This window comes from Podarcis pityusensis (genome assembly GCF_964106645.2).
Source record: "Podarcis pityusensis genome assembly, chromosome: 9".
In the NCBI taxonomy this organism is placed as follows: domain Eukaryota; kingdom Metazoa; phylum Chordata; class Lepidosauria; order Squamata; family Lacertidae; genus Podarcis; species Podarcis pityusensis.
In genome coordinates, this window is record NC_138034.1 from 18,170,607 (window position 1) to 18,314,785 (window position 144,179).

General features: G+C 42.9%; 2 protein-coding genes and 2 long non-coding RNA genes across 8 annotated transcripts; 2 read left to right on the forward strand and 2 right to left on the reverse strand.

Moving 5' to 3' along the window:
- Positions 1-12,906: 12,906 nt before the first annotated feature.
- On the reverse strand, positions 12,907-45,995 carry LOC308484976. The gene is made up of 3 exons (XR_013990255.1): positions 45,895-45,995; positions 33,114-33,175; positions 12,907-14,121 (listed from the first exon to the last, which is right to left on the reverse strand). It is a non-coding gene; the product is annotated as an uncharacterized lncRNA (long non-coding RNA).
- GABRG1 (gamma-aminobutyric acid type A receptor subunit gamma1) lies at positions 45,975-114,523 on the forward strand. Of its 5 annotated transcripts, none has more exons than XM_081020076.1 (9): positions 45,975-46,250; positions 73,860-74,008; positions 78,038-78,105; positions 91,356-91,576; positions 95,464-95,546; positions 96,802-96,939; positions 98,673-98,825; positions 105,157-105,368; positions 113,962-114,523. In XM_081020076.1, exons 1-9 carry the CDS (start codon positions 46,150-46,152, stop codon positions 114,235-114,237), a joined length of 1,401 nt encoding a protein of 466 aa, XP_080876202.1. In that variant the 5' UTR covers positions 45,975-46,149; the 3' UTR covers positions 114,238-114,523. The 5 variants fall into 5 exon arrangements, with proteins under 5 accessions (XP_080876202.1, XP_080876203.1, XP_080876204.1 ...); XM_081020077.1 differs by lacking the exon at positions 45,975-46,250 and adding an exon at positions 46,301-46,320; XM_081020078.1 differs by lacking the exon at positions 45,975-46,250 and adding an exon at positions 46,529-46,866.
- LOC308484969 lies at positions 57,320-72,982 on the reverse strand. Its single transcript, XR_013990247.1, has 3 exons — positions 72,764-72,982; positions 60,260-60,361; positions 57,320-57,438 (listed from the first exon to the last, which is right to left on the reverse strand). It is a non-coding gene; the product is annotated as an uncharacterized lncRNA (long non-coding RNA).
- Positions 114,524-139,034: 24,511 nt separating the features above from the next.
- LOC308484912 (uncharacterized protein) lies at positions 139,035-143,278 on the forward strand. Its single transcript, XM_081020201.1, has 2 exons — positions 139,035-139,439; positions 142,797-143,278. Exons 1-2 carry the CDS (start codon positions 139,158-139,160, stop codon positions 143,148-143,150), a joined length of 636 nt encoding a protein of 211 aa, XP_080876327.1. The 5' UTR covers positions 139,035-139,157; the 3' UTR covers positions 143,151-143,278.
- The last annotated feature ends 901 nt before the right edge of the window (positions 143,279-144,179 follow it).

The window sequence follows — 144,179 nt, forward strand, 5'->3', positions numbered from 1 at the left end:
TATCTTTGATTTTGGCAAAGGGCTCTGACAGCATGACTTTAAAGCAAGGCCCATCTCATCAGTTCTTGTCCTGTTTAAACATTACATTCTTGGGAGAATTCTCAATCTGTATTAATATCAGGCATATACAAGCCCACTGCTGCTTGTCGGGGGAAGAAAATAACTACCATATTTTGTTGGCTGTGACACCTCTCTTTTTGGCTACCCAATTCAGATTTCATTCCAAGGGTGGACCAGGTGGTTAGAGACACGATTTACCCAAGTAATATGATAACAGTTCAGTTCATTTGTTGCTTTCTTCCCACTACAAAGAGCACAGGAGATCCAGAGTTTGTGGTCAGTGGGTTGTGAGAGCACCCAGGAATGTAATAATTGGAGCTTTGTTGCTGGTGTGCAGTGTGCAAGCTCTTTTATTGCCAAACGCTATGTGCTTTCAGTCTCTTTAATTACCATGGGAGCTGACAGCTCTCAGTACCGCATAGGACTGGGCCTTGAAATAAGGAGGCCAATGACTATATTTTACATCCTACATGTTTCATGTAATCGAGGTGGACAGCTGAGATGTTTTTCTCTTAAACAGTATAAAATCAGAACTTTGTCTTCTAGAAATTGGCAGAGGGATGAGTTTAGCATTGGTTACTCAGTAAGGCACACGTTCTTAAGGAACAGAGGACCCATAAAAAACCCTACAGAATCAAGTAGGTTTCTCCTGTTCTTCCTTTGGATCAGTGTTAATATACATGCAAAATGCAATTCCTATTTATGAATAACCGTTCGTTTTGCAAATTCAGTCTGCACAAAGGGACCTATCTTCGCCCTGTTGCAGTTGTCAGAACTGTTGGAAACAGGCAGAAGTCAAAGCTAGGAATGTTGACTTAAACAGAACTATTTAATACAGTCTGTCATATGTCTGAACACTTAAGTATACAATCCTATGCACATTTAGCTGGAACTGTAAGCCCGTTTGAACATCATGGAACTTATTTCCAAGAAAACATGCATAAAAAAATTGAGTTAAATGTGACTGTTTATTGCAAACATTTATTTTTATTTAAGGCATTCACACACTACCTATTCATTAGCATTTCTAAACAGGACACAGTATTTAAAAACAAACCAGACAGAGAATAAAACCATGAACATCCATCATTAAACAGAACATAAATTCAAATATCACATTTAAAAGCTTCCTGGAATAAGGAAGTCTTTGTCATGCACCTAAAGTTCAGCAAGGTGAGGGCCCTCTCTAATTGTAAATTGGGAGGGAGTTGGGCCCACAACAATGAGTGCACAGCTTCTAGTAGTTACAAGCTGTCTGTCTGAGCCATGAAGGACCACCAACAGAGACTCTCCCCAAGATCCCTTGTGATTGGGCAGGGATATAAAGGATCATCTGGTCCTTAAGATATCCTGGACCCAAGTTGTTAAGGACCTTGTAAATTCGAGCCTGGAACCTGGCCTGGTAACACACGGGCAGCCAGTGCTGTAGTATGTCCCCATCAGTGGTAGTAGTTTACATCTACACTAATAATAATAATAAACACTATAGAATATTAGTAGATTCACTGCAAAGGCACAAACCATAGCTTTGCTTATACCAAGGGGTCAGCAAACTTTTTCAGCAGGGGGCCGGTCCACTGTCTCTCAGACCTTGTGGGGGGCCGGACTATGGGGGGGGGGAATGAATGAATTCCTATGTCCCACAAATAACCCAGAGATGCATTTTAAATAAAAGGACACATTCTACTCATGTAAAAACACGCTGAGTCCCGGAACATCCACGGGATGGATTTAGAAGGCGATTGGGCCCCTGGGCCTTAGTTTGCCTACCCATGCTTATACCTATCCCATTCCTACTTAAATAGATGAGGCGGTAATTGTTACGTTGCTTTTAGCAAAAGCATACCTCACGGAAAAATTAATGCCTCCAAATCCAACAATAATACCCTGATTCTCAAGTTATGGGTAGCTGTAGTGGTGGCCCAGTGCTGGCTGCAACTACAGAGCTACAGCTATGTCCTGCACAGAGCAAATGATGTCAGTCTGTCCGGTGCTGATGCTTGTGAACTGTGACTGCATTCTAATAGGATATAGATAAGGACAGTTGCACTCATATGGATGGCACTGTGTCCAGCACTTTCTAAATGTATGTTAAGTAGTAATTTTGGTGGTTATATCACTAGCTCCTAGCTAATTAGTTCTCCCCTCCCTTTTCATACCTTTGCAGCCATTCTCAAAAGCAAGAGAAAGATTATAATGCTTTTGGGGGGGGGGTTGTGTGTGTGTGTGTGTGTGTGAGAGAGAGAGAGAGAGAGAGAGAGAGGGAGTTGGAGATTGCATGATAGAACCATTCTTGCCTGTGGTATACTTCATTTCATTTTGATCGCTATCGTCTCGATCAAACAAGTTTTTGCATATTTTCGAAACACCGAAAGAAACATGTGAACACAGATGATAGCAGGTGAATATGCACACTTAGTATGCAATGAAAGTAATATTAGTTCACCTTCAGGTGTGAGGAGTGGTGAATCTCCTATCATCTGCTGCCAGCCTTACTAGCTTTCTGTGATAAAGCTCTCTTCTATATCTGGCAGTGCCAGCACGGATCAGTTTCAACTGACCATGACCATGCTGGGTCAGGGCCCCGTCCCCAAAAAAACATTGTTCTGGCACAGGGATCATAATGGGTTTTTCTGACTGCTGCTAGGTTCGCTTGTTTGCATGTGTAGCAATGCATAGGATCTAGCCTGCCTCCTAGTTTTTCATATGAAAATGATTTTAACTATTTTCTACCCATTGTCATTATTTTCTGGTTATTATTTTAAAATGATTAGCGGTATCAATTTTAAGTGGCCTCTGTTTAATTGAGCATGAAATTCAAGTTATAAATGCACTCTTAAATAGACGTACTGTTTATTTTCCTTGGCAGCCTTTTATCTTCCCCCAGTATTTAGCCTAAAGTTTCAACCCTAATCATAAAAAAATAAGTCTCCTAGATCAGGCATAGGCAAACTCGGCCCTCCGGATCTTTTGGGACTACAGCTCCCATCATCCCTAGCTAACAGGACTAGTGGTCAGGGGTGATGGGAATTGTAGTCTCAAAACATCTGGAGGGCCGAGTTTGCCTCTGCCTGCTCCTAGATCCAAAGGTTAGGGACTTTAGATGGGCAATATGTCGTAGTAGCAATGACCAGTCCCTCTGTGTTGTTGTCCATCATTAGTTAATCTTCTTGAATTTGTGCCTAGTAATCCAAAGAATTAATGCAATATGGGTGCTTGTATTGCTCTGATTTTGAGGCAAACACAATGAGCTTATGGTGGTCTGTCTTTGCCACAGTAGCATTGATAGTTGTTGCAATGACTGCTAGGCCCCGTGTTTCCAAACCTGTGTCTGGTTTGCTAGGCTGGGCTTCCTGCACTGCTGAGGAATCCTATCAGCACAGCTGGATTGTGGGTCACACTCGATGCTAACATTTACAATTGGATACAAAATAATTCTGTATTGGCAGTTGGATCAGTAGCATTGAGGCTCCAATGAAGGAATTAAGAATGACTTCAGTGGGAGCATTGCACTGCGTAGCACTAAGTCACAAAGACTATGGTAAGTGTTAGCAGGCAGTTGAAAATTTTATTAGCCACTTAGAAAGATAAGGAGCTGCCTTATGTTGAGTAATCAAAACCATTATTATCTACACAGACTTGGCAGAAGCTCTCCAGGGTTTCACCTTACCTGGAGTTGTCTGGGATTGAGCCTGGAACCTTAGAGGTGCTCTAACACTGAGCCATGACTCTGATCTGTTTTATTTTCTGTTTTCAGATGATTCCTTGTCCGGGTGCTTGGTGTCAATTCTTCTTGTGCAAACTGCACACTTTTAGGATTGCATCCAAAAGGACAGTCTAGATATAAAGCCTTGTTTGTATGTGCAGGCCACCTTTGCTGCATCGGTACACAATTGTGAGTTGGATCAGAGTGTAAGTGAGGGAAGGGGAGAAGGAAAAACGTGAGAGTTAATATAGGGAACCTTTAATGGGAGAATCTGAAAATGTAGGTGATCTAGGAGTTACAGGGAGCCAGGATAGTGTTCAGTAGATTGACCATCAAGGAAGAGACTGATTTGCGTGCTTTTCTAAGCACATAAAAAGAAGTACAATGTGGTCTTTGGGTTTATTTAGAGTAGATAGAAAGTGAACCTATTTTGTGTCTTGACTCATTATTCTTTAGCTTGGCACATAATTTAATTCCTTAATGCAATGTATGGTACATATTATAATTTTTGTTGGGTGCAATCTTTTTCTGATAACAGAAAGAGAAAGTGAAAATGCCGCAGCTGCTACAACTTTAGCTTGTTTGCAGTTAAGCTTTCTCCCCCGAAACTTCTATTTCATTTTTACCAGAACAAATATTAAGTCCAAATCTGGGAAAAAGAAGTCAAACTCATAAGACAAGATACACTAAAATTAAATAAAAAATCCTAATGTACCTGCTGCAATTTCAGAATTAGCAGACTCCTAAATTATCTCAGGTTGCATGAAATTTTGCCTTGTGCAGAGAGAATTTTAGTTATCATTTCCGGGGGGGGGGGGGGGGAGCAAATGTTGTCCTGTCCAACACTTAAATAAAAACTGCTTAGTGGGTTTGTGGTGCTCCTCTGCTAGTTGAAAAAATGCAACCCCTTGCAACAATAGAATAGTGGCAGTTCTACTTGTTGAATTTTGCATCTGTGTTGAAAAGGTTGCAGGGAGAAATTGTTGGATGTGGTGGTACCTTTGGTGAGAACTTCGCATGGATTTCATTAGGTTCAACTATATTGATCAATAGCAAATGAAACTTAATTTAAATTTTAATAGCTGGTCAAAGGCTAGAGTTAGCAGTTCTTGATGCAAAGTAGTCTCTGTGTCTTCAACATCTGTATGGCAATTAAAATCTTGTCTGGAACAGCTGCTGCTGTGATGATTGCAGAATCCACTATTCTGAATCATAGTTCTGCAGCGATGCCATCAATTCAGGACTTTGGGGCCGACATCCAGTGTCCAACTCAGCAGAATGATTAGAAGGGCCTCAAAGAGCAGCAGGGCTGGTGAACAACATTTTGAAGTGACCCCCGTCAAGTCCAGAATCTAACATTGCCTAATTGCACTACACACACAGAGACACAGACACAGACACAGACACAGACACAGACACACACCGTCTTTACATTGTTAAATGAGTACACCTAAATGTACACCTCAAAATATAAGGTGTTATTGTGGAAAATAAATATCTGAAAATATGTGTTCTATATAGGTATGCCTGTTAGAGCAGAGACTGGCAACTGTCCCTGCTGAGTGTTCCCTAGGTGAGAGACCCAGGTTTATTACTGTGTTATGTATGAAATGGCCCTCTGGCTACACAGAGCACTCCCTGCAGAACACAACACTGCTATACTAAGGCAGTCGAAAACTGTGCTCTTTGTGATGGAAATGGGTAGTTGACATGATTCTGGACTGAGGTATTTAATGGATATAGCTTTTATAAGAGAGTGAAGCAGGGTTAGTGTTTAATCTGAATTTGAGTGGGAAATTGTGAAATGCTTTAATGGGAGGAATGTCATGAATGAATAAACAAGGTCTTGTTTTCTTTTGCAGAAAAGTAAAATGAGTAGTTGCTGGCCGTCGATTGTTGTATGTTTACTTGAGAAAAGAAGAATGTACTTGAGAGAAACTGTTAATTGGAGTCCTCAGAAAAGGGCATCTACTTATTGAAACATGTAGAGCATTTTCTCTCAGAAGCCTTATAATAGCTGCAAACCAGACCACATTTACTTTAGAGTAATCCTGTTTAAAGAAATGGGGTTTTGCCACTGTAAGTGGCTTGTGGATCTGGCCAATGTGTCTTCCATTGGAACACTATTAATTTGAAATTAATAATGTTCCAGTTTCTTAAAGTATCCTTTTGGTTCATTTATCTTATTTTTCCATACGTTGTTGACTCTAAACCCAGATATCTGATCAACAGAAAATTATTTTACAACCGGATTTTTAAGAACCTGAATCTAGGCAGTTTTGAGTTATTGGAGCTAGCCAGGATTTAGGAAACATGAAAATTAAAGTTGCTGTTGGCTAGAGTAAAATCCACAAGGAAAACTACTTCTTCAAATGATTTACCACATCTGTGTGGGTAGACAAACCCAACTGTGCTATAAATGGTTGCTGATGGGGTTAGCTACCCACGTGTAGGTGAATCCATGCTAAAATCGTATTTTTTATAGAAAGAAGGGTCTATTTAACTAAATGGAATACTTATGAATAAATACGTACAGACTTGGTGTGAAAGTCTTGCTGGTTTCAGTGAAACTTAGGGCTGATTTACACATACACATGATCATTCTGCATCTGAGGTGTCATTTAAACAGTCCATTCAGACTGTGGGAAGTGCTTTTCCACGGATCCCTCATACAGTGCTACTGTAATGTTTAAAAGCCTACAAGGTTATGGAAATGGCCAGATATGTTCGTCTTTCTTATGGAATTAGAACTCTGCCAGAAAATCAGTGCTCCTTGTAACTTTTAAAGAGCACTTGAAAAGCACTGTGTTTCCTGTGACCTCACCTCATTCATGTATTCTAGATGAACAGGTGTTTGTGAACCAACCCAGAATTACACCTTTCTTTAGTCTGGGATGCATTTTTTCTCTCAATAATATGGGCTGCTAAGTGCTCATAGAGCTTATTTGTGCTGAGGTTTTGGCGTTTGGATGTTTATAGGCTTTTGTCGTAACAACTACCCCAATCTGAAGCCTCTGCAAACTGATATTTCCAGACTCAGTTGGGTGTTTGCATTTGCCTGTCTGGAATATGCTCCACTTGCATTCCCACTCAAGCTGTCAATATAGGTTTCATTCCTGGTTCTTTTGCACACTTCTGTCATTCTCTTTCTCAGATACAGGAAAGTGTATTAACTTTCTCCATGTGGTTAATCATTTATGATTTATTGCACTGGTTCTGTGCCGCAAAACATAGTATGGTAGCCTTTAAGATGGGAGTTGGGGAGTCAATGGGCATGCCAGTTTGAATTCAGTCAACATAGATTTTGAGCTCATGCACACTTAACTTTGCCCTCTGCTCTCTATGCGCAGGTCTGGGCTTTCCAGGTCTGAGCATTGTTTCCTTCCCTTTTCCCCCGTCCCAGCACTTTCCCTGGGATTTCCCTGTTTTACCGCTGAATCAGAGCAAATGCAAATCCGCAGGAAACCCGATTCCCATTTGCTTTGATTCAGCAGTAAAACACAGGTTTTCCTGGGGAAAGCGCCAGGACGAAAAGAAACCCCAACAGCAACCCTCTCCAACACAAACCTGGAAATCTCAGACCTGTGCCTAGAAACACTATACAAAAGGAAATGTGGATGAGGCCTTTTCGTTTGGCAGTTTGAATTTCTGAAGTTAAAGAAACTAATTTACTTTGAAACATCTTATATCCGTGTCTCTCCTCCTTCCTCAGTTTAATTCAGCTAACTGACTTTTTAAAAAAATAAACATTTAGGGATATGTAGAGATTGATGTGCACCATAGCTTGATTTAGTACATCTGAAAAGTGTTACGAAATGTGTTTTTGAAAATATGCAAGATGGCTTGTTATTATTTATTAAATTTGTGTACTGCTCTTCATCCGAAGATCACAGGGCAGTTCCTGGTGCACTTATAATAAGCTCTGTAACTTGGTTTTTTTTAATCATACACCTTAAATGTTAATTGTTGCATAATGTCACACCATTCTGTTGGCCTGCAACTCATGTAACTTGTGTTCAAGGTGCTCAGGATTGCACTAAATTCAGGTTTTTGTAATAATTGGTTTTTAAACATATTTGGCCTAGAGGAGCTCTAGCGCAAGCATAGGCAAACTCGGCCCTCCAGATGTTTTGGGACTACAACTCCCATGATCCCTAGCTAACAGGACCAGTGGTCAGGGATGATGGGAATTGTAGTCTCAAAACATCTGGAGGGCCAAGTTTGCCTATGCTTGATCTAGCTTGATAGAGTTCTTTATCATAACCGTTTAAATTAACACAGAATTAGAGAAGAAATTGTTTGTTTTTGGCAATTCTATCTCAGATTATCATGTTAGTTGTATCTAGCAGTCATGGGTTTACAGTCTTTAGCTTTCAGCACAGAATGCAACATGGAATTTATTTATTCATCAAAAGATACATGTATAGATATATGCTCTGGGGGTAAAAAAGCCAACTGCTAAGGAAAACAAGGGAAAGTTTGATGGGACTTCTGTTCAGCACTGAATAGTAATTCATTTGGCTTCATCAAAACCAAGGTTTGTGATATGGATAAAGCGGCTTCTCTAGGCCAAACAAATGATCAAACATACCTTAAAAAGTTGGCAACTTTTGACCCACCAAGCCAAATGCAATCCACTAGCCATGCATTTTTGGCCTGCCAGATGTGTGTGACAAGCCCACTTTTTCTGTGTCCCTTGCTAACAGCAAAAAACAGATTCACTGAACCACTGGTAGGACTCTGTAAATCATGCCTAGCTGGTGGACTGTTTGCCTTGGTGAGATCGAAAGTTGAGCAAGCCTCGTTTATAGCCAGCTTGTTTTCAAATGCCATCTGAGTTACATAGGACCCAAGCTGTTTGGGGTCAAAGCCAGCACTTTGAATTTGGCTGGGGGATAAATTGGAAAGCGGAGAAGATGGTGCAATCTAGGAGTTACAGGCTCCATATAATGCACCCTAGTTAGTGATCTAGTAGCTCCCATGAGCTGAGCACACTTAAAAGGCAGAGCCATGTAGAGTGGATTGCTGTGATCCAGTGGATAACTGTCCCATGTGTGATAGTGACAAAGCCTGACTTTTCCAGAAAATGCTGCCACTAAGGCACTACCCTAATCTAGGGAAAAGTACTCACATTCATAGCCACTATGACCAGGGCATCCAGGGGCAGTGTTGGGTCCAGGGACACTCCTAAAACGTGACCCTGATGAGACTTTTTTGATTTTTTTGTTGAGTAAAAAAAGAGCATCAGTGGTGAATTGTTTGCTTTTCTAAAGAAACACACACACAAAAACACACACAAATTAAACACTTGCACAATAAAAAAAAATCTGCATGATAAATGTAGTCTATGTAATTTTGAACATCAGTGTCATTAAAAAAAATCTCTGGATGGCAGTTCACTTTTAAGTGTTCTATAGTTAAGGAGAAAACAAAAAAACAAAAACAAAGTGGGATTATAATATTCTGTAATTTGTGACCTTGTTTAGCTGGGGGGAAAGTTATTGCTTTCATGAAAAATGTAAAAGAAATAACTTGACCAATGTTTGAATGTGTCACTCTGCTTGCTGTTAAAAGAATATTTATTAACCCCCACACAGAATATTGCTAAATATTATCTTTTTCGTACTTATTAAAATAATTTAAATAGACTGTATTTGTTTTGTTTTGGCTCTGACGGCATACCTCTCCACATCTCTGTGTGTTCTGTAAAACGGGAAGAATGGAAGCACTATAATGAAAGGTATTCACATAAAAGAAAAAAAAATCCTCTGTGTTCTGTTGTACTATTTTGTGTGGCAGGGGTATTATGGACACCGCCTCCTGCGTCGAGTGGGAGGCGGATAAATAACACCCAGGACATGGGGGTGGGTGAAAACAAGCCAGCACTTTTGCACTTTGGAAAGCAGGGTTGCCATGGCATTGGGTCAGGTTTTGTTAGCCCCTAAGACTTCTGATCTAAAGCCCAATACACCACAGGTGGTGCTGTGGTCTAAACCACTGAGCCTAGGGCTTGTCGATCAGAAGGTCGGCGGTTCAAATCCCCATGACGGGGTGAGCTCCCGTTGCTCGGTCCCAGCTCCTGCCAACCTAGCAGTTCGAAAACATGCCTGTGCAAGTAGATAAATAGGTACCGCTCCGGCAGGAAGGTAAACGGCGTTTCCGTGCGCTGCTCTGGTTTCGGTGTTCCATTGCACCAGAAGTGGCTTAGTCATGCTGGCCACATGACCTGGAAAAACTGTCTGCGGACAAATGCCGGCTCCCTCGGCCAGTAAAGCGAGGTGAGCGCCACAACCCCCGAGTCGTCTGTGACTGGACTTAACTGTCAAGTGTCCTTTACCTTTTAAGACTTCTGATCTAAAGCCCAATACACCATCCCAGCTTGCCTTCTGGAGAATGCAGTGGCAGTTCACCAACACAGAAGGACCTCTGTGCCACATGACTGGAATGCAGCTGGTAACCTGAGATGAGTGATGCCAGGCCAATCCCATCCAAACTTGGGCCAGGAGCTGGTATTCCTTCTCAATACCCCCCTCACAAGGGTATTGTTTCTCCACCCAATGCCATTTCCACCAAAATTTTGGCAGATGGCCATAAGTAGAACATCTTGCAATCATGTGTTACCAACCAAGAGACAGGAAAAAACCTCTCAACCATTGCAATTTTCTTTCTTTCTTTCTTTCTTTCTTTCTTTCTTTCTTTCTTTCTTTCTTTCTTTCTTTTTGTTAAATGCTTTTTATTAACTTATTATTACAGCACATACACACACGACACTTAGAAAACAAACTACAAAAGAAAACACAAAATAAATTATAAATATATATCCATAAATCCGCAAGTATCTGCACACGGACTTATGTTATCCAATCGTTAGTTATTATTCTATTTTAATAGACTTCCTTCCTCCTCAACACGGGTCTGATTTTAAACTTGATAAACTGTTTCTTTCTCATTTCGTCTTTTCTACCTTTCTCCATATGTTGTATTTGTAAACCGTGTTTTGTTTTGCAAAAATTATTCGAAGCAAGACCAGGTTTTAATTTGAGGGCACTGGTTATTTTTTTTTTTAATAATCTGTACTTTCCCCACTCTTTTTAAATTTTTGTTTAGACTATCGCCTAATTGCATCCGTCATTTTTGCCAATTCAAGGTAATAAAAAAATCTCTTTTGCCACTCTTTTTTTGTTGGTACTGTTTCACTTTTCCAGTTTTTTGCAATTAGTATTCTTGCTGCAGATGCTGCATAAAGGAATATTCTCTTATTTTCATTTGCAATGTCTGAATCTATTATGCTCAATAGAAATGCTTCTTTTTTTACCAAAAAAAAAAAAAAAAAAATTCAACTCCTCATATACTAAACCATTGCAACTTTCAGTTTCCTGGATGGGAAATTTTCAAGCCTCGGTACCCATCTCAAAAAGGGGAGGAATTTGCTTCATGGTAGGATAGAGTGGTATCTGATTAATAAGGCAGACCTGCCCATAAGTACATTTCTTGGGCTTCTTAATGGAGGATAAATATTAAGACCTCAACCTTGGTAACCAACAGGCTGCATTCAATTATTTAACAAATGTGCTATGAGACAATGAAAGTGATGGTTTTTTCAAGTCTTGTACTGTAATAATAATAACAACAATACCAATTTTATTATTTGTACCTGTCCATCTGACTTGGTTGCCCCAGCCCCTCTGAGTGGCTTCCAGCATATACAAAAACTTAATAAAACATTCAACATTCAAAACTTCCCTATTGAAAATATTATGTTTTGCTTCAGGCTCCATTAATTGCCATCCAAGCAGGCAATTAGCAAGCTATTTAAGCCTGGATTCAAAACAATCTTTAATTAATAGTAATGTGCTAATACTTGTGCAAATAAACAAATCCTACAGTCTTGAATTCTCAAAATAAATATATGCCAGCACCTCTCCACTCAAACTAATGATTCACTAGGTTAAGACTACTGTATAGGACAATGGTCAGGACAATATATCTCAGGACCTTTTGGCTGTATGGAGATCTTGAGTGCAGTGCTTTTTGTTTGGTACAATGTTTGGAATCTTAGTAACCCCTAGAATGCAACTAGTCCATGAATGTAACTAGTCCATGGCATATTCCTTGCTCAACAGAGATTGTTGAATCCTATCTCTCTAGGGCAGCTTCCCCCAACCTTGTGCCCTTCAGATGCTTTGGGCTACAAATCTAATCAGTCCCATCCAGCATTGCTTAGACAGCAACACTATTCCGAAATGTTGCAGGAGGAGAGTCTTGTGAGTTGTTATTTTTCCCACTACTACTTTTAGAAAAATTATAATTGTGCCATGTTTCATCTACCTTGCTTGCATGGATGGTGGCTGGAGGATTTGGGTGTGTGTAATGATATATCATAGGGACGCGGGTGGCGCTGTGGTCTAAACCACTGAGCCTCTTGGGCTTGCCAATCAGAAGATCGGCACTTCGAATCCCCGTGACGGGGTGAGCTCCCGTTGCTCGGTCCTAGCGCCTGCCAACCTAGCAGTTCGAAAGCATCCAAGTGCAAGTAGATAAATAGATACCACTCCGGTGGGAAGGTAAAAGGCATTTCTGTGCACTGCTCTGGTTCACCAGAAATGGCTTAGTCATGCTGGAAACATGACCCAGAAAAACTGTCTGTGGACAAATGCCAGCTCCCTCGGCCTGTAAAGCGAGATGAGCGCCGCAACCCCAGAGTCGTCTCTGACTGGACCTAACTGTCAGGGGTCCTTTACCTTTACCTTTTAATGATATATCATAATACTTAAGATATGGAGAAGTATATAACTGATGCACACACATTCCAGCACATTTACTTGGGCTGGGAGTATGTCTTACTGAACTCAGTGGGGCTTATTTCTCAGCAGACGTGCCTAGGATTGCACTGCCATTATGCAAGCTGTTGGACTTCCAAATAGTGTGTCTTACCTATGTTATATTAGCTGCAAAACCCTTTTTTAAAATATGACACTTGTTTTTCTGAAATTGAAACTCTGCTTTTAATAAAATGGCTAATATTTTTAAAGCCTGCAGCTTCAACCAATGGGTTTTAAAAATACAGTTTTTTACATGGTATTCAAGGCTCAGTAATGATTCTATAACTTTCAGCCGAAAGGAGAGTCAGAAAAGGTAGCAATGATGCTCCAGAAAAAAAATGTTGAAAATTCCTGGCTTTCCTAAGAAGCAAATCATTGAGATATGTAGGAAGGGAGCATGAAGGTTGCACTATGATGTGTACCGAGGGAAGGAAGGGGAAGGAGACTTCAGTTGTGTTTAAATGCCATCGTTTTATTAAAATACTCTGCAAAGACCCTGAAATGCCACAACCAATGTATAGCATTCTTCTCTCTGTTTGTAAGCTAGCTACCCACAAGTCAAAAACTGAAGTATCAAGGAGAAGAGATGCACAGCTGGGTCTCTCACTGCTGGAGGGCTAAAGTACACACCTGCCTAGCGAAAGAAAGAAAGAAAGAAAGAAAGAAAGAAAGAAAGAAAGAAATTTGTTTCTACAACCTGTCAAACACAGACTAACTGCCATGTATATAAAGTAAAGGTAAAGGGACCCCTGACCATTAGGTCCAGTCGTTACCAACTCTGGGGTTGCGGCGCTCATCTCGCTTTATTGGCCGAGGGAGCCGGCGTACAGCTTCCGGGTCATGTGGCCAGCATGACTAAGCCGCTTCTGGCGAACCAGAGCAGCACATGGAAACGCCGTTTACCTTCCCGCTGGAGCGGTCCCTATTTATCTACTTGCACTTTGACGTGCTTTCGAACTGCTAGGTTGGCAGGAGCAGGGACCGAGCAACGGGAGCTCACCCCATCGCGGGGATTCGAACTGCCAACCTTCTGATTGGCAAGCCCTAGGCTCAGTGGTTTAACCCACAGCACCACCCACGTCCCCTGCCATGTATATAGACTCCTACCAAACATTCAATGAGCCTCCTCCCACCCGATTCTTAGGTGGAGAATCAGGTGGGATTTTTCTTAAGTAGTCCATAGGAATGTAGGGAGAGATCCTCCTACAACAAATCCAGAGGTGGTCTCTTCAGGATAGGGTGGGCTGGTGGGGAAAAAAAATGTCAACGAGGGGCTCCTGCCCTTTAAGCAGTTGCGTAGAACTGAGAATGTCAGCAAGTCTTGCATGACAAGCTGTACCTGGCTAACATTTTCTCTTCCACAGAGCCACTGAATGTTCAGGACTCTATTTTTTTTACCTGGTCACTCACCTTTAGGATCTGACAGCATAAGCTCCTTGACCTGGGCTTCTTACCTCCATTGATGCCATAGTTTCTATCCATCTCCACCTCATTCCCAACCTAGATGAGCAGGCACAGTGCCCTCAGAAGTTGCTGAAGGGCAAAGAGAGAGCAAATAAATAATTATATGCTCAAAGCTCAGACGAGGAGGGAAAGTAAAGATAAGCATTTGCTATATTTAAACAGATTATGCCTTCTAAGAAGAATTCCCAGTAGATAGACTCGAGGCACCGAGCTACCAAAGTAATCTCTCATTTCGGCCTAAGGTTGCCAACCTTAAACCACATGCTTCACGTTTGTCCTACTGAAGGTTTTATAAGCTAGGGATTAATCAACATAGTGCGCTCTAGATGGAAGACTACAGCTCCCATCATCCCCAGCCAGCATGGCCAATGGCCAAGGATGACAGGCATTGTCGTCCAAAATGTTTGAAGAGCACCACGTTAGCTGCTGCTGGTCTAAGCAGCCAGAAGACTGCAAGCAAAGGTATGTAAGAATCCTTCTGAACTGCAACATGCACCTGAAAATTTCAAGGCAACCTCCTGTGATCAAACACCAAATTTAAACAGGAGCAGTGTAGGTTTTCAAAGGATGGGTGCCCAGCAGCAAGTATCACACACATACCAAGTGCAACAACACCCTTAAATAAATATATGCAAATGCAAATGGAACCATTATACAGTGATACCTCAGGTTAAGTACTTAATTCGTTCCGGAGGTCCGTTCTTAACCTGAAACTGTTCTTAACCTGAAGCACCACTTTAGCTAATGGGGTCTCCTGCTGCTGCCGTGCCGCCGGAGCACAATTTCTGTTCTCATCCTGAAGCAAAGTTCTTAACCCGAGGTACTATTTCTGGGTTAGCGGAGTCTGTAACCTGAAGCATATATAACCTGAAGCGTATGTAACCCAAGGTACCACTGTACAGTACACTTATCAGAGATCTGGAATTGGCTGGATTTTTCTGTCAAATGTACACAGTAGCAAAGCTGGGGTCCTTTTTTGAAATGCGCGAGATAGCCTAGAGTCCACTGGTGTCACATGAGAGTAAAACCAAAATCAGTATTCCTTTGAATGGTAGTTGTTGTGGGTGAACACATTAGACGACACAGCGATTCTTCAAACAGCTCTTGTTTATTCACAGGCCAGGACAGAACTGAACTGAAGGGTTCAGTCAGCCTGCTTATATAGAGCTCCAGTACAATGTAACTGTAACAATTTTCTAAAACTATCCAATCACTGAACGTCACTTTTGATCCCTTATTTGCATAACTATCTACAGTATCCCCCTGCTGGCCCAGGGTGAGAACTTCAGTACATAACAGTAGTCAGTATGTTTGAAGGGAGGGGCAAGCAGCAGCAGGTGACAGTTGCCTTCATACCCCACATATGGGGTTCTCAGAACATCAGATCTTTGGAAACCCCAAATTATTTCTGCACCAGCTTCCAACCTCCACCCACCCAACTCATCCAGAGCTTTCACATACACTTATCCCCATTCATACCTTGGCCAAGGCCAGGGCATTCACTTGGCATAGGATGAGATTACTCAAAATCTACCCAGATCACAATATACCAGTTTTATTTATTTATTTTTTAAAATGATTTTTATTAAAATTTCAGTAAAAGATTAAACAGAAAAACATAGAAAAAAATACACAATACATAATAAAAAACAGAGAAAACAAAAAACAAAAAAGAAAGAAACAGAACAATTAAAAAACAATATCACCTTTTCATTTCCGTTTTTGAATTTACTTATTTTCTGGACCTCCTCATACCTCCCTCTTTTGTATTCCAGTCCAAATTGTTTGTCCAGCAATTTCTTTTCCACTTTTTTTTAATCCCAATCTTTCATCTTAATATAATATATCATTAAAATTTTACCTCTTAAATACCAAATTTCCATTTCCTTCAACTTTTTTAATCCTAATCTTTAATTAGTCTATCTATAACTTTAAATCCTGTTCAGCTGGAAACCACTTATTTTTAATCCAACATCACTCTAACATTCTTTAATTTTGCAGTGTTTCTGTAGATAATCTTTGAATTTCTTCCAATCTTCCTCCACCGACTCTTCTCTCTGGTCACGGATTCTGCCAGTCATTTCCGCCAATTCCATATAGTCCATCATTTTCATCTGCCATTCCTCCAGCGTGGGAAGTTCTTGTGTCTTCCAATACTTTGCGATGAGTATTCTTGCTGCCACAATATACCAGTTTTAATTCAGCAAACAAGTCAGCAAACAACCCACAAAGACCACAGACACGCAGTCAGTGAAACAAACAAAACAAAATTGTTGGTTTTATTTCCAATACTTGACCTAGTAGTTGATGAAATAAGCAGTTTGGTTAAATCCTACCTGCAGAGAATCCATAACAAAAGGCACTAGCTGTCTCAGAAATATAGAAATCAATCTACCAAGGTGTAGCATAGATTCCATATTTTGTAAACTCCAACTGAAGAAGCCTTTCACAAGACTGAGACTGTTCTAGGGGGTTCCACACAGAGGTGGAACCAAGGTCAGTCCACCATAGCAACACGTTAGGTGCATAGTTTTAGTCAGCTTTTATTGTTCCCCCTGGTCTTGTAATTTATGGTTGTTTTTATGTGATTTATTTAACTTGTATTCTGTACCCTGTCATAGGATTGACTGTGGTGAAGGGCAGGCAATAAACACTCTGAATGCATAGAAACATACCCTCTTGGCCCTTAGGGAAGAGGCGAGGAAGGAAGCTTGGGGGCTCTATTTAAACGAAGTCTCATACAGGCTTATACATTTTATGCAATTTCTACAATTTAATACCTCCCTAACTCTCAGTGACAGTAACAAACAGATGAGATGCCTAAAACAGCCCTTCAAGCCTGGTAGTTTATCGTGTCAGACAGTCCTTTTTTCCTTAAAAATGTTTAGGGGTGCTCTCATTTTGACTCAAGAAAATCACCATTTTATAGCTCAAATTGGGAAAAATAAATAGTAAAGGGACAAAAGTACAAAGATTCACAAAATGTTTAGGGGTATGTGTACCCCTGCGTACCCCCAGGGAAAAAAAGCACTGGTGTCAGATAAACCTAAGAACTACTGATTAAGAAGTGTAATTGGTTGCTGAAAAAATAAATATATAGCCATCAGTCTGAGAGGGCTGCTTTTGGTGTGTGTGTGGTATAAAAGCTGATCAAACAGGGTGTTAAGTTAAATCCTACTGGGCTGTGGGGAATCCATAGCAGAAGGCACTAGCCAAATCAGATATTTTTTAAAAAGCTTATTTTCACCTTGAAATTATACATGCTCTGCTTGGGGGAGGGGTCACCTAGGCAAACATTTAGATAATTAATTGGTGGGTGCCTACTGATCACTTTAGCATAAAGTGTCCGCTGTTTTTCTTCCATTCTCTTTGCTGCAACCCTATGCCTACTTACCTGAAAGTAAGTCCTATTTAGTTTGATACTTACTTCAAATGGGGTGGCGCTGTGGGTTAAACCACAGAGCCTAGGACTTGCCGATCAGAAGGTCGGCGGTTCGAATCCCCGCGATGGGGTGAGCTCCCGTTGCTCAGTTCCAGCTCCTGCCAACCTAGCAGTTCAAAAGCACGTCAAAATGCAAGTAGAGAAATAGGTACCGCTCCAGCAGGAAGGTAAACAGCGTTTCCGTGCGCTGCTCTGGTTTGCCAGAAGCGGCTTAGTCATGCTGGCCACATGACCCAGAAGCTGTACGTTGGCTCCCTCGGCCAATAAAGTGAGATGAGCGCCGCAACCCCAGAGTCGGTCACGACTGGACCTAATGGTCAAAATGTGACATTATTCAATTCACTTTCAATATACGGTAATATTTCACTACATTTTGACTTCCCATCCTTACATCCATGATGTTCCTGTTGTATTCCTTTATCTGCTGCCATAACTGCTGTTTATTTTCCATTGTATTATAACTTATATTACAATCATTTATTTACTCTCCTTCCCTTGCCTGTTATTCAAATCCTGCTCACGATTTCATTTGACTATAGTTCTCAAATAGTCCCAAAAGAAACTCCACTCTTTGACAAAGTTTTCACCTTAAAACAAGACTTACTTCTGAGTAGGCACTCATAGGCTTGCGCTGTAAAGAACCTAGAAGCAAATTATCCATGGCCCATTTAACATATGGATGTCATTTAATTTATTTCTGAAATATTAATCTATTTAGATTACTTGCTTGGCTTTTTCTTGAAGGCTCAGGGCATTCTAGGAAAAGCTAGCTGTTGCAACTAAGTCCCGCTGCAAGAATGGAACAAACCACGGAGCCTGAGTCCCAACAAATTCCATGAGACTTGCTCTCAATTACATGTGCACTTTCTGTTGATTTCTCTCTGCTATGTGACCAGAGTTTGCTGGAATGTGACACCCAAACAGGTAGGGATTCATAAAACCACCCTGGGTTGGATCCAGATTTTGTCACGGTTAGAATACACCCACTGCAATCAACGGTTAGAATACACCCACTGCAATCAACAGGTATCAAGAGACTCATGATGAACTCTAGATCCACCTCATTAACATTTACAAATGACCAAGCTATTCTGTGATAGTTGAAATGCTCTCCAGGACCTTTGAGGGTACCAGATAAGCCTAATGCAGGCATGGCCAAACTTGGCCCTCTAGATGTTTTGGGACTACAACTCCCATCATTCCTAGCTAACCGGACCAGTGGTCAGGGATGATGGGAATTGTAGTTCCAAAACAGCTGGAGGGCCAAGTTTGGCCATGCCTGGCCTTGTTGTTGTGTTGTCGTTTAGTCGTTTAGTCGTGTCCGACTCTTCGTGACCCCATGGACCAGAGCACGCCAGGCACTCCTGTCTTCCACTGCCTCCCACAGTTTGGTCAAACTCATGCTGGTAGCTTCGAGAACACTGTCCAACCATTTCATCCTCTGTCGTCCCCTTCTCCTTGTGCCCTCCATCTTTCCCAACATCAGGGTCTTTCCCAGGAAGTCTTCTCTTCTCATGAGGTGGCCAAAGTATTGGAGCCTCAGCTTCAGGATCTGTCCTTCCAGTGAGCACTCAGGGCTGATTTCCTTAAGAATGGATAGGTTTGATCTTCTTGCAGTCCATGGGACTCTCAAGAGTCTCCTCCAACACCATAATTCAAAAGCATCAATTCTTCGGCGATCAGCTTTCTTTCTGGTCCAGCTCTCACTTCCATACATCATACATGGGTGCCAATTTTAAAAATGCAATTGACTATAGGAATAAGTGTGGGTTGGTATATGAATGAGAGAGGCCCTCAAGTTTGCAAGGATCAAGCTATTCTGCCTTTCGTGTCAGGCAAGCCTTTGGAGTTCGTCATGTCTCTACAGATTCCACTGATAGCCGCCTGGGAGGAAGCCGCCTGCTATAGTTCACTGGCTGTTAATTAGCAGCACGGAGTGTTCACTTTCTATCAGACGTAACTCCCCAGTGCTTCTTAAATATTGCATGGAGTTTGAAATCATATGGAACTAAAGAGAGAGCAATTATTTCTAAGTCTGCTGGATTTACCTCCCTGCCTCCCACCCCACCCCAGGCCTTCCTCATAGTAACAACAAAAACATTTTCAATTGCTTAAGTTGCAGCTTTACGTGCTTTCATTTTTTTTAAAATGATATTTATTAAAATTTCAGAAACAAAAAATTACATAGTTAAAGAGAAAAGAAACAAGAAAAAAAATAAAAAAGAGAAAAAACATACAAAATACAAAGTACAGAAAAAAAGTAAAAAATCACTTAAAAACAAATTAATCCTTCCGTATCTTACATTTCATTTCCTTGCTTCCCTGACCTCCTCTCGCCTCCCTTTTTTGTATTCCAGTTCAATTGGTTAATTCAGCAATTCCTTTCCCTCTTTGTTTTTGTCTTAGTCCTTTAACTTAATATATTATAGCTTTAGATTCTCACCTATTAACAATCCATTTTTACATACACCTTTATGACATTGCTGCTAAAACCACTTAACTTCATTCTGACATCATTCTAACATTCATTAATTTTGCAATATTTCTGTAAATAGTCTTTAAATTTCTTCCAATCTTCTTCCACCGACTCTTCTCCCTGGTCTCGGATTCTGCCAGTCATTTCTGCCAGTTCCATATAGTCCATCACCTTCATCTGCCATTCTTCCAGAGTCGGTAGATCTTGTGTCTTCCAATACTTTGCAATAAGTATTCTTGCTGCTGTTGTGGCATACATAAAGAAAGTTCTATCCTTCTTTAGCACCAATTGGCCGACTATGCCCAGGACATAGCTTTACGTGCTTTCAGTTCTGTATCTTTGTAGAAGCTACAAAGAGCTAAAGCTGGCATAGGGGAGCCCATCTCTCTATCTGGCCATGATTCCTTCCCAGGCCATGCCCTTCATTGTCCTTCCTCTGCACCATCCTCCAGTGCTTTCGCCTGGCTGAGATGCCCCTTGAATTATGGGAATCTCTCTTGTTTGCTTGGGTGGAGAGGTATGCCCAAGTGTGTAGACCTCTTGACTGGAGATGGAGGAGAAATTCAGTTCAGGGCACATTTGAAGCCAAATCTGTCAAAACCCACATTTTTAAAAAACAATATGCGAGCTGAAAGACAAAATTCACGCTGATCCAAATTTTGCACTGCGGTTCTCTAAGTAAGAGAACGTTTTACAAAAATGCATATATCAGGTGACATTTGTAAATCGCTTTGCAGGTTGCTGATGCTTTTACAGTCCAGGAATGTATTATTAATTTTATGAAATAAAATTAAAGTAAGTGTGCATAAAAAGAAGATATTCATGAAAAAGACATGCAAAAATGCGTTATTTTAGGGAGAGAGTGTGTACATTACTCAAAACTGCATAGAAAATGTGATTATGAAGAGATATTCACACCAAAATGTGAAGAATTTTCTTTTTTTTTTTAAAGGGTGCAAATTGCTGAAGAACATGGAGAACTTAATTTTTTATTTTAATTTTAAATCCTTTATTGAAATTCATGGAGAACTTAATTTTCTTAATTGGTATTGGTCAGGATAATGATCAAGATACATCTGAACTGTTGTAAGTGTTAGAATTTCATCTACTATCTGACTGGCTGCACCAATCTACCTTTTAAAAAATAAATGGAGTCGCATGGCACAAAGAGTCACAACACAGTCTGGTCTTTCTGGCCATGCTTTCTATGGTAGAAGGCACATTGACACAGACGGGGGCACTAAGCACGTCCTACAATTCTCAGATTCAATAACTACAAAGTGCTGCCCTGATCCATAGACACGAGCAGGAATCATGTGTGTATTGCTAGCTTAAATGTAGATGTGCATAGACGGATGCACATCTTGATTCTCATCCAGACCTCATTGAAATGCCTGGATGCATCTGCTGATGTGCACTTGGATCCTGTGCCACATGCTGTCGCCTTTGACTCATTGCCCAGGATGACTGTGGCTGGATCAGAGCCTGGATATCTTGCTATTATCTTGGAAGCAAGAGCCATAAGACAGTCCTACAGATGCTAAGTTGAAACTGGGTTATTGCGCACGCCCTAACACCTAGGCAGCAGTCCTTAAAGTATGGGCCGCAAATTAGGAGGTTTGATTTGGAAAGAAAGATATAAAAGTAGGTCCTATGTAGGGGATGGGCAAATCTCTCCCACACTGGTTTTCCACTTGGGCATCCCAGTTCATCCCCGTGTGGATTGTTAGGTTAATTCCATATGAATATTTTAAAAAAACAAACCCTGTACTGTGCATGAGAACAGTTCCGAACACACAAAAACAAAGACTTGGAAGTTGAGGTAAGGCCTTCCTCTCTATTTTCTCTGGTATAAGCAGTGCTGGATTTACGTATAAGCTAAACAAGCTATAGCTTATGGCCCCACTCTCTTGGGGGCCCCCAAAAAATTTAAAGGGGAAAAAAGTGTGCTGATGTGGGCCACTTCTTACACCATTTTTAAAAGCATTTTTAGCCTGTGTGGTGAAGGTGCCTCACTTTGAAGCTGTTCCAAGTGGGTCTACTAAATGGCAGAATAGTTATGGTTTGTAGCTAATGTGTGTACACCGCTTCCCAAGCCAGCAATGGGAGCACACTGGATGCAGAGTAAATAGGAGTGTGTACACAGCCTCAGTAACTAGGGATGGAGGGGAAATTTGATTCAGTGTGCATTTAAAGCCAAATCTTTCAAATCCACACTCTCTCAAACATTATGTGAATTTAAACATAGCTACACTTCGTCATTCACACTTAAAGGTAAAATGTCCAGTCGTGACCGACTCTGGGGTTGCGGCGCTCATCTCGGTTTATTGGCCAAGGGAGCCGGCGTACAGCTTCCGGGTCATGTGGCCAGCATGACTAAGCCGCTTCTGGCGAACCAGAGCAGCACACGGAAACGCTGTTTACCTTCCCGCTGGAGCGGTACCTATTTATCTACTTGCCCTTTGATGTGCTTTTGAACTGCTAGGTTGGCAGGAGCAGGGACCGAGCAACGGGAGCTCACCCCGTCGCGGGGATTCGAACTGCTGACCTACTGATCGGCAAGCCCTAGGCTCTGTGGTTTAACCCACAACGCCACCCGCGTCCCTCATTCACACTTACGGTAACTCAATTTTGTGGGGCAGTTCCCCAACCAATGCTTACAAAAATCCAAATATTAAGGAAAAGGTTGCATCAAATGAAGTTATTCCTGAAAATAACATGTCGTAAATATTAGGGGAAATTGAGAGACAATGGAGTGCTGTGCTAGAATACTGATACATTTTCATTAGGGTTTTAATTGGTTTTATGGGGTTCTTTTGCTGAAAAATGTAGAGAACTGAATTTAAGATTGTAAAAAGAGAGAGAGAGAAACTGAGAGAACTGGACAGATATTTCTATCCTTACCAGTTCATGGGACAGCAGCAGGAGTCAGTTATCATGCTTATGTCATGAGCTTCCTAAAAGCATCTGGTGGTTCAGTATGAGAAACAGGATTCTGGGGCAGGTGGCTCATTGTCTGACCCAGAAGGGCTTGTCTTCTGATCTTAAGATCTCAAGCCATCCTTAGATGACACTAGAAGATTAATCAGCTGTAACTATTTATACTGGGTATATTCTGCTTTGACTAGGAAGCAACACGCATTCCCCCACATTTGGATCTCTCATTCTGGCCCCATTATTAAATTCTCACTGGAAACACCGGGAGAACAATTTTAAAAGGAGTCATTTGCAAACCCAGTTCCACAAAGGAGCTTTAAAGGTGGAAAGCATTAAGATCTATGTCTTCAAAAATTTCCCATGTCACATTATACTCCCTGGATCAGACTAAAAAGCATAGGAGTAAGAAGTCATCACTAAGGGAGTTTGTTCTGCTGAAACCTACAAATCCCTAAGGTACTGTAAAAAATTGCAATAGTAATACTATGGGAATGGCTAAGAAACTCAGGCTAGCACAGTGAAGTGCTATTAAGATGAATGTGCTAATGGAGAAGTCTGGTCGCTTAAATAATTTAATTTGCTAAATCAATCTGGATTTAGTTCAGAACTTAGTTACTCGTTAAATTTTGCTTTTTCTGCAGCAGTATTCTTTTCCTTGCAGATATTGGGCTTTAATAATCCTACTTCTTTCTTCTTAAAAGGTTTAGACTGTTGTGCACTACTGATATGCTTCAGAAGGTGCTTTTCAATGCTTGCTTCATCTGCAAGGAGATTAAATCAGTTCACTGTGGCTTCACAATTCAGATGGGCAGAGCAAGCCCAATGAGGGGCCAGGGAGGATCACAGCAGATACCACCATATTCCAAAACCCTGCTAGGGTGGAAAAGCTCCCTTCCTGGAGTTTCCTTGTGATTTTATGTCACAGTAATTTAATATTTAAATGGATGCCTCCATAAAGTCTCTGAAATGGAAGGATGGAAAATCTGGCAATTAAATTTCAAGGAAGGAAGAAGTTGCATGCATATCAGGTGAAAATTTGCAGGAAAATTGGCTGTAGTTCAGAACCAGCGATGCTGTCTAGTAAATCACCACCAGAGACTTTCTTTTGAACTATGGGCAGACAAGGGAGATGAATCAGTGAGTGATGTGCTCAAAGTTTCCCATCATGCAGGAATTTGCGGTTTCTATGCATCCCTTGGACACATCAAACAAAGAACCGGAGATTCCCTGTTTTTACAGACTTTAATCTTTGCACACCTTTTAAAAAATAGTTTGCTGTCCAGTGCATCCATGAATAGCCATAATGACAACAACAGCATAACACCTCAGGTACAATGAGCCTTTTCAGATGTCACATTCCTGACTTAATAAACCATAGTTTATACAATTTGGACAAGAAAATTGGCTTCCAGGTGGAAAAATCAAAACTGGAAACAGAACTGTTAGATCCTAAAGTTAAGAATTTGTCAAGAATGTATAACTTGCTGTTGAAATGGAATACTCAAGATGAAACGGTGAAATCTGCTATGATTAAATGGGCACAAGATGTTGGACATAACATTATGATGGCTGACTGGGAACTGTTATGGACCACAGGTATGAAGTTCACGGCATGTAATGCCTTAAGAGAGAATATTATGAAAATGATATACAGGTGGTACATGACACCAGTCAAGCTTGCAAAAATCTATCATTTGCCCGATAATAAATGTTGGAAATGTAAAGAAACTGAAGGTACATTCTTTCACCTTTGGTGGACGTGCCCAAGGATTAAGGCTTTCTGGGAGATGATCTATAATGAAATGAAAAAGGTATTCAAATATACCTTCCTGAAGAAACCAGAGGCCTTTCTCCTGGGCATAGTCGGCCAAATGGTGTTAAAAAAGGATAGAATTTTCTTTATGTATGCCACAACAGCAGCAAGAATACTTATTGCAAAGTACTGGAAGACACAAAATCTACCCACCCTGGAAGAATGGCAGATGAAGGTGATGGACTATATGGAACTGGCGGAAATGACTGGCAGAATCCGAGACCAGGGAGAAGAGTCGGTGGAAGAAGATTGGAAGAAATTTAAAGATTATTTACAGAAATACTGTAAAATTAATGAATGTTAGAATGATGTTGGAATGAAGCTAAGGGGTTTTTAATAGCAATGTTACAAGGAGTATGTAAAAATGGACTGCTAACAGATGAGAATATACAGTTATTACATATTAAGACAAAGGACTAAGATAAAAACAAAGATGGAAAGGATTTGCTGAATTAACTTACTCAACTGGAATACAAAAAGGGGACTTCCGGGGGCGGCGCGAACGGCAATGGCGGTCCTCTTCTGAACGGGAGAGGAGGCTCCGCAGGCAACGGGTCGTCCGCTACGGCGAAGCGGAGACCCATTCTGGAAAACCCCAGGCGGCAAGAGCCTGGGGTCTTGAGGCTCGGTGGGCGCCTTGAGCGACCCTCCAAGCGCAGAAGGAACCCCGTAAGGGGCTCCGGAGCGCGGAGGGGGGTTGCGGCGCTGAGAGCTGCTTCACAGCCTGAGGAGTGAAGCCGCGCTGCTACTGTCGGTGAGCGCTGATCCCTTTTCCTGCTAAATTACGGATTCGGACGAAAAGCAACTAACTTGTGAGTAAAAGACTGAGTCACTTGAATTTAGAGATTTTAAAGGGAAAATTTAAATTGGCTTGAACTTGGCTGAAAGCGGAGAGACGTGGAAGCAGGAAGTCCGTCTTCCGCAGCCATTGAACTTGAAAAAAGCAATCAGCTGGAGGAGTGGAGGCTGAAAGAAAGAGATCCTAAGTTTTACAGATCTAAGCATCTATTGAACTTGCATCTTAAAGTAAAGACTTTAAGCTAAAGATTTGGGATTTTTACTTGCACTTGACTTTCCTCCTTTTATTGGATTACAAATTAGAAGGTGAAACCCAGAGTCAGGAGCTGCCTGAGCACTAAGGGAGCTGTCAGTACTGCAGATTTGGATACTGTATATTGGAACTTGAAACAATCTGAGGGTATTGAGACCTTTTAAATTTGAAACATTCTTTTTGGAGATAAATAAGCACTGTCTGTAACAAAGTGACCATTTATAAACTCTGCTAAACATTTGTATTTGAAGGTTCTTGGACATTAAATTAGACTCTGAAAGACATTTTAAGCTCCCTCTAGAGGATTGGATTAAAACAGTGACTTTACATGCACATTTTACTTTCGATTCCCTTGTTGTTTGCTTGCTCTGGACCTTTCCATTCCCATGGGAATAACTCAGTGTGACCTTGACTGACAGATAACGTTGGAATGAGTGGCACAAGAAAAAGAGGGAGAGCTAAACAAACAACTTTAACAACTCTAACCTCAGCCTCACAGACACGTAGATCATCTGTACCTACTTTGCCCTCAGAAGTGGAGGGAGAGGGCGAAGCAGAGCAGTTACAATTGGAAGATATGGCCTCAGGAGCATCTGTTTCTGTTCTAGACAAAATTTTTGAAAAATTGGAAGCTTTGGACAAGAAAGTAGATGCGCAATCAGCAAAGATTGACAAAAACACAGAATGTCTAAATAAATTAACTACACAAGTGGTACAGAATGCACAAGCAATTGGACAGTTAACGGAGGCCTCAGCAGAAAATCGGAAATTGGCTGAGGACACTAGACAAAAATTAGAAAATTTAGAGCAAGAGGTAAGACCACTCACTAAACAAGTTGGGGAACATCAGATTTATCTCTCCATGATAGAACTGCGAAATCGTGAGAACAACTTAAGGATTAGATCACTACAAGAGGCAGAAGAAGGACATCTAACTGAGTTTTTGACCAAAGAATTCTCCAAGTTCTGGAATTTGGAAGAAAAGGACTTTAAAATCGTGTCAGCTTTCAGACTTGGAAGATTCATAAAGAAGGAGAGGCCCAGAGACTGTTTGATAACATTGAGATCAAAGGAGGAAAGGGATAAGATCTTGGGACTACATTTCATAAAATCACTGGAGGTTTTGGATAGAAGAATTGAAATCTATAAAGATATCCCAAGACTACTGCTGGATCTTAGAGCCGCCTATTCTGAACTTGTTAAACTACTAAGGAGCAACGCAATTCCATTCAGGTGGGAATTTCCCCAAGGAATATCTTTTACCTTTAGAGGGAGAAAGGTTAAAGTAAGAACACTGGAAGAGAGAGACAAATTCCTGTCTACATACGGAGAGGACCTTCAAAAAGGAATTGAACTACCTTCTGGGCCTGAGGCAACGCCAGTACCAACATCAGCACCTGTGGAACCTGAAGATCCTGAGAACAAGATACCACCCCTTGAAAAATAACCAGATAGTTCAGGATGTCTCTGCAACTCTTGAGCTGGAATATTAATGGTTGTAACATTCCGGAAAAAAGGAAGAAAATATTTCATATATTAAAAAAAGAACAATTGGACATTATTTGTTTACAAGAAACACATGTGACGAGGCTCCACAGAAAAGTGTTAATAAATAAAAGATTGGGCCAGGAATTTGTATCGTCGGACAAAGTTAAGAAGAGAGGCGTGGTGATATATGCAAAAGAGAGCCTGTCACCTAAATTCCTATTTAAAGATGAACATGGAAGAATTTTGGCTATTGAGATACAATATCAAGGAGAGAAACTGCTGATATTAGGAATCTATGCACCTAATGAAGGGAAATCGGAATTTTACAAGAAGTTGCAGGAGACAATGCTGGACTATCTAGACTACAACAACATCATAATGATGGGAGATATGAATGGGGTCGTATCAACTAACATGGACAAGTCACAAAGTCAAAATGTTACAAAAGACGGCAGACTACCTAAAACCTTTTTTGAAATGACTGACAATATGGATTTGATTGACATTTGGAGGACAAAGAACCCACTAGGAAGAGAGGGAACATTCTTTTCTGAAGCCCAACTGACCTGGACAAGAATCGACCAAATATGGATTTCTAGAGGCCTGGCACCTAAGGTCAGAAAAGTGGAAATCTGCCCAAAGACCTGCTCCGACCATAATGCAGTAAAGATGGATATGACACTATTACCAACTGGATCCTTTAGATGGAAGATGAATGACAATTTGTTTAGAGATCAGGAAATTACCAAGAAGGCCCAAAAAGTTTTGAAGGACTATTTTGAGATAAACATGAATAATATGGTGGAAAAAAGAATAATCTGGGACGCAAGCAAAGCTGTAATGAGGGGATTCTTGATACAACAGAATGCAGTAAAGAAAAGAACACAAAATGAGAAAAAAGATAAGATCTTGGATAAAATAAAAGAATTAGAGAAGAAATTAAGAGTGAATCCGAAGTCACAGCCAACTCTGAGAGAAATTAAACTTTATCAAACGCAATATTCTAAATTGATAAATCAGGAAATTGAATGGAAGGTTAAATTAATGAAACAAAAAACGTTTGAGTCGGCGAATAAATGTGGAAAACTGCTAGCTTGGCAGTTGAAGAGAAGACAAAGATTAAATACTGTTACGAACTTAGAGGTTGATGGAAAAAACATCCAGAATCCAGTGGACATCAGAAAGTGTTTCCAGAGATACTTCAAAAAATTATACACCCAAGGGCCGCAAGATGATGTTGAGATTAAACAATTTTTGGCAAAAAACGGACTATCTAAATTGTCACAAGAAAATAGGACAATCCTGAATTCTAAAATAACACGACAGGAGATCGAACAAGCCATCCAGAACATGCAACTTGGCAAATCTCCAGGACCAGATGGGCTGACCTCCAAGTACTATAAGACATTAAAAGACTATTTGATACAACCTTTGATGGAGGTCAGCAATGAAATTATGGAGGGGAAGAGGGCACCGGAGTCGTGGAAGGAAGCGTTCATCACATTAATACCAAAGTCGGAAGCTGAAAAGACACAACTTAAGAACTACCGTCCCATCTCTCTTTTAAATGTGGATTACAAAATATTTGCAGACATTTTGGCAAATAGATTTAAAAAAGTTTTAAATGAAGTAATTCATAAGGACCAGGCCGGCTTTCTCCCAGGAAGACATGTGTTTGCTAATACAAGGAACATTATTGACATTTTGGAACTTTTGCAAACAGATATAAATACAAAAGCAGTTTTAATTTTTATAGACGCGGAGAAGGCCTTTGACAATATCTCCTGGAAATTTATGATGGGAAATTTAAAAGAGATGGGAGTGGGACGGGGTTTTGAGAATGGGATTGAGGCGATATATTCAGAACAGAAAGCTAAACTGATAGTTAATAATGTGGTTACAGAAGAGTTTAAAATTGAAAAAGGGACACGACAAGGTTGCCCTATTTCCCCTTTGTTATTTATTTCGGTTCTGGAAGTGCTATTGAACATGATTAGAGGGGATCGGTTGGTGGAAGGAATTCAGGTCGGTCAGAAACAATATAAATTAAAAGCTTTCGCAGATGACCTGGTTTTGACCTTGCAGAAGCCAGAGCCCAGTACGAAAAGAGTATTACAACTGATTAATGACTTTGGTCGGGTGGCTGGATTTAAACTAAATAAACAGAAAACTAAGGTTTTGGGGAAAAATTTGACTGATACAGAGTCAGAACGGTTTCAGAATGAGACGGAACTTAATGTGGTTAAAAAAGTAAAATACCTAGGGGTAAACATAACAGCAAAAAATCTAAGTCTATTTAAGGACAATTATGAAAAATGCTGGACAGAAATTAAGAGAGACTTAGATAGTTGGTCAAAATTGAAACTTTCTTTGTTAGGCCGAATTGCTGCTATCAAGATGAATGTATTGCCAAGGATGTTGTTTTTATTTCAAACACTTCAGGTTTTGGACAAAACGGAGTGCTTTCAGAAGTGGCAGAGAGACATTTCTAAGTTTGTCTGGCAGGGCAAAAAGCCCAGAATTAAGTTTAAGATATTAACCGATGCAAAACAAAGAGGGGGCTTTGCCCTGCCAGACTTAAAGTTGTATTATGAAGCCGCAGCGTTCTGCTGGCTAAAAGACTGGCTACTTCTTGAGGACACTGATGTGTTAGATTTGGAAGGGTTTAACAATGCCTTTGGATGGCATGCATATTTATGGTATGACAAGGTTAAAGCAAACAAGGCCTTTAAGAACCATATTGTCAGAAAATCACTGTTTAATGTCTGGACAAAATATAAAGACTTGCTGGAAAATAAAACACCAAGGTGGCTTTCACCTTTGGAAGCCAAGGCCCGAAAAAGACCCAATATGGAGGCTAAATGGCCAAAATATTGGGAAATACTAGAAAAGGATGGAGACAATTGGAAATTGCAGAGTTTGGAGAAAATGAAAGACAAAGTGCGAGATTGGTTACATTACGCTCAGATTAAAGAAGTTTTTAAAAATGATAAGAAACTAGGGTTCCAGGTGGAGAAATCGAAATTAGAAACAGAATTGTTAGAACCAAAGATTAAGGTACTTTCAAGGATGTATAACTTGCTGTTGAAATGGAATACACAAGACGAAACGGTTAAATCGGCTATGATAAGGTGGGCACAGGACATTGGGCATAATATCATGTTTGAGGACTGGGAGAGGTTGTGGAGTAATGGATTGAAATTTACTGCATGTAACGCTCTGAAAGAAAATGTAATGAAAATGATTTATAGATGGTATATGACCCCAGTCAAACTTGCCAAAATTTACCACCTGTCTGATAATAAGTGTTGGAAATGCAAAGAGTGTGAGGGAACGTTCTTCCACCTCTGGTGGACTTGCCCTAAAGTGAAGGCGTTCTGGGAAATGATTTATAATGAACTGAAAAAGGTATTCAAATATACCTTCACTAAGAAACCAGAGGCTTTCCTTTTGGGTATTGTCGGCCAAGGGGTGGCAAAGAAGGACCAGACATTTTTTATGTATGCAACAACAGCAGCAAGGATACTTCTCGCAAAACATTGGAAAACTCAAGATCTACCCACACTGGAAGAATGGCAGATACAACTGATAGACTACATGGAACTGGCTGAAATGACCGGCAGAATCCGTGACCTGGGAGAAGAGAGGATTGAGGAGGACTGGAAGAAATTTAAGAACTATTTACAAAAGTATTGTAATTTGAGTGAATGCTAAATAAGATGCTAGATCAAAATAACTGAGCACCACTAAATTTAGAAGTTTTTTAAGAAAATAAGTAAGACTGTGAAATTTAGCTCCTTCTGAGAATTATAAGATTATGAAATATAGAAGGGATATAAGAATTTAAATAAGATGATAAATTGCTGACAAAACGTTACAACGATGAAAGTGGGAGCGGGAGATGTGAGGAAGTCCAAAGAAAATGTGAAAATATGTTAAGATCAATGTTATATTGCTTACTATGTTTATTTTTATTGTAAAACCTAATAAATTGCTTTAAAAAAAAAATGGAATACAAAAAGGGGAGGTGTGAGGAGGTCAGGGAAACAAGTGAATGAAAGACAAGATATGGAAAGATTGATTTGTTTTTAATTGTTTCTACTTTTTTGTATTTTGTATTCTCTTTTTTCTTTTTTTATTCTTTTATTATTATTATTATTGTAACTTTTTTTTTCTTTGAAACTTTAATAAATATCTTACAGGGGAAAAAATAAACCATAGTTTACTAATAAACCATAGTTTATTAAGCTGGGAGTGGGCAGCAGGCTCCTGGGACTTGCTCCTCACCTCTTTTCCTCCTCCATTTGTGGTGAGCTTTAGTGCTTCAGTTTTGGTTTGTGCAAACCAGAGTTCCCGATTGCATCCAAAATGGGGTACTCTGGTTGAATGCCAAGTTAACTAATGAGGGTCATATTATGGTTCAAGTTACTGGACAATAAACTGACATTAAAACAGAGTTACTAATTCTGGATGTAATGTGGATATCTGGTTTACTTTAAACAGAGCAGGATTGAAGCATCAAAGGGAGGGTGTGATGGTTTTTTTAAAAAAACAAAACATAAAACTTATCTTGTCCCTTTATGTTTTGTTTTGTCTTGGACTATGATTCACATGCTATCATATTAGCATGGGAGATTCTTTCCGCTGTTTACAGACTAGCATATGAGCTACAGACTCGGCCATTAAAATTCTGCTCTGGAGTTCTTCCTCAGCACAGATCTTTTATCAAATTCAGCCTCTTTGCCACATCTGTTCAGCAGCAATTCATTTTTTCCCCACCACTGCATTCCTCCAACAACAGTCCAGGAATAATTTTAAATAAAGTAAGAAAGCATAAGAAAGCACAAAGCCTTGTCCTTCCCCCTCCTTCCCCAGCTGTTGTAAGGAATCTCAAGCTTCAAAGAAAACATTCAGATAACTTCAAAGAGCCAATCCCAGTCCTTTAGGAAGCTGACTGATTGCAGCCTATTAGCATATGTCGGTCCAGAGGTGCCTCTTGATTAATGTCAATTGTCCAAATTATGGAGGAACCAACCACAAATCATGCCAGAGACAGAGGCTCGTCCAAGGCAGGAACACACTCCCAGGTCACACTTGTTCTGCCTTTCAAGTTGACAGACACGGGCTTGAGCAGCACAGTGAGTTCCCTAGACCCCACTGGGGAACATTGCCAGGATTTCTGCCTCATAAATCCTGGCGTTCCCCTGCCTGAACCTCCTCGTTGCCCTCCCACCACCATTGACTCATGATGTAGCCAGAAACCCCTTCTTTCCCCTTTCTTGATCAGTGTTGTCAAAGTTGACCACACAAGCCATTGGTTTGACAGATTTCCACATAATAAACTCTGTGTTCTCTCTCACGCACACAATCTGTACTTCTCCGCAAAGATTTGTGGATCAGGGCCAAAGACGGTGTTTCTTGATTCAGCACCTGCAGTACCATCTGGCATTCTTGTCTTCTGGTCAAGATGTCAAAAATACTGGCTAAAAGAAGTTAATGTACTTGTCAAAGTCAATTTGGGTCTTCTGGCTTTGTCCCTTTGAATCTGTTTACTGAAGATTTGTCTTCCATGGTGTCAAGATTATTTAGATACCGTATGCCAATGATGTCTGCTGTGCACACACACAGTTTGAAAAGTTTGAACTCATTTCGAACATTGCAAAACTGCATAAGAATGGAATTTAAAAAATGACTTTAAAAACTTCAAATCAGTAGAATTAGAAGTTAACTTTCAGTTTAACTTTCAAGCCTACAGGAACATTTTCATTGATGTTATGTAAACTAAGGCAGATCATAAGATCAAAATTAGAAGCTACACATTTGAAGGCTTAGCTGGTGTGATGAACAAACTCACCGTATATTAACACAAGGTTCTTGGATCATACTGCACTCCTGTGTAGATGAATGGATCTGCTCCTAAAACAAAGTGACACTTAGTGAGTTTTTGTAGAGTAAGTCAGCTTGGCATCAAATAGTTATCTGTCCTCTCCAATATTCAGCCTCTCTGAACATAAGATGCCATATTGTACACATAGAAGCTATCTAAAACTTCCAGAAGAGACCTACAATTGCTGCTTTTTAAAAGGCTATAGTGAAGGCCCTTTCCCTTCAACCCTTCAATTTTTCTACTTTATTGGATATTCTCATGACACACAATGGCAAGAAGGATGGGGTCATGTTGCCATAAATTATGATACTTAAAATTATAACCTATTAAGGGATTGTCCAGCTTTCAATCACACATCCCGGCACATACAATGGGATTCCAATGCAAATTACTGTTATTTAAAAGAATTTACTCAAGAGTTAGTTCACATGTTAAACTGAAGAGTAGATGATATTATAGTTCATAAACATTTTAAGGAAAGTATAAGAGAGAGAGAGATGGGGAGGTCAATCCTGTCACTAAATTCAATGTAAATACTTCCTACTAAGCATGTTGAAGATTGCTGTCCAAGGTAACAATGGACCTGTTAATAAAGCTTCACTGATATAGATTGCTAAACACATAGATGAAAATGACAAATTCATGACTGGCTATCCTAATGTAGTTTGTTTTTTTTTAAAAGGAGGAGGAGGCCAATTTTCTGAAACTGCAATTCATTGTTTCTGTATAGATCCCAGCAAAACATCTGTAAGTCTACTAGGTGAAAAAAATGTAAATTAGGATTTTCCACCTAAAAGATTTTTCTATATGAAATTGGTGATTTCATGACTAAATAAATTAAAATAGGATAACATTTAACTAGAAGAGTGTGACAGTTTTGTGCTTGGAGATAAAAAATGAACATGTTTGCTCTTTACTGGGTTTCAGTTAAGGTGGTAAAAGGGGTGGGAAGAGATGCCAAATTCTAACTATCACAAGCTGACTATTGCCTGCTCACTCATCATTATCTATTTGGGATGAGCCTAGATCTCCAATGTGCCTCACTGAAGGAGTAACAAACTGTACTAGCCAACAAACTGAACTCCATGTGTTTTGAAGAGGGATATTTCTGACCATTTGCCTTGTCTCCAGAAAGAACGAGTCACTATTAAACAAGTGATCCACAACTGGCCCTGATCCACAAGTGAAATATTTTCAAATAAATATTTCACTGGCTATTTCATTAGGCAGTAAGTGTTAGGATTGAGCATAAGCCCAAAGGTTGTTAATATGTCAGTTCAAACAAGAAAAGGCCTATCTTCCTACAAATGTACACAATAAAACTTGTTTCTGGATAATTGTGACCGGACCTGTTAGCCCTATTATCTACTTCTTCAAAGCCCAAGCATGTTGTTTCTGCATAAAGATCTACAAATAATGCATTTTCTTGGAGCTAACCCTGCGATTAAGAGTCTGATGCTATTCCAGTCAGATAATTTAATGATCCCAGCATTCCTAAATATCACTTTGAAAAACCACTGATTGGTTAAATACAGGGTAATGAGATTTTAAAAAATATGTATATAAAAAAACTTTATTGTCCTATAAAGTTGGTCTTAAAGAAATTACTGGACAATCATATTGTTAGTAGCTGCACATAAAGCATTGCACTGGATTATTGAACTGTACTTGAACAAATGAAGAGGAAGAAGAGGAAAGTTTAGCTTAAAGGGCACAGAAAACAGACTATGAAAGCCTAATTTTTCATTTCTGCTGTTGTATCAGGGTGAAAAATAAGCAAAACAATTGCATTCTACCAAATAGTCAATATGTCTGCTATAAAAGAAATTGTATAAAGCTCTTATTTCCTACAGTTAAATACCATTTTAATTAAGATGTCATTGATTAGCTGCCTCGATTGCTTACATTACTCATTAACATGATTACTAGCAGCACAACTACGGCAACACTTAAATGAAGGAGGTAATCCTTAGCGTAGAAGTGCTTCTTTCCTTTTTGTTTTCAAGAAGCACTCGAGGCCAAACTTTTAATAACAATGAATTACACCTTTCCTGCTTGCTCCATGTGCCTGAACACCAGAAGCCAATGACGTGTGCAGAAAGATGTTCCCTCCATGAGTAGAGTTCATGTCTGCAGGAGTGGAGTGAGGCCGTATCTCTTGCCTCTGACGACTTGCTCCAAGCAGTATGCACCCCTATACCTGCATGCTCAGAGCAGGTGTTTGCAAAGGGGTGGCTCTGTGTGGGCAGCTGCTCACACCACTAGTAGCAGTCCATTGCAGACTCTCAACACACAGGTGTCAAGAACGGGATCTGTAATGGATATGACAATGTGGATGAGACCAGGAGGTTCTGCCCTACCACACTCTTCTCAATTCAGCACATGCATGAACAGCGCCTTCTTTTCTTTTTAAGGGTATAAGCCAGGGGTCAGCAACCTAAGGCCCATGGGCCACAAGCGGCCCACAGGGGTCATTTTACTGGCCCACAAGCTGCCCCTGAACCGTAGATATCTAGACTCATCCTAAATAGATAGTGATGAGTGAGCAGGCAATAGTCAGCTTGCGATAGTTAGAATTTGGCATTTCTTTCCACACCTTTTACCACCTTAACTGAAACCCAGTGAAGAGCAAACATGTTTCTTTTTTATCTCCAGTTTCAAATTCTATGCTAAACCGACACAGCGGGGACTCACTGAGCAGCGCTGGAAATTGCATCTGTGCATGTGCAGATGCCGGAAATCACATCTGCGCAGATGCAGACGTCGGAAATTGTGGGCGTGCCAGCTCATGCGCGCCAATGATCCAACCCACGGAGGAGGCTCCGCAGCAGTCCAGGCAAGGTAAGCCTTGCTGACCCCTGGTACAAGCAATCACTGGGAAAGAATAAAATATCTAAGACCACAAGATGGCATTTTCACTATTTAATTGTGCAGACCCTCTGCATGCTCTGTTTACATTATGCCATGGAGCCCTGATTTCAATGCCTTCTGCTATATATGCCCTTGCTTACACTCAGATCTTCGACATCTGAAACCTGGCTCTGGGTGCTGTTGTCAGCTGATGCTCGGCAGGCATCCGCTGGGAGCAGGGCCTCCTTGGTAGTGGCACCTACTTTGTGGCTTCCCCAGAGGAGTCTCTGCCAGGTCCCAATACAAGCAGGCTTTCGCAAAAAAGCTTTGTTCTTTTAGACTTCACAGATATCCAGCTCCAGTGCTTTTGTTTTATTGCAATCCCTTGTTTATATGCTGCTTCTGCTGGGTTATTTTTCTTATTATTTTTTTACCTTTGCTCCATTATAGTTTGCAATCTTAAATTTCTGGGATGTATTCTTGATTTTATTGTATTCGCTGGTTTGCGGTTTATTTTGATAAAGGAAAGTGGGGTCTAAAATACTTAAATCCCACCAAGGTGCAGCAGAGGGAAAGAGAGATGGGAAGCAGGGCCATTCCATTGACTCTGAGATACTAGCTGCATTTGGCTCTTCCTTTCCACCTTTTTGTCACCTAGAGGCAGTGCTCTCCCCTCATGCTTCAGCAGAGAGGAAGAAATGGGGAAAATGGCCACTTCAATCAGTTCTGTTGAAAAGCCCGCTCCTTTTGTCTCCTCTCCCTGAACTGTTTATAAGCTATAAAAAACATAACTGTATTTGCCCATTTTCCCTCTTACCCCCACATCCCCTTTTCCTTTTGTGTGGACAGAGTCCCCCAAACCCTGGGCAGCCCCCGTGTGGAATAACGACTCAAGACAACGTGCTATGGGATTAAAATTGGCCACAACTTTATTATTTTCAGATGTGGGTAGACTTTGGCTCAGGCATTGGGCATTTATCCCTCCCAGTCACCAGCCGGGGATCTGGGGAACATCAGGGTTATCCGGTGTGTGTAGGGGATGGGCTGGCTCTGGAGAACATATGTTACGCCCGCGTCGCAGGGGAGAGCAATGACAACCTCTAGGCCTACGGCCAAAGCCTCCCCTCAAACAACCCCTTTAATGGGGAATCCTGGTATTGCCGCCACAAAGAGGAAGGGGGCGTGGGTCACTGCCGCACGCCCCCCCCCATTCAGGGAAGATAGACTAAAGGATTCCGCCCAAGGCCTGATACCGCCAAAGTTGTGACGTTTTGCTATGGGAAAGGCAAACCTACAAATGCAGGGGAATTCATTTCCGGCCCTTTAACAGTGACCTTGACGTAGCAGCGCCCGCGTACCTGTGGAGAAAAGGTTAACCTGCAAAAGAAGTCTTAACTGAGGGTGGGTGGGGTGGGAGAAGCTCTGGAGCCAACTGAAAATTCCCAGGTAAGATCCTCCCCCTATTGTGTGGGCAGGTAGTCCTTCCCCCTACCTGGCCTGATCACCTTGGCAACGCCTCCCCAGGCGGGATTGGGCAACTGCCTGAGGTAGGCGGAGACCTCCAGGTATTCCACCTGGGGGGAGGTGAAGCCAAGCCTGTGCTAATGGTGCTGAATAGGGTCCAGTGGGCGGCACACGACCACACAGAGGGCGCCCCCCATTTAATGTGGGAGCAGTCATTGTGTCTTTTTTTTTTTTTAAAGTCTGGGGGCAGGGACTGCTTTGTTGTTGTTGTTTAATTGATATGCTCCAATAATAGCCTTTTTGGTTAAAATACTTTAAAAAATAAAAAAGTAAAACGAATAGGTGAATAAAACAATCATTTAGATTATTGTGATATCTAGGGATGCAATGACAAACCACACACAAATAAAAAGGTATGCAGCCTGATGAAGTGCTCCAGAAAACTCAAACCTTTGCTCGCTGTTTTGATGAGTCTTAATAGAGGGAATGCCCTACTGTGGGTTTTGGATTTACTGAATTAGGAGCAGAAGACCAGCATGCACAAACCACTCTGCCAAAAGCATGGAAAATGCCTTGCCAGAAGGATTGCTCCCCAAAGGTGGTCTTAAACAGTCTGAAGCACTAATAAGAGGTATGTCATGTAGGATAAGTTGGGGTGATCATCCCCTGCTATGTTTCAGACAAAACATGATTTTTACTCAATAGAATCTTTCTCTGGTTATTATGAGGTGCAAAAGTAAACCTTAAGTTGCACAGCGCTCTCTCTCTCTCTCTCTCTCTGTGTGTGTGTGTGTGTGCTAGCATTCAAACCATGGTGTGAATCTCAGTCTTCTCACCACTGAAATCTAAGCCCTAGCAATAAGACTACAGTGTGTAGAAAAATCTGCACATTAAAAAAGGGAAGATCTGAGTATCTGTACAAGAATAACAACATCAGAAGCATTCTTGACTCACATTGATTTTAAGCACATTTAAGATTCAGGACAAGACTTCTACAAAAGTTGTTGAAGGCTGTATTTAGGCCCCTTTTATGACTCATCAGCCAAACAAAGTGGTTTCTGGCATAAGTGTTGCTGTTGGTTGACTCAAGATGCAATTTCCACCTGGCAGTTACATTCTGGAATTTTTATTTTTATTTTTTTTACATTTAAGGTTTCTCTCCAAATAAGAAAGGAACCGTGTCATAATTTTAAAAATGGCACCCTCTGAGAAGTTCCAATACATGTCTGTATTAGGCAAGCAGGGATTCTGTTGCTTCTCTTTTCCATCTATTCTCACAAATAACAGATTTCTACTGCATCTGAAATTTACTTTGTGAATACAGCATCCCCAAAAGAGCACTGTGTGAAACAAATTTAAGATATATGCTGAAGATACTTATGTGTGCATAGTGATCACAGTGAAGAACCACATGCAAGTTTCACAGAGTTTCCTGCATCAGAATAATTTTTGCTGTAGGAGAATGATAATGGAACAATAAAAAAATCCATTTCACTCACCTGACATGTTATGCATTCTTGAAACTGCAACTATGCTATCTTTAAAATACATTTATGGAAGCCTTTCTAAACTTTTGTTATACAAAAGTAATAAAAAGCTAGTCTTGTTGTCTACTTTTGATAAAGCTTGCTGCTAGCAAAAACAACAGTTTTTACAGACTCAATCTTTGTTAAGTGTAACCGTTTGCAGATGTTTAGTAACTAGAGAAGTACAAAATGATACTTTTAGAAATGCTTATTTTGAGAGAGACTACATTAAATAAGTGTACTAAACAAAGTTTCGCCTGTCAAAATATACAATTTGAAATGCATATATATATATATATATATATATATATATAAGCTAAGAACTGCATTGAAACATTTGGGAAACACAATAGCCATTGGACAATTTCCAAATCGGTAATTGATAGTGTTGTGCTGTGAAGGCACTCACCTGACCTCCTAACAGCTTATATACTTATAAACCTATCTGTATACCGCAGTATCATAAAAATATATCACAGTGATTCTCAGCAATATAAAAACATAAAACCAGACAGTAAAACCATAAGGTTACAAACAAGTTAAAAGCAATAAAATAAAACATCAGTAAGCAATTGTAGAGGAGTGTTCTTAATTGCCTGCATAAGCCTTTCATTTTATTTGTTATATTTCTATGCTGCTTTTCACTCACAAAAATCACAAAGCGACTCACAAACAACCTAGTAGAACATCTCAAACACAACCTGAATCACGAATAATAATTAACAAACCATCAGTAAAACAACCACACTCCATAAAACACTATTTAAAAGAACTTTTAAAAAGCTAAACATCACAACCACAACAAAAGTCCTATTATAAGATTTTCAAAGCATTACAGCCACTGTTATTTTTCTAGAAAAAGAGGTGTGAGAGCTCACCATGAACATCTCCCTTGTTCTCTTATACCAGCAATGTTGCCCACCTGAGAGGTGATGGAGCAATCCACAAAAACAAACTAAGCAATGTTCCACTCAGTTCATCAAGACACTGACACATAATGTCCATGTCAACAACTCCATTCTGAAGGCTCCTAGGGCTGGAGGGCAGGGCAAGACAGGTGGAAAAAGCCATTGCCCAACGGCCAGCTCCAAGTCTCTCTCCTCCGACAGTTCTTCCTCTGGAAACAGGTCCCCTGTGAAGGCTGGAGGAATAGAAACGTTTTCAGCCAGCATTTAAAAGTTGGCACAGAAGGTACCCGCTGAATCTCTATTAGCAGGGTGTTCCACAGGGCTGGGCTGATGACACTAAAGACTCGGTTTCTGGTTGCTGTCAAATGAGCCTCACCAACTCATGGAATGACCAGAGATGCTTCCACAGATGATCTCAGTGCCTGAGCTGGGATATAAGGGTTCAGGTGATCTCTGAGGTATCCTGGAGGTATTCAGGGCTTTGTAAATGAATGCAAGAACCTTGAACCTGGTTCAGCAGCAGATAGGCAGCCAGTGCAGCTGTTTTAACAATGATGTCACGTAGAGATTGCAGGCCAGTTTCTATCACAATTCACAAAGAGCAAATTCTTCAGCGTCCCTACTGGGAAGACCAAGCCACCTGGAATGAGGTCTGGGGTGCATCTCTTTCTCAGTCTGTTGATTGTTGCCATGACATGTCCTCCCAAAATGATTGCAAAAGCTATGGAAGTTTTTGTGTATATTGCAACTGAAATGTGATTGACAATGAAGTTTCCAAAACAGTGTCTGAACACAGGATTAAGAGAAATGGCTCAAAAAACAATGTAGCTCCTTTGAAGGTTGAGAGAGAGAATTTTACTAAAGAGATAAAATGAGAAGGAATATCTCAGCAGGACAGCCAATGAGAATACCTTCATACATGTGCTCATTCTGAGACCAACTAGATACTCTTGGTGGTGAAATTTACTTCCAACCCTTTGGACTTGAAAGTGTATTTGCAAGCTCACCCTAAACAGACAGCAAAGGATGTGTCATTCTGCTTCATACAAGAAGGTTGGTGAAGGTTGGTCATCTTTGTGTTGTGACTAATCAACCTACCAGCAAAAGCACAACTCTGTGGCCCATGCAGAACTTCCTGGATGCAAGGATTAGGCACCTTGCAAACTGAAAAGTTTCCGGTTACTATAAACGTGTTGTGGTGGCTCCTGCTCCTGCCAGATTTTCTCCATCCCCATAGCAACAGCCGAGTCTCAAAAAGCTTCAGCGGTATGCTGCTCATTAACATTGCTTCAGAGATTGGGTTGGGTACCAATCTGCCCATCACTGGTGCATTCAGTTGTGAGCATGTGAGATTAAAGCCAGGGAAGGTGGATTAGTTGGCATAAGCCATTTAAAGTGGAAATTCAAGTGTCTTTTATGGGAAGTGTATATTACACAAATCTAAAGGGGTAAAGTGCCTTAGAGCCTGCCAGAAATAATAAGCTCTAAAAGGTGGCCTCCAGCATTAAGATAATATATCTACTGTGCCCTGGTGAGTGGCTAGGTTTGCTACTGGGCCAAAATAACACATGCTGTCCTCCCCGCAATGGCTTACTGCCAAATTTTATTGACAAAATATTACACTTTTTGCATTTGTAGGTTGTTAAGAAGGAGGACTCAATGATACCTCCTGAATACCAAATGTGAGGCTCTTGTTACTGATCCCTGCTGCTGCAATGTCAATACAGTAAAGGTAAAGGACCCCCTGAACAGTTAAGTCCAGTCAAAGGTGACTATGGGGTGCGGCGCTCATCTCGCTTCAGGCCGAGGGAGCTGGCGTTTTTCCATAGACAGCTTTCCGGGTCATGTGGCCTGCATGACTAAACCGTTTCTGACACAATGGGACACTGTGACGATTGGCAGAGTTCCTGCTCCATGATTGCAGTCATGGGATTGTTGTCTTTCACATGACGGTGTATGTTTTGACTCCACAAAGTGGGAAGTGACGGCAGCGGCGTAGCGTGAGTTGTCAGCACCCGGGGCAAGGCAAGTAATTTGCGCCCCCTAACCCGGGGCAAGGCAAGTAATTTGCGCCCCCCCCAACCCCTAACCTGCCGATCTGAGTCGAGTTGCTGCTGGCGCTGCCGCCCAAACCACGCCGCTTGCCCGGAGGAGGAGGGGGGCAGAGAGGCGAGGAAAATGCAACATCGCCCAGCAGCTGCAGCAGCAGCAGCGGAGGCGGGGCTGTGAGGAGGGGCTGCCTGGCACGTCCTCCGCGGCCCTGACGCACGGGGCTGAGAGCCGCTGCCTGCCGGACGCCTTCAGTCCGGGCGCGCGCACAGCTCGTCGGTTCCACGAGACATGGGGCTCTGCTACAGCCTGCGCCCGAGGCTCTTCGGCGACTCCGGAGGCAGCGAGCGCGCCCCCCCAGATGTTGCGCCCGGTGCGGCCGGCCCCCCTGGCACCCCCCACGCTACGCCACTGAGTGACGGAGACAGGATGTTTGTGTTACATGAAGTGGGACTATTGTCCTTTGTTTTTTCTCTTTGCTGTCTGATGCTAGAGAGAGAGGGAGCCATGTTGCAGTGCTCCGTGTGTGTTTATATGTAAATAAAGTAGAGCAGCCAAAATGCTGAGTTGCTGAGGTCTGTTACGCAAGCTGCAAAGACTCTGCGGATCCCTAAGTGTGCCGATGTCTGTTGGCATCGGTTGCTGTGATGTTCGGACTGAAGAAAGCTTTTGAAGCTCCCGAATGATCGACCAGGAAGGAGAGAACATGCCAGTCGGGCATGTGTCCTACTCGAGTGTAGGACAAGCTCCTGACAGGAAACACTATTTACCTTCCTGCCACAGCAGTACCAATTTATCTACACACGCTGGTGTGCTTTTGAACTGCTAGGTTGGCAGAAGCAACAGGAGCTCACCCCGTCGCACAGATTCGAACCGCCGACCTTCCAATCAGCAAGCCCAAGAGGCCCAGTGGCTTAGACCACAGGGCCACCCACTCCCTTTTAATGTCAGTATGATATTATAGTTTGTGATATTTCACTGCATCAGTATTAAACACCCATCCTAATCATGTTACATCTGAGGACGGAGCTTCAACATTGCTAGAGAGAAGCATTTGAGTCAGCTTGCCTGTGTGGCAAGAGGTGCCAGGTCTCAAACAGGAAAACATGCAGATCTGTGCAGCTGGAGCATCTTCCTGGACAGCTTACCTGGAGTAGCTCACCCAAGTTGTCCATTGGACCCTCCTGTACATGAAGTACTATGGAGGTCCTGCTTAAGTTAGGTCGTGCCTGCACAACAATGTTTTCCTGGCTCAAGTGCATTCCTGTGTGTTCTTTTGATTGCTGATTGGCCCTGACTTTGTCCTCAGCCCTGACTTCTGGCTTGCTCCCCACCTCCAATTCCTTGGTTCACCTCTTGGCTCCTGATTCATCTCAGATAACTGTCAACAACCCATCCCTGACACCATGACAGTGATGGAACATGTAAGCGTTCACATTATTCTGAGCTCTTATCCCAGTAGAACTTAAAAAGAAGCCATCTTCCAATTCTACATGAAACCAATTTACTTGTAAATGAACATAGATCTAGTCATATAGATGTATTCCAGCCTGTATGCATGCAGTAGTGCATTAAAATGACTCTTGTGAATTCATCCTACCAATAAGTAGATGAAGGATTGCAGCATGCACTTTACAGCACAATTCCATTCTGTAATAATGTTCGCTGGAGCTCTTTAGGGGTCCATTTCATCACATCTTGGCATCCTCTATCATTGTACCTTGGAGATATGCCATCAATGGGCACCCAAGACTCTTTACCAGAAATTTGAGTATATTATATGCTCTGTGGGAAAGGGAATCTTTGCTCATAGATGTTCATGTGCAGGTATGACCTCACCATGTACTGCTGAAAGTAAATATGAGAAGAGACACTTGGTGCAGCAGTAGCAAATACCCCACTGCCACCGTTTGTCAAATACTCACAATCCCTTTTGCCTTGTAATATTGCAGCAGGCACTGTGGAGCTTAACATTCAGCCACTGCATACAAAGTTCAGCTGAAAAACCCTAAAGGGAACAGGTAAGTATTGTAGGCACGGCAGTTAGTAATTCAAAGAGATGGAGCCCTAGAAGCACACTGCAAATGAGAGGGGCTGAGGCAAAGCACCACTCCCATTTACGACTGTTCCCTTCCCTCTCTTTTTTGTAAATTCACCCCTCGCATCTGTTTAGCTAAAAGGCAACCCATTGCAGCTGTTAACTGGTGCTCATAACTATCCTTGTCTCCCAGCTTTCCACAGGCAGCAGTCCAGGAGATACAGCAGCAACCTTGTTGGTACCATACAGACCAGAAGTCAGGCCCACAGACTGACCACCACTGCCACCTACAATTCAGAGAGATTGCCAGCTGTTCTGTCCTTGTTCCTTGGCAAACCTAATGGAGCAACAAAGGGACATAACACCCACATGCCGCACTCTGCCAAGTGCTTCCAAGGGCACAGGCACCCTTCCAAGACGGTAGAGTTGGCAACCTCATCTGCACATTTTTCTTTCTGGATCCGCCTGCTCTCTGATTCTGTTCAAATTCACCTTGTTTTCCATTGCAGCTGAGTCTTTATGCGAATATGTGGGCCTGAGATAAAGAGCCCTGTGCCCCAATGTTCACCAGAGCTGCCTTCAGGATATGTCCTACACTGGAAAGGGGGTCCAAAGCGGGAAACAGCTCCACTCACCACCATCAAACGATCAGTCCCTCACCTACACTCTCTAGCACAAAAAGAGCAGGCTCTATAGTGCAAAAGAGCCACGGGGAATCACAATGAGCTGCGGTAGGAAGGTGAAGTAGAGTGATGGGTTTGTGTCTCCATCACTATGCCAAATATTTCCCATTTAGCCCCAAGCAAAGCATGCTCCAAATGTCTTGGTAGAACCATGGACCAAACGTTTTATTTTATAAAGAAACTATTTTTGTTCCTCTCCTTTCTAGACTTTGCACAGAAGTATTCAGGTGTGTCCTAGCCAAACCTATTTTAAAAACCTATTTGGTTTCAGTGGAAGTGATGGACATAGGAGCCATCTCCTAGGGGCCGAGGTTCTTTCGGTCCCCCCCCCCCAAAGGCCAGGCCTTCTCAAAATTTGATGGGCATCTTGTGATCAGTTTTGAAGGCTTGCCTCCCCCCAATATTTTATTCAAATTGGCACCCTTGAGATGGAGTATCAGGTATAGTGAATAGCGGCAATATTAATTAATACTGAATACAACCATGTGAACTTGCATATCTAGGGTGTAGAATAAAGAATTAGAATACAGATATTGGGGGGGGGGGTAAGTAACTGAAATAAAGCCTTAGTAGCTACATGTTTGCGTCTGCAGTTCACTTTCTTCTCCTTTCGTTAAAATGTGTGTTTTCCCCTTTGATTAAAATATGTGTTTTCCTACAACCACTGGGCTTGGAAACTTTAAAGGGGGAAAATGGCGGGGGTGGGGGAGACAGAGAAATGAATCTGTTGTGTGGTGGAAAGAAATCTCTTGATCAAGCAAGGAACGCAGGATTAGCTGCATAATAATTTGCTTCAGCCGAGACCCCTTTTCGGAGCTTGGCAACGCAGATCCAGAGAGAGAAACTCTCCCGCCACTGTTCCTGAGGGGAGGTTTTCCCCTCGCTCTTTCCTGTGAGAGTTTTGCTGGAAAGAGAATATCCCTAGGAAGCACCCCACCCCCCATTCTAAAAAGTTGGAGGAGGGAGCAACTCCCCAGTTTACACGAATAACCTCCAACTTTCCTCCACAAGCAGCAAGCCCGGGAGACCTTCCCAGCAGCAGCCCCGCTCCCTATTATTGCAGCAGCCCGCCAGTTTCTCCTCTCTCCCCTCAGCCCCGCTTTCGAACGGAAAGCAAACCCCGCCCCCGGACCGGCTTGATTGGCGCGCTCGATCATTTATGGCGCGGGCTGAGGCGCCGATTGGCCAGTCACGCCTTGACGGCTCCTCCGCTCCCGGACCCGCGGCTACCTGTTTGCTGAGGGGTTTCTCGCGCTCTCCTTAACTGCTGCTGCCGCCGCCGCCGCTACTACAACTATTATAGCGAAAGCAGCAGCGGCTGCAGCAGCAGCAGCCGGAGGGCAAGTAGCGGCGGCGGCGGCGGCGGCGGCGGCGGCGCTGGTGTTGCTGCTGCCATTTGCGAAGTGGAGACGGGAGTCTGCGGACCCGGCGCGCCAGCAGCAGCAGCAGCAGCAGTGGCAGCTGGACCCAGAGCGCCGAGCGCGCATGGAGCCGGAGTTGGGTGCCTGCTTCCCTTCGCGTCCGTGGAGCCCCCGCGGCGGCGCGAGGCTCCTGCTGCTGCTCTTGACGGTGCGCCTGGGCAGCTGGTGAGTAGCCGAGGCTCCGCACGTGCCCGCCCGGTCCTGCCTGTGGCCACTTCGCTGCACTTAACCTAAGGTTACCAGATTTTTATTTTTTTTCCAGGGACATTTTTCAACTTCAATGGATTTTGTAAGGGGACTGGTTTGCAAATCCGGGGACTGTATGCATGCATACAGTCTGGTAAAACTTAATTTAACCCTGCATTCGATCGGCGCATCTGGAAAGCAAAGGGAGCACTGTGCTTTTTCCTGCTTAGGGGGTTCGGTCCTTTGGATGGCATCATCCTCATCCTCACGCTGCCATCACTTTCTGTTCTGGTCCAGGACCGAGCGCCCGCGTTGCTGGAAGGGAGCTGTTGCAACTCGCCACCTAGACAAAAACAGCTGCTCTCCTCTCCTGCTCCTTTTCCGAGTGTGAACTTCTTCTCTGGGAAGCTTGATCCAGTCCGGGTCGATTCTGAAGCAAGTCCCTAGGGAGTTAGAAATTGTAGAGTTGGAAGGGACCCTGAGGGTCATCCAGTCCAGCCCCCTGCAGTGCAGGAATTCTCCCCACAGACGTCCCTGGGTCGAACCCACGAACCTTCTGGTTAACCGTTAGGCACACTGACCCATTGTGCTACAGGTTGCTGAGGTTTATTCTTTAAAAGGAGGGGTGTGATTTGGGGTTATTGGGAGTTGCGAAGCCCTAAGTGTGTCTGCTTAGAAACAGTAAATCTTAGAATTGTACTGTTGGAAGGGATCCCGTGGGTCGTCGAGTCCAACTCCCCCTGTAATGTAGGGATTTTTTGCCCTACATGGGGCTTGAACCAATGATCTAAGAGTCTCATTCTCTACCGACTGAGCTGTCCCAAGTCACTTCTAAGGAAACCAAGGTAGGGTAGCAGACTTGAGCCCCTAGCCTTGGTGAGTTTTAGTAGAAAGTTTTTTTTTGTCTTTTGGAGTGGGGAACAGCCACGTGTTGACTAACAGCCCGATTCCCTCTGAAGTAAATTCCTCTAAGCAAATTCCCCTTAGGTTAAGGTTCTTCTGGTAAGCATGTATATTAGGATGGGGCTAAATGGGAATTATTTTGGGGTAGGAATGCACGGGGAATCATGTTGCAGTGCTGAAAGCCTAAGCACATTCAGCTGGAAGTTAAAGCCTTTTGAAAACAGCACCCAGTGCTTCTCAGGAAGCATACATGCAAACTTACTTATTGGGGAATATGTCATACAGAATCTAAAGGGACTTCCTTCTGAGTAACCCTGTTTAGTATTAGGCTGGGAGCCTGAAGCACTTGGAAATAAGTTCCACTGAGATCAGCAGGACTTGCTTTCAACTAACTGGGGGGGGGGAGTATAACCCCTGTGTCAGTCTTCCGTGCCTTCCAGATGTTTGGACTACAGTTCACATGGGGGTGGGGGTAGTTCTGGGAGTTTTCTGCAGGAAAGGATCTTCTGGGTTTTGTCCTGAAAAGTGGCTGGTTTTGCCAGAGGGCTGTGGAAGGCACTGTAACTGGGAGCAGAAGTTTTATGCTCTTTCTTTCTGTAGCATCGAGTCATTCAAAATTCTGCACTGCACTGCTAGCACTTCTGGGTGAAAAGCAACTGGTCTTCTGTGTGCACGAACTGCCTTCCTGTGATCTCTCAAAACTACAGAAAATGGTTGTTTGAAAGAGTGTTTACTTGCAGAGCCCGCGGCTTGGCTAAACCTGATCTTTAATGATCCGGGGAAACTACAGCCACAGCTTTTTACACTCCTTTGCCCTTGATTCTTTCACTATGTCTTTAGCAATAGGATATATTTTGGATAGGAAGCCTTGGAAATATTGCGCCTTGTGAATATACATGGAACAGCTGGGGTGCTCCTTCAGAGATTTTGCAAACCTGATGGATTGGTAATGTAAAAGGATTGCCAGGCTGACCCTAAAGAAGCAGCACTTCGCTGAGGAAGGCAAGCATGCTGCTTCCAAGATTTTTTTAGGGGAAGGAAAGGAAATCAGCTGTCCCTTTTCAATGCCTTGAATAATTCATAGATACTGTAATGGGCATTGTGCCATCAGTTTGCATTTCTCATAAAGATATTAAATTGCAATGCAGTGGGGCAATAGAACACTCCATTGTCATTTTTTTAAATGACGTAGGCCAAATCATTAAGCAGGGTGGGGGAATATTCCGGATATGCAGTATCCAGGGTGGGGGTTTTTTATATTAAAAAAGTGTTTAAAAGTATTTGAATTCATCCACACTGCACTATCATTCGTGCATCTGTGTCAAGTGTGTGAATCTTAAGAGTGTGCCTCAGCTTCATCACTGTATGAAATTGGCCAGAAACATCTCTGATTATCCATTATTATTATTATTATTATTATTATTATAGCATATGCTGTAGTTTGAGCCCTCTCAAAGGCTGGTGGGAGGGGGAGACTTGTCAGGTTATGGTAACGTTTCAAAGGCATTGATGAAAATGACACCAGCACAGCTAAGGCTTCTTGTGAATGAATCTTAATGAAACGAGTTGCTCCTCAGGAAAAATAATAATATTCAAGTGGGTACATTGTGTTTGCAGAGGGGGGAGAGAACAATCACCTGTGATCATTTAGCTAGTTGACAGTCTTTGTCTGGGACAGGGACTGGGGAGGGAGGTAGTTTGGAAATGGGGCAGAGCAGGAAATGAACTATTACTGCATTCCTTAGAGAAGAGACAAAAGTTAGAGGAGGATTCTGTAACTGCACTAAGAACGTTTGATTTTGCAGTTTGTGTGCAATTATCCTCAAATTACAAAACTATTAAATGGGGAGCGGGGAGGGTGGGGGACTGCTTGACTTGTCGTTTTGATTCCAGGCAGCACTTCCTCAGCTGAATGCTCAGTGTAAACACCAGCACCTGCATCAACTGGTTTTCTTTAAAGGCACGCCTCCCCCCACCCCCGGCCCCATTCACAGGATAATGGATAAAATGGCTGTAAGTGAAGTGAGTGGTTTTCAGAGCTAGACACGTGGCTTTCCCTCTAGAATTGTTAAAGCTCTAGTGGTTTTGTTCATAGCTCTACAATGCCTGGCCAGTAGGTCAGCCTCCCCCAACCTGGCATTCTCCAGATGTTTGGTCTACGGCTTACAGCAGCCCCAGCAGGGCTGGTGTGAGCTGTAGTCCAAACATCTGGAAGGCATGAGATTGGGGAAGATTGACACAAGGCTATACTATTCCCCTCCCCCTTTAAACATCCTTTTGCCAACTGAAAAAAAAGTTTAGAATGGATTTTATTATCTTGACAGCATGTACAATGACAATCAGAATCCTTCATATTGGTATTGGTGATTTTTTAGGAGGCGGGATGGCCAAAATGGAAGCCCCAGTTGTCTATGTAATGGGAGACAATGTCAGCTCTGGAGGCGGGATGGCCAAAATGGAAGCCCCAGTTGTCTATGTAATGGGAGACAATGTCAGCTCTGGAGCAAGCAGAGTTTTTTGCCCTCCCATTGGAACCCATGGGAGGGAATTTAAGAAAAGACACTGGGAGGGAAGGACCCCCCCCCATTTCTTCCTTATTGGTGTAAGCCCCACAGGGCTTGAATACGGCAGTTCGTCTGTCTTTAGTTCTCTCTGCCCCTTCAGTATTGTTCTGTAAAGTGTTCTGTGAATTCTCCACTTTCAAGGGACCCCTGTCACCTAAGAAGAAAAAGAAGAAGAGTTTGGATTTGATATCCCGCTTTATCACTACCCTAAGGAGTCTTAAAGTGGCTAACAATCTCCTTTCCCTTCCTCCCCCACAACAAACACTCTGTGAGGTGAGTGAGGCTGAGAGACTTCAGAGAAGTGTGACTAGCCCAAGGTCACCCAGCAGTTGCATGTGGAGGAGCAGGGATGGAAACCCGGTTCACCAGGTTACAAGTCCACCACTCTTAACCACTACACCACACTGACTCTACATTTATATGCTGAAGTCCATCTCTTCTGGAGCTCCTGCACTAGGAATGGATGGTTATATTGCAGGCTGCCCCATCTCCCACCCCCCAATACATAGACATCTTAAAATATTTTGGGGCTAGTTCCTGTGCAGATTTTTTTGGGAATAATTCTGGGGGAAAACCTTAAAAATAATCAGCGAAAGGAAGAGGCAATTTAGGAGTCCTTTCAAGGTGTATGGAGCGTTTGATCTCTTGCCCCTTTTCTTGTTTTAACACGTTGCAAAGCTGCTTGGAGCAGCTTCAGTGAACAGGACCTCTGGTGCACTGGGTACAAATACTTTTCAAAATGGTGCAGGAAGAAACTGCACATGGTTTCCTGTGTCCATGCAAAGGTGTCTGCCACCATCAAGGATGGGGAAGAAATTTGATTCAGTTTACATTGCACTTTCTAAAATGATATGTGAACCAAAACACAGCCATCCTTCAAAATCCTCACTTTATATGGATTTTGCAATGCAGTTCCCCAATCAGACAGGTTTACAAAAATGCATATGTTAGAGGAAAGTGTGCATAAAAATTAATATATATGTGAAGTAAAATATGAAAATGTGTCATATTAGGGGAAAATCAATGTACATTGGTCAAAACTGCATTAAAAAGTGTTAGGAGAAATTTGCACTAAAACGCCTGTGAATTTTCATGAGGATTATTTTAAAAAAACAAAAATGCAAAGTGCTGCCAAAATGTGGAGAACTGAATTTAAGATTGGAAAAATGAGAATCAAGAAAGCCAAAAGCAACAGAACCTTCCATTTCTAGTGTTCATGTTGCCCACAAGCAGCCTTACAGTGCTGAAGAAAGAGCAAGCAAGCAAGGAAGCTTTTTCACCATAAAGATTTCACCATAAAGGTTTGCTGTTCAGCAGACTAAATCACAAATCTATATACTGGTTTGATGAATTTATATATTTGTAGGGTTTGGATCAAAACCCTAGCCTGTGCATTGCAAATATTTCCATGGCATATTGTACAATGCACAGTCAGTTTACATAGAGGTCAGGCCTAAGGGCTTTAAAGTTACCTAGTGCATTCTAAAGAGTGTACTATAGAATATAGCCAAACCTTATTTGTAGCTTCCCGTTGCCAGAGAAGATAGGCAGCCTGCTCCCACTACCACCATTTGGAACAGGTTTTCCAGCACTATTGACCTTCTCTTTAAGGAACTTCTGATAAGAATAACCAGAGTTCCCTGAAACATGCTCTGAAACCTCTGCCTTTTGATAATTCAGCAGAGAACATCTTGGGGGGGGGGAATCATTTTTCAGTATCTAATGAAACGTTTTGCCTTGGTGTATAATTCGGTTAAAAAGTTAAAATATTTGGTAAGATAATTCTCCTTAGTATTATGTTGGTCTTCCAGTCTGAATGCATGCACATGTTTTCTGAAAGAAGCACCTGCTTTTTAGGAAAAGACTAATTCTCTGAGTACAATGGCACCAAAGTAAAATTTGGGACCACAAAAGTGATGCCTGGCTCCCTTTATTCTGAATCCTGTCCTGCATTTGCTGAGATATTGAGGTTGTGTGGCATTGCACAACGAAGAACACCGGAGGTAGGAATTCAGGTGGGACCACTCCCCCCCCCCATCATTCACGGCTCCATTTACATGGGGTAAGAGAGACAAAATAAGGTTACAGTGGTACCTCGGGTTAAGAACTTAATTCGTTCTGGAGGTCCGTTCTTAACCTGAAACTGTTCTTAACCTGAGGTACCACTTTAGCTAACAGGGCCTTCCGTTGCCACCGCGCCACTGCCGTGCGATTTCTGTACTCATCCTGAAGCAAAGTTCTTAACCCGGGGTACTATTTCTGGGTTAGTGGAGTCTGTAACCTGAAGCATCTGTAACCCAAGGCACCACTGTACAAGTAACCTGAAAGCCTTTCTATCGGTGCTACACATATGAAGCCCTCCTCTTGATGTTGTTCAGTAAGGCCAAGCATGGTGCTCTCAGTAGGCCCACAAGTACCCAGAAGCAGCTTATTTATACCTTTAACCTTAGTCATAACCAAGACTGCAGTTAGGTTGTATACTAAAGTCACCCTCATCCTGTTTTAAAAGCAATGATATGCTATGGGACAAACAGCTACGATTGTTAATGCCATAGTGTGGACAAAGACATTGCAATGGAATCTGTAGTCATACTCTTCTGGGTAGACCAAATAAGTCAGTTGCACATTTATGCAAATCAGATGTCCCGCTGATTAATGAATTTGTGTTGTTGCAGACATGAATGAATAGTCTTGTGAAAAATGCCAAAGTCAGTGAGATTCTCTAGGAGCTAGATAGAAGAAGCCTGGTCTTCTGACTGCTGAACCAAGCCCAGTTGTGTGTGTGTTTGTTTAGGAGCCAGTGCATACTGAATATCTACATTTTTGCATTCCTGGTCTTGAGTCAGTCCCAGTTCAGTGAGCAGGCCATCCTATAAATAATCTAGACTCCTAGTTACTTTGATAGATTGCTCTTGTCAAATTTTCCATCCATCTTGTTCAGCTAGGAAGACATCTTTAGTGACCTAGATCAAGAATGGGGAACTGAACCCAAGGATCACACAGTCCCTTGCAGGCAACTGAGGGAGTGAATGCATGCTGGCAGTGGGTGGGACCATAGCCCAAACTGGGCAGTGGCAGTCTTTATCTCTCCTCCTGCTTGCAGCAGGTTGCTTAGGAGGGGCAGGTTGTTATTGCAAGAGGTCTGAACTCATTGCTTGCAGAGGACTTTTGAAAATGGGCTGAGGGTGGCAGTTTGTCCACCACTGCTTATGGCCGAAGGTCCCTGCAACCCAATTTCCTGTGCAAAAGCAGCAACAGCACAGAATCCAGTAGCTTTCATATTGCAAGAAGAATCTGACTGTACATTTAAGAATTTAGCCGCCAAAGCCTTGGCTTCTTCTTGAATGAGCAGCAGAGAGATAAATTTTCTGTGCCACCAGCACACTTGGCTTCTTTAATGGAAATGTTGAATAAAAATTGTGTGCGCCTGCGCACACAATCAAAAATCTTTATATGACTAAGGAGGACTCCCCCTCCCCTCTCCCAACTTTATGAAACATGCCACTATGGTGTATGAACAACCATCTTCCATGAAAAGGATGAGAGAAGATGAATTTCAAGCAGCAGATGTTGGCCACATTACATAGTGTTGTTGGAAGGAACACAAATAACTATGGTAATGAAGGTGGAGGAGAGAAATGGAATAGGTTGCAATAGAAACAAATGACTAAAAAAGGAATATAAAAATGTTTGTAGCCCATACCTCTGTATATCCTAGATGTGTGTTATACGAAGCAAAAAGCTGGGAAATTGTTAGCATCCTCAGACAACTACTTCGAATGTTTCACTCCTAAATGGAAATAACTGTAGGGAATTGTAACAAAATAAAAGAATTCCTTCCTTAGAGACCAACTAAGTTTGTTATTGGTATGAGCTTTCATGTGCATGCACACTTCTTCACACGAAAGCTCATACCAATAACAAACTTAGTTGGTCTCTAAGGTGCTACTGGAAGGAATTTTTTTTAATTTGACTACGGCAGACCAACAGGGCTACCTAGCTGTAACTAGAATGTAGGGAATTGTGTGAAACCATGACATACCATATTTTAAAGGAATATGCACATGAAATGTGGACTCATCACCACAGATGTGGGTTTCACATGATTTCCTACACAGAAGTCTTTTCCTTATAGGAAATGGGTGAAAATCTCAGAAACTCTAATTCTGGAATCATTGTGATACAGATTCAATATGACTCTTCCTTCATTGCACCATTCTTACTTAGGGGTCTTTGATCGTTTCTGGGCTAATTTCCTCCTCTGATGGGCTGCTTACATGTTCCACTTTCCACACACTCCCTCATGAGCTACAGACTGGCTGCATTCACATGGCAGTGTATTCCATTTCCTCGACATTTCCCTAAGTGTTAATTTCCACGTTACATTTGAGCCTTCGCACAACAGCAGTGCCACTTCTGGAAACACAGCAGAATACAGCACAAGTTTAGTTCACATTTCCATGTTATTTGCAACAGTGGTGTTGATGATGTGTGAAGTCTCAAATATAATGTGGAAAGTGTAACAGGGAAATGGAATATGGAATAAACAGCCATGTGAGTGTAGCCTGTGAGTCCTCCCCATTCTATCCATGCTAAGAATCTCATTCTGTCACAAGTGACATCTATTTTTCTCTCCTCCCCCTTTAAATACAAAAGCTACAGGTGTTCATGCTTTGGCTGAACCCAGTAATGGTGGCTATCTGGACAAATGCAGCTGTCTGGCTGACAGAGGCAAGCTTGCTATGAATAAGTGGAGCAGATCAATAGGTAGAACCAGATCAATTGAATTCCAGTTGCATTTGATGTATCGTTGGAGAATCATCAGCAAGAATCAGACCTATGAATCTTAACTTACAAAGTGAAAAACCCTTTTGGTGTGTTTGTACTTCCACATTATGTGTAGGCTACTATCTAATAAATATATTTAATCTAATCCTGACCAAGTAGTCTGGTGGAGTGGAGGTAATAAATGACAGTGTCGATCACGCTGAAGGGAAGAGAAATTTCCAGTGAGAGATGATGGGTCTCAAAAAGAATGGCTGTGGTCCAACAGGATCCTAGGAAATCTAATTTACTCGCTTCTCAGACGCATGAGTTGGATTGGTTCCCAGCAAAATTGTTCATATGCATGAAGGTGTAGTGCCAGAATAAGCCATGCAGGCAACATTTTACACCTAGCAATAACATTCCAATATGCATTATTTTGACACAGCGTGTATAGCTGGGGCCATGAACAGTGGACAAACACACATACAATCCCATGGTGAAGAACCTTATGTGCACCAGCTCTGCCTTATAAACCCCAGAGTACTAATTATTTGGTGCTACTGTATATTTGCCCATAAAGCAGGCATAGGCAAACTCAGCCCTCCAGATGTTTTGGGACTACAATTCCCATCATCCCTGACCACTGGTCCTGTTAGCTAGGAATGATGGGAGTTGTAGTCCCAAAAACATCTGGAGGGCTGAGTTTGCCTATGCCTGCCATAAAGCATTTTTTGGTGCTTCTTGCATGACAACCAATTCTAGCACACCTGGTCTCGCATGACAAATAACATCAGAACATGTGGGAAAATACAGATTATACAAATTATAGCAGTGACCTATTAGCCAAACAGGACACCAGACTATTTTACATGCTGTATTAATTCATTCATAAAGTTTTGCTACAAGTGTTAAAGAACTGTGATGAGCAGAGAGTGGAAGCAGGAATTACTGTTTGGCTTGTCTTCACGAGGATATCTTATCTACGACTCCATACTAAGACTATCCTTTGCTCCTGCTGGCATTTTGGGGCTGAGCTGTTTTTGCTCTTGCCGACAAGCCTTTTTGTTATTTCCATTAGTAGTCAGAATGAGGCTGAATGAATTGTTACTGGGGCAACGCCGCCACCTGTTTCATACCCTAGCATTCAAAAGCTTGTTGTAGGTGGAGGCACCAGGCTGTGCCCTGCAGGGGTATGCCAGAGCAACACTGACTAAACATTGACTATAACAATGTAGCTCAGGTGTATTCTGTGTGGCGTTATATTGAAACATTGCGTTTTTGTTAATGTGCGCATCTTCAGCTGACTTGGGCCCCAGGTTATGCCCAATGGCGCCGGTGATGTAACATGATGTCATGATGTTGGATGTCACGTTATGTCAGCAGCGGTGCTTCCAAGGCCTTGCGAGATCTCAGAGCTCAGGTCCTTGTGAGACCTTGGATGCAACTTCTGATATAAACCGGAAGTCATGTTTGGAGGCCTGGTATAGCCTCAGACATTGCCTCCAAGGCCTCACAGAGTTTTGGAGGTCACATCTGAGGCCTTGCAAGACCTCTGATGTAACTTCCAGTTTATACTGGAAGTCATGTTTGGAGACCTGGCACAGCCTCAAACGTCTCTAGGGAGGTTGCATCGAGCTCTGAGGTGTGGGTGCCCTGATACCCGGGGCCCCCTAGAGTTGGCGCCTATGGCTTATAGTAGCACTCATTTGTATCTTTAATTTGTACCAATTTGTTTGTAATACTTGATGGGATTGACAGAAACTTACGTATTTATTTTTGTTAAGTCTGATTAATTGGGTGTGATTGGATTGCTCTTATCGCCCAGGTGTCCCAGGCGTAGGAAATGGCGTTTCTGTGCGCTCTGGCAATCATCACGGTGTCCTGTTGTGCCAGAAGCGGTTTAGTCCTGCTGGCCACATGACCCAGAAAGCTGTCTGTCCACACCGGCTCCCTCGGCCTGAAAGCGAGATGAGCGCCACAACTCCATAGTCACCTTTGACTGGACTATGGGTCCTTTACCTTACCCAGATGTAGGACCATTTAGTGTCATCTGTTATTGCAACACAGGGAGCTACAGTACTCATGATGGTAGGAATAAGAAGCCCTGCTTAAAGGGCACAATGATCAATATACTATTGGTGTTCCCATAGAAATTCCACCATAAATACAAAGCAAATCTGGGGTTCCTTATGCAGGACATTCTGAAGGGAGCCAAAATAGTTTTTTGATAGAACTGACAAACTTCAAATATCAATTTGTGGTATTCCTATTTGGAATAAAGGAGGGAAGTCGTTTGCTTAGGGCATTATTAAAATTGATCAGAAATACCTGCATTTGAAACAAGTTTCTGTTGTTGTTTGTAGTAGGAAATTGCTTTCCTTTCCATTCTGAAAGTTCAGTGTAACTTAAAGTTTTCAAACTCCTAACTTAACAGATGCAATTCCAATAAAAAGATGATCAACTCACCTTCTCCTATTATCTGGGAGCATTCTTCATAAAAACGTCCCAGCTCTGGTCTAACCTAATTCTCGTCTTTGTTCTTATAACTGTTCTCCCAAACAACTTATTCTTTGGGGTTTATTCTGCACCAGCTAAACTAAGAGTAGCAATGCATCTAGACTTTTCCTTCTTCTTTCAGTTTAGGTAACTCACCAACATTATAAGTATGGAATTTGTGAAAGTTGTTTCTGATGAGACCGTTAGCATTCTGTGAATATTTCTGATGTGCTGGAAATAATTTCACTTTAAAAACAGGAACCCTTCTTTCAAGTGAGCCGCTTGCTGGGAGTTTAGTTAATTATACTGAGCTTATCATGTGGAGAAGAAAATGTTTAATGTCATTTGGAGATGTGCTTCACAGCTGTAGTGATTCAGAAGAGACTTGATCTTCTTGGCACCTGCTGTATCCATCAAGCCACTACAAGTTTGATGGCCTGTTAAAAGGAAATAAAAAAAGAGGATCAGATCCATTTTTTTCAGTGCAAATGGAAGAAAAATGAGTGTGACCTCAGGCTCGGGATTGAGATATTGGCTGCATAGTGCCCTCTACCTATTGGGGGCCTGCATCTTCCATCAAAGGGACTGAAAGATGGTACATCTCCGGCAAATGGAAGCTCTGTCCGCACATCCAAAGGAAGCAGACTCCCAAGTCCCCATGGATGCTGGCCGTTTCCCCATCACCACCTCTCCTGACCTTTCATGCATTGAATATGAATTGAGATTCCAACAAAGATTCTTCCTGCTGAATAAGATACTCTGATTGCACAGAGGTGACATGGTTGGGGGCAGCATGTATTTCTGTGCAGTTTGAGTCCTCATAGGTTCTTCTGCACAACCAAAAAGGACATGTACTTGAAATTACCCACTTCAGACAAGTCATCCACATTGTGCTGATTCTGGTCTTCACCATGCAGAAGATGTTACTGTGGACAATCAGTGTTTGAATGAGATCTAATGCTTCCAGGCATCTGGGTTTGTTGGTTTGTTTGTTTAAATCAGTACTGAGTGTTGCAGAGTCTGCATAATGTAATTGACGTAAAATCTTAACTGGTAACCCCCCCCCATCCCCATTTGTATTTACTCCAGCCAACATTGCCAATTGGCAGGGGAAATAATGAGTTGTAGTTCATAAACATCCAGAGGACATCTGGCCCCCTAAGAAATTTTGCTAGACTTACCACATTTGCTTTCCTTAAAATTCCTTGAATATTTCTCCTGAGCAGAAACCTCCAAATCTGCCTTGCAGTTTCACTTCAGATAAAATTCAGTAGCAACTCTAGTCCCAGGTCTTATTGATTCTGCCCACTGCCCATGGAGTGTCTTCACAATGACTCCTAACAAGGGAACCAGTGCTGGTGAGAAGCAGTGGTGCTCTCAGGGCAAGACAGAAGTCCAGGACCTGACCCAGTGGAATGAGCAGGAGGACCACCAAACAAAGTAAGGCTGGCTTATTATGTTTTGAACCAGTGCATATTTCCATCTGAAATGGAGACCGCCTTAAGACCAGGGTGTGAATTTCCCTGACTGCAACCATTGGAGAGAGGTGGATGACCCCCCCCAAGTTGACCAGCACCGTGCATTAAAGCTGTCTCTGTGTTACAGGCAGTGATGTGCAGACCCCTGCCCAACTGAGAAATTTGATAGTTCACTCAAAACTCCCCCCTCCCAATTACTCTGATGTTTCTTCTAAGAGGAAACTTGCACATCAGCCTTGAAATTTCTCTGTGGGCAATATGCAGTGGCAGCTTGAGTCTCAGATTTGTGGGTTGTCATCTTCATCTCTTGGGTGAGAACACTGAACATTGCAACTATTTTAGCCTTGCTAGCAGGACATGGGGATATTAATTTTCTATAGGGAAGGGTTGTAATTACACTCCTATGGAGGAGGGTAATAATTCTTGAGTGTGACAAGCAAAAACTCTTGCAAGGAAGGCATTCTGTAAAAGCTATAGGAGGCTAGTTGATGTGATTTGCCTAGGCATGAAACATCCCATGTTGTAGCACAAGTATTCTGGATAATTTGTCTTGGTATTAAAAGGGAAGAATCATGGCTTGTCATTAAAAAGAGAAAAGCAAACCCTTGGTGGGGTTTTTTAATGTGATGTTAAGACATTGTATTAACGAGCAGTGTTTCACTGAGATAGCAGTCCTAGATAGTGTGAAAATGCTTTGTTTCATAGAACCCCCAAAAGCAGTTGTGTGAGATGAAATGCATAAAAACATTTTATGGTGCCCAGGGGAGGACATCTACATTTACAATTACCTCCTATCTTCACATTCACAATGGCACTCCAACCGCCACTGTTGCTGGAGAAGGCAACTGAAAGCCAGGAAGCTGGAAGTCATGGCATCTATGGACCTGTTTCAGTTAATATCTGGTCTGACAAGTGTGACAAGTCATAACCTCAATCTGGTGCTTCCTATGGGATGGGATGAGAGTTATCCGAGGTGACGGCCATTCCTCCAATGTCATTCCCTTGTGAACAGGTTAACCAAAGATCTGGTCAAGTCTGCATCCACAGTGATAACCAACATCATGGGGGTTACCTCCATCCTGTAGGTCAATCTTAGGTCACCAGGGTGTCTAGTTTGGCCTGCAAGGCCATTTCCCCCAAAACCACACCAGCGCACCTATCAGCTGCCATCACTGGTACAAGCAATGCTCGTGAAGAGGACAAAGGACTCAAACAATACAGGGATCCACCTGCCTTAAAGAGTGTGGAGCATTTTCAAAGAGCACTTGTGCCAAGGGCTTTAAGGCAGTCCCTGTGCAGAGTCCTTGCAGAGGCTCAGACAGGAGTGCAGGGTCTGTATTAAAGTGCTTGGCAAAAGTGCTATTTGAAGCAGGCTCTTCTCCCTTTAAACACTGCCAAGTGATGCTAAATGGAGAGGACACTGCTTCAAAGAGTGCTTTTGCAAAAGCCTGTCAGGCAGCAGCCAACCCCCACCCTACATAAGATAAGAGAATAAGATATCTTAAAGCCCTTTGCAAACAGCCAAAGGTCTTTGAGGCTGTTGCTGGTTCTCAAGCACCTGACACCCAGCTAACTATCTGATATTCCACACAAGGGATTTTGAAAGGTTCACAGGGCCACCCACCTGTCAAATCCCCCCCCTCCTCTGGTGGGACTGATCCTGATAAGGATCTGACCCATGGTGCCAAAAACGGTTCCCTGCCCTTGGTTTATGAGGATGTTTTAGTCTCGAAAAAGATGCTTCTAGTGCAATAGGAATGACAAATAATTGTGTTCATACTTTCCATGCCTTAAATCACAGGAGTTGTTGCCCAATTAAATGTTTGATCAGACAAGAACATTAGCATACTGCCCTGGGTCTTGTGACTCATAAGCTCCTGTTCTGTGAAGAAATAAAAAAATAAGGAATAAAATGCCATCTCAGCCATAGGATTTGTTTATTGAAACCGGGAGGTCACGTTCAGCGGCCGCCTTTTAAAATTCATGGTCATTAACTTAATTTGGGTGCTCAGATTTACAGAGCTCAGATAACCCGACTTCGGTGCTGGATCTCACTTACACTCTGGATAGCAGCAAAAGACCATTGCTCTCTTATTTTGTGCTATCCACTGCATAATCTGACAGGTGTTAATTACAATTTAAAACTCAACTGATTGGTCTGCTCCAGACTGAAAATAGAACAAAGATCTCCAATATTCATGTTTAAAGATGAACGTGCTGCCTGCTAGTGAAAATACCTAGTCATTAGTCATTTTGTGCTTGGGGATTTATTAGTCATGGTGCTGTTTCTAATTAGTTGGAAATAATAATTAGGACAGTTCTCCCCCCTTGCCTAGTACAACTTCCACTTGAGTATGAAATATTGTCTGTTTTTGTCATAAGACTCTGGCTGGAACTAGATGTTGTCGCAAACACACAGCTGGTGCCAAAAACCACAACAGCTCCATGCTTTGTTTTTCCTTTTTCTCTTTTGTATTGCGTAGTTGGGAAAATCAATACTCAGTGTGATGTCATATCAGACTGTGAGTTCTGCCAATGAAAGCGGGGGGAGAGAAATCACAGCCTGATTACATCACATCCTGTGTTGAGTAGCCCTAGTCATATGGGGAACAGAGAAAAAGGAGGCCTGGAGCAGTTATTTCCATTGCCTTGTGCAAAAGCATGAACTCTAGAGAGGAGGGGATCAAGCGAGCTAATCCAAACCTTCCATCATCATTCTTTAGTCCCTTGCCACCTCCACTAACCAACCTTTTGGCCCCTGATACTTGTTTACTGGCCCATCCTACACTCTGCACGGTATGATATGTTCGTTCAACTCTGCTGTATAGGCATGGGGTAAATAACAAAATAGGGACGTGGGTGGCGCTGTGGGTTAAACCACAGAGCCTAGGACTTGCCGATCAGAAGGTCGGCGGTTCAAATCCTCGTTACGGGGTGAGCTCCCATTGCTCGGTCCCTGCTCCTGCCAACCTAGCAGTTCGAAAGCACGTCAAAGTGCAAGTAGATAAATAGGTACCGTTCCGGCGGGAAGGTAAACAGCATTTCCGTGCACTGCTCTGGTGCGCCAGAAGCGGCTTAGTCATGCTGGCCACATGACCCGGAAACTGTATGCCAGCTTCATCAGCCAACAAAGCGAGATGAGCGCCGCAACCCCAGAGTCAGTCACGACTGGACCTAATGGTCAGGGGTCCCTTTACCTTTACCTAAATAACAAAATATAAGAGCATATTTCTCTCTCTCTCTCTCTCTCTCTCTCTCTCTCTCACACACACACACACACACACACGTAGTTGGCATCCATATGTCCCAGGAGACAATGAGAAAATATTTTAAAGGGGAAGAAAACTCATTTTAAAACACTTTGAACAATTACATGTAAGCAATAGAGGGAATTAAAACGAGATAGGAAATCATCCTGCTCAGCCTAGTTCAAACTGTTTCTCTACATAAGCTAATGCTTGGCAGCTAATCCATACCAGCTTTATTTTAATAAATTAATTCTACTCTCCCACCTCAAGCTTTTGGCAAGCCAGAAGAATACTGCTTCTGTTTCACTTTCTCATAATTTATTTGGGTTTCCTCACCCGCCCTTCAGCCTTTCAATTTCATTCCCACCCTTAAGTATCAGGTTCTTGGACTGAACCTTTGGCCCTGCAGTGAGTAGTAGCCTCCGAGGAAAAGCAACTGTTCTACAGCCTAGAACAAAAAACCCCCCAAAAGACATAACAGTTAGATTCCTTCACATCTTGTGCTTGTGATAGTGTCTCATTCCTGGCTTAGACAGTGCTGAACCAGTCTGTATCAAAGTCTTATGTAGGCGTCTTGCAATTTACTTAACTTGTGCTGTCTCCCTCAGCATGGAGTTAATGCAGCTTAAAAGTCCGGCTTCTTGCTACCAAAAGTTAATATACAATGGCTCATTAAGAATGAGCATCACTGACAATGTAACCTGAGAGCAAACTGTAATAAGGATATCCCAGAGGGCAATGTGTGGTTAATAGTCTGGCTAGGAGCGAAACCACTATAAACGTGTGTTTCTTTGGGGAGAATAATAACCAGGAAACTTTTTTAATTTATGCCATGAATTTGTAAACATTTGACTGCTTCAAGTACCTGTGGCAAGAGTCAATGTTTATATGGATTAAGGGGGGGGGGGATATTTGTTTATTCAGGCATAAAAATTCTCCAAATGAATACTTACCAATTGCTCAAGCCCAAATTTGGATAGTGGAATTACAGTGGTACCTCAGGTTAAGCACTTAATTCGTTCCGGAGGTCAGTACTTAACCTGAAACTGTTCTTAACCTGAAGCACCACTTTAGCTAATGGGGCTTCCTGCTGCTGCCGTGCCGCCGGAGCACAATTTCTGTTCTCATCCTGAAGCAAAGTTCTTAACCTGAAGCACTATTTCTGGGTTAACGGAGTATTTAACCTGAAGCATATGTAACCTGAAGCATATGTAACCTGAGGTACCACTGTACTACTACTTGGGTACTACTAGCATTTAACTCTAGTCTGGGCATCCAGCTTGTGTGTGTGTGTGTGTGTGTGTGTGTGTGTGCAAAAAAAAATCTGAGGACCCTGACATCTGGAGTTGTTTCCTAAAGCAGTCGGAAGATGAGACCATCACAGAGGTTTATTAGAATAACATGTAGATGAGGATTAGGGCATGAAGCCTTTCTATTAATTCTCCTCCTAACCTCAGTATACTGTAGTTTGCTTCACTGAACTCGGTTATCAATTATTCATTTGCTACTTTTTTCCATATCTGATTAGCATGCCTTGAATTATTCTGAGGAGAGGGCAAAGCATATTTGAAAACCTCTTTGTTCACTAACTCAGCATAATAGGACACCAAGTTAAAAGGAAACAAAATCTCAAATGTGAAGCACACAATTGGCTTCTAGAAAATTGCTACCCATGGATAACATGCCCAGTTCATGTGACCAACTGAGCACAGTGAAGGGTGAGATGGGGGGTTCCAACCCGGATGTCCAGTACAGTAGAACCAGTGTGGTGTAGTGGTTAAGAGCGATAGACTCGTAATCTGGGGAACCGGGTTCGCTTCCCCGCTCCTCCACATGGAGCTGCTGGGTGACCTTAGGCTAGTCACACTTCTCTGAAGTCTTTCAGCCCCACTCACCTCACAGAGTGTTTGTTGTGGGGGAGGAAGGGAAAGGAGAATGTTAGCCGCTTTGAGACTCCTTCAGGTAGTGATAAAGCGGGATATCAAATCCAAGCTCTTCTTCTTCTACTACTTACAAACGCCTCAGGTTGCAAACGCTTCAGGTTACAAACTCAGCTAACCTGGAAGAGTTACCTCGAGTTGAGAACTTTGCTTCAGGATGAGAACGGAAATCGTGTGCTAGCGGCGCAGCGGCAGCAAGAGGCCCCATTAGCGAAAGCACGCCTCTAGTTAAGAACAGTTTCAGGTTAAGAACGCACCTCTGGAACGAATTAAGTTCATAACTAGAGGTACCACTGTAATTTGTCTGGCAAAGCAGTGTTCCCAGTCATGCTGACAGAGACTGCACACTGCTTGTATGCACTTAGTCCTTTACAGGTGAGCCAATGAATGTGCGCAGGCAATGCTGTCATTGTGATCCAACTTCCTTGTCCTCTGTGCATTCACTGTACAGTGGTACCTTGGTTCTCAAATGCCTTGGTACTCAAACGCCTTGGTTTCCAAATGCTGAAAACATGGAAGTGAGTGTTCCGGTTTTTGAACGTTTTTCGGAAGCCGAACGTCCGATGCGGCTGTCAGCTATTGTTTCCGGGGCGCCTGCACCAATCAGAAGCAGCGCCTTGATTTTCGAACATTTTGGAAGTCAAACGTACTTCCGGAATGGATTAAGTTTGGGGCTTTTGTTTTTGCTATTTATTTTGCGTTTTTGTTTTTGAGGCTTTTTCAGTTAATTTGTTTTTGTGACTGTGTGGAACCCAGTTCAGCTACAATGACTATCATCAGTGCAGGTAATAATTTTATTATTTTTTATGTTCTACAACACTGTCATATTTATTTTATAGTACGGTACATTGATTATTGCTTTCATTTTATGGATCAATGGTCTCGGCAGATAGTAAAATTCATGTTAAATTGCTGTTTTAGGGGTTGTTTATAAAACTCTGGAATGGATTAATATGTTTTGCATTACTTCCTATGGGAAAGCGCCCCTTGGTTTTGGAACGCTTTGGTTGTGGAATGGACTTCCGGAACAGATTAAGTTTGAGAACCAAGGTACCACTGTACCCAGTTTTGCCCCACAATGTACAAGAAACAGCGAAAAGTGGTTGTGTGTGGAACCTGTGCTTCCCCAAAGGAGGTTTAAGAGGTGAAGTGCTGCCTTGATTTGGTCCCCTTTAGAATTACATTTTGTAATGTTTGCATTTATTTACATATATACAAGTTGAGTATAGGTGGAGGTTCACGGATTCACAACCTGAAATCTTCCAGAATTCCAACTTGCCTCTCTTATCTTCACTCTGTCCTCCCTGAAAACCACAAGCTACAGCGTGAGTCTTTTAAAAGAGGCCCCATGGAACATGTGTACTCTGTATCCACAGGGCCTCTTTTAAAGGACTCACCCTGTACTTGCCATCCCTCAACTGAAGACTCAGCTACACAGCTGCAAATAAAACGTTTTACGTGTGTTTTAAATGCAATATACAACTTGGCACTAGATGGCGATGGTGAGCCTCATGGAAAATTCAATGTGTTTTTAAAAATGCTTTTAAAAGAAGCAATTTCAGAACTTTTTTAAATATGTGTGTAGATTCCACCTATGTCTAGCCTCATCAACTTCAGGTTGATAACCATTCAGTTAATCCAAGCAAAATAATAGACTGTTCTAGGCAAAACCCTTTTTCTTAGGGTTGTATTCATCTAACATATACCCAGAGTAAAACCATAAAAATTAATAGATTTAAGTCAATCATGGTCATTAATTTTAATAAGTCCATATCATCCAACATCCCACTGATCAAAATCAGTCCTGAGCTCTCATGGGAGCAAAAAACGAGCATCTTTTGGTCTGGTGCTCTGAGACAACTTCTGTAATTCCAGGATGTCCCACTGAAATTGGAACTGTTGAGGGGTATGTGAGTCTACTCTAAGAAAAAGTTGATTGAACGTTGGAGAGAGACTGAGTTGAGAAATAAGACCAAGGGTACATATTGATATAGGAATGTATTAGATAAAATGTAAAGAAATATACAATAATAAGGAATATACAATGGGATAGACAGGAAGTCCAAAGTGTTGGTATATATATATATGATTTTGGAATAGTTTTTTGCCCTTGTTTTTTTTTCTTTTCTTTTAGTATATAAACTTTGTATACATGTTGAAAATTATAGTATAATAAGTCTTGTGATGTAATATGATAATGTTTACCGATGTAACATAAGAACTTGAATAAATAAATAAAATTCAAAAAAAAGGGGGGGAATTGATTGAAAACAACCCTTGCACCCCTGTTCCCATTATGGCTGAATCCTTTACAATCAGAGTTACTAAACTGGAAGGGACTAAAACAAAAGTGATTTAGTCTAAACTACGATCCCATTAAAAATACAGTGGGCAATAGCCATGGCTATCTCTAGACAGATGTGAGGATCGTGGGGGCTCAAAAACTGTGGTTGCTGGCTGTGAAACTCACTACATCTCTGCGGCAGCTTGCAGCAGGAGGCCTGATCCCTGCTGTGATGCACTGGCACAACTGCAAGTATCTAACGGATGGGAAAACAGGGGTCAGCCTGGCAGGGATCAGGTGACACAAGGAACAAATAAGGTCCCATCTGGCCCTATGAAGCTGACTCCTCCGTCTGACTAATGCGTCTCAGGTGCAGACTAAACTGCTCTCACATCACAGTATATCCCTGATTACCAGCCTGTTCACTGTCTACCAAACCATTAGCTCGCTTTCAGGCCACCAGCGCTGTCAGTATAGACTGAGGCTGCATATCTTGGATTATCAGATGCTGGCCACAAACCACTGGGCATGGCTACTAGAGGTGTGCAGAAGATTCCTGCAAATCCAGGATAACAAGCCAAGGTGGACTGCCTCCGCTTGATTTGGGGCTGTGGGTTAAACCACAGAGCCTAGGACTTGCCGATCAGAAGGTCGGTGGTTCAAATCCCCGCGATGGGGTGAGTTCCCGTTGCTCAGCCCCTGCTCCTGCCAACCTAGCAGTTCAAAAGTACATCAAAGTGCAAGTAGATAAATAGGTACCACTCCGGCAGGAAGGCATTTCCGTGTGCTGCTCTGGTTCGCCAGAAGTGGCTTAGTCATGACCCGGAAGCCGTACGCTGGCTCCCTCGGCCAATAAAGTGAGATGAGCGCTGCAACCCCAGAGTCGGCCACGACTGGACCTAATGGTCAGGGGTCCCTTTATCTTTACAAGGCAAGCACAAGTCAAAACAAGAAACCCCTGTGAGCTTTTGTGGCCACCCGCAATCCAGACACTTTTGTAAAAGGCTGCAGACAAGCATCTGTATAACACAAATCTTGGTTCTTAAGGTTAACCATGAAAGCTTCCGCGTGGGGGAGTAGCAACTTTGCTAAACGGAAGCACCCATCTTTAGCATAAGGAAAACACCGGGATCAGAAGGTCAGAAGACAGGTATAGTTTGCAATCAAAGGGAATGGTCTTCCCAGCCATGCTTCTGCAGTCCTTTGACTGGAGAAGCCGGGGATTGAATCCAGGGCTTGCTGTATACAAAGAATGTGCTCTGCTCAGGGGTGTAGGAAGGGGGGTGCGGTCCACCCGGGTGTCATCCTTGAGGGGGTGGGTGACAAAATGCCACACCGTGGGGGGCTGCACTTACCACGGGGCCAGGCCTGCAGCGTGCCTGAGCCACGCGTCTCTCCTGGGAGTGACGCAGTGGCTCAGGGCTCCGCGCTGCCTGAAACGGCAGCGTGGGGCTTGCGTCCCCCAGGCGAACTCCATAGGCAGCTCGCCGCGCCACCCCCCTGGGTGGAACGCTGCGCTGCCCCTCTTGGCGGATCTCCGTGGCGCCCCCTATGTGGATCTCCATGGCGCCCCCGTGCACAGATTACCGCAGTGCCCCCTTGTGGCACCCCCATGCACGGGTCACTGAGGCACCCCCGAGGGCGGCTCGCCATTCCCCCGCCACTCCTGGTACCAGAGCAGCTAGCTACGCCCCTGGCTCTGCTAATGAACTATGGCCACAACCCACAAAGCACTGCAGTGGCAGCACTGTATGTGTGTTGTCCCCTACAGCAAGGAGGGTGGGCCAGCTTTGCTGATTGGTTCCTCCTGACACGACTCATTCCCCATCCCGCCCTTCACTTGCCAGAACAGGCATCTACAAGAAATGCCTGCGTTTGGGGTTTTTTGGCCATTTAAAATCGAGGGTCTGTTTCTACTGGCGTTCAAAACATTAAGCATAAATTGGCACTCGCTGAAGCATCCTCGAGGCATAGACGTGAGCAGCAGACAATGAAGGCCTGTTTCTAAATGACTAGTTGGAGGATTAGCTCCCCGCCACCCCCGCCCCAGTAATGCAGAATGCTGATTTTGTGGCTATAGTGATGAGATTTACTAATATGCATTTGTCATTAATTCAATCACACTCATTATCTCGTTCGTTCAAAGGAACAGCAGAGAGACTCTCAAAAGCCTTGTGGGTGGTTCAAAATCCCCCTGGCGAACCTGTATCCAAGAGTGCCCTACTTTTGCTCAAGATATGGCACAGGCACCCTCCTCATTTAGACTTCACATACTTTTATTATTATTATTATTAATTTGCAGTCTACACAGCAGTCATATTCTGAAGCTGAACTTTCCCGGCAATGATTCTCCCTTATTCATTCAATTACAAAGAGTTTTATGTGGGCAGCTCACCATTCCCTGCGTTCCAGAAATGGAACTGCAGACAGGATCATGTTTTAAATGAGGGGTCTCACCATGGACAGCGAGAACAGACTTGGGTTTCAGCCCTAACCACCTTTACCTGGGAGTAAATCCCATTGAATCCAATAGGAGTTACTTTGGAGCAGCTCTTTGAGCACCCATCCAACATATACTGCTTTGTGTAAATAAATGCTTACCATTCATCTCCACGGGGGATGGATAAATCACTAAGGAGCAAGTGATGAGGGTTAGAAAAAGAAGAAAATTACTTGCTCACCATCTCATTGATTACTGGGGATATTGCTATTGTAAAGGGTGGAGCAAAGGACATGATCAGGCATGCTTATACTTTTGCGTGGGGTGAGTGGGGTCTGGAGAAGTCAGAAGTCTGTATTCCAGCCTTCTCTTTCTCAACAAATTAGCAACAGCAGCACACACTGTATGTAAAGCATCACATTCCCATCTCAGTAATCTGTGCGATCACTTTGCAATTTATATTTATACATGCCTACATGATTCTCAGTGTAGCATCACTCAGGTAGTTAGAAGGCAAGTTATTTTCACACTTTCAAAAACAGAACTGCCAGCAACACATTTGGTCATTACACTGTCTATTATTTTTATTTTACTTAAAAACAGCTTAATAGTTTAGAAAACTCTTTGAACATCTTGATTTCCATTAGTTTGGTAGTGTTGCTTTGCCATGTAAAGTTATATTCACATCTACCTGCAGTTTCCTCCCACCCTCCTCTTTTGCCCATTTACAGAGTGGGATATGATGGGATGTAGTGGGAAATGAGGAAGGAAAGATAGTGGGATATTGGGGATGGGAGAGGCTGGGATGAGGGATAGTGACAGATTGGAAAGATGTGGTGCTAAATAGAAATTGCATTCAACAATGCAGTTTGCTAATGCATCAAACAAAATGAATAAACACTGAAAATAAAAAACATTCAAGATGTAGGGTTGACTTTACAGATTATTTCTACAGTATTGCCTTTCTTTGCATCACTCTTCATATAATGTTCAGGGTAGTTTTCTAGCTCTCTGTTAATCCTTTAAAAAGACATGAAAACTTAATTTATTTTGTGGAAGTGCAATTCTACCCAAATAAAAACCATTGTATGAATAAAAGACTACTCCCACAGTTAGTGAATTCATAATGCTATTCCTTTTGGAAAGTCAAACACCCTGATCTAGCCATCAGTTCAAGAAAGGAATGAATGAATGAATCTTTATTTGCGTCAGCCATAGCAATAAAACAACAATACGATATACAAAGAATAGAAATAAAAAGTCAATTATATAAAATACATTTTAGGGTTTTGAATCAATAGTCAAATAGTGGATCTTATTCTGATTGCCCCAGCTAAAAACCTTGCAACCTTTGCTGCCACCTGCTCATCTTGATCAGCCAAGAGAAAGGACACTATGGCAGTGGCAGGGCGACCTGGAATGGACAATAAAAGAGGGGTGATAACTTCATTCCTCAGGTCTTTATAAAGAGTGCAAGCCAGAAGGACATGCACTACTGATTTGGTACTGCCATCTCCACAGGGACATAAACGTTTTCCATGTGGAATCTGTTGGAATTGTCCCTCAAGAACAGCCGAGGGCAATACATTCAATCTTGCGAGAGTAAAAGTGAGTCCATAGTTTAGACGCCATCATTCCAAGATATGGGAACCTGCACAGAACTGCCTTGGAATAATAGAATTTTTGAACTGGAAGGGACTTCGAAGGTCACCTATTTATTTGTTTAATTTATTTATATGCTGCTTTATACTTAAGACATTCTTTAAAGGATCCAACCCTCTACTCAATGAAGGATCTACAATGCAGGATGCAATTGCAGTACAGTGGTCCTGATCTCTTCTTGGGTCACTCATTTCGGTGGAAGAAGCAGATCCATGCAATCATTTCTTTGTGTATGGAGATCCATGTTATCCATTGGTAAAGGTTGAACCATTTTGTAACAGACTTACACACACAGAGAGAGATTTCTGGATTGGGCAGTACTCTGTTGAAACTAAGAAGCAGCAATAATATATGTTTACAAAATATTAGGATTCCCCCCCCCCCCCGAAATAACTATGCTTAACTTAGGTTTATAATGGTTTTCTCTCCATTCTATATGTGCATTCTGCGCATTAATTAATGCTCACTATTGTCTGTCTGTCAAGATATGCTCATCACTGCTATGGTTACCACTTTCAGTTCGGGTGCACTTTGTTTGACTTCAAGCCTCCAGCAATTGCTTGAAAATTTATTGGAATGAGTAATGGAGATTGCAAACTTTAGCACTGGAGGAATATTTAAAGTCCGCACTCATTTGATTCAAATAGAGAGAAAATTACTTCTAGGCATTCTTTGACCTTTGAGGGGATCATCTGAATGAATTTGCAGACACGCTCAAGCTGTTGCCCATTTTTTCCCCCTTGCGTGTATTTGCAAAACAGCAATTTATACTTTATCCAACTGAAGGGTAAGTAATAAATGGACATGCAATTGTTTTCACTCTGCAGCTCCTTCCTTTTTTCCATCTTGATAAGTGTATGCAGATAATAATTCAACAGAATTATATTGAGTCTAGCAGTAATGTACTTGTGAACAACTAATTTACCTGCTAACTGTCCTCATTTGGGGACATCATAATAATGTCCAAGATTCAAAGATAAGCATGTGCATGCCAAGAGGGGTGTTTGATTTGTTTTCATTGAATGCTAAACTAATCCCCACCACCACCAATATTGTTGTTGTTTAGTCATTTAGTTGTGTCCGACTCTTCGTGATCCCATGGACCAGAGCACGCCAGGCACTCCTGTCTTCCACTGCCTCCCGCAGTTTGGTCAAACTCATGCTGGTAGCTTCGAGAACACTATCCAGCCATCTCGTCCTCTGTCGTCCCCTTCTCCTTGTGCCCTCCATCTTTCCCAACATCAGGGTCTTTTCCAGGGAGTCTTCTCTTCTCATGAGGTGGCCAAAGTATTGGAGCCTCAGCTTCAGGGTCTGTCCTTCCAGTGAGCACTCAGGGCTGATTTCCTTAAGAATGGATAGGTTTGATCTTCTTGCAGTCCATGGGACTCTCAAGAGTCTCCTCCAGCACCATATTTCAAAAGCATCAATTCTTCGGCGATCAGCCTTCTTTATGGTCCAGCTCTCACTTCCATACATCACTACTGGGAAAACCATAGCTTTAACTATACGGACCTTTGTTGGCAAGGTGATGTCTCTGCTTTTTAAGATGCTGTCTAGGTTTGTCATTACTTTTCTCCCAAGAAGCAGGCGTCTTTTAATTTCGTGGCTGCTGTCACCATCTGCAGTGATCATGGAGCCCAAGAAAGTAAAATCTCACCACCCATATAGCCAACTACTTTTGAATGCCACCCCCATTTCAAAAGCAGTTTACCATTTGGAGTAAGAGGACAGCTGTTTTAGAAACACAAATCCACAGCCCTGTTGGAAGTGTGGAACTATCTGCCTGGGTCTTTGGACCCTCTCCTATGAATCCATTAAAATACTTTTTGGAAGTGAGAACTAGGCAGACTTGAACACGCAGCTGATATAACTTTGTACTTTCCATATGGAAGCTTCTGGCTTGATAACGATTGCCATTGCCAGCCTGGAGAGCCATTCAGGTGATGATTTGGATCTCTGAGGGAAGAATGTGAGATAATCCTTCTAACATGATTGAATGTCCTAGAGCAATTTGAGCAAAGTGCTCAGCATGCCACAGCTTAAAGTAGGACGCTGCAAGGCTGTGGGGCTGTAGTGCAAGAAAAAAAGATGTGGCCATATGATGGAAACGGGCAAAATTAAATGTAGGATTTCATTCCACGAACAAAAGTGTATGCTACCTATTATGGTACTTTAGTATAGGAAAACCTGGAATAACTTAATAACGAAATAGATTAATCAGCAGTCTGGAAAGAACAAATTTCATCCGTTGATTTTTTTTTTTACATACATAAAAGCTACAATTACCTTCTGATTACCTTGCAACAATCTAAATTTGTTAATAGCATTATATATACATTATCTTCATTTTTTAAACAATTTCTACCTTGTTTTAGTCTGTGTGATATCAAGTTTGTATTTAAAAGTGTAAAAATCTATAAGGTGTAAATATTAAAAAATTGGGGATTTTTTTTAAAAGAAGGGTATATCGCTGCATAGCAGGTGCCATATGCAATTCTATGAAGAACAGCATCTTTTACCCCTTCTATGCATATATAAAAAATGAGAATACAACTGTGTAAGAACTGATACCTGGATTTGTTTGTTTTCCTCTTTCCTCCCCATCCCACTTCCCTTTTTGTATTGCATATATAAGAATAGAACACTATTTTAAATTGTAAACCACCTTGGATGAATTAGCAGAAACATGGATCATAAATGTAGTACATACCTTAAAAGTAAGGATGTGTATTTGATTCAAAAGAATCCAGAGCCCAAGCAGGGCACCTCAGAAAGAGTTGTGGCTTGTCTGGGGTAAAGTGGGATCAGCAGAAGGTGGCCGGAGTTGAAGGAAAGATTTTATCATATATAGAATAATACCAGGGTGGGGTGATGGGGGAAAGGAGAACTCCATTGCGTTGGACAGGCAAGTTTGTATTCCGGGTGAATTATGAATTATTATACCTGGAAACCAAATCCCTTTTGGCTCGTCTCATTCACAAATCAACTTTAAAAGGTATCTAGCGCAAAAGCCCCTGAGTCTCTTTAACTGCAGTTCAGTGGATTTCTTAGCTATGAGTGCCTCTGTCTTGCCTGAACTTTTCAGACTCATTGCTCACAGAATGCTGGTGGAGATTACCCACCCCCAAACAACAATGGCTGCCCTAGCAGAAAAATACTTCCGTTATCCATTGGAAATTTGGCATGGACCATGTCCTCAGAAGGGGTGACCTTGCCTACAAATTTCATTCAATTCTGCTTCAGAATAAAACAAATATTGTTAACATTTCCTTAAAAATAATAATTTAAATTTGAAACTACACAACACAAAACCCCCTGAACATATTTGCCTAGAATTTGGCAGGTTGTATCTACTCTTGAGGGACTAGCTTGCTTGCAAATTTTACTCACTTGTGTCAAAAGAAAATAGTTACAGATTTTTAATAAAATTCTTTTTAAAAAATTCTCAGAAGTTTTAAAGGAAAACATGCATGAGTAAGCCCCATATAAATTATATTGGGAGTTGCTGTTACACACCTGTGGTACTCTAGTTCTGCTAATTTCACTAAAATGCACAGTGTTTAATTATACAACTTCACTGTGATCAAGTTGACTGATTTTTAGGAAAATGAAGATAGTTGGGCTAGGAATGAACAGTTAAATGTATTTTTGAACACATTTTTTTGTTTCATTGTGACCCTAACTGCTGCTATTTTAATGCTTTTGCATATTTATTTTATGCAACACTGATTGTTGAATATTTCATTCTTCACACTGCTAAGTTCCATTATTTTCCCTCTCCCAACCTTTCATTGAACTACCATTAGCATGGATAAAGCAGATGATGAAGATGACGAAGACCTAACTGTGAACAAAACATGGGTGCTTGCTCCAAAGATTCACGAAGGAGATGTCACTCATATACTGAACTCTTTACTCCAGGGCTATGATAATAAACTCCGACCAGATATTGGAGGTAAGTGGTATTAAAATTTCAGTTTTAAAAGAATATATATTGAATACATCTTGGCAACAGCTATTTTTGTTCTTGACATATCTTGGCAGCATACTGGATCAGGCCTCTAATTCTGGGATAATTGTGCTCCGAGCCCCAAAACGCATCCCCCATGGAAATACAGTGGAGACAGAATTTAGTTTAAATGTTAATGGGCAAATTTTGGCCACAACTTTATTAAATACACAAATGTGACTGGTATTGACTTAGGCATTGGTATCAAAACTATAATTGGCTCCTGCCCCATCCTAGCAGGAAGCCTGGAAGGGTAAACTACCAGCAGGGGGAGCGCCATCAATGTATATTGACTGGTGCTTACCCCTGGGGTTCCCGGGGGTCCTGGCATGGCCCCAGCCCCTCTCCAGGCTTCAGATGAGATCCAGACCCCCGGATTCCTTTAACGGAATACCCTATTAATTGGAGGGGCAGGTGATGGCTGCACCTCCCCCCCACACATTCCCCTAAACCAATGCCTAACCGCCAAACCTTACAAAGTTGTGACGATTGCTAAGAGGTAGGCAAAAACCAAGTGGCCACAACCAATCTGCCACATTGGACAAAATTCCTACCCGGCTCCCGTTCCAAAACAGGCGACCAACCAAAGTCCAAAGCAAGGCCAAACACGACCTAATTAACGGGTGGGTGGGCGGGTGTTCGGCAGCGCGAAGCAAAAGGAGGTCCCAACGTTGCGCTGCCAAATACATATCCCCAACCCCCAACCTTGCCATGCTGCTGATTGGCTAAAGGCCATTGGCTTAACTGTGGCACCACCGGCTTGGAGTGGGGCAAGCCCCGCCCACAAGCCAATTGGGGGAAGAGTTCCAGGGCCGAGCACAACATGGGTCCTCTGTTAGGAGAATCTAACTTATCACAAAGTGTCTGTTTAATGTAATGCATGTAAGACCCGCTAATGGAACACTCATTATCCAAAATTTCAGTTATCCAAACAAAAACAATTATACCCAAACCTCACTACAACAACTGAGGGTTCAGATATCTGAACAGCTGGGATTTGCCCACTTCCTTACTTGTTTGTGCTTTGCTGGTCAGCGGCAGCCATATTGGGCCGAAACCATGGAGGGAGAAGGAGAGTTTGGACAAATCGGTCTTTCCTTTGTTTGCCTTTTGCTGGTTGACTGCAGCAGTTTCTGGCAGCAACCAGGGCCGGGAGGGAGATGCAACAAATTAGAAATGTTCCCATAGGAAATAGTGGAAACCCTCAGCGCATTATGTGAACACTTGCCTAATGAACAATTTCTTGGGAATGCATTGCGTTTGGAAAGTCGGACCTGTGTGTCTATTAAAAGCAGAGATTCAATATACTGATTTTATTGTAAAGTTACTCCTGGCTTCTCTACAACCGCCATAGTCCAGATAAAAAGACAAACAAATCACTAAACTCTTCCATGCTGAAAGTTCCTCTTTTGATTGCACTTCTTTAATTGCTTAATGGATCATAGTCACATTTCTATCCTATCTTGCACAAAGGGAAAGCAACCTGAAGCCACACACCTACCCCCCCCAATTGCAGCAATGAACTCTGTTTACATACGATACCTGAAAAATACCGTATTTTTCGCTCTATAACACGCACCCAACCATAACACGCACGTAGTTTTTAGAGGAGGAAAATCCGTAGGCATGCCACCCATAGGCATTCCCTCCATAACACGCACAGACATTTCCCTTACTTTCTAGGAGGAAAAAAGTGAGTGTTATGGTGCAAAAAATACGGTACTGAAGGTCTGCTTTCAAAGTGAGGAACCACCTTTCTTATGGCACAAGGAGATAGGCTCAAATGACAACTGTTGCTCATTAGCTATTGAGGTTATCTGGAGATGACATTGATTACATTGCTACCCACCCCATTTTGTTAGATTTGGGGTGGGCTGTGAAATGTGTATTATAGTTTTTAAAGTTTACGTGTATGACCCAGGTGGCTCCCGGGCAGAGAGAAATTCACAATTAAATGAATTATTGCTCAGGCAGACAAGGACAGGGGAGTGGGCCAGTGAAGATGTTTTCTTTGAAGTTAAGTTTGAAAATACTCTGCAACATAACAATTAAGTTCTGAGTCACTGTTCTTTCATATAAGTGATTGATTTTGTGCCCGGTGTAGTGTATTGATCAAGAGTCTAGCTGAAGAGATATTAATAAACCTGAGTTGTGCTTTGGTCGGGATACAATTACGAGGGCTGAAGAAGCTAATGGATTTTCTAAACCTATCTTTGCTAAGAACATATTTGAGAGGAAAGAATTGGCTTTGTGTTTTCAATGTATTAATTTGCAGGCTGCATAATTAGTGGTGTATTTGATTGGTTTTACCCATTTGTTACTTTTATGCATTAATCATAATTTGGAGTATGAATGCTTGCCATCCGCTCCCCGTGCCCCAGCTTTAAAAGCTTAAAAAACCCTTTTTTCCCAATGTTTTAATATGATCCATGTTAATAAACAATATTTTATGTCAACTAAGGTTGCAATCCTACAGTACTTACCTAGGAATAAGACCCATTCAATTCAATGGGACGTCTGTGTACATTGGGTCTGAACATAAATAGAAGAGCAAAGTTTTAGATGAGGTGTTCCACCGAAGCATGATGCTTATATTAAGAACATTTTTTAGTTGATAAATTACAGGTGTTTGGCCTGATCTACCCCCTCCCAAATGTGCAGAGCAGTAGGCAAGCAACTCTGTGTTTTCAGGAGGAAGTGCTGATTGGCACTGAATAGTGCCAATCCTTTCTCTTCTTCCTCTGCCAACCTTCTGCAGGGATTCTGCTGATATGCCAGCAAAACCTCTGCCTAGCTGGCTACATTATATAGCAGGGAACCCTTCCATGCACCACATATGGGCATTCAACAGCTGTTTTCTCTGTGTGCTCCTCTAATGTTCCATGTTGGAGTAAATAGGGAACTCCCTTATACTATCAGACTATTGGTCCATGTAGCCTTTTACACCCTTGTGCAAATTAATTGAAACAAACAATGTAGTTTATTCTACAAAACTCACATATACATGTACAAAACTCACATATACCGTACGTACATTAGTAACGGACATGACCTCCGCTATTTTTAAGCAGCATTTGAACACGGTTTGGCATGGAGTCTACTAGTTTTGAACAGTCACTGTTGATTTTCGGATCCCTGTACCACACTTGAATCCGCGCCTGAATGAGCTTCTCCATAGTCGTACAGTCTACAGCACGGAGGCGACTTTTGCATATAGTCCACAAATTCCCAATGGGATTTAAGTCCGGGGAATTCCCTGGCCTATCAATTACCTCTATTTGCTGCTCTGTCATGAATTTCTTTATCGCTTTCAATGTGTGACAGGGGGCTAGGTCCTGGTGCAATATCCCAGTACCATCAGGATACCTCTTTTCCAGCTCTGGAATAACTCTCTTTCGTAGAACCTCACTATATTGTGGCGAGCGCATCATACCTTCTACTGGCTGCAGGCTTCTGACACCATAATGATCAACTCACTTTTTGTGTTTGTTTTGAGTACAGGATTGAAACATGCTTTGTTTCAATTAATTTGCACAAGGGTGTATTGTCTATTCTGAGTGACACCTGTTTCTCAGGGTCCTAGGTGCATCATCATTTACCTGTTCCATTGTAACCTGGAGTTATGGGGTACTGAACTTGGTACCTTGGGCTTGCAGAGCTTGAGCTCCCATAGAATAGCTTGCTGTGGGCCTGGAGAGTAGTGGGCAACTGGATGCCAGCATGAGGTGTGGAATGGTACCCCATTGTTAAAAATGGCCAGGCATGTTGCAGTGTGCTCAGCATAGTAGCATAGCATACCATCTGAAGGCCAATACCAAGCTCTGTACAATGCCCATGAAGCTGTGTGTCCACAGAAAGGGATGCATTAGGAAGACTAATGGTGTGGTCTTCTATTGATTCACAAAAAAATTACATTACTCGACAACAAAGGAAGCACCGCATTTCACATGGAATTATGCTTACTGTTTTGTTTAGTGAGAACTACAGTAATTGAAACTGATGTCTATGTTAACAGCATTGGTCCGGTCGATCCAATTAATATGGTAAGTTTATAGTTATAATAGAACTTCCAAGGTAAGATTATTTTTTGATACCCATCTGCTTTCCAATGCCTCTCACACTATCAAGAGATAAGATAACCTTGTGCTTTTGAAAAGCGACTATTATTTTGACTGAGATAGCTGAGACATCAAGTATTCTTTAGAAGCTACTTTTGTTATCAAGGAAAATCTAGCCGAATTAAGAGTCATAGAAGACAAAGGCAACATTTGAAATAGAACTACACTAACCTTATTCAAATGACTCCCTTTTACTTCGTATCCTCCTGACAATCTGTAAATGACTGCTTGGCAGATCAAAACTAAATTAGGCTAAAATGGAATATGATCTAAGTATATTTAAATACCAACAAATACTGTTTAGGTACTTATGCTGTTAAAATATGCAAGGTAGGAAAACTTGCATGCTGCCGAAGCTTTAGTAAGGTAGCTTTTGACTTCCAATTTGGGACTGAGGCAGTTTTGATTGTAGGAGGGTGACCAACATTCTGATCATACTGTGTTTTAGAACCCTGATTTGCTAGGATTCTAAAATATGCAAAAGAGCACCCTCTAATTTGCGGAGGGTGATCAGAAGGGTCACTGTGACCCCACTTTACATGTTTGTTTAACACTAATATAGAATGTGTAAAGAGGGCTTTCATCTTTGTGAATTCTGATATAGACTGTACTGAGATTCACGACTTCTGGACTAAAACGCCGATTCAAACATTGCTATCAATCAGATTTTTCACTTCTCTGAATGTTGTAGTGCAATTGCTGCTGCTGCTGTTTTAAAAATATCAAAATGTAATTTAAAATGTGTATTTTGAGATATAATACTTTCAGATATGTTATTTAGATGTGAATTTTCATGAAGATTTTTTTTAAATTGAAGATTAATGCAAAAATGGAACACAAGATCAAATGGTGGCATTTGTCCATACCTAGTAACGATCTCCTCTAAGCACAGCTCTGGACAGCTCTGTGTTCTCTCTCTCTCTCTCTCTCTCTCTCTCTCTCTCTCTCTCTCTCTCTCTCTGTGTGTGTGTGTGTGTGTACCTTTTCAGAGCTTCTGATCTGGTAGCTACACTGACTTCCATGGCCATAGGAAGAAAACCTATGGATCTTGCATAATGCCTTTGACACCCCTAAATAATTATTTAAGAGACCCTCTCAGGTAAAACCCTCAGTACTGAATAGCAACCATGGCTCAGAAAGCTGTGTTTGTAGTAAACCACCCTGAGAGGAGCTATTCAGATTGAGAGTGTTTAGAAATTTTAAAATAAAGAAAGAAAAGGGTGGGGTGGGGGGAAGAAACCCTGTCACAAACTGGATTGATTTTTGTCAAGGTGTTAAGTGTCTGCCTATTTCTCTTTGCTTCAACAATCTATATGCAGCAAACTTTTACAAGAATTCATTGAGTTTGTTTCCATGTTTTTGGCTGCATAGTTATTCAGCAAGGTGATTGTGTTAGCATTCAGGGATTGATGCCAAACACCGTAGTTCACAGCTTACATTTTCAAAACATTCAAAATAGATGATAATTTCCAGGTAAGAGTTTTGTTTGTTAAAATATTTTGATAACTTTGCATAACACTTAGCTGTAAGTGGGAATAGTTAGTGCTAAAAGATTAATTACTTCAACAAATTACCATAAGACCTTGAAATAATTTTTAGATTCATTTCTGGGTTTTTGCCAACTTTTGCAATTGGCTTGTTTTGAAAAGCTACCCCAAATATTTACCCCAAAGCCTTCCGAGCTCTCTTTCACACCATTTTTCCAGGTCAGTTAGTGTCACAATTTTATTCTACATTCATCATTACTCAATATATTTTCTCCCTTGAATCATCTATTTTATGCTCTTGTTTCTCATTGTTGTCTTTTCCACGGTATAATATTGTATCATTATTCAGAGGCATCTCATTTTCAGGATTTAAGGGGGAATGTTGTGGAAGACAGAGTCCAGGGAAAGGGACAAATTTGATGGGTGGTAGAGTGACCACTAGGGGGACGTGGATGGTGCTGTGGTCTAAACCACAGAGCCTAGGGCTTGCCAATTGGAAGGTCGCTGGTTCAAATCCCTGCGACGGGGTGAGCTCCCGTTTCTTGGTCCCAGCTCCTGCCAACCTAGCAGTTCAAAAGCACGTCAGAGTGCAAGTAGATAAATAGGTACCGCTCCGGTGGGAAGGTAAACAGGGTTTCCGTGTGCTGCTCTGGTTTGCCAGAAGTGGCTTAGTCATGCTGGCCACATGACCTGGAAAAACTGTCTGAGGACAAATGCCGGCTCCCTCGGCCAGTAAAGCGAGATGAGCGCCGCAACCCCAGAGTCGTCCACAACTGGACCTAATGGTCAGGGGTCCCTTTACTTTACTTAGAGTGAGCACTAGATGCCTTTTTTAAAAAAAGGTATTTATCAGCATTCATGATACTTATCCCAGGGTGGCTTACAGTGCAATTTAAAACAAAACAATAAGATGTACAACAAACCAATTAGAGTGCCCAGAGGAAAGGCATAAATGAGGAGGCCCAGGCCAGAGAGAACATATGGTTCAGCTCCTGATAACAGCAGATTGAGAGGACTCTGTTGCTATATATTTGATACCATTTTTAAATTGGGTGCCTTAGCAAAAAGGCAATATAAATGCAATCTAGCAATCAAAGTAATCAATAACACAATTAGTACACTAGTCAGTGGGTTGCCCATGTAACATTAGTCCGAGTCCGAGTAGACCCACTGAAATTAATGAACCTGACAAACATGACAATGGGTCATGGGAATTAATGGGAAATTAATTGGCAGCCGGGTTGGCATTATATGCGCAAACCATCTTGTGAGCAACCTGGAGGCTGAATTCTGTGCCAGCTGAAGTTTCCAAACTGCCTTCAGAGGCAGCCAGCCCTACGTATAACCTAGAAGTTACTAGAGCATAGATGACAGAAGTTCCATTGAATTCAATGAAACTTTTTTCCAGGTAAGGGTATACAGGATTGCACCTGATAGCAAATCCCTGTGCAAAATTATGTACTGTAAGAAAGTTTACCACAAATCCCTCAAACATTTTAGTTTGTCATAAATGTGTGAGTCTTAGGCAATCAGCACCTTTAAAAGGTAAAGGGACCCCTGACCATTAGGTCCAGTCGTGACCGACTCTGGGGTTGCGGCGCTCATCTCGCTTTATTGGCCAAGGGAGCTGGGGTTTGTCCGCAGATAGCTTCTGGGTCATGTGGCCAGCATGACTAAGCCGCTTCTGGCGAACCAGAGCAGCGCACGGAAACGCCGTTTACCTTCCCGCCAGAGCGGTACCTATTTATCTACTTGCACTTTGACGTGCTTTCGAACTGCTAGGTTGGCAGGAGCAGGGACCGAGCAACAGGAGCTCACCGCGGCGCGGGAATTCGAACTGCCGACCTTCTGATTGGCAAGTCCTAGGCTCTGTGGTTTAACCCACAGCGCCACCCACGTCCCTAATCAGCACCTTTATATTTTACCAAAAGCAAAAGGTGCAGTATCTAGGGAAGAGGTAGCCCTCCAGATATTATGAATCACAATTCCCAGTAGCCCCAGCCAAGATGGCCAATTGTCAGGGATAATAGGAGTTGCAGTCTAACAACAAGCTGAAGGGCGCTACAGTGTTGGCTACCCCTGACCTAAAGTAACATGACTACTCAGAAGCATGGAGTGGGGGTCATGCTTTTAGTTCTACCCTGATGTCACCTCTTTGTATTTCAACAATCATGTCATTTGTGTGGATGTATCTAAAGAAAGCCCAGAGCAAGTCTTTCTCCTTAAGAGTAAAGGCTCCATGCGATCAGGACACCTGAGGAGGACTGGTGGGAGTTGCAACCCAAAATATTTGGAGGATACCAGGTTTGAGGAAGGCTTGTCTACACAATCATGTACTACCTGTGAATGGGGCTTTAGCATTGTATCTTTTTCATTTAAAAAAACCCACCCCGATATCTTGCAAAACTGATGTTTTTGTGAACTCTATTAATAAAATGACAAGGTAGTACAGCATCTTTATCCCGTAGGTGACTGAGGTGCCACTGAAGGTCATTGTAATTTATGTCTAATGAGGTCTGCCCGTGATAATCACAACATGAGATACTTGTAGGTCTTGGTTTCTTATCACTTCCTAAATTAGACACCTCTTCATAGAAATACCCTTAATTTAAACTTGGTATAAAATTGTGCTTCATTGGTAGCATCTAACTTGAATTGCTTGTGAGCTACTTCAGGATGCTCACTCCAGAACTGGAATTCTTGGGGCTTTGGCATGGGATCTCCAGTGGGGACCCCCCTTTCCTTAACCTTGGATCTTTTTCATGCTCCCGCTGTCCTCTTTGAGGGCTCCAGTCTTAGTGAGAGTGGCAGTGCCTGATGTTGCTATTTTGTTGTCCCTAGAGCTGGCTCTACATAGAGAGAAGTAAAGTCTAGACCAGGCATGGCCAAACTTGGCCCTCCAGATGTTTTGGGACTACAACTCCCATCATCCCTAGCTAACAGGGCCAGTGGTCAGGGATGATGGGAGTTGTAGTCCCAAAACATCTGGAGGGCCAAGTTTGGCCATGCCTGGTTTAGGGACAGGAAAATAATTTGGTCTTCTTTTTGCAGTGGCTCATTCCAAAAGATGCTTCTGGATCGAACCACAAGTCCCATTCCAGTCATGCACTTCTTTGGGTTTTACGATTCTTTTTCACTGTGCAAAAAGTGTGCACAAAAATACCTATTTTATGTAAAAGCTGTGTGAAGAAATGCATATGGATAGCTGCATTGGAAAGTGTATATTTTATGTAAAAACTGTGGGTTTTACATAACAGATTGATCACAAAATTCTTGCAGTGGCACACAACAGGACGGAATGGAATGGAACGGAACAGAGTTATGGTTGGGTGCCAGCAAGAGTGAAAGGAAACAGTATTAGCTGCTAAGCCCCATCCCTAGTAAAGACTTCAACAAGTCTAAGTGACTGTGCTCTGTGTGGATCAAGGAGGTGGGCTTCAGACGCAATAAATTCTAGTGCTATCACTCAACAGAGTTTGTTTACTTGGTGTTTACAGCACAGCCTGCCTCCTAAATCATGCTTATGTGCTCAAGGTTGGAGATGCAAGGATGGAAAAATAATGAAGAGAACAGTCAGTCCATTCCAGCATGTGTGGCTTGTTTACTTTACATAATGTCCTTCATTATGCTGCAAGGTAGTGGGAGAGAAATGTTTTTGTGTGTGAAGATTTCAAGAGTTGCAATGTGTGCCTATGTATTGTACATAGATACACCTACAACAAGTTAGTCCAATACACTTCTAAGGCCATTGAAAAACCTGTCACATCTTAGCCCTCTTCAGGCATTCCAGTGAGGTCCATGTAAACACTTGAGGCAGTGAGGAAGAGTATGCTAGCTCCATCTCTTTCTTCTCTGTCCCCATCTCCTTCCAACTTGTGGAAGGTGAAGGCTTTCTGTGCTCATGGAGACTTCCTGTTTTAGGACCCTGGAAAACTGACTGGCCAGCTGGTCATTACAGACAAGGGCTGCATCCGGCCTCCCACCGCAGAGACTTTGTAAGCCCTCCAGGGCAACAGCAAAACCTACCACCTGCTTCTGCTCCCCCCACAGGCACGATGGATGACTACCTTACCTTGGCAGGCATCAACATCCACCTGTTACCACAGTCACTCACCCTGAATGTAGGCTTGCTCCATCTGTCTGATGAAGTGGTTCAGCAGGCAAGGAGCTGTATGCATGTGGCAATAGAAAGGGCGTAGTCACATACCTACAGGACCTACCCCCAACCTCTGGTGGTGGTGGTGACCAGCTCCCCTTCCACCCTGATGCTGTGCATCAGGTAAGTTCAAAGGTGACAACAAAGAATCAGGTGAGGCAGTCAATGATGGCTCTGCTAAACTTGGGTCTGTGAGAGGGGATGGAAATCTGCTCCCTTAACCTATGTTCTGCCATAGTGAAATGGGTGGGGAAAACATTGGTGCATTGTGGGTTATTTATTTGAAAAGTTCCCCTTGAAGTCAGAAAGTATGAAATTTCTTGTACTATGTCTGCATCTGTTCTACAGTTTTGTCATTGACAAATGTATTGTTTGGATTTGATATCCCGCTTTATCACTACCCTACGGAGTCTCAAAGCGGCTAACAGTCTCCTTTCCCTTCCTCCTCCACAACAAACACTCTGTGAGGTGAGTGAGGCTGAGAGACTTCAGAGAAGTGTGACTAGCCGAAGGTAACCCAGCAGATGCATGTGGAGGAGCAGGGAAGCGAACCCGGTTCACCAGATTACGAGTCCACCGCTCTTAACCACTATACCACACTGGCTCCCTTGTCGTGGACAGAAGTGGCATAGTTTGTTTATGATTCTCCACTGTGCTGCTCCAAATTCTATCCTCCTCAGCTTGGTCCCAATTTAGCATTCCTGCTTGCCTATCTGTGCCAGCAGAACTGCTCCGCAATGTGTTCCAGCAGCATATCTGAGGTTCCCCACCATTGTATCCATCATGGCAGCGACATATCGCACCCCTCAATCTGCAGACCTGCGGTGTGGGATCGTGCCCCAAAATATTAAAAAATAACATATTGTGTTTCTGTGTGGCTGCTGCCGCCGCTGCCTTCTCACAGAAGCAAACCACTTTTCCAGAGCAATATAAAAATAAACACAACAGCATTTGTTATATAAATGTGCATAACTGCCTGCTCAACACATTTGACACGACTCATAATAATAAAGCATTGAAGCGATACAGCTTGTATTTTCTACCTGGCAACTTCAGGACATATTCCAGGTTCAGCTGAACCAGAAAGTAAGTGCATTAGCTGTATGTGGAGGATTCCTAAAGACGAAATAAAGTCTTGTCTCACACCTGCCCACCTGCCTGTTGTTGTTTAGTTGTTTAGTCGTGTCCGACTCTTCGTGACCCCCTGGACCAGAGCACACCAGACACTCCTGTCTTCCACTGCCTCCCGCAGTTTAGTCAAACTCATGCTGGTAGCTTCAAGAACACTGTCCAACCATCTCGTCCTCCTTGTGCCCTCCATCTTTCCCAACATCAGGGTCATTTCCAGGGAGTCTTCTCTTCTCATGAGGTGGCCAAAATATTGGAGCCTCAGCTTCAGGATCTGTCCTTCCAGGGAGCACTCAGGGCTGATTTCCTTAAGTATGGAGAGGTTTGATCTTCTTGCAGTCCATGGGACTCTCAAGAGTCTCCTCCAACACCATAATTCAAAAGCATCAATTCTTCGGTGATCAGCCTTTATGGTCCAGCTCTCACTTCCACAAAGACAACAGGCCCACCTGCCTAGGGCTATATTAGTGCCCAAGCACTGAAGGACCATGGCAGGTTCATGTGTACCTCTCATATTCCCTTCTAGCAATCTTCCAGATGTTGATGAGTAACTTGCATGATGCAGACACACAGAAGACTGGGTGGGTATATGGGAGATGCTCACAGCTGTTTCATTCTTGGTGTGGCCATGTTCTGCATGTGTAGGTGGGGTGAAGAGGAATGGGGAAAACAAGGATCAGTTCAGACCCATGGGAATCCATGCAGGGAAGATGAACCCTCCCACCCACATACTACATGGCTGCCATAGTGCATTGGGTATCACTTCCCTAGGAACTCAAAATGCTTTTTATTTGTATTGTATAAAGGGCATGGTGGCATTTATCAGAGTAAACATCATAAGATGATACAATGTTTGCTTATTCTGGGCAGCACAGCAATTTATTCAGATGAATACGTTACCTTTGTCATGAGATTAAAATTAATAGAAACTCAATTACTGACCAGTAGAGGCTCTGCAAGATGAAGTGGTCAATTTGTAAAGTCTAATGCTCCATTAAGGAATAGAGAAAGATATTGGGAGTAAATGCATGCCTTGGTCAGGAGGAGTAATTTCCCTCCTACTGATAAGCATGGCAGTCTTTTTAATGTGATGGATCTGAATGCTGTTGGGAGAAGAATAAATAGAATGAGGTTGTCTGGATGTCTTATTACAGTTTATGTGGGAGATGAAAAACAGTGTCTGGATATGAAATCAAAAGAGAATGTTATACGAGTAAGGATTTCTGCCCAAAGTCTGATGAATCAGTACCCACACCTGCAATTATGGTATGGCACACAGAGCATTGGTGCAGATGTTTGGGTCAGATGTTAGATGGTTGCTGCCAAACCGCAGGGAAAGAGAGGCAAACTAGGAAACGTGAACACACTCTGCCCATTTATGTGCTAACGGCTTTGTAAACCTCTACTGCATGGAATGATGGCTCTTGCAGGTGCACATAATCTGTTCCAACCCATTTCATCTGATGGACTGATTTCTCATCTGTGTCACTTTCATATGTCATTCGCTCACATCGTTCCCATTTCTCCTGCTTTAGAATACATAGTTAAAGAAATGCATTTGCTCCCATGAAATATACTCAGAGTCGAGTAGTGACTTCATGCTCTTTATTTCAGCTCATAGGAACAGTGATTGATTCCCCCCCCCAAAAAAAAAAACCTCAGGCTTTATATACATTATTTACACAAAGGGTCCCATGTGATTGGCTGACTCTGCTTCTCTCCTGGAGCCTGGTTGGTCTGCTCCTGCAGGCCATTTAGGTTGTTGCATTCCAGAATCCTACCGACCTGATAGGCTGCTTAACTTCCTCCTGGGGCCTGATTGGTCTGCTCCTGCAGGCCAATCAGGTTGTTGCATTCTAGGATCCTAGCTACCTATTGTTCTAGCATCCAAGCTCAGTACATAACATCCCAACACACACATTTTGCACATTGTTAAATGCATTTTTGATATACTTTGCATTTGAACATTCAGGAAGTGGAAAAGCCAATGAACAGCTAAGCAGGAGCCGATTTAGGGCAGCACAATTAGTTCTATGCAGGACATAACAACTTTGACATCATGAATTGAGAAGAATGGAAGGCAAGAGGAGGGGGGCACCAAATTTTGGCTTCTCACAGGGTCTGACCCTGTGCTAAGTTCTCATCCAGGCAGGAGATGCAGATCAGGTTGTTTCATATCAGAATTTGTAAAGGTCAAATTAACTAGCACCCCTACTACATTGGAGCGATCTTCTTCTTCAGCTCTTGAAGTTTGTGCCACATCACCCAAGCCTTGTAGGACAGGGGGGGTCATCCATGGAGAAGTTTGCTACGATCAGGTTGCTTGATAGGTATCATCCAAATGTAAAGGTGACTGATGTGCCTTTTAAAAAGAAAATTCCCCGTGTGAAAATTAGGAATGCAGTGTGAGAGAGGTAGTGAACAGGTGGGTATTATTTTTTTTTAAAAAGGATATCATTTGTAGTAAACAACCCTACAGTTTTCTAAAGAAGCAGCCTTTCTTCATGTTAGGCTCATGCAGGCATCCTTCTTATACTACAGTGGTCCCTCGGGTTAAGTACTTAATTCATTCCGGAGGTCCGTATTTAACCTGAAACTGTTCTTAACCTGAAGCACCACTTTAGCTAATGGGGCCTCCTGCTGCCGCCGCACCGCCGGAGCACAATTTCTGTTCTCAACCTGAAGCAAAGTTCTTAACCTGAAGCACTATTTCTGGGTTAGCGGAGTATGTAACCTGAAGCGTATGTAACCTGAAGCGTATGTAACCTGAGGTACCACTGTATTAGGAAACTTACCCTTAACAACACATATTTGTGAATTGCCCTGACAAACATGTAAAAGCCAGTTATTAAATTATTTTATACAATTGACGGTCATTCAGTCATGGGGAATAGTGTAGACTCAAAGATGTTGTGTTTACTGTGTGTCTTTAGACCCACAGAAAAGCACACTGCAACCCAAGGAGCCATTAAAATATACTACCTTTCTTGCCAGTGTGGTATTTTGCTGTTTCTTATTATTCAAGTGTCTTGCCTTTCATTTCAACTATTGTCATGAAGCTAAGCCAGAAACCCAAGTGGTACATGCCTTTCTCCACGATACTTCATTCCTTTCCCCCTCATCACTGGCTTTGTAGCATACACAACCATTGGTTGGCATTCTGTGGCCACTGAGTGCATAGAAGAAGAAGAAGAAGAAGAAGAAGAAGAAGAAGAAGAAGAAGAAGAAGAAGAGTTTGGACTTGATATCCCGCCTTTCACTCCCCTTCAGGAGTCTCAAAGCGGCTAACATTCTCCTTTCCCTTCCTCCCCCACAACAAACACTCTGTGAGGTGAGTGGGGCTGAGAGACTTCAAAGAAGTGTGACTGGCCCAAGGTCACCCATAGCCATTGCTGGGCTGTTTTCGGGGTTCCCCCTCTCAGTTTTTTGCTAACTAGTTTGTGCTTCTGAATACTTTGGGGCTTCCCTGCTGACATCTCCTTGCTCATAGGAGGAACTTCAGCAAAGGCAGTTCTATCCATTGTCAGGCACATAGAAAACTTATTTGAATCAAAGCTCAGGAACTGGGCTAAGATACGGGCCATGGAAGTCATAATTATATTGAAAAAGGCTGCAGAACAATGGAAAAAGTCGCGTGAAAGTCTCCGGAATTGGAACGCAAAAATAAAGGTGATTTGGCAGTCAAAGCAGACTTCTCAGTGAAATCTAAATGACTGATGTTCCTCCTTTGATCTGTATTAAAAATATTAATCCAGCTTCTTGAAAGAGGAACAATGTGACCATGTCACACCACAGGAATTCATCAGTTTACAGACATAGAATGCAGGCAGGGTTACTGGAATTAGATGCCTAAAGTTAGAAGCTAGATCTGTAATTGAATGAAGCTGATTTTCAAGAGTTTGGCACCCAGCCGCTTTCACTAAAAAAAATAAAAAATGTTGGCAATTGTGATTAGAGAGGCTCCACAGTGTGTGCTACTTAGCTCAGTTTCCTCATGTAGAAACCAGATTACCTAATTAGAACTAAATTCAGAGGGTGAAATCCTACGTTTGTGGCATACAGACAGCTCAATGTTTGCTGTTGACGCCAGCCATCTCAGGGCCTCTTCACACCTTACAGATTTGAGGTGTACACCAACAATCTTTAAGGTGTACCCCTGAATGTGCAAAGTGTAAATGAAATATACCTATATTTGCAAACGTGCTTCATATGGGTACACAACCAAGGAGCTCTGATTGACTGCAGCTCCTTCTTAACAGTTTGTTGCAGATGATTACAGGAGGTCATTGGCCCTGACATTTTATTTCCTGTTTATCTCTTATTGTACTGCATGTGTGGTAGCGAAGCCTCACTGCTAGAAGTTCATGCGTTGGCCTGGGATGAAGGAGCCAGACATGGAATTGCATGTAAATACCGTAATTCCATAGTATGTCTATGGCCATACTACCCTGAACACGCCCGATCTTGTCTGATCTCGGAAGCTAAGCAGGGTCAGGCCTGGTTAGTACTTGGATGGGAATACCGGGTGCTGTAGGCTATTTTTTTTGACGCGGGTGGCGCTGTGGGTTAAACCACAGAGCCTAGGACTTGCCGATCAGAAGGTTGGTGGTTCGAATCCCCGTGATGGGGTGAGCTCCCGTTGCTCGGTCCCTGCTCCTGCCAACCTAGCAGTTCGAAAGCACACCAAAGTGCAAGTAGATAAATAGGTACCTCTCTGGCAGGAAGGTAAATGGCGTTTCCTTGCACTGCTCTGGTTCGCCAGAAGCAGCTTAGTCATGCTGGCCACATGACCCGGAAGCTATACGCCGGCTTCCTCGGCCAGTAAAGCGAGATGAGCGCCGCAACCCCAGAGTTGGCCACGACTGGACCTAATGGTCAGGGGTCCCTTTACCTTTACCTTTAACTCCATAGCCTTCTCTGCTCATGGAAGCTGATCATCCGAGGTTCTAAATCACACACAGGCTCCCTGCTGCAGACATAACCCCTCAGAAATGTGAGAAGGGTGATGGATCCAAGCAATGTGAATGTGATGGAAGGTGGCAGTGAGCTTTCTCCTGCTATTATTATTATTATTATTTACTATTTATTGAATTTATATACTGCCCTATACCCGGAGGTCTCAGGGCAGTTCACATAAAAAGATCCCAGTATATAAAATAAAAATAAAAACAATAACCCAGTAATACATGCCCCCCAAAGAGCCAGATTTTAAAAGGGTATGGGATGTTGATCAGGTCAACCAAAGGCCTGGTTAAAAAGGAATGTTTTTGCCTGGCACCTAAAGGTGTGTAATGAAGGCTCCAGGCAAATTTCCCTGGGGAGAGCATTCCACAGACTGGGAGCCACTGCAGAGAAGGCCCTGTTCTCATGTTGCCACCCTCTGGACCTCTCAAGGAGAAGGCACACAAAGAAGGGCCTCAGAAGATGATCTCAGGGTCTGGGTAGGTTCGTACGGAAAGAGGCAGTCCTTAGCCTGCTATCTCCCTCCTGTGCTTCAAACGGCATAGAGGGGTGAAAACCAGAAAACCCAAACCCTATTGTTTCTTTGATCAGAAGTAGGGAGAGACGAATCTTACCAATTTCAGTTTCTCATTTTCCCCATCTGAAAATATTTTCTCCACATTTCCACAGCAATTCATGTTGTTTTTTAAAAAGACCTCATTGATATTTGTCAGCAGCTTAGTGTGAATTCATCCTAAAATGCACAATGGTGCCTCCTTGAGAGATGCCGGAACTGAGTTCCAATGAGTTCTGGCTGAAAGAAAGCCCTGCTTATATGTAGGACACTCTTCGTCTTGCGGTTTTTTCGTCTTGCGAAGCACGGCTATTAGCGGCTTAGCGGCTTAGCGCCTATTAACGGCTTAGCGGCTATTAATGGCTTAGCGGCTTTAAGAAAAAGGAAACAAACTCGCAAGAACTCGCAAGACGTTTCGTCTTGCAAAGCAAGCCCATAGGGAAATTCGTCTTGCGGAACGACTCAAAAAACGCAAAACCCTTTCGTCTAGCGAGTTTTTCGTCTTGCAAGGCATTCGTCTTGCGGGGCACCACTGTACTACCCATAGGATCTGAACCTAAACCATGGGTAGGCAAACTAAGGCCCGGGGGCCGGATCCAGCCCAATCGCCTTCTAAATCCAGCCCACGGATGGTCCGGGAATCAGCGTGTTTTTACATGAGTAGTATGTGTCCTTTTACTTAAAATGCATCTTTGGGTTATTTGTGGGGCATAGGAATTCTTTCATATTTCTTTTTCAAAATATAGTCTGGCCCTCCACAAGGTCTGAGGGACAGTCGACCAGCCCCCTGCTGAAAAGGTTTGCTGACCCCTGTACTAGACTGATTCCAGTGTTTTTACTACCCAATTTGATACCTTATGCTGAAATTATTCTCTCTCTCCTTTTCCAGGAGTACACCATTGATATCATTTTTGCCCAGACTTGGTATGACAGTCGCTTGAAATTTAACAGCACCATGAAAGTACTTATGCTAAATAGCAATATGGTTGGAAAAATTTGGATTCCAGACACTTTCTTCCGGAACTCAAGAAAATCAGATGCCCATTGGATCACAACTCCAAATCGCCTGCTTCGCATTTGGAGTGATGGACGAGTTTTATATACCCTAAGGTAGAGTTGTTAACCACCCACTGAGAATTTTCGGTTCTCTCCGCTGTTGTTTCCTGTTAATTGCTAATTTTGCATATTGCTTTGGAAAATTTAAAGTTACAGGATTTGCAGCCTAACCCTACTCATGTGTACTCAGAAGCAAGTAATTCAGAAAGAACTGCAGCAGCAGAGAGTGCCATGGGGGGGGGGTGAAACTTAATTTTTGCAAATTTCTTCAGCGAGGGGTCTTAAAATATTTTTTTGGGTGGGGGGGTGAGGAATTCAAATCTGCTATTATTTTTGTTATTGCACAACATTCTGCTTGGAAAGTCTATCTTTGATGAAGAAGCACATAAACTGCTTTTGGAAAACCGAAGAATTTTAATTTTGCCTTCTGAAAATTAGCTGCCGCTAATAATAATAATAATAATAATAAACTGCAAGTATTTGGCAATTATTTTTAATTATTTCCATGCAATTTTACACACATCTTACTTATCAAACAAAACTTAATTATATTAATTTAACCAAAATATCTTTTGAATTCCCAAATCATGTCTACAGAGCAAGCTTCTGTAGCTGCAAATACAGAAAAGGAGCACTCTTCCTTGTCTTTCAGGAGGGAGGGACAAGAACCCGTAGCTCTCCCACCAGACTTCAGCCCAGGCCAATATGGCTAATAGCCACAGATGATGGGATTTGTAGTTCAGCAAGGGGCCAGAGGCTCCCCACCCCTGGGTTTTAGGGTTTTCAGTCCTGGTCGACAAAACTGCACCTAACATGCAGCTTTCATTAAGTCAGCAGACAAGCTGGTAAATTGAGTTCTTAAATTGAGCACGTAGCCCCATGGTTTCCAACCGCATTTTTGTGCACAGGGGACTTGCCCAAGGTGAGAGCATTCTGGAAAACAAAGCAAAGTTCAGATGTGAGCGAGTGTAGTAGCAGTAAAAGGATCTGACAACCCTTTGGGCTGTTTGGCTCCCCAAGAATCTCTGGCACCCTCCCTTTCTCTATGGCATTCTGTCCATGGAAGGCTGGCGGGAAGAGCTGGCAATTCTTAAACCTGCTTCCTTTGTTTTCAGGCCGATAATTTGCTTATTTTGCTCCCCTAAGGCCAGCCAGTTGCTGTACCTTGTGCTGCCAAACTGAGAGACATTCCTGTTCTAATGTTTCATTGGTATAAAAGAGTGTACTTTGCAAAACACAGACTGGGAGTTAAGGGAGAAATAAGGAGAGTTGCTGACTGGGCCGCTACAAATAACAAACACACAGACAATTTTAAACTCCGAATTTAAAGGCCTTCCCTGAGGGCTTGGAATGGGTTTTTTAAATGGTAATGCATTAGCAGCTAGTTGCTATGAGAAGAGTGGGTTGCACTCACCTCAGCCATAGCCCATTCTCTCTCCATCAGGGAGTAATGTAACCCATTCCCCCCTCAATATAAATAACTCAGTGCCTCTGTCTGTCACTGCTTGTTTACCCCAGTGTCCTTTCTGGCCAGAAAAGAACTGATCTGTTGCGTGTGCATTCCCTGTTGTTTGTCCCCGCCATTCTTTCCTTGTGTGCTGGTCCAGTGGGTTTCCGTGAGGCGAGGTCCGGGGTCGAGGGTGCAGTATTGAGGCTCTCCGTCAAAGCTGAAGCTAGGTCCAAGGCAGGGAGTCGGGCGACTTCAGGAGATCCGGCAGGACAGGGTTCAGGCAGGAACTGGCTACCAACAACGTTGCTCCCGCAACTTGGGACTGGGGCTGGCTGGCTTTTATCTGCCCCGAGGCATAGGGCGGCCCCAGTCCACAGGTGATTCGCCTCTCCTGGCCTGGAGGTGAGCACTCCTCCTGCAGGAACTTACCGGTAGTTCCCTCCGCCTCTCTGCCCTGAGCCTCTGCAGCCCAGGAGAGGCTGGAGGGTTACCAGACCCAGAGGCAACCTCAGCTTCCTGTGATGGGGCTGAGAGTGGAGCAACTGCAGGTAATGGGTCCTCCATCACCTCAAGAGCCAGAGCAGGCTCAGCTGATGCCTGCACCTGAGGATCCAGCACAGGTGAGGACCCTTCAGGCTCAAGCCCCAGCCCTGGCTCAGCTGGTTCTGGAGGCGGAGAATCCTGTGCAGGCTGGGATTCCTCAGGTTCAGCCTCCGAGTCCAAATCCCAGGCCATCACACCTTGCAATTAGTAACACCAACTAGGCACCTCAGAGCCCAGTTGTTTACATGCCTGTGGAGCGTCATGACTGGCACCCGCAACCAATCCGCATTCAGCGACATTTTAAATTCTCTGGCCATGGGCCTGTTGCACACCTGCTTGGTTTGACCGACTTGCAGGACTCACTTTCCCGCAGGTCTGTGACGCATTTCTGCGCAGAGACAACAGGCTCCAGGGAGCCATTGAGAGATCCCTCAAAGGCAGTGGCAGAGCACTCACTGCTGGCACCCAGGGTGGGGGAGTGCATGCCAGGGTGCGTGTGGCGTGCCTTCAAAATAACCCCCTGTAGCTAAATGGGGCCACATTGGGCCGCCTGCTAAAAGGGGAAGAAACCCCTTCTCCATTCACTGCCTGGACTTGTCCTACGCACACACTAGGCCTTTAAAGCCCCTTCAAGGCACATTCTTCCCCTCAAAGAATTCTGGGCACTGCGGTTTGTTAAGGGTCGTTAGGAACTGTAACTCTGTGAGGATGCCCACAGTACCCTGTATTATGGCTACCAGATTTTTTTCAGTGAATCCGGGGACACTTTTTTTTTTTTTTTGGAAGCTGAGTAGCAACAGGGAGTCATTAGTGGGGATGGTGAGGCAAAAGACCCTGGGCCCAAGCACACATGCATATTGTATAAAGGTGCAAAGCCCTTCTTTCGCACCCTGTGAAACATAAATGCACAGCTTTTTTAAAAACTGGGCAACAGCGCAGCGCATGCCCGTGACTCCCGAGCCTTCCCTAATCTCCTTCCCCTTCCCCCCTTTGTTTTGACAGATCAGGGGGCGCTCAGGAGTCATGGACGGGCGGCCGTTGCCAGCCTGGTAGCGCAGTTGGCTCTGGCTGGCTTCAGGAGCTGCTCGCTGCCATGGTGCAGGAAAAATGGTGGGCGCCACAACAGCGAGCAGCTCCTGAAGCCAGCCAGAGCCAACTGCGCTACCAGGCTGGCTCTGGGCTGCTGAGGCTGCCACTGCCACGTTTCCTGGAGGCAGATTTGCGAATCTGGGGACATTCTGGGGACAGAATTTGTCCAGGGACAGATTTGCAAATCTGGGGACTGTCCCCGGGACCCGGGGACGTCTGGTTCCCCTACCCTGCATTCTCGGGGGAGCAGGGAGAGATGTGTTGCAAATGTGCTATAAAGTTATACTGTGTAGACAGCCTTTAGTTGCTGGGCTTGCAAACTCTGCATCCTTTTGGAAAAGCCCCCCCCCCCCATTGCACCTTGCAGTTTGGGCAACACATCTTCCAGGTAAAGGATGTTGCAGTGGTGCCAGTAGACCTGGGACATAGGTGACAATCCCATAGCTGGCTGCTGCTCCTGATCCCAGACACTCACTTACCAATGGGAGGAGACACCTTGTACCTTCTCTGCTTTGCGATGGCTTCCTTTCTCATCACACAGCACAGAATCCCTGCTGTCTGCTCTTTGGCAAAGAGAGCCACCCAGCAAGGCTATTATCTATCACAGCTAATGTTTACTGGTGTAAGTCCATTTAAAACCTGTGAAACTATCTATTAATTATGTGTGCTGTGTCCATTCCCAGTGCAGTAAAGTGTTGCAGCCTGGGAAACGACTTCTGGGACTGCGCAGAACATGATAATAGTGCCTCTTTAGGGTGGGAAGGTTTTGCCACTGAAGAGAAATGACTTTGACATCTTAGTTAAAGTGCCCAGTTCTTTCCAGTTCGTTCTCTCACGCTTTTCTCCCCTTTTTAACCAGGTTGACGATTAATGCCGAATGTTACCTCCAGCTTCATAACTTTCCCATGGATGAGCATTCCTGTCCCCTGGAGTTTTCAAGCTGTAGGTGGTAAAGCATTTCACAGAATTCTTCTCATTTTAAATAGAGGCCCCGTTGATTAACAGGCTGTTCGGAGGGCTTTGCTGCACTTTGCACCAACTAGGTTTGAAGTGTCACGAGCACTTTTGGTATTGCTTATCACTTATTTCCAGTTTAGGTGAAGTGACTTGCCTATGGGGAAATGGCATTGCACCTCAAGGCCACCAACAAGGATGGAAACCTATTATACAGATCCAGAGCTTTGATACACATGAGCCATAATCCCTGCTAAGGAAGTTTGTCAGGTTCAGGTTCTAATGTAGAAGAAATAAAGATTATTATACGTGGCTCCAGGGTCTCCAGGAGATGCTAAGGATTGAGACATCGACCTTCTGCATGCGAAGAAGCTGCTCCAGTGCTGAGTTTCTGACCTTTTGCCATCATAGCTGTACCCACTGATCCTAAATTTATCTTAGAATTTCTAGCTTCAGTGGTTTTCAGAATTATACCCAGTGTTATAAATGGCAATAAGCTTATAAAACTAATCTGCTCACAAGGACATAACACTGTCATGGGCAGAATGAAAAAACAACAACCCAAAGTACATCTAAACAGTTTCTTTCCAGTTCTTAAACTTAATTGGGGATAAAATGTAACTACTACGTATGTCTTTAAAACTGTGATTTATTGCTGTCCTTTATTTTAGTCCTCCAGGTGAGAAGTGCTTTCAGAATTCGTTCCCTTCAAAGACGCAGGGCTTATTCACACTTACTGTCCTCCACTCCATGTTCAAGCACCGCCCCCCTCATGTAAATCAATATTTCCTTGTAGTATGCATAATTCTGCTTTTCTTTTTTATCACTTGCATACTTTATGCTGGTTTTACTAACTTCGGTAAATCATATTCAACAGCCCCTTTCAGCTTCCAAGATTTCAGCAGGCATTGCCTGTAACACTTCCAAGAATATATTTACAGCTCTAATAATGGAATCATGGTACACACACGGCCCTGAAATCTACTCAAATCTACTGCAAAGGGTGGTTAACTTCTTAATTGAAGGCTGTCTTCCTGTTGCCATCACTCTTAGCAATAACTTAGAAAAGCCTCCTTATTTACCTCCACAAGCCGTTTACCTATTAGTGGAACTGGACTATTCTCTGAAAGTTGTTCTGTAGTTATATACAACATGCTAAAACATTCTGTATCAGCATTCCACCACCCCTCACTGCTACAGGGTGCTTGATTTTTTGTACAAATGTTGTGCTACTATCTTCCAGATGGATATCCAAGGAATGAAATTATATACAAATGGAAAAAGTCCTCTGTGGAAGTGGCAGATCCCAAATACTGGAGATTGTATCAATTTGCATTTGTAGGCTTACGTAATACAACAGATATCTCCCATACACAGTCTGGTAAGGAAACAACCACATTTATTTAAACTAGATATTTCTGGACTATGGATGCAAGTAGGCATTGTTTTCTGTTTCCCCCTGTTTTCATCACATGCAACACTGTTTCTGTTCCACTACAGCTCATCTTCTGTTAAAAACAGTACTATTTATCTCGATGTCTGCTGCAACGAAATCACATAGCTTACACAATTGATGTAACTGATTATATAAATTGAGTTGTGATGTTATTCCACTTCAGTGTAAAGGAAACAAAAATGCTAAGGGTGAAGGAGGAAGTATTGTTTGCAGACTGAAAACAACAACTAATACCAATTGTATTCACGGGATTGATTTCCATTCTGGATGTGGAATGAATAAGCTGACTTGAGCAGTTTCTACTCCTGTGTCCTTATTTGTCAGAATTCTCTGACATTCCTATTCTAGACTCATTTTTTGGTGGAAGATTTGTGTGTGTGTGTGTGTGTGTGTGTGTGTGTGTGTGTGTGTTTCCTACCTGTAACAACCTCAGAGTAATGTTTCAGACTCTGCTATTCTCACTCATATAGTTGAATGAAAATGAACCTTACTCAGTCTCTCCCCCCCACCTCAGACCAAAGGGAGTGCACTTCCCTCATACCTGTGTCTAGTTCCCACACTGCATAGTGTTTTCCCCTAAGCAGTCCCTCCAGAGTCTTCCCATTGTGTGCCTCCAGCCTTCCTCCATGGTGCTCTCTGCTGTGTTTGAGAAAGTAGCAAGAACCTGGGAGCAGTGTGCCATGCACCACACCCCACTCACCCACTGCAGGCACCTCCGTGCAGTTTGGGTGCATCTGTGTCTTATTGGGTCAACAGGGAGGAAGGATCCCACCACATGGCACACCAAGTACACACCCTTTCACAGTGGGTTTGATTTTATACTAACTAGGTAAAGGTAAAGGGACCCCTGACCATTAGGTCCAGTCGTGACCGACTCTGGGGTTGCGGTGCTCATCTCGCTTTTTTGGCCGAGGGAGCCAGCATACAGCTTCCGGGTCATGTGGCCAGCATGACTAAGCCGCTTCTGGTGAACCAGAGCAGCGCACGGAAACACCGTTTACCTTCCTGCCAGAATGGTACCTATTGATCTACTTGCACTTTGATGTGCTTTCGAACTGCTAGGTTGGCAGGAACAGGGACCGAGCAATGGGAGCTCACCCCGTCACGGGGATTCGAACCGCCGACCTTCTGATCAGCAAGTCCTAGGCTCAGTGGTTTAGACCACAGCGCCACCCGCGTCCCTTGTATTATACTAACTAGAGAAACTGTATTTCTCTATTATACTAACTAGAGAAATACAATTACTGTCACCTTCTTTGTTAGAAGCCAAATAGGCAATGATTTAGTAATTTATTTTTAATAACCTATGGTTTTATTGAGTTTCCATGATACAGAAAACAATGAACAGAACCCCCTTCATTCCTAAGAACAACAAGAAAATAATTACAGTTCCCCTTCACCTCCCAGCTGCTCACTTTGACCTGCTGTGGCAATTAGAGCAAACATACAGTTCTCAACTTCTTTGGCTTCTCCTGGTCCACAGGCTCTGTGTCCACTGGTCTTCCATAAAACATTGAGGATATTTGATCAGAGAGCACTTCACCAGCAGCAAATTCCCATCCACATTATAAGGTGTTCTTTTTATGGGAGAGGTGAGGAGAAAACAGGAGATCACTTGCAGGATATAACTGACCGAATTTCTTTTCTTTTCCTTGCAGGGGATTACGTTGTCATGACGATTTTCTTTGTTCTGAGTAGGCGTATGGGGTATTTTACCATTCAGACGTACATTCCTTGCATATTGACAGTCGTCCTTTCCTGGGTCTCGTTCTGGATTAATAAAGATGCCGTGCCCGCGAGGACATCATTAGGTAGCTACTCTCTTTGCAAACCAATCTTCATGTATGCTCCTGTATGTGCTGGCATGCAACAACAAAAAAATGTTTTTTAAAAATTATACTCTCTCTCTGTGGCGTAGAAAATTTAATGAACAAGAAAAGAACTGGCTACTTTTCCAGTCTGCCCCTCCAACCCCCACCCCTTTGCTTGCCTTTAAAGAGAACCTGAACTCTTGGCTCAGCTCTAGTAAAGGTAAAGGTAAAGGGACCCCTGACCGTTAGGTCCAGTCATGGACGACTCTGGGGTTGTGGCACTCATCTCACTTTAAAGGCTGAGGGAGCCTGCATGTGGCCAGCATGACTAAGCCCCTTCTGGCAAACCAGAGCAGTGCACGGAAATGCCGTTTACCTTCCCGCTGGAGTGGTACCTATTTATCTACTTGCACTTTGATGTGCTTTCGAACTGCTAGGTTGGCAGGAGCAGGGACCGAGCAACAGGAGCTCACCCCATCACAGGTATTTGAACTGCCAACCTTCTGATCGGCAAGCCCTAGGCTCTGTGGTTTAGAGCACAGTGCTACCCGCATCCCTCTCAGCTCTAGTAAAGACACACAAAGACTTCCCACAAAGGCATCCATCTGGTCTCATTTTAAAACAGGAACCGTGCTGGCCATATGAGTAAGGCATATCTTGGAACATTTGGTGACAACTATATACCTCTAGGTACCAAATTCGGTCTTCTGTCCCCTGCTTTCACCCCATCTGAGCTCCTTTGGGCTTCCAAATTAAATAACTGAACGCAATAGTGATTTTAGGGACGCGGGTGGCGCTGTGGGTAAAACCTCAGCGGCTAGGACTTGCCGATTGCATGGTCGGCGGTTCGAATCCCCGCGGCGGGGTGCGCTCCCGTCGCTCGGTCCCAGCGCCTGCCAACCTAGCAGTTCGAAAGCACCCCCGGGTGCAAGTAGATAAATAGGGACCGCTTACCAGCGGGAAGGTAAACGGCGTTCCATGTGCTGCGCTGGCTCGCCAGATGCAGCTTGTCACGCTGGCCACGTGACCCGGAAGTGTCTGCGGACAGCGCTGGCTCCCGGCCTCTAGAGTGAGATGAGCACACAACCCTAGAGTCTGTCAAGACTGGCCCGTACGGGCAGGGGTACCTTTACCTTTAATAGTGATTTTAATTGTTAAATAGGTTGCTTTGTTGAGAAAACACCATGTGAACAGGGTCATCAGTCCTTTGTGCTGTTTGAGAAAATGGTAAACAGAGGAATAGGCACACAATAAAGGTGAAATCTATATTTAGCTGCATTTTGTTTTTCAGCCACAAAGCCTTTTATAGTAAAGCATGATCAAGCTGTTACCATAAAGCACCAATGCTGCAGCAAGCAAAGGCTCTAGCAGCTCAGCCAGCTGCTTGTGGCTGGAAAGCCAGACAGGATGTTTGTGACTGTTGCCATGGGAACAAAGGGGCAGTCCATTCTGTACTGAGCACCGGATGTTAGCTCAGTGTGTGTGTGTCATATGACCCGTACTGGATGTACTTGGGAGGAGTTTCTTCTTGCTGTTGTTGAGTGCAGACATGATTCTCTGTACTGATGTAAGAGACAGAAATAAATGATGTAAATAGTTTTCTGTCTGCTTCTTTCCCCTCCCTGGGGACACCAAAGGGGAGAGAGGAAGAACGGTGTGTTCCTCTCATACATCTGAGAAGAATCGCCGGACCTCGCCTGCTTATCAGCAGAGTGGAGACGCAGGGAGGTCGACAGGAATATCTGCCGGTGCCTACGCTGTGGCACATTCCTCTGACCCAGGCAGAATTCCAACAGTGGCAGCCTTCGGATGGTTGCGATTCATCGGACATCTGCATGAGAGGCTGGTGGATTGTCCTCCTCTGCTCCAAGGAGGAAGGCAAGCGTCTGACAGAAGCCAGAGGCTCAACAGACAGCTGGTGGAAAGAAGAGGTGTTTTCCAAGCAACGGAGCTCAAGGTATGCTGCATTTCGGGCTCAAAGTGTGAACGCAGATCGATAAATTCACTGGTTCACGGGGAGCTGCGTTTTGGAAAAATACAGCTCCGGGAGAAGAGGCCTGCAGCTTGAAGGCTGATGCCTGCATTCCACAAATTTTTGTGGTAGATAAGATGTCCTATTGAAATGCATTGTTGCTAGGTAACGGTCCTGGAAAGTTACTGGCAAAGGGGCTGGACTCTGAGTGTGAGCCTGGGAAAGCGAAACAAAATCAGAGAATGTTTCGGCTACAAGGTTTACGAGCTCTTGGAAGGGACTTTTCAATAGCAGCCTGAGTTTAGCTGCCAGGTGCAAAGAGCGTAAACAATTTGCAGTTTGCTGCGTGAGAAAGGAAAAAACAACTGTTGGATTTTACAGTTTGTTTGACAGTGTGAGCTAGAGGCTTGGCTTCAAGATGGATGCCAAGAAAGGGGGAGGTTTGCCTTGCCCACCTCCCTTAACCAATGACAATTATTCATCTTGGTCTGTAAAGATGAAGGCCCTGCTGCAGAATCAGAGGCTTTTTGATGTAATTGAAAACCCCATCCCTGCAGCACCAACCAGAGGTTGGGAGTCACAGAATGTAAGGGCCAGGACTGCTATAATTCTGTGTGTCTCAGATGATCAGTTGGTGCATGTTCAGCATTTAGAAAATGCGAAAGAGGTATGGGACACGCTGCGTACAACGCATCAGAGAGATGCTGGTTCTTCAGCGTTGCTGTATTTTGAGAAATTGACCAATCTGAGACTTGCGCCTGATGGAGATGTTCAAGCGCACCTGACAGAAATGAAGTTTCTGCGTCAACAGATGGTGGAACGCAATTTCCGTCTTCAGGAGGAAGTGTTTTGCTTCATGATGATAAACAGCCTTAGCCGCACCTACAAGGTTGTTGCCAGTCAGCTTGGTTCCCTACCGGCCGCGCAGCTGACCGCGGAGAGAGTTTGTGCTGTGGTCCTGAATGAACACGACAGACTTGCTGCACTGGAAGAAAAAGACAGGGGGAGGGAAGAACAGAGTTCTAATTCCCCCACTGCTGATGCTACTGGAGAGCATGGTGTAGCATTGAGTGCTGTCCGATGCTACAATTGTGGACAGACTGGGCATCTACAGCGAAACTGTAAGAAGCCGCGCCAGTCAAGAGGAGCAAAGAGAAGCTCTACGAAGCCTGAGGCGTCAGGCAAAAGCCGCACCAAGTGCCAGGTGAAACCTGCAAAGGCTATGATGGCGAAAGGAACCACGCCAAATGTTGGGAACTCGTTCATAATTGACACGGGCGCAACGGTTCATATGTGCCCGCACAGAGGACTATTTTCGACGTTGAGGAAGCAAAGCTTCACTGTGAAACAGGCCAACGGTCAGGAGTTGGAAGCGACTGGAATTGGGACTGTGTATCTTGAGAGTCTGAACTTGACTATAAGTGATGTTTACCTGGTTCCAGAACTGAGATTTAATCTGCTGAGCGTGTCGCAGATTGCAAAGAAAGGACTGAAACTGTCCTATGATGCTAAAAGCTGCAAGATCTACAAAGATGGAGAACTGTTTCTTACTGCCAAAGAGAGAGATGGACTGTATTTGTTGACTTTTGATCAAAGTGATTACATGAAATGTAATTCTTCTGTTTCTAACGAAATCTCTCTCGCAGGTGTGACCAGTGTGAGCACCAGGAAGGTGACTAAGACGAAGAAGGTCGACAGAGCATTTCAGCGGGTGTATGCTGATGTGATTGGTCCTCTAGAACCATCTAGAGGCGGTGCACGATTTTACCTTTTGTGTGTGGATTGTTTCACTAATTATTCTTGGGTTTATATGATGGAGAAACCGCAAGAAACTTTAGAAAAGTTTCAGGAGTTTTGTGACAAGGTTAAAAGTATGCATGATGCTAACATTGATTGTCTTTTCACAGATGAGAAGCAAATTTTTCTGTTACAGAAGTTTCAGAAGTTCCTGGATGGAAAAGGGATAGACCACAAAGTGGCTGTTTCGCAAGAAGCGTGGAACAGGGGGGTCTGTGTAAAAGTGAACAAAGAATTGCAAAAGGGAATGAATGCGCAATTGCTGAGTTCACATTTGCCACATGAATATTGGGCGGAGTCGTTAATGTCCTATGTTCACGTGTGGTTGAGAAAGGTCTCAAAAGACTTGGGAATTTCTCCTTTTGAGAAGCTGTTCAATAGAAAACCTTCTGTTGCCTACTTTAAGGTTTTCGGGTCTCAGGTGAGAACAGAAGCTCCAGGTGGTGTAAAGAATGCCAGAGCCATTTTCGTAGGTTATGAAAAAGGTCTCTACAGAGTAATTTTGTCTGAATCTGGTCAGGTGATTCTCACAAAGTTCCTAGAGAGTGCTCCAAAGCAAGAGCGGATAGTACAGACATTTCCCACAGGAAACGATTCTGATGATGATGATGAGTTTGATCTTATTGAGTTCAGTAGTACTGATGATGACAGCGATAGCTCAGACAGCTCAGTTGTCACAGTCATTGAGAGGAAATCTCACATAATGACTAGACCCTCAGAAGAGGAGGATGAACCATTGATTAAGCTTAGTACTGGTTCTCCAGTGAGTTCAGAGGCTGAACCAGAGAGCAGAGAAGAGCAGCAACTTTTACGTAGGTCTGAGAGAGCAACGAAGGGTGTACCACCCAAGAGGTATTCAAAGGAGTTTGCTAACCTTGCATATGTTGCTATTGTAAACGACCAAGGACAGATTGAAGCTGTGTCTGAGTCAGAGACAAAGGCACAACAGAGAGTTGTTAACCGAGGTAATGCGAAGTCACACAACCAGAGAGGTACATTGGTTAAACCAGTGGCGGGTAGTTCCAAGGGTGGAACTGAAACAACAGGGGAATGTTATAAATATAACAACTGTTTGTTTTCTTCTCTGGATGACGCTTTGCTCGCAGCAGGCATTGATACTTTAGGGGGAGTATGTTACCATAAAGCACCAATGCTGCAGCAAGCAAAGGCTCTAGCAGCTCAGCCAGCTGCTTGTGGCTGGAAAGCCAGACAGGATGTTTGTGACTGTTGCCATGGGAACAAAGGGGCAGTCCATTCTGTACTGAGCACCGGATGTTAGCTCAGTGTGTGTGTGTCATATGACCCGTACTGGATGTACTTGGGAGGAGTTTCTTCTTGCTGTTGTTGAGTGCAGACATGATTCTCTGTACTGATGTAAGAGACAGAAATAAATGATGTAAATAGTTTTCTGTCTGCTTCTTTCCCCTCCCTGGGGACACCAAAGGGGAGAGAGGAAGAACGGTGTGTTCCTCTCATACATCTGAGAAGAATCGCCGGACCTCGCCTGCTTATCAGCAGAGTGGAGACGCAGGGAGGTCGACAGGAATATCTGCCGGTGCCTACGCTGTGGCACATTCCTCTGACCCAGGCAGAATTCCAACACAAGCCTGTTATTAAAATACCCTTAAAACAACAAATGTGAAGAATGACCCAAAACCTATGCAGCAACTTTTTCTATAATGAACGAAATAGAAAAATTAGTGGGGTGAAAATGTCTTTAGAGATATATGCAACCTTAAAACATAAATATGAGTACTGCTTTGATTATTCTGAGAAGTACACAGAGCCTAATTGTGTGTGTGTGTGTGTGTGTGTGTGTGTGAGAGAGAGAGAGAGAGAGAGAGAGAGAAAGGATGCCTACAGTAACAATGCTTTCCTTTGCTTGCTTGCTTCTATTTTTATCCTGCATTCCAGCCAGCAGCTTTGCAAAGTGACTGACCAAAATAATCCAGTTAAAACACTAAAAATATGTAATCAAAACCAGAATTGGATCTATATTTTCATGAGTTTGCATCCGTATAGAACCAAATTGTTATTGCCTTTGGTATCTACTTCACACAAACGTTTCCATAGTTTAATCATCTCTAGAATATTAACACCTAACAGCATACAGTCATACCTTGATTCTCGAACTTAATCTATTCCGGAAGTCCGTTCGATTCCTGAAACCATTCGAAAACCAAGGTGTGGCTTCCGATTGGCTGCAGGAGCTTCCTGTACTCAAGTGGAAGCCGCGTTGGATGTTCGGCTTCCGAAAAATGTTCAAAAACTGGAACACTTACTTCCGGGTTGGTGGCATTCGGGAGCTGAATTTTTCGTCAACTAAGCCATTCGAGAACCAAGATATTACTGTAATCCTATGTGTGTCTACTTAGAAGTAAGTCCGACTGAGTTCCTAAGAACCTTATGAAGAGCCCCGCTAGATCAAACCAAAGGTCTATCTAGTCCAGCACTCACAGTGGGGGTTATTCCCAGGTCAAGGGGGTCTAGGGTTACAGCCTAAGCATTGTTGCAAGTTCTCTTGGTGACACCATTTCTGTCATTATATTTATTTTTTAACAGGCATCACCACTGTGTTGACCATGACCACGCTGAGTACAATTGCAAGGAAGTCCCTTCCCAAGGTTTCCTACATAACAGCAATGGACCTTTTCGTCTCTGTGTGTTTCATTTTTGTGTTTGCTGCCCTGGTGGAGTATGGAACCTTGCATTATTTCACCAACAACAAAAACGGGGCCAAAGAGAAAGACAAGAAATCAAAAAACAAGTCCTCAGTAAGTGTAAATAGCTAGAGAATTCTAGCATTTTTTATCTCCTCGGTCCTAACGTTTGATTATGAAGGAAATGTTTTGGGAGCAAGCTTGCGGACCTGACATTTTAGCAAACAACAATGCTGTGCTTTAACGTTTACAGACAGGATCCTTGGGAATGCTTAAATAATGGTGTTGTAGTCTAACCTGAATTCAACCTACGTGTTTAATTTGATACAATCCTTGGGCATAGCTGTCAACTTTCAGATTTGAAAATAAGGGATTAGCAGTCTCGAAAATAAGGGATCAGCAGCCTCACTTGTCCCGGGGACAGTCTACGGGATATCTAACAATCTGGGATAGCAGCAGGAAGCAGCGGGAAAAGGCGCTGGAATAAGGGAATTTCCTGCAAAAAAAAGGGAAGGTTGACAGCTATGTCCTTGGGTTGTATGATGCTGGGTAATATCATAGCTAGAAATTCCATTCCGTGACCAAGCAGAAGGGAAGAGTATAGCAGGACTAAAGGACAGGTACATAGTCCTCCCAGTTCTCATGGGGAGTAGAAAAAATCGAGGTCTGATATACTCTAAGGCAGGGATGGGGAAACCAGTGACCGTCCAGATATTATCGGACTCCAAATCCCATAATTCTGTCTGGGAGTTCACAGGAGTGAAACACAACAACAACCAAAGGGCTGCATGTTCCCCAACCATGCTCTAATGGGATCTCTTCACATCCCAGGATGGATTGTGCCAATGGACTCCCAAATTCTACATCCTTGATTGCAAGGATGGGGGTGGTTGGGGCCAAGCCCATTACTTTCTTCTGTAACATTAAAACAGTTTAAAAAACTTCATTATTGATATCAAAATTTACAAAGGAAAACCCAAATTAATCTCGTTTACAAATTCAATACTGACAATAACACCATTTAAAATATCACCCATTCTTACAAAATTCAGAACAATTCATTTTAGCCCATTTCCCTCTCTCCTTTCTTTCTTTTTTTTTTTTTAAACTTGGTAAGGTTTTAATCCAAACCCAGTTTGTTACCTAGCAGTCTTCCTGGAGTAGTGGGTCCATCTCCATTTCTGCAACCCTGCTAAGCATGCCAGCCAGGAAGGAAGGAAGATGGAGGTGGCGAAGGCCAGTCACGAGTAGACTCAGTGAAGTTATGTGACGGCAGTGGTGCTGGCTTAGGACCCACCAACTCCTAGGCTGACTCAACGCCTCTGTTTGTTTTATCCTGACAAGCAAACACCTCAGCATTAGTCCCCATAGCGGTGACAGCACCATCTACTGGGTATACATTTTGTTTCTTAGATTAGCAAAACACCTCCATCTGTTCATGAAATTTTGTTTGCAACAACAACATACTCAAATTATCTGTGAATCAGCAGTTTGCTTAGTTATGGGAGAGATAGCCATAGCATGGGTCTGTCTCTGTTTATGTCTTTGTAATTATATCAAAATAATATATGTTCTACAGTGAGTCAAATAGCAAAGATGGAAAAATGCTCACCCACTGGCGGAGGAAGAGGGGGCAGGCAGAGCGCACCAGCCCTGACACCACAATCCCAATGGGGTGCCATCATGGCTGTCCCCCCCCCCCACGGGTGGTGTGCCATGCCCCTGGGATGCACGCCGGCCACACCCCCACTTGCTCTCCGCTGCTGGTGCCAGAGCATGAAGCTCCACCACTGACTTCAAGGTGACTATCTGCCCATTGGATGGTGCAAAAAGGACTGTGCTATTAGGCCAACCATATGCATGTCTGTCCATTTCCCGTCCTGGAAAAAACTGCCCTGGGGGAGGAACTCAGTGTGAGTATAGCAGGACAATATTCCTGCTCCATGATTGCAGTCATGGGATTTTTGTCTATCCCATGATGGTATATGTTTTGACTCCACAGAGTGGGAAGTGACAGAAACAGGATGTTTGTGTTACTGTGTTTCGTGAAGTGGGACTATTGTCCTTTGTTCTTTTTCTCTTTGCTATCTGATGCTAGAGAGAGAGGGAGCCATGTTGCAGTGCTCTGTGTGTGTTTATATGTAAATAAAGTAGATTAGCAAAAATGCTGAGATGCTGAGTTGCTGAGGTCTTTTACGCGAACTGCACAAACTATGCAGATCCTTAAGTGTTCCGGTGTCTGTATGCATCGGTCACCATGATGTTCGGCCTGAAGAAAGCCTTTGAAGCTCCCAAACGAAAGACCAGAAGAGAGAGAACATGCCAGTCGGGCATGTGCCTCTGCCAGGGTCCTACTCAAGTGTAGGCCGAACTCCTGACAGTTCACTGTGGTGTCAGTACATGAGCTGGTATTTGGTCATTGCAAAAGCAAGTGGAAAAGTTGTTCCACCAGGCTATGATCACAGGTGCCTGCCCTGTTTTGTGTGGTCCTGCATGGTGCCCATTTTCTATATAGGCTGTGCACATACTCCCATTTACTCCCGTGTGCTCTCCAGGGCTGGCTCAATACATTTTGCTGCCTGAGGCAAATGGCACCCTTCCTCTAGGTACAAACAGAAGCCAAGTGGACTTCTAGTTGAATCTTACTCTAATTCTGGCGAAAGGACAGTGTCTTCCACTGCAGTTGGGGACAGGAGGCTAGCGTAGGGGGTATAGGGCAGACTACATAGCACTCCCACCTCCGTCCAGCCCCCGTGCCTCAGCATGCTGCCTGAGGCAGCTGCCTCACTCTGCTTCATCATTGGGCCAGCCCCATTGCTCCCAACACTGACTTGGAAAACTGTGAACACGTGGCATTAGTCACAATCCACATCCATCCTGTCGTTTCTTGTGAACTACTGCATTTTAATGCTTTCCCACTCAAAAACTGGCCTCGACCCAAATGGAGAACTGCTCATTGGCTAAAGCCATCACCATCCCATCTCCACCCACTGATGCAGATACATAGTGGACAACTTACAATCATTTCCAACCATGCTCATGGGTACAATAAGGTGCAAATGTATAATGGTACCTTGGGTTAAGTACTTAATTCGTTCCAGAGGTCCGTTCTTAACCTGAAACTGTTCTTAACCTGAAGCACCACTTTAGCTAATGGGGCCTCCTGCTGCTGCCGTGCCACCGGAGCATGGTTTCTGTTCTCATCCTGAAGCAAAGTTCTTAACCCGAGGTACTATTTCTGGGTTAGTGGAGTCTGTAACCTGAAGCATATGTAAGCTGAAGCGTATGTAACCCGAGGTACCACTGTAGTTTCAAACACAGTGAAGAAAGAGGACCTCATTGCATGTTAAGCTTTGAATGTGTACAGAGACATATTTTTAAAAATCTGTTTGGTATCTAGCTGGGGCTGGGGAGAGCCCTTTGTGTTAAGGGTTACAAACTAGAGCAGGTGGTGGAGGTGGCAGTTTTGGTCAATATAAAAGCAGAGCCCACAGAAAGTTTTGGAGAGATGTCTTCAGTTCTTTTCTAAGAATGCACTGACAGATGATTGCTGAATATTGTGCTACATACATTTTGCATACAGCACAGAATTTTGAAGCTGGCTTTCAGTTTTTGCAACCTTGCTTAGTGAGATAGAAATCTCAGGTAAATGTATATCAATACTTGGCAGTCACACACTTGCACATAATTATGTTCACTTCCACCATTGATTTTCGTGGTACTAAATTTCCCATAAGGTTGCCACTAGGAGCCAAAACATAATAAGCACTCTAGATTTTTCCTTTTCTTCGTCTATATGCACTTCAGCTAGAGAGTAATGAAGAACCCATGTGTCTTCCAGTCCTCTAATCATTTTGATATTGTTTGAAATTTGTCACAGGGTACCTGGGTGATGTTCTGTAGTCATTTTGTTATGTTTGGAGAGAGCTCCTTTTTATATACCACTGTCTCAGTCACTCTAAATAACAATTACCATTCGTCTCTTCAATTATTTTGAACTTCAAAAGAGACCAGTGCACAGAAACATGAACATTTAATAATCCCCAGAGGGTAAACATACTAAAATATTAATATGGAGCATATCATTAAGCAATATATAAATTTAGCCCTCTCCTATAAATAAATAAGAAGTTACTTTTCGTTACTATGATGTTGAGATTTTTTTATAAAAAATATGGAAATTCCCAAGCACCGTAATAAAGGATCACTGAACTGGAATCATGAGGACTGCAAAGAGCTTTCTGAAATGGAAGAATGGCTAAGTTAAGAATTAGGACAGAAAGCATCGTCTCATATTTAATTCACTGTGCATTATATCAAACCTTAATGCTGAAACCAATCTTTAGAGCAGCTTGAATTCACCACATTTTCACTTTCCAGACAGAGGGTTCTATCTAAGCTCCAGTACACCCACTGAATTTAATGGACCTACCTTGCTCATGCCCTCTAATTTCAACAGAATAATAATAATAATAATAATAATAATAATAATAATAATAGTGTCACAAAGAGTCGGACATGACTAAATGACTAAACAATAATAATAATAAAGCGATAAAACATCAGACATTAAAAACTTCCCTAAACAGAGTTGCCTTCAGATGTCTTCTAAAAGTCAGGTAGTTGTTTATTTCCTTGACATCTGATGGGAGGGCATTCCACAGGGCGGGCACCACTACTGAGAAGGCCCTCTGCCTGGTTCCCTGTAACCTTACTTCTCACAGTGAGGGAACCGCAAGAAGGCCCTCTGCGCTGGACCTCAGTGTCCAGGCTGAGGGATGGGGGTGGAGACGCTACTTCAGGTATACTGGGCTGAGGCTGTTTAGGGCTTTAAAGGTCAGCACCAACACTTTGAATGGTACTTGGAAACGTCCTGGGAGCCAATGTAGGTCTTTCAGGACCGGTGTTATATGGTCTTAGCGGCTACTCCCAGTCACCAGTCTAGCTGCCGCATTACTCATTAATATGAGTAAGGCTAATGTTGAACACAACCCTGTGTGTGTATTCGTTGCTGGTGATTTTTAAATTATTGCCAAAGCAAAGACCTATTCTTTCATTGCTTTCATTGGACAGCTGCCCCAAACAGCACAATCTGACGGGTGCCTACCACAGAAAAAGAAGTACCCCAGTTCTGATTTGTGCATTATTTCATGCACAGATAGCTCCCTGCACAAACTGGAAGAGCAGCTTCCAGGTGTCCTCTGTGCCATCAGTGTAGTGGAGCATCATTTTGTGATGGTCCTTAGGTGTTTCCCCCTAAATATTTTTTGTAATTCTGAAAACCTTTGGGTTATCCCAAACTTACTGATATGCCCCTATTGTGCACGGATGGTACCACTTTTGCCACATTGAGATCCACATAGGGAGAGAACTGAGAATATGATAATTCCATGGAAATAATAGCATTTATACAATGAAATAATGGCAGCAATAAGAGCTCCTTTAATGCTTTTTATTAAAAAAAAAAAACTTGCATAAATTGTACAGGTACAGTTAACTAATATGGCCATTTGGTAGTAGAGGAATTATACCCATCTTTGATGCCACCTCTTTTCCGCAACGCTTACGGTTCAGTTAAGGAGATTAGATTCTTTCTACTGGCAAGATATCATCATTTAGTAACCAATATGTCAGAAATGTGTCCCATCCAAAACTTTTTATATCTTCACACAAAGAGGAAATTATCTGCCTGCTGTATTAAAATGTGTTTAAGCATTGCATTTTAACAACATTGCAGATGGTAACTGGCTCAGTTAGATCCTAAACGCTACCAAGAATGCTGAAAAAGCAGCTTGTATGAAAATACCTATTTAAAATTTAATCATATAATTTCAGTAAATTTGAGTAGCTCTAATGGTTGCTGGACTATTTCAGCTCCATTCCTGGGTTATGAATAGGCTTTGAAGACCTTCATTCTGAGACACGGCACTATCTCTGGAAAGTCAACATTTCACAAACGCTTGGGTCTAATAATATTGTAACTCAAGTTATTAGGCTCCATATGAGCATTGCATTTATATTACCCTATAATCTCACATAGACCTTGAGTTTCATGATGGAAGAAAAGTAGGATGTAAACACACTTAAATTAAACAAATACATCTTTAGCATTAACCTTCCATTATTCTAGCATTTGGTCTTTCGACATGCGTGCAGTGGTACCTCGGGTTACATACACTTCAGGTTACATATGCTTCAGGTTACAGACTCCGCTAATCCAGAAATAGTACCTCGGGTTAAGAACTTTGCTTCAGGATGAGAACAGAAATTGTGCTCTGGCGGCGCGGCGGCAGCAGGAGGCCCCATTAGCTAAAGTGGTGCTTCAGGTTAAGAACAGCTTCAGGTTAAGAATGGACCTCCAGACCGAATTAAGTACTTAACCCGAGGTACCACTGTATTGGATAGTGAATTTAACCACATACTTATCTCTCTAAGGGGGACGCGGGTGGCGCTGTGGGTAAAACCTCAGCACCTAGGACTTGCCGATCGCATGGTCGGCGGTTCGAATCCCCGCGGCGGGGTGAGCTCCCGTTGTTCGGTCCCAGCTCCTGCCCACCTAGCAGTTCTAAAGCACCCTTAAGTGCAAGTAGATAAATAGGGACCGCTTTATAGCGGGAAGGTAAACGGCGTTCCGTGTGCTGCTCTGGTGCCGGTTCGCCAGAGTAGCTTCGTCACGCTGGCCACGTGACCCGGAAGTGTCTGCGGACAGCGCGGGCTCCCGGCCTCTAGAGTGAGATGAGCACACAACCCTGGAGTCTGTCAAGACTCGCCCGCACGGGCAGGGGTACCTTTACCTTTACCTTTATCTCTCTAAAAAGTCTTACCCTTGAGCCTGTTAGGACCTATTAAAACTGCACTGTTTTGCAGATCTTGTTACTTACGATTTTTGTTGTGAGGAAGGTCCCTTGCATCCCACTTCATTCTCTACTGGAACTAAATTATATTTATATTTATATTTATATTTATATTTATATTTATATTTATATTTATATTTATATTTATATTTATATTTATATTTATATTTATATTTATATTTATTTATATTTTGATATTTATATTTATATTTATATTTATACATACATACATACCCGGCCCATCTGAGTGGGTTTCCCCAGCCACTCTGGGCGGCTTTCAACATAGCATTAAAAACAGAATAAAACCTCAAACATTAAAAACTTCCCTAAACAGGGCTGCCTTCAGATCTCTTCTAAAAGTCAGATAGTTGTTTATTTCATTGACATCTGATGTGCCTACAGTAAAATGTGCCTACAGCAAACTATTTTAGGCATGCATAATGCTCCTCCTTGGACATTTAAATATACGAACTGCAGTGATACTGCTAAGTTCAGAAACAATGCATCATCCACATTAGGAAGATAGCACTGAAGATTTAGTCAAAACTTGAAGAAGTTAATGATAAATAACGGCTTGGAGGACAAATGATGAAAGCAGAGCTGCTTAATTGCTGGGAAACAAGCCCAGGTTTCCCCACAGAGTGTTCATTTGACACATTGTTTACTGCTGTGCTCTGACATGTGTACATTTAGGTGTACACTTGATGATTTAGGTGTACACCAAACAGGGGTGGTGTGTTCCATTTCACTGCTTGAGACCACACCTGCCACCACTTTCCGCTGCTACCACCTTCTGCCATTCACTCTGCTTCGTCCACCACTGACAGAGAAGTGCCATCGACACTGATTTCAGGTCAGATCACACGAACTTCGGGTGAGCTCTCACCTGAAACGGACATGACCTTGCCCGAAATGAGCACCATTGTTAGCACTGCTTCTCCACCACTGGTGGAAGTGTCGGCGCAAGCGGGGTGCCCATGGGAGCGGCATCTCAGGGGTTTCTGCTGCCTGAGGCAGCAGGCCCACCCTGTCTAATGGCTGGGCCAGCCTAGACACCAAAAAACATAATGTGTGATGTGTTAGCAGAGTTGCTTGAATAACATAGAGTCCAGAGAGAAAAGAAGCTGATAATAAACTTCATAACTTTAACAACAACAACAACAACAATAATAATTTTATTTATATCCCGGCCTCCCCAGGCGAAGCTGGGGCTAACAACAATAAAAGTAGCACAGTTTACATAAAATCACAATCAATTAATTGAAATGCATTCCAAAATCAATTTATTCTATAATCAATTCAAAATCAAATTAATGGCAACCATAGAGTTCTATGAGGATTATTAAAGGAGGGGGTCAGACTGTGCCTTGGCCAAAGACCTGGTGGAACAGCTCTGTCTTGCAGGCCCTGCAGAAAGATGTCAAGTCCCGCAGGGCACTAGTCTCTTGTGACAGAGCATTCCACCAGATCGGGGCCACGGCTGAGAAAGCCCTGGCTCTGGTTGAGGCCAGCCTAACCTCCCTGTGGCCCGGGATCTCCAAGATGTTTTTATTTAAAGATGTCCCCCCATTGGGACATACCAGGAGAGGTGGATGAAGCAATACATCATTTGAGGAGAAATAAAACAGAGGAGAAAGGAACATGACCAGGACATTGGAATAATTGACTAACCCTTGCTCTCAATGAGGAGTTTGAAGGTGAATTAAGTGGGGGTAGAGAGGTAGGGAAGTGGTGATTCCTAAAGGAGTGGGGTTGAGAAGTTCATCTCTTCTTTTCTCCTCTCTCCATTGAACTTGACGGGCTTTTAACTAGTTCGTAAAAGCTGAGCCTTAGCCTGTTATCATTTTCTTTAGACTCCTGCACTTCCTGTCCGCCCTGGATCAACATTAATTCCAATCAACAATCTCCGTCACCTTCAAGAGCATCATGGCAATTATGGATATGAGTGCCTTGAAGGGAAAGACTGCACCAGCTTCTTTTGTTGCTTTGACGACTGCCGCACAGGATCGTGGAGAGAAGGACGAATACACATCCGCGTGGCCAAAATTGACTCCTATTCCCGGATCTTCTTTCCCACAGCCTTCGCTTTGTTCAACCTTGTCTACTGGATTGGTTACCTTTACCTATAAATGCCAGATATTTGACAATCTTGAAAAAAGGGATAACTGACACTCTGAAACACACCGCAGTAAATAAGATTAAAAGGTTAAAGCCCAACGTATCATTTCATTTTGTTTTTATGTTGACATTTCAAGATGCAGAAATGAAATTGAGAAAATGTTGACTAGAACTTTTCTATCTTGACCATTTACAAAGGTGGTTGAAAACCCATTTGGAAAGTTGTTGTTTTTTTTTTAAATATTTTCCATCATTTTTGCACTAATTTTTACAAAGATCCGTGGTTTAAAAACTAGACTAGGAGTTTCCTTATAATTTGTTTAGAGAGAACAATAATTGTTTGAAGTGGATAATTTTGTTGCACTCTTACACCAAAGCTGACAAAGCCTTAGGAAACCGAGACTACTCTGAAGAAAGATTTAGTCAACAGCTTATGTTCACAGAGTAATTGGATTTAAGCCCATTTAAGCCCATTGACAAATAAATGACTTTAATGTGATGAAGTCAGCTCAAACCAGTTCATCCTGCTCAGACCAACTTTTGGATAGGGCTGAAAAATGAAACTGAAGACCAAACTACATGTGATTCTGTAGGGGTAATACATGATTGAATTCCCTGATGTATTTGTTTTTAACCTTTAAAAGCAGCCCTGGAGATTGGCATCATTGGAATTGGATTGCTATTACATGGAGAAGGGAAGGCTCTGTATCTGTATTGCAGATATCCTTCAACTCCATCAGGGCTATTCAGAGCTTTGGCATGTGTGAGAGAGAATCCCATTGTGAGGCTTTAAATAAGAGGTTGGGAAATTCATTAATGGATCTCCCACATGTAGTTTGGCCTTGCTAATTGACCATCCCTCTCATGTTTTCAGCTCTCTGTTCCTCTGTGTAATATTGTTTCATATGGAAATATGTTGGACCATGAACAAGATACTCATTTGCCTAAAGAGATGAGAGCAGCATGCAACCAGCGTGTTACATCAAATCATGATACTTCTGGGTGCTTTCTGCCCTATATTTATTTATTTCATAAAATTTATATACCACTTGATTGTAGGGGGGGGGGAGATCAAAGTGGTTTATATGTCACATTTGTTACATGTTTTCCTTAAAAAAAAAGTCTACTTGTCATCACTTTTGAGAGACTCCTGCCACAGAACACAACATCCCAGAAAAGACCCCTCCTCCCAGCTGTCTTTGGTATAAACTGAAGTGCACCAGAAATCCATATCTGTGTTACTTTTAAGTGGTGTTGTTGCTGCCTCTCTTTGGTCATGTCACACGAGGAAGCAGAAAGCAGAAAGCAGCAGAATAATGCCTCAAAAGGTGCACTTAAAACAAGGTTTTTTTCAGGCCCGATACTTTTGTGCAATGGGACGCGGGTGGCGCTGTGGGTTAAACCACAGAGCCTAGGACTTGCCGATCAGAAGGTCAGCGGTTCGAATCCCCGCGACGGGGTGAGCTCCCGTTGCTCAGTCCCAGCTCCTGCCAACCTAGCAGTTCAAAAGCACATCTAAGTGCAAGTAGATAAATAGGTACCGCTCCGGCGGGAAGGTAAACGGCATTTCCGTGTGCTGCTCTGGTTCACCAGAAGCGGCTTAGTCATGCTGGCCACATGACCCGGAAGCTGCACGCCGGCTCCCTCAGCCAATAAAGCGAGATGAGCACCGCAGCCCCAGAGTCGGCCACGACTGGACCTAATGGTCAGGGGTCCCTTTACCTTTACCTTTACCTACTTTTTTTGTAAGCTCACTCGTCTTCATGGGCAACCGAAATGTGGAATCGCGTCAGCTCAAGCAATTCTGTATGCTATTCACCACATCTTCAGGAACACTGGAATCGAGGAGATCACATAGGGTGAGATATCACAATCTTGCTTTCCATTAGCATTGTCCCTCCCAGAGGTCTGGGCAGCACTAATGTGATATATAACCCCATTGTTAGCTTCTCCCAAGTGGTGTCATCAGTTCCAGTCATGCCATAGAGCAGGACCATGCAGAGGTGGCAAAAACATTTGGAAACATAAGAACCATGAGATTTGGACACACAAGACAGATGATGGAATGCTATTCTTAGGAAAAGTTATGTGTCATATTATAGTGGAGTGTTGGAAATCAATAGAAGTTACTAGAAAACCCTCATACAAATCCATAGATGAGAGATATTGTCTCCCTCAGATGTCAAAATGACTTGGCCAGCCTTGGGCGTCATGCACCTTAACTTGGCGATGGGAGAGTGGTTCACCTTTTCATCTATGAAAGCAAAATGTCTTAGGTCGCCCTGTCAAGGAACAATCTACACTGAAATGCAGAAAATTACAGAGATGAGATTTCTTTAAAGTCATCTCGTGGGCTCCAGTTTGAGCTGAGATGTGGACCAGAAAGTTAAAGATAGATGCAAAGAGCTCCTTTAATAATTTTACATGTAAGGATGTTCTAGAAGAGGAGGGGCAGAAATTACCACAGGACGTCGCCACAGCTTGCCCCATGCTTGTTGTGTTGTGATTGACTAGTTGACCTGGGCTCACCATTGTATGGCAACCACCAACCACCAGATTTGTTAGGTTTTAAAACTTGTTGTAAAGGCTTTTTAGAACAGTTCCTTTCAGGAAAACAGCGTATTCTCTTTTTATTATTTATTTATTTATTTATTTATTTATTTTTGTTTATTTATTTATTTTCAATGCAGAATCATAACAAAAATTACAAGAGTAAATTTTTTGAGGTCTTAGAACAAAGAAAGGAAGTCAATATGTGTAAATGTACGTAATGATATGGGTTTTTTCTGTAGATGTGTGTTTTTTCGTTTTTGTTTAGTTTTGTTTTGTTTCCTTTGCTTTTTTTCTTTTTATCTTCTGTTGTTGTTTTTTTGGTATGTTCCGTTTTGTTTGTTTGTATAGTATTATTTTGAAAACAGCGTATTCTCATGATGGATTTCCTGTCAGTCACTTGGAGCCATGCCGTTGTCATTGTGGTTCGGCCTGCACAACACCACTTGGCTCTGGAGAGATTAATCATGTCAGCTTCTCAGCAACTATGGGTTACAGAACGTGATACTCTTCGATCCTACAAAGGCTCCCAGTTTCAGTTTGCTCATTAATCTGAGCATTTTGGGAACTCTATTTCTACTTCTGGCTACAGACCCATTGGTGCCTTTTTGGCATTACATCTCTTGGCCTCCTGGCTTTTCCTTTGCCTCATTCCATTTTTCCGCACTTTGTTTTGCCTGTGGCTTGACTAGAACTGGATCTGATGACAGAACGAAGGTGTGTTTCATACAGGTACACTGCCTCCACCACAGCTGCCTATATCCTGAAAACAAATCCCGTCATACAGAGTCTAGGTATGACAGTTGTAACTATTTGTGATGTACCTAAATGTGGGACACAAAATGGCCGACTGGCGATGGTGTAAATAAAAAAAAAATCAAATAGCCTCCAGCGTATTCTATGAAGCCACACACCTTGTCCCACAAGCGACCTTGTCAACGAGAATCACTTACTGGCATTACACTTCATGTCGTTGCCTGAGCAAGCATTTCGTTTGCTGTAAAAAAACACCAGCCCTAAACTCAGGGACAGGCTTTCCCTTCACATTTTATGTCTGCTGTGGAAGACAGGTGGACTTGAGATGCCCTAAATGGTGTTCTAAGACAATCTGGCAAACATCCGTGGAATATTTGGCTGGGAAAAAGAAAACGGTTAAAATGTGCAGGAAAATAGTTCAAGTACATCTCTTTGCTTCTAGAGTCATTCAACAACTACTTCTTGGTTTAATGTTTTGTAATAAAATGGTCTGATGTGCTAGTGTTTTGTGACTAGTCCATTATCTGTCTGAAGTGACTGAAAAAATATTGATGTTCGAAATTCTCTAGCTGTATATGGGCAGAGAATTGTATGGTTTTCCTATTCTTCCTGGTGGAGAGTTCTGTGAACTCGTTGTCTTCAGTATTCCTTAACCTACAGAGACTGATCTAATAAAATATACCACTTTACCTCTTCTGATTTGCTATCTATATTATAATGCGCTCAGATAATTTGTAGGAGTAGTGGTGGCGGCAAAACCACTGGCAGTAAATATCTGAAAATGCAGAGATTTTATTGGCTGCTGTTGAATCAGCTGCTCAGGTGCTGGAGAGGGAGAAGGCAAAAGGACCCAGAAGAGAAACAGGCTTCCGAGGCCTAGGAAAAGGAGCTGATGGGCACCTAAGTACCTGGATGCAGGTCCACGGAAGTTGAAGTGGGAGCTCAAGACAGAAGAGCTGAGCAAGGAGTGGTCTACAGGAATGAAAACAAGGGGAACAGCCATAGCTTGGTGGTAGAGCATCTCTTTGCATGTAATAGGTCCCAGGTTCAATCCATAGCTGTCAACTTTTCCCTTTACTTGCGAGGAATCCTATTCGGAATAAAGGAATTTCCCTTTAAAAAAGGGAAACATTGACAGCTATGGTTCAGTTCCCAGCATCTCCAGTAGGACTGGCAGAAAACCCTGCCTGAGACTTTGTATGACACTTTCCTATGTTCCTTTGGTCAGAAAGGTCCAAGAAGAGAGGTGAGCAGGACCAGGTCCAGGAGTGGTAGGAAGCAGAAGGCTGCAATCCATAAATCAATCAGCCAGATCTTCTTCTCCGGGCCTTCAGCACCCGTTTAATACAACACATCCTTAAGTATCTTCATAGAAAGCATTTACAATAGATGGATCAGCCTATTCAAATATTTAATTGGAAGTTTTGAGATAGATTTTATTTGATTGCTCCTTTTATTAAAAACATTTTTTAAAGTCACTGTATTACTGCAAATGTTCCACTTTGGTCTCTATAGTCTGTAATAATTGCTTCTGATAATGTAATGTGTATCCTTTCTGATTAACTGGGCCATTAACTTGCAGCCACATAGATCTAGGGCTTAACCAAACTGTTTGAATAATGTTTTCGTTGGAAGCTGCCCAGAGTGGCTGGGGCAACCGAGTAAGATGGGCAGGGGTATTATTATTATTATTATTATTATTATTATTATTATTAATGCTACTACTACTATTACTACTACTACTATTATCTTCTGATAATTTTGGAGCAATGCCTGTAAAAAATTTCATTGACATTTCTCTCTGTTATATGTTTCTTTGCTATCAGTGTAGTCAAATCTGATAGGCTCCTAATTACCACAGAAATCCTTAACGGGGGATGTCCATACTTCAAACATGCCAATCCCTAAATGACCGTATCATTACGTATTACAGATTGGGAGTGGAGTGGGAAGCTGAGAGAAAAGTCTATCCAGTAGGGCCACTGCTCAGGTGAAATGTGTGTCAGATACTTTCCAGCACACCCACCCTACACAGCAACAGACAATAGTAATTCTTTCTTGGCTGCAAACCCTGGGAAGGATGATTCTGTGAGGAGGGCTAGATTGTAATAACTGAGGGGATGCGGGTGGCGCTGTTGTCTAAAGCACTGAGCCTCTTGGGCTTGCCAATCGGAAGGTCAGCAGTTTGAATCCCTGTGATGGGGTGAGCTCCCATTGCTCTGTCCCAGCTCCTGTCAACCTAGCAGTTCAAAAGCACGCCAACGCAAATAGATAACTAGGTACTGCTGTGGTGGGAAGGTAAATGGCATTTACGTGCGCTCTGGTTTCCGTCATGGTGTTCCGTTGCACCAGAAGTGGTTTAGTCCTGCTGGTCACATGACCCGGAAAGCTGTCTGCGGACAAACGCCGGCTCTCTCGGCCTGAAAGCAAAATGAGTGCTGCAACCCCATAGTTGCCTTTGACTGGACTTAACTGTCCAGGGGTCCTTTACCTTTACCTATAATAACTCCGAGTTTTCAAGAACTTGGGACCAAGGACAACCTTACCTTGTATGCCCCTGCCCAGTCAATTTGATCCTCCACAAGGGCAATTTAGCTTTTGAGGGTTGTCTCATGTCCACTAACACCATGGCTTTTAGGTGGCTGCTTAAACACATCTCTTCATCTAACCTTCTCTGAGTGGTGCTGGTCTACCAAGCTGCAATGCACTTTTACTTCCTTAATATAATGTTATTGTTAATTTTATGCTGTTTCCTGGCTGCCATGATATTTGGTTCTTCAGTGTTGGTGGTATAGAAATGTTAAATAAATAAATGATTAAATAAACAAGCAGCCCCACCCTGCCCCACCCCCAAATTACCATTCCCAGGATTCTTCGCAGAAAGCCATAGCAACTGAAGTTGTATAACAGGGCTGGGGAACCAGTGGCCCTTCAGATGTGGCTGGGGTGGGGGAAATCCCATCATTTCTAACCATTGGCCATGTTGGCTGGGGCTGATGGGAGTTTGAATTCATAACATCTTTAGGTCCACAGACTCCCTACCATGTTGTATAAAGCCAACATGTTCTGTGTAGTGCGGATCAGTCCTTGACCACTAGGTAACGTCGGCCATCATCATTTTAGTAGCACAGAGTTCAATGGTAGAATTTGGGAGGTGATATGGAGGAGCTCAACCTCTTGTTGGAAGATGCAGACAAGCCAAGGCTACTTCATCTTCATTTGGCACTTCTCTGTGATTTCTTTCCCTTCTGTTTGGTTGTGAGGTGCCAGTGACTGAATTAGAGAAATTCAACCCTTGGATCAGATTTGGGAATGGGGGCAAGGGCTGCTGAAGGAAGGGGGAGTAATAGAAAGTTGCCTCCCAGCGCCCCTTCATGGAAGCCTCCACTGGATCAAAGAGCTTCTACGAATGGTTTCAGTTGGGGGGGGGGAACCAGTGGCTGAAATGTTTTGATTTGAAAAGACAGTTAAATTGATCTTTTAATCTATTCCTTGATGATACCTGATGGGTGCTTATTTTTATATGTTTTGTTACAAATATTGTGTACGTGTGTTTTAAATTTTATTTCCCCTCACTGATTATTTGCGGGGGCCGGGGTTATTGGGTTGTTCTTGTTTTTATATTGATTATGTAGTTTGTGTTTTTATCCTGTGGACTGCCCTGAGAGCTGTGGCTATAGGGCGGTATATAAATTCAATTAATAATAATAATGAAATAATTGGCAGAAAAGTGGAAGAAGAAAAACTGTCTCTAAATTCTGTAAAACACTGGGGTGGCATATTAAAGCAGTTCTGGCTGCTTGGCTTATAAATACACAGTGCTTCAGTCTGTTGACAAAAGTTTCCTTTGTACCTCATTTGTTTCCTGGAGAAATAATTCTGGCTCTTCCTAGTACTGTGAAAGTAGACACAAATGGGAATGCAATGAACCGTAGTTTGGCAGGTAACAAATGTATTACTTGAACCTGCAATGGCTTTTTTCATCTGCCTGCAAACCATTTCCCTGGGTATGAGAAACTCTCACAGAAACTTCCCCAAATCCGGCAAACAAGGAGTGAGAAGACTGAGCGGTTGGTGTTTCTCGGTTTTAAGTCTTACTGCCCCAGCAAATAAACGTTCAGGACAAATGTTCAGTGAATGTATTGTTCCACCATTATAACACCAATCAAGTGTTCCACTCTCAGCATCAAAAGGTTTGTAGATATCATGGCACATCAGTAAGTGTGGGAGACGGCTTAGGTTTCGTAGCACCGTTTTATTGAGGAATACGCCAGAGGCTAGACACCTGAAATGGCATTTCCCACCATTCTTTACAATGTTTATTGAAAAGTACCTTGTTCAATTGTTTGGTTTGGTTTTGGTTCTTGCATTTCTTTTTCTCCAAGAAACTCAAGGTAGCATATGTGGTACTCCCCCTCTTCATTTTATCCCCAGAACAGGCCTGTGGGTAGGTTAGGCTGAGACTAAAAGCAATAACGGTCAGCGGCGCAAGGCTGCTGACCTGACCTCCCACCACCAGAAGCACTGTGGTTTATCTGGGGGGAGAGGGGTGCGGCAGGAAGGTGCAAATGCAGTGTCAGAGCTAATCTGGTGCTCCCAATGATACACTGGCACTGCGCCAAGCTTGTGCCCACTCCCTCCTGGTAAACTGCAGTGATGCTGGTGACAGGAGGTCAGTTAAAGATTGCAACTCTGCCAGCTGCTACTGACTTGAAGAAAAACAAGGAAGGAACACTAACAATATAGCATTGTGCAGGCAGCAAATCCAGGGATTGCTTGAACACTCATTTCCCTGCATGGCTTCTCCATCCTGAAGTAGAACCCAAACACACTATACTATACCTGCCTGCACCAAATGCAAGGACTAACTGAAAACATTAAGGCTTGTCACACTGCATGTCCATTGCATGAAATTTCAAATTAAATTGTTTTTAAAAAACTTCCCTAAACAGGGCTGCCTTCAGATGTCTTTTAAAAGTCAGGTAGTTGTTTATTTCCTTGACATCTGATGCAAGGGCACCACCACCGAGAAGGCCCTATGCCTGATTCCCTGTAACCTTACTTCTCGCAGTGAGGGAATCGCCAGAAGGCCCTCGGCACTGGATCTCAGTGTCCGGGCTGAACGATAGGGCTGGAGACGCTCCTTCAGGTATACTGGGCCAAGGCCGTTTAGGGCTTTAAAGGTCAGCACCAACACTTTGAATTGTGCTCGGAAACATACTGGGAGCCAATGTAGGGGGGAATTGAACCCTGGTCTCTCAGATCCCAGTCCAACATTCTAACCAATACACCACACTGGCTCTCACCTGTCCATCACTGGCTGTCATCATTACCATCATTGGTTGTACCATCCAGAACTGTTCATCAAATCTCCAGATTTGTATATCCAGCTGATCTTTTTCTTCCCTTTCCTGGAAATCAGAGCTTGTCAGTCAGTCTGGCTGACTGCATGAAGCTGCAAAATCCCAGGAGTTCTGTGTGAATGCTGTCCCATTTCTTTTACTCTGTTCAAGTTCCTTACATTTACTCCATTCACTTGCCTGGAAAAAGGAACAGGCAAAATGGGCAGCCATTTCTTGAACAGATAAGGCAGTCTTCAGTCCTTTGTTATATGAAGCACAATGTGGGTGAACGTGTGTGCTTATGTGTGTATGTGAGGGAGAGGAAAATTGATTTTTGCCTAGGGCAGCAAAATGGGGCTCATCTGAGTTGGTCGTGCCTGAAATCTTCAAATGCCATTGTTCTGTGTAAAAAGAGATCCATGACTTCAGTGTCCTGGGTTTCACACAGTGCCAGTCAATACCTCTTACGGAGCTGAGCTTTGTTCTGTCTTGAGGCAAATAGCTGTGCCTGGCTTGTTGTGTCATCATAAAAGCACACGGCACCATTTCACTGTCATGTTTGAGGGCTTCTTAGTTGTCGTATTTCGTGATTTAAAAGAAGGCTCAAAGATGCATCGCAACCTGATGGGATTTGGGAAAGGGCCAACGCTCAATAGCAAAGCATGTGCTTTGCATACAGGAAGCCCCATGCTGAATTCCTGGCATCTCCAGGAAGGGCTGGGAGACATCTGAAATCGTGGAGAGCTGCTGCCAGTCAGAGCAGATATTACTGAGCTAGGTGGACCAGTGCTCTGACTCAGTATAAGGCAACTTCCTATGCTGGAGCACAACTCCTTTCCTTCACCATTTGATCTCATCTTGCCCTTCCATCAATCCCTTGTTATGCTTCCTGTGTATGCATGCTGTGTATGCATGCTCAGACATACCGTATTTTTCGCTCCATAAGAGGCACCTGACCATAAGACGCACCTAGTTTTTAGAGGAGGAGAACAAGAACAAAAATATTCTGAACAAAACAGGGGATGTATGATCTTTGTGGTTCATGCTGTGACCACAGACATGCGATCTGATGGTGAATTTGGGGTGACCCAATGCAAAAATCCCGAGGATCCATGGGCTTTTACCTCCCCCCTCCCAGGCAGCCTCCACTAGTGTCCCTTATCTCTCTTCTGATCCCACTGATCAGCTGTTTCCTTTCCACACATCCTTCCCTCTTGTTTGCCTTAGTGTAGTATCTTTTCCTTAGATGGAGCAGTTTTTTGCTCCTCATTTTCTTGTAATTTCTCTCCTTATTGCTTTAGTCTTCCTGTTTCCCCCCCTTGCAAGTTTGCTGCCTTTACCTCCCCCCTCCCAGGCAGCCTCCTTTATCTCTAGCGTCCCTTATCTCACTCCCCGGTCGCAAACGATCAGCAGCTTTGTTTCAACACCCACTTCCCTCTTTCAAAAGAAAAAAAAGCATGATCTGCTTTTTGCCCCTGGGCAATTCGGCTCCAGGGACCACACATTCACTCCATAAGACGCACAAACATTTCCCTTTACTTTTTAGGAAGAAAAAAGTGCGTCTTATGGAGTGAAAAATATGGTATATATGTCCCAAGAGGACTGTTAGGCTGGAAGGCAGGGTCCACAGCAGGTGGAGCCAGAGTCAATGATGACCAAATGGACCTAGTTCCAACACTTTCCAAATGGACCACCTATCATGGTCCCGAGAACTGTTGCTTGCTTGTCTTATCAAAATGCTTCATTTCCCTCAAACCCCTTTGAATATGTCACTTGAAGAGAATCTTCTACAAGGAGTAGATCTGTTAAAAAAGATAAACGCAAAGGACACCTGACAGTTAAGTCCAGTCGCAGTCTCTGGGGTTGTGGCGCTTATCTCGCTTTACAGGCCGAGGGAGCCGGCTTTTGTCTGCAGACAGTTTTTCCAGGTCATGTGGCCAGCATGACCAAGCTGCTTCTGGCGAAACAGAGCAGAGCACGAAAATGCCGTTTACCTTCCCGCTGGAGCGGTATTTATTTATCTACTTGCACTTTTCGGCATGCTTTCGAACTGCTAGGTTGGCAGGAGCTGGGACCGAGCAATGGGAGCTCACCCCGTCGCGGGGATTCAAAACGCCGGCCTGATCGGCAAGCCCAAGAGGTTCAGTGGTTTAGACCACAGCACCACCCGCATCCCTGTTACAGCATCATAAATGTACTTCTTTCACATGTTTTTTGCCTTCCTTCAAGGCTCTCACACCTATGCACACCCTGATCCTAAATAACCCAGTGAGGTAGGCTAGGCTGAGAGATAGTGATGTTCCTATTTTCATTGCAGAAATGTTGGAGGGTATGGAACAGGAAGTCCCTATTTTCAGCAGAGAAATGTTGGAGGTTATGTGATTTGCCCCTCACCCAGACCATTGTGTAAGCTTCCCCTATCCAAAACCAACCTCAGCTGCTCCACCATGTCGGCTCAGTGTGATGGAACAAGATACAAGGGGTAGACAACTCAGGAGAACACATGGCCACTCATCTGCCACCAAATCACTATCTTGCCCTTATTAATTCTATTCATACCACATCAGTAAGCTCTTGCTGAACTGAAGCTAAGCTTGTGACCTAATAAGTACAGCTTATTTTCTCTCAGTCATGCCCACTGCACAGCACTGTCAAATTGCAAGAAAACAAATACAACCCCCATGACAGATCTTTAAACATAAACAAATAAATAAACAGAAGGCATTGGCCAATGCCTAGGGATTAATGACCAAGCGAAATAAGCTGCGGGCCATTAAATTCTCACTGGCCATTAATTTGAACTCAATATCCTGCTCTTGGACTATTATTGCTAATAGGTCTTTTAAAACATGGTAATCATGGAGACAGGATGTGGACAGGGTGTTTAAAGATGGGCCGTCGAGTTACTTGTGGCATTTACACATCATTTCCAGAAAATGAACAATCTGTTTATCCAGACACAGTGACTGCTTGCTGAATGGCCTCACATCGTCTTATTTCCCTTTTGGAGAAGTGTGCAGCAGGTGTGCAGGATAAAAGGGGAGAAGGGGGTGTAATTAAGTGAAGTAGGCACATTCTCTTAAAATAGTCTAAAAGCGCAGCACAACAAATTGTTCTTGCAATCCACCAGAGCGTCACTTAAGAAAAGCAATTCAGGTCTATACCGCTACGGAGAAATACAGAATTTTCAAGCTGCATGGTACCTTAAAGGTGGAGCAGATACAAGTTTTCTTCAGCAGATGGGGTTCACTGGTCCTTAGGAACACTGGAAACAAAAGTCATGAACTTAGAGAGTCAGACCACTGGCCCATCTCACTCAGTCTTGTCCACATTGACTAGTTCTTTGTTATTTCAGACAACTGATTTTTCCCCAGCCATCCCTGGAGATGCCAGGAATTGAGAAGACCTTCTGCATGGGACATCATTTGGGGCATGAAAGCGGCAAATAGATGGTGGAAGGCCCCCAAATCAAGAGGTGGGGGAAGTGAGGATCTCTCAGGGTGAGAGACTGGGGGCTCAACCACACTTCGGCTTGTGCCGTGGCTAGAAAACATGAATCTGAGCAGTTCCCCCCTTACCCTGCTATTTTCCAAGAGAAAACCCACTCTTCAATAATAGAATGGAACAAATGGCAATCTGGGGGAAACCCAAATTGCTGTTTGCTCCGACTGAGTGCCAAAGAGTTGTTTTCCCCACAGCACAGATAAGGCCTGGGAGGAAAGCAAAGCTCCCAGGTGAGCATATCTCATTTTCTATGGCTGGCTTGGATTAGGAGCTACTTTAGATAGAGAGAAAATTGTGCATTTGTGCACTGTTTTTGTATTTTAGATGCCCTGCTGCTGATTTTCTCCTTTCTTGTTTTTTATGTTGCGGCTGTTATAAAAAGCTATCGTTCATGAGAAGCTGTTTTCTGTCATGTATTAACTTTAGCAGTTATAAAACTCTTTTGATTTTTCCATGTTGTAAATTGCTGTGTGGTCTTTTCAAGAAGGGTAGTATATAAATTTAAATAATAACATTAATCAGGGTGTGGCGTTTGCCATCCTAGGTGTGTGACATCATACTGGGTTCATAAGGAACGGGTTAACTAATTGTAAAATGACTAACCAATAGGAACCCAAGGGGAGGAGTTAGAGTTGTTAAGAAGTCAGTCTGAAGTTAGAGGAGAGACAGAGAGAGGATAAGTCTGTGGGTTGGGCTAGTCTGATGTGGGAGAGTGAGAGAATCTGTTAAGAGGAGTCAGTCAAACAGTTGAGATAATCAGTCAGAAGGTATTAGGAAGGTATAGGCCGGTACAGAAACTAAAGTTAAGAAACTGACAAGAATATTATCTGAGAAACCATAAACTTGTTAATACTTATAAAATAAACTTGTTTATTTGGTTCAAGTTTAACAACTGTCTGGATTCAGTGTGAACCTGAGAGTAACGGGTTGGTGGCAGCGGGGAAGCGAGCACAGTGGTGGCACAGGGATCAATAGACCGTTAAACGTCCGGGGACCCTGTGTGATCGCCACACAGGGTCCCCCCCCAGCCAGAACTCTGTTCTGGCACCTCTCAGGTGGGCACCATTGCTATAAGAGAAGAAGGGAGGCGTTCATGGTGAGTTCTGGTACCTCTTTTTCTAGAAAAATGGCACTGATAGTAATAATCACAATGATGTTCAAAACATGTGCTCTTGCACCTAACTACAACCCCTTCCTTACTGGAGAGTCTGAGGACTGAACCTGTAATCTTCAGAGTAACATGAATAACCTCCTTCTCCCTTAATTTACCAGTGTCAATACAACTGGTGTTTGCCTTTTTTCTATATCTGCTCATGTATGTCAGACCAGACTCATGAGAATCCAAGAGGAAATCTGCATCATTCATACAAGCAGAGATAAAAGTTTGCCAAATGCAAAGCTGTTTTAGAAAGCTACAGAGTTTAAATCAAGCTATTAGTACTGTGTCCTTTCAACAAAGGAAACCGATAAGACTACGCTGTGATGTTCCAGACAGTAATGTGATAAGAATCGAGTGCAGTTAAAACACCACACTTTATAAATCTCCTTCTAATGCTTCCTTTTCTGCCTGGTGTCATCCTGTGATTGGATGATTGGTCATCCTGTGATAAGTGGAAAAGAACCTAGAAAGCTAGTCTTTTAATGTTTATTTATGACACAGGTTATGTATTTTTCCCCTTTGAAGAAGCCGATAAGACAACTTTGTAAAGCCAGAGCTATTGCTTTCAAGTTAACATGTTGGGTGGGAAACAGGGATGGGGGTGGGGAAACAAAGATTATTATTTTTCTACTTAGTTTCCTATGAAATCAATCTTGATTTGATTTCATATTAAATTAAGGTTTCAGGTTTGGTTTATGGATAGCCATGTGCTGAGATTGCAGGGCATGCAGCTCTTAGGACAAAGAGTCATTCTAGCAGGACTGATACAAAAATATTTCAGGCTCTGAGTTTTGATAGAAATTGGCAGAATTTACATGAGCAGGAATATTTCAGTGATTTTCAAGTGCTGCAAAGAGAGAGACCTTGCTTAGGGCAATAGTTTTAACTTGTTTATAAACCAGTGGTCGCTATTAAAATTTAACAGAGATCTTTAAACTTGCAACAATATTTGCCATCGTTGCAGCAAAGCAAGATTGGTGCTGGTGTTTTCCTCTTTCCTTTTCATTTCTATGTGCATCTTTTAGATTGTAAGCTGCCTTGTTTAATTGCTGTTATGCAAGCTGCTCTAGGAGACATTTTGGCTGATTAACGGAGTAAAAACGCTTTAAATAAATAATTGCACACGGCAAACGGTAAAAACTGTGTATAGCTCAGCTGTAATAACCCTAGGCTGCTATTCTCAAGAGGGCTTCTAATATACTGGCTAGCAACACGCTGTTAGAGGCAAGATTTGTGGCTCTGTTAAGGTGAGAAGGTGGCAAAACCCTTTAAGTGATTACTGAGCTAAATAGGAAAATTGTTATACAGACAACCTTCACATTTCCCACAGATAGAATGAAGATGAATGGGGATGTGCTGTCATTCCACCGTTCCTAAAGAACACTAGGGGAAAATTATAAATGGAAGCTAAATTGTCCTTATGACCACTTAGGGCAGCCATTCATAATGGCGCTGTCTTTTAAAAGTGGAGATACTGAAACGAAGGCATTTACAGTATGCTTGATATTACTCTCAGTGCTTGGAATTATGAGGCTCATGGGAAATGTTTGAGGTAGCTAAAGACCAAAACGCTCAGTCAAACAAAAAGTTGTAAGGTGGGGGCTGCCCAGGCAATGGTCTCAGGCACATATTTTAAGGGGTCTCTGTGCATTTGGCTCCTCCCGTTGCAAGGCTGGGATCGGATCTGAACGCCGGATTCGCCAATGGAATAATTCAGGTCAGATCCCAGCCTCGCAAAGCAGCACAGGGATGACAGGGTGGTGTGAGAAGAACACAACCGTTATGTGACCTTCAATCCCAGCCTCACCCTCACTTTGATTAATCAAGGGCCATGTCAGCTGACCGGGCTCCCCCCTTGGCTCAGGGGTCAGGGTTTCACTCTGGCAGCGTCAGCAGTGAGGGCTGGGCTAGTGAGGTAGGCTCTGTTCACCCCCCCCCCGTGCCTTGCACCCCCAGTGCGCACCCATCCCGGGCGCCAGCAAACCACGCGACACCACTGAGAAGCGAAATTTAGAGGCTGGTCATTTTGCCCCTATATAATCAGCAATAGACTTGTCTGACAGGAGGAAGCACTTCCAAAAAGCACATGGACGGAATTCCTAAAATGGTTGCCGTGAGGTGGTGCCATCTTGCTCCACTGCTGAGCAACCAACCACTCTTGGAGGACCTTGGGCAATGTGTACGCCAGTTAAATTTGACAGAAGCTTTCCTTCTATCTATTCTTCCCATTTTGCTTCTTTGCTTCCTGAAGAAGCCCTGCCTATTAAATATTCTCTTTCTGCTGTTTGACACTCTAACTTCTCTTATTTCAAGTCATCTTCTTATCATTATCAATTTATGAACTGACTGCGTTTTAAAGTTCCTTAGAAAACGCTGTTCTTGGCTGTGAAGAGCTCATATTGGCTATAAGTCCTGGAGGACCTGCCTTGCAGGCCTCTTCCCACCTGGCCTGGGAGGACGGGGCCCTGACTGACTCCAGGTACAAAAGCCAAGGCTGCTGAAGAGGCCAGAGAACATCTTGACTGGCTCTAGTAATGTTTTGTTGTCTATGTTGTTAACTGGGTTAGAAAACCAAACTTAAAGGGTATTTACAAATAGTTCAAAGCATCTCCAAGGTGCTGCTTGGTTTATTTTTAAATCTTTATTTTACTGGAGAGCTTTAATGTGCTTCTGTGTTTCAAGAAACTTGCTGATACCAACTCCTTGAACTAAAATCAGAAGGCTACAAAGGCAAAGGCACCTACTATCTTTTAAAATATATGCAATTAATTATTATTCACCTTTTCTCACCGCATATGAGGTGAAAAAACACTACAGGCATATTCACTTTCCCTTTGCAAGTGAAGTTAGTGTGTCTCCTTGCTGAAAGCCTATTAATTTGTCATTCTTCTCTTCCTTCAGACTGACTATTAAGTTGTCCTGGGTAAAATTTGTTGGGAATATTTTCAAAATGTGTAAAAAGTGGTGGATGGACTAGGTGCTTAAAATAGGTAGGATTAGTAGGATAATCAATTTTATATGGCATGGATATGCAGATTGTAGAATATGTGTTTACCATTGTCTATCAAGGTGAGTTGCTTACCAACATTTCTTTAAACTGCTAATGTAACCTGATTTTTGCATCACATTGCATTAGAACACAGTCTTACCTAGGAATTGGGAAGTATCTAGGTAGATCTGACAAATAGGAGAGCCTTGTAAGGCGCTTGTTTCAGTTGCGTAAAAGTTATTTGAGGCTTCATGCAGCTATAAAAGCAGGAAATATTAAAGGAACTTCGGCTATAAAGGTACAAATGCCCCTATTTTGACATAGAGGCAGAGCATATTCAAACTAGGCCAGAACCAAAAGTATGTCCGAGAAATGCTCACCAGAAACTCACAAGAATATTTGCCTCAACACAGCTGTAGTCACCTTCTACATAGCGGAGAATGAGGAGAATGAGCTCAGAGATAATAATGGCAAGTCTCAAAGACTGCTTTTTTTGGACTTACGGTTTGTCTTCAGGTTCATTAAGAAGTCTGGCAAGGACTGTTGGACATGGGGATTTATGTGAGATTGTGAGATGAGGAAGATGGCCACTCTTTGACCTGCTGTTACATCAGAACTAGACACTGCATGGAGAGCATGGGATTCCTGTTGCTTTGTTTGCCAAAACTATGAGCATTGAAGCAGCAGCATAGTGTGGAGAGGGCACAGGGTGTTGCCCCGGATGCAAAATTGTTGGAAGCACAAATTTCAAAACCCAGTACTGTACTGCCTCTATTGAATGGAAGCTGCGTGCTTCTGTTGCTAGGCTCCGTTGAAAACAGCTTCTCCAAACGAACCAGGAAGTGACCTCTCTAGACAATGCAATGACTCTTTTTTTTTCTTATCTCTGCGACTGCCATCTCCTGGGTGACACGGTAGCTGTTAGGCAGTTGAATGCACATGCATACTCCATCCATTTCCCACCCTCTCCTTAACATGGCCCTGGGCACTAGCAACCCATGCTACGCCACTGTGTTGAGGATGGGAGGGCATTTGTAGGGGAAGTGGTTGGTGAAGTGAGGTGCTTCACCCCTTCCTTTACCTATGTATACTTAACTTCCAGTTGCTGGTTCTCCCTGCAAAACCAAAACCAACCCCCCCCCCCACCAAAACGCTGCATCATCATCTCTGGTCATTATTTCAGCCTTTGTCATCCCTATCTATATACACTAAGTTTGGTTGCTTAATGGTTCAAGGTGAATTTGCAGCAAATAGAACTAAGCTGCTATGTGGATTCTTTGCTTCATAGCATTAATATGAATCTTAAACGTGTGCTTTGTTTTTAAGGAGAGCAACAGTCTATGATTTAACACACTGTCGGCTAAGTCTTTGCTATTATTTCAGAAAACCTGCGAGCATTTGAAGATTTCCATTCCCATGTTATCCACCAATAAACTCTAATATCAGCCACTTACACAAATGATATACATCATTTATACAGTGCATTAAGGGAGACAGGCATTTTGCAGTCCCAGTCTTTTGCTAACCCAAATAACCACCTATATTAGGCAACTCAGTCAATGTTAGCATCTACATTTGAAAATGCAGCCATGAAAAGGAAGCCATGAGGCTGCGATCTCTTCAGTGATATCTGTCTTCCTTTCTTAAAACCATCTTTCCCTAGGAGTACAAAGTTTCATGATGAGATCGGGTGCTTGCGATCTTTCTCACAATAATAACAAAATCAATCAATCAATTAATTCTAGAACGTGGAGTTCTTGGGTGAAATTGATTAGCAATAGGTTTGGGACAGATAAGGACAATAGGTTCTATTTAACACAACTTACACTTAACATGAAATTCATGACTAGAAAGATAATAATGGTCAGTGCTATTTTTCCATTTTTCTTTATTCTCTTAGGATGACAATGGCGCCTACCTAAGAGGTCCCAGAATTGAGTTCCAGTGAATTCTCCCGGGGGGGGGGGGGAGCCCTGGGAATGGTGTTTAACTTTAATGACAGATGATTCATGAAAAATAGATCTAGCAATAGCTGCTAGTGATGAGGGCTAAATGGAAGTCCCAATATTCGGAAGCAATAAAGCTCTAATTACCAGAAGTGGAGAGTAAACAAAGGCTATCTCCATCTTGCTGTGTGTATGTGTGTGTGTGAGAGAGAGAGAGAGAGAGAGAGAGAGCGCGAGCGCACTTCCCTGGAAGAGAGAGTTCTGCACTAGATGGGACACTTCTCTGATCCAGCATATGTCTACAATTCCCAGAGTTCCCTGTGAAGAGGGATTGATTGTTAAACCACTCTGAGAATTGTAGTAAGTGCTATTTTTCTAGAAAAAGAGGTGCCGGAACTCATCATTAACGTCTCCCTTGTTCTCTTATAATGGTAATGGCGCCCACCTGAGAGGCGCTAGAACTGAGGGAGCCCAGATTGTAGCTCTGTGAGAGGAATAAAGGTAAAGGGACCCCTGACCATTAGGTCCAGTCGTGGCCGACTCTGGGGTTGCGGTGCTCATCTCGCTTTATTGGCCGAGGGAGCCGGCGTACAACTTCCGGGTCATGTGGCCAGCATGACTAAGCCGCTTCTGGTGAACCAGAGCAGCGCATGGAAACGCCGTTTACCTTCCCGCCGGAGCGGTACCTATTTATCTAATTGCACTTTGACGTGCTTTCAAACTGCTAGGTTGGCAGGAGCTGAGACCGAGCAACGAGAGCTCACCCCGTCACGGGGATTCGAACCGCCGACCTTCTGATCAGCAAGTCCTAGGCTCTGTGGTTTAACCCACAGCGCCACCCACATCCCTGTGAGAGGAATAGGGGTCTCCTAAAAAAATTCAGCATCCTCAACAAACTGCAGCTCCCAGAAATCTTTGGGGGAAAGCCTTGATTCTTTGCAGTGGTAGAAGAGTGCTTTAAATGTGTTGGGCATGAATGTGCCCTGAAGTCAGTTTCTCTCTGCTTAGGCTCTTTCTCAGGCTTGTTGGGGTGGGAGAGCATTGGGAATCAGAGGAAGGATTGCCTCAGAATACCAGTCACTAGTGAACAACGAGAGGAAAAGCTATCACCCTCATGTCCTATTTGTATGCTTCTCATAAGCTGCTGGTTGACTGCTGTGGGAAACAGGACTAGATGAGGCTTTGATGGGACTCCTCTTACATTCTCCTCACAAGAGATAAGGAATCGCCAAGCACTCTGCAGGGTGAAAAACTGTAATAATGAATCAATAACAACTCATTAAACAAATAATTAAATAAGCCATAAATAATGGAATCTAATGATTTTTTAATAGTGGTAGAGAAAGCTGTGGAAATAATAAAAATTAATGGTGTGATTATTTTTTAGTTAATGATTAAGATGCTATTTAGCTTCCCTTGCAGGGGGTGGGGTGGCTGGAGGAGAACCCCAAGTAGCTTGGTTACTCTTTACCTAGACAAGAGCTCTCTGAATTTTGCAGTGCAGTTCCCAACCGACAGATGTGTGCAGAAATGCATATAATATGGGGAAATGTACATAAAATGCATATAGATGTCAAAATGGCATACGAAAATGCTTTACATTAGGGAAAACTGCTTGCAGAAATTAGTCAATACTGCATACAAAAAATGTTTAAGAGGAATTCACTGAAAAATGATGCTGAATATGCAGTGTGTGTGTGTGTGTGTGCGTGTGTGTGTGTGTGGAAATTACTGCAGAAATGTGGGAAACTCAATTTAAGATTTGAAATTAAATTTTAGATTTGAAAAATGAGAAATGGAATACAAAGTCAGATTTGTCCACTTTTAGTATAGGTAATACTACGCCAAAATACTATTCCTCCCTCCCTTTATCCAGCTGTATAGGATAAAGTTATAGTTAGACTAAGATTAAAGATTAGGATTAAAGAAATTTAATGAAATGGAAATTTGGTACTTAAGAGGTAAAATTTTAATGCTATATTATATTGAGATTAAAGATTGGGATTAAAAAAGTGGAAAAGAAATTGCTGGACAAACAATTTGGACTGGAATACAAAAGAGGGAGGTATGAGGAAGTCCAGAAAATAAGTAAATTTAAAAACGGAAATGAAAAGGTGATATTGTTTTTAATTGTTCTGTTTCTTTTTTTGTTTGTTTTCTGCTCTCTGTGTTTTTTCTTCTTTTTTTGGATTATGTACTGTGTATTTGTGTGTGTGTTTTTTTTATGTTTTTCTGTTTAACTTTTTACTGAAACCTCAATAAAAATTATTTTTTAAAAAAACAAAAACAAAATACTATTCCTCCCTCTGTTCCCTCTCCAATCACTGGGCTCATCAGTTTGCTATTTCCATGTTAGAGAGATACATATAACCATGAGCTTTATGGCAGCTGTACTATTAGAATGGGCCCGTTATGTTAAGGAGCCATGGTCAGCTGATTAGATAAGTGCCAATATGCAAAGCTGTTACCTAAGGATTTGCTCCAGGGTTTGGGGTTAAATGGCTAAATATGACTGCTGTGTGATTTTGTATAGTTAAACCCCCAAAGTAACAGTTCCTCTGTTTTGAATAAACTAATTTGAAAGATATGAGAATTCAGGAACAAGGGACAATGATAACAAATGTATAAAGAACCATCTATGTTCAGTAAAATTGTGCTGTTTGGTTAATATAACGCTGGGTGTGATTCTCCATACTTATATATTCCTTCTTTTTATTCACAATTATTTTATGTTATATTTTAAAATGTGTCTCTTGTGTGCACTACAGACTAACAGGCTGCTGTTCAGAATTCCTTCCCTAAAACACTGTATACCTGATGTTATAGACTGATGACTCCAGCATTGCCAAAATGGAGCAGCTGAATCTATAAAGCTGGAACTTTGCCAGATCACTAGATATGTAATCCACTACTTGACAATTGATCTACGTACGTGTTCATGACCTCCTTTGACTTCTTCGGCTTTCCCATTACTCACTTGGACACAGATGGAATATAGACTTTTCCCCAAAAAGTGTAAGGCAAGAAGCCAGAACCACACTAAATAGCCAACATAAATTCCAAGAGCTTTCTACTGGAAATAACTTATTAAATGGCAACATCAATACAAGGAGAGGGTCAACAATGCTCATAGCCATACAATATAATGACAAGCCCAAGGCAAATAGCATTACTTGTGCTCATGATTCATAAGTCCTTGGATATATAACATTTTCTTCTTGGTTCGGTGGCTTTATCTTCCTTTCTTTCGCAAGAGAATTAACAAATGGAAAGTGTTGTGAAAGCAACGGCTCTTGATTTTGTTCATAGATGTGGCTGTCATTAAAATCTGCACTGCAAGCCACTTTTTAAGGAAAGGTAGAATCTTACAGAGAAAAGGGATATCTATGGGGGGCAGAGAGACACCATAAAAGGGTTATATTTTGTCTTTTTTGCTGGCATAGTGTTTCTGTTTGTTAAGATCTAAGCCACTGTACATACCATTTTATTAGCACAAGTCACTACTATATGTCAGAACTACGTACAGCCGAGCTACTCCTCCTCGGACGTGTCTTCAGTATCTCCTCCAAAGGTGATTAACAACCTAAGCCTTTGATGAGGCTCCAGGCATGTCCCCATTATGCAGAGTAACCAGACAGCAGCAGAAGGACAAGAAATATATGAGCTACATTGCTACATTTTATTTTTAACTACACAGACAGAAAAGAATATACATCCTCTCTCTGTGAGAGACAGTGAACCAACTGGTACAAAGAAACAGGAAACCAGTAACATCAACGTCCATCTCCCATCTCCCGTGACACTTCCAACAGTCTGGAATGTAAACAGAGTCTTGTGACTCCAAGCACTGCACACTGGCATAAGCAGAAATCCAACACTGTGTTTTCAAGAGTGTTTGACACCCTAAGTATGGCAGGGTAAGAAAACCCATCACCAAGTTCAGCAACATTCAGCTAAGGCTAGATAGCTCAGTTGGTTAGAGCGTGGTGCTGAGAATGCAAAGTTTGCAAGTTTGATCGCCGTACAGGACAGCTGCTTATTCCTGCATTGCAGCAAGTTGGACAAGAGCCTCAGGGTCCCTTCCAACTCTACAATTCTATGATTCTGGGTCATCCAGAATCATAGATCATGAGAGAGGGTCCCATGCTCTACCAACTGAGCTATCAAGCAGCTGGCTGGTCCACCCATTGGTAGAACTGGCCATACATGGTCTGTGTATGTATCTCAATGACAGAGTAAATCTTTTTTTCTTTTCTTTTTTAGCCTATAGATTCCCATTCAAAAGTGCAGCAGATTGCTGAAAAACTGAGCAGCCTGTTAAGTGTGTGGCTGGAGTGACACCAATTAAAGTATTGTATGCCTTTAACCAACCGGTCCCTTCTAATCATATTCAGCAGAACCTCCAGGACCGATATAAAAAGCAGTGGGGAGATTGGGCACCCCTGTCGTGTCCCTTTTTCTATCTTAAATTCTTCCGTCACCACATTATTTACAATTAATTTAGCCTCCTTTTACAGTCTATTTAAAAAGACAACAAAATGAACTGGACTCCTTGGCAGGTATTGAATAAACATACACAAATTTATTGGGTTAATATGTTGGGTAGATAATATAAGGATGTATACAATTTTATAATATGCAGAGAACAATATGAGATGAGAAATCAGAGAGAGGAGCTGAGGGAAATCTTTGGGGGGGGGCGAGGGTTTGCTGGGGAGTTGGGAGGGGAAAAAACCAATGAAGACGATTTGTATTGTTGATTTGTTATGCTGAATTTGTTAATAAAAAAACTTTTTTAAAAAGAAAATAGTTATGTGATGCTGCAGAGGCATCCATCCATAAGATCTGATGTTTTATGTTCATTGTCTCTTCTCTCTGACATGCTAGGGGCAGAAATATGTGGCTACCTCTGAAAACGAGGGCTGTGCATTCTTTTCAGACACAAAAATGGAACATTTAACGGAACAGGACCCATTTGTCCTGAAAGAAATGGGGGGGGGGGGGGAATTGGTATTAGCAGGGAGTCCCTTCCAGTCCATTTCAGGGGGAAATGACAGTTGTCAGGGGAGGCTGCTGTTTTATAGCAGCCATGTTACTCCAATACCCCAGAATTAGGAGACACTCTGGGGGGAAAGACAATGGCTACCTGAAATATACTTGGAGTCGAGAGTGGATTTCATGCTCTTTATTCAGCTCATAGTGGTGAGAAGGAATGGAAGTTCCCCCAGAATGTCTGCTTTATATACATTATTTACACAATGGGCCCCACGTGATTGGCTAATTCCAGGATTCACCTGTAGGCCAATCAGGTTGCGGATTCACTTCCACCTGGAGCTGGATTGGGTGGCTCCTGTGGACCAATCAAACTGCTGCATTCTGGACCCTATTGTTCTAGGACCAATCAGACTGCTGCATTCTGAATCCTATTGTTCTAGGACTAATCAGACTGCTGCATTCTGAATCCTATTGTTCTAGGACCAATCAGACTGCTGCATTCTGAATCCTATTGTTCTAGGACCAATCAGACTGCTGCATTCTGAATCCTATTGTTCTAGGACCAATAAGACTGCTGTCTTTTGGATCCTATTCAACTCAGTACATAACACTACTTGTAGGAGGGGCTTCAGCTGTTGCTCTACTGCTGCCACTGCCCCAGAAGGAAGCAAAATATAGTAAAGAATTGGGAGGGGGACACAACCCGTCAAAATGGATGTGGATACAAGGACAAATGGAACGCTAATGAAAGAAACAGGAAATGAATCAGATCTTAACAAACTGAGCAAAGCTTTCAGTAATTACTGTAAATGCAATGTTGAAATGATTTTTTTTCCAGTTCTGCATCAAGTCCCGAATCTGGTTTCTTGGTAGTATTATTGCCTTCATGGTAACATCCTTTCAACCTATGAAGTAGATTGGTGGTTGAGAGAGTGTGATGGTTGTGTCACATGTTTTGGCAGGAACCCCATGTCTCCTGTGAAATCTAGTTTTCCCCTAACTGTTCATCCACCTTATGACATTGTTTTCATTCCCATATGTTGCATACATAGCAGACATTACCTTTCAGTTAGATGTTTATCCTTATTAGTTATACTAATCAGTAAATGTTCCTGATATGTAATTAAGAGGTAAATACGGTGTCCTAGAACACATATAATCTTATGTTCTTTACTATAGGGTTGTGTGTCGTATGCCCATCCAAAGTAAAAGGCATAATGACACCTTAATGATAGCTCACACCCTACAGAATTATACCAAAGATAGCTCCAGTTCTATAGTGTTTTTTCACTAAACAAAGGAAAAGCTCTTTCTGGAATGTAAACTTACTGTCATCCCAACTGCAAAAGTTTGGAAAAGAACTAAAGTGAGCCATTTCCCCATCATGATCTGCTCACACCTTCCTTGCTTCCTACAGAGGGCAGCTAGAACTGAAATAGCATGCTATTCCATCTGCAAAATGCCTTTCTTGAGAAAACTGGCAAGCCGAGTGTCCTTTGTGTGCTGTTGCAATTGCTTACCTCACCCACTGTGATGTAGCACCGTTGCCCCGATAACCAAGTTCTAGCTAGGCTTGGTGTCATTTGATTACAGATGACCCTGGCCCAGCACAGAAGGAGAAACTACCAAAATGACAGTCATGCGAACAATCTGAAGGTCATGCCAGGCCGTGCCAGAAAACTCTCCAAACATGAACATCCTGAATGCTCTCCTTTCTATGATATTTGCATTGTTGGCTGGGCTTATCCTCGTTTTCTGCATCACCATCATGGCTTGCGTCCTGCTCTTCAGCACGAAATTAACCATCACAATGGGCAAAACTAAAATGGTCACAACATTTCAACAAACGGCTCCCGATACGGAATTTGCAAGGCCCATCGTCACATCTGAACCAACCGTCCTAACCATTGAATTTGATGAAGCGGAGCTTTTAGCCAAACTAGTCAAAGAAATGGCTCCCAATTATGGCATGGTGGGTGGTTTTCCTTTCCTTTTTCTCTTGCAAGAATGTGCCAACTGACTTTCTGGATCATACTGAAAACTCATCTAGTGTAGCAGCAGCTGTCAGATGCTCTGGGAAGCTCCCAATGTGATATTTGTCCTTAGCATCTGGATGAACTCAAATGTATACTTTAGATAGACATCTCTTCCCTGCATTTGTTCATCCATATGATGGTGCTGTGGGTTAAACCACAGAACCTAGGACTTGCCGATCAGAAGGTCAGTGGTTCGAATCCCCGCAACAGGGTGAGCTCCCATTGCTCGGTCCCTGCTCCTGCCAACCTAGCAGTTCGAAAGCACGTCAAAGTGCAAGTAGATAAATAGGTACCACTCCGGCAGGAAGGTAAACGGCGTTTCCGTGCGCTACTGTGGTTTGCCAGAAGCGGCTTAGTCATGCTTACCACATGACCCGGAAGCTGTACACTGGCTCCCTTGGCCAATAAAGCGAGATGAGCGCTGCAACCTCATGACTGGACCTAATGGTCAGGAGTCCCTTTACCTTTACCTTATGATGGCCAAATTAAATGTAACAGGGCCACTATTTAGGCATTCCACTCATTTACACCTAGAACAGAGATTTGTCATCTTAATTTAACGCTAAAAGAGTGTGGGAGAGGAACACAGAATCTGTCGTATACTGAGTGAGTTCACCAATCCTCCTAGTTCAGTATTATCCATACCAGCTTTTCCCAACCTTGTCTCTTCCAGATATTTTGGGCTACAATTCCCATCATCCCTGATCACTGGCCATGCTAGGTGGAGCTGGTGTGAGCTGTAGTTGAAAACATCTGGAGGACACAAAGTTGGTGGAGGCTAAGCTACCCCGAGATGCAAGGAATGTAACCTGGGATGATCAAAGCATGGAAAGTACATGCTCTACCACTGAGTTATGGAGAGCTGAATGGACACTTCACCCCTCTTGCACTAACCCTCTCCTCAATCCATTGCTCCAGGAACCTTTCTCTCCTCTTAATTCCAGTGCCAGAAGTTATCAGAGAATAGAGATAAATGCTTGGAGCAATGAACCAGAGAGTATAGGAAAGGGAGGAGAGGTTTGGTGTTCTTCTCCTGTGTACTTCTGTTAGACAAACACATGTCCACCATCCCTTTGTATGTACACAGAGTATACACATGAAAAGAAGCACATGTCTGTTATACTTTGCATCTACAGTGGTACCTCTGGTTACATACGCTTCAGGTTACATACGCTTCAGGTTACATACGCTTCAGGTTACAGACTCTGCTAACCCAGAAATAGTGCTTCAGGTTAAGAACTTTGCTTCAGGATGAGAACAGAAATCGTGCTGGCGGGAGGCCCCATTAGCTAAAGTGGTGCTTCAGGTTAAGTACAGTTTCAGGTTAAGAATGGACCTCCGGAATGAATTAAGTACTTAACCCGAGGTACCACTGTAGTTCGATCCCATGGCAGAGCATTAAGTAAAGTAAGAAAAATACAGAACACCATTTTGGCTTCTTTTCTTTGCAGAATTAATCAGGGGGGAAATAGATAACAGTAGATTGTCATAAATCCAAATTCATGTGTTTCAGCCATTAGACCCACTCTAGAGACCATCACAAGCAGCAGAAAGCTGTATTCCCACTGCTGTGTGTGAGAAACGTCTCTCCACCCTTTGAACAGATGGTCAGCGCTGTAAACACCACTCACCTACTAGTGGGGAGAGAGCAGAAGTAACTCCACAGCTGTCATTAAAATCTTCACTTGCAGGTTGCTTCTGTACGTGATGAGCTCTCTCTCACACAGTGGACAATTCCATGCTTGTCTTTCTTTCAATACACAGCGACTTAGTTAGAGAGCAAGAACTTTGCTTGCACAAAAATGGGAAGCAGAGATCATGCAGTGCTGAACTCTTGGCATTACAGGACATTAATTTCCCGCAACCACATACTTCAAAAACAAATGTTTAGCACACAGTTCAGAAAACAGAGGAGTGTGTTCATTAAAGAGATGCATTACAGGAAAGTTCCAAACTCCACAGTAGGACAGCATCCAACATAGTAGTGAGCATACTCTCAGGTTCTCCAGAACTCTTCAGCAGTCCGTGCTTAACTATTGCTCAGTATCTTATGAGCTTTTGGATGATCCTAATAAAAGTATTGCTCTACTGGTGATTTTGGAATGTTTCTGAAGGGCCAACACAGCTACCATATTTTTCGCTCTATAAGACGCACCAGACTACAAGACGCACCTAGTTTTTGGAGGAGCAAAACAAGAAAAAAAATATTCTGAATCTCAGAAGCCAGAACAGCAAGAGGGATCGCTGCGCAGTTGCTGTTCTGGCTTCTGTGATAGCTGCACAGCCTGAATTCACTCCATAAGATGCACACACATTCCCCCTTACTTTTTAGGAGGGAAAAAGTGAGTCTTATAGAGCAAAAAATATGGTACCTTTCTTCCTGTGTGCCTTGCGGCACAAGAGTGTCTGAGACGCCACAGCTTGTGTAATATAGAGTGAGGAAGCATTATTTATTTGTTTGTTTATTTAATTTGTATACCACCCCTCATCTGAAGATCACAGGTATTTTGCAACCTAAAAATCTGGCACAAAATACATAACACAAAAACAAACCAATAGCCCCACTCCCACAAACACATTTAAAAGGCCATATTTTGTTTAATCAGCCAAAAGCCTGGTTATAGAGAAACATTGTCACCTGACACATAAAGATATGTAACAAAGGTGCCTGGCGAGCATCCCTGGAGAGAGCTTTCCACAAATGGGGAGCCACTGCAGAAAAGGCCCGTGTTGCCACCCTCTGGACCTCTCATGGAGGAGGCACACAAAGAAGGCCTCAGGCGATGCTCAAAGGGTCCAGGTCAGTTCATATGGGGAGAATGAGCTGGGCATTTACCCGTTCAAGTCTCACCTTATTCAAAATTCACTAGGAAAGACTCTGAGGCAAGTGAGTATGTTTCAACCTTGACCACCACCCTGCCTCCAACTATAATATGGGTATAAATAGTACCGGTGTGTCTTTAGACAAATTTGTAAGGATTTGTGAGATCATATGAGGAGTGCTTTGAACCCTTGAAAGGCACTGTATGAATTTTTTTTATTATTTATGAACTTTTGAAACACCAAGTCAAAGAGAAACCACCAACCATGTTTTTACTGCTTGCCCAAAACTGCTAAGACAAGGTGGGTTTGTCAGGCCTAGGAAGTTTTGGGTTGGGCTGTGCAACCCTGATCACAGTTGTCCTATAAAACAATTTATATTTTGATTTCCCAGACCAGCAGACAGGCAACTGTTACTAACCCATCAGGCAGGTCGCTGGTTAACTTAACATTCTTCATTTTCACTGGAAAAGATTATGCAGGTCGCTGTGAGGAACCAAACTTGGGCTATCGTCTCGCTGAATGTTCAACCTAGCAACAGCACTTGGAACACAGATCTCCACCCCAAGGAGGACAAAGCAGAAGTCAAAGGCACAGAGGAGCATATATTGGTGTTCATCTGCAAGCAGCTGAGTGAAAACTGCACCTTAGAGAATTATGAGGCTCAAAAGAAACCCGTCATTCAGAGCCTAGAACTCAGCGATGTCATCAAGGCCTTCTTGCGGGCTTTTCGTAATTCATATCAAGCTTCCCCTGTTCAAGAAACCGATGCTTCTGTGGATGTCAAGACTGAAGAGGAAGAAATCTTCCAGAGCAGTGAGGAGTGAACTTGCGTCTACCACTGTCACCCCAGAGATGGGCACAATCTGCTCACAATGTGCAAACTTTAATGGGATATCACCCTGGCATCTAACGTATTTTAAAGGCAAAGATAAAGCATTTGACTGGTGAGAAATCTGCTCTGTTTTCCATTGTTCAGGATGTCTTCTTCATAACTCCTTAATGTAGATAATGTCTGAACCTTGCCAGTCTTGGGCTGCAATTCTGTATACCAATAACATCCCCGCCAACATTTCTCCAATGAAAATATGGATGTCCTATTTAATTATAATTATAATTTTACCCCGCCCTTCTGACTGGTTTGCCCCAGCCACTCTGGGCGGCTTCCAATATATGTTAAAACATAATAAAACATTAAACACTAAATAAAACTTCCCTATACAGGATTGCCTTCAGGTGGATCGGGGGCCGGGTAACTCCATACCCTCCAACATTTCTCCAATGGAAATAAAGGTAAAGGTAAAGGGACCCCTGACCATTAGGTCCAGTCGTGGCTGACTCGGGTTGCGGCGCTCATCTCGCTTTATTGGCCGAGGGAGCCGGCGTACAGCTTCCAGGTCATGTGGCCAGCATGACAAAGCCGTTTCTGGCGAACCAGAGCAGCGCACGGAAACGCCATTTACCTTCCCGCTGGAGCAATACCTATTTATCTACTTGCACTTTGATGTGCTTTCGAACTGCTAGGTTGGCAGGAGCAGGGACTGAGCAACGGGAGCGGGGATTCGAACCACCGACCTTCTGATTGGCAAGTCCTAGGCTCTGTGGTTTAACTCACAACGCCACCCATGTCCATCCTATTCCATACCCTCCACATTAAACAGGTCTGCCTTCAGATGTCTATTAAAGGTTGTATAATTACTTATCTCCTTGACTCGGGGGTTGCATAACTACATACCCTGCAACACTTCTCTGATGAAAATAGGGACGTCCTACTGTACCCTCCACCCTTTCTCCGATTAAAATAGGGACATCCTAAGGAAAAGCGGGACATTCTGGGATCAAACCAGAAACCAGGA

What these genes read in the sequence shown, in the direction of transcription:
- GABRG1 (XM_081020075.1), top strand. Translation starts at nt 58,332, where the DNA reads ATGACTCCTAACAAGGGAACCAGTGCTGGTGAGAAGCAGTGGTGCTCT. An exon ending in ACTCCGACCAGATATTGGAG is followed by an intron (nt 74,009 to 78,037) that starts GTAAGTGGTATT and finishes TGTTTTGTTTAG; the next exon opens with TGAGAACTACAGTAATTGAA. An exon ending in AATCAAAAAACAAGTCCTCA is followed by an intron (nt 105,369 to 113,961) that starts GTAAGTGTAAAT and finishes CATTTTCTTTAG; the next exon opens with ACTCCTGCACTTCCTGTCCG.
- LOC308484912 (XM_081020201.1), top strand. Translation starts at nt 139,158, where the DNA reads ATGAACATCCTGAATGCTCTCCTTTCTATGATATTTGCATTGTTGGCT. An exon ending in TGGCTCCCAATTATGGCATG is followed by an intron (nt 139,440 to 142,796) that starts GTGGGTGGTTTT and finishes TCACTGGAAAAG; the next exon opens with ATTATGCAGGTCGCTGTGAG.